Here is a 131,863-nt window from a genome sequence, read left to right as displayed (position 1 = left end):
GAAAGACGTGCGGTGGGTAACCTCAGACTGTAGTGAGTGGCACGTGTGAAATTACTGCGAGTATGGTAACAACACACAAGCTTGTAGCGTTTGCGAGATTCGTCAACCTGGGGATTCATCATCATTATCAGCAGCAGCTACTTCAAATGGTTAATCCACTGCTGGATGAAAACCTCATGCTAACTTGCCGCTGTCGCTACCTCTCACAATCCTGTGATATAACAGTTTGGGGCGCCGCGGTGATGAGGTCATCGTCTCCCTCGCCTGATTATTCAAGATGATTTGGCCACTACTCGTAATTTTCCACACGTGATAATATCGGCCACTTCGATAAGCTATCATCGTATGTGGGCCAGGTTGCCTCTGAGAAGGAACTAATAGCTCAGTGAGCTTTACTTGGTAAATCAAATAGCTTATGTTTGAGTGTACAGTAATAGGTTTACTATCAGCAGCAGTAGCTGCTGCACACGAGCTGATTCCATCGTAAGGGGTGGATATCTTCTCGATCGGACACATTCCATTCCTTGGGTGCCACATCCCCCTGGGGTATATTGGGAGATGGCTTGAAGTTGTTACAGCGGTGGGTTGAAGGTGATTAGTATTGTCTGACGTATCGTGCAATTGCCGATGTAAAACTGATTTTGATTACTAACCGATTTTGGTAACTGATATTCAGGGATGTTGTCAAATAATTATATACCGTATTTTATTATTACAATGAACCATTGGTGGAAAGTTCTCTCTCCAACTTATATCCACTATACCTCTTTGGCCTCTCCGTGTATTGTAAAGAAGAGTCATTGCTTAAAACTTCGCCTATTCTAAATATATCCTTTTTAAGGGGGTGTTATTGGGGAATATGTAGACGGTTTTTATTTTTGCTTTCGAAATAGAATAGAATAGAATCGGCCTTATGGACACCCCACTGATTTCTAACGATCAGCAGGCGACACATTACTGTGAACATTATGCGGATAGTGAAAGCTACGTTGGACAAAGCTCGCATATATTGTGTGTTCGGAGGGTGACACGTGTAGGGTTTGGGTTATGGTAAAGAATAATAGTAACGGCGCGACGGCGAGGGAATGGGACGCACAACTCGTGTGCTGGGTGGATTAATAAGCCACAGGAACGCGAGGGGTGGCCACGACTTGTCGAGGCTTTCATCCAGCAGTAGACTTGATCGTGTCCGAAGATTGTTCACGGAAATAAAAGTAGGAGCTTCGATAGTGACAACACCTCCTTAGAAACGGATTCAACTCGCACGCGAAACCGCACGAAATGTCGAGTCCAGCAGTCACATAATGTTCCTGCGGATTAAAGTGGCGAATCATTAAACACCGTCAGAGACTCGCACGTTAGTCAGGCTCGTTAAATGTGACTCGGAGCTATGGGCCGTTCTCACATTGTGTACATTTTCAGTCTCGCTCTGCGCCACGTAAAGTCCACGAGTTCACAGCGCGTGCCGCTTGAACGCAACGCAACATGAAATCCGCGAAAGCCGGCCCCCGCCAGTTTCACATTTCAATCGACCTATTTCAGTTTATTTATTTTTTGGTATAGCCCTGTGAGCCATTCGGCTCTTGAATCGGGTGCAACCACAACAAACAAAAAACACACGAACAAGAAAAACATCTTAAAGTGACTATGTGACTGTGCAAACAGAAAATCCATGGATAAAAAAAACAGCAAAATATTCCTGAAAAAAGCACCGTACACCAACGCTGTGTGCAAAAAATCCCAGTGTGATGCAAGTCAAACAACGATGTACGACATGATGAATACAAATGGATAAATATCGTAGAAAGGAGCGACGGAGGCGAGAGTTCAACAATGGAGGGTAGGTGGAGGGTAACTTCCGCGGATTTCCTCCGCCTTGTCGATCCTGTGGTTTGGAGCCATCATGACTCAGCGCTCGCTCCGCGTCTGTGCCTCGTCACGTCTGCATGGTCTCGGCACCCATCCCCCATCCCCCCTCACTGACCTACACCACCTCCCCCACCCCCATTGCCCCTGTTCTGCTGTGTCACAAACAAGGCTGAAAACATTCCACCCAAACCCCTCCTCCACCCTCTCCCCCCTTCTCATTCAGGCCTCGACCGCCAATGATTCGCACACGTGATACTTTCATCGATCCACCGCTGGATGATCCCCTCCCCACATGCCGCGCGCTCTTTTGGTGGACGCTTGGTTTGTTCCACACTTGAGCCTGCGCAACGCACGTGGGAGACGCTGCCGGTCTCGGTCCGCCGTGGCTTTTAAAGCGACGGCGCGGCTGCGGCGGTCGCGTCAGAAAGCGTCGCTGTACGGCGCAACGCGCGTGCACGGCGTGCCGCTGCGACGTGGTGGCCACACTACGTTCGTCGATCCACAAACGCGGTTCTCGGCTCAAACTCCTGGCCCCGCGTAGCCTCCGAGACGTTCGCTCCGTGCTTGTGCCAAGTCACATTGTGGGTTTTTTTTGTTTTCAACCACCACCACCCTTCCTCCTCCTCCCCCCCAGAAGGGCGTTCTGCTTGGTCACAAACAAGGCGATTACATTTCACCCCGTACTCCTACCACAGCCGCTCCCACCCACGACCCCGAGCCAACTCGCCCTCCGTATACGGAGCAACACGCCGCACTCGTGCATGTACGTTTGCGCTGTGTCGAACTTCTTTAGCGCCGTACGTAGCCCACCGCGCTAATCGGAGGTTGTTTTAATCGTTCCGAGTCAAGACCTCAAAGTCATCGTGCGGGTTGTTATGGGTCACGCAAATCGGCTCGGTGGCGCCCGTGCAGGCTCCGATGCCGATGTGGCTCACTGCTCACAGCACGCGAGTGCGGTGACATGTGCACCCAAGTGGGATACTAATTCATACCCGTAAACCCCTCGTCAGTGCCGACCTTATTACAGATCGATTCAGAGCTCATTGGTCATCCCGTGCCCCTTATCAATCTCAACGTTCATCCTACAAAGTCCCATCACAATGAAGAAACACAAAACGAATAGACACAATTTTATATTTTTTTATTGCCCGCGTTGAAACGGCTGCACGCCGCAATTGACCTGAAAACTAAATTTCCCTGTTACAAGAATACGGAACAGGAGGAATTCTCCACGGATCTGGCTGTCGCCTGATGAAGCTAGTTGTAATTACTGGCGAAACGTCGTACTCAGATTCTTGGTTCTTTCGGTCCTACGCTCAGGTTGTAAAATTGTTGTGGCATGGCTCTCCAACACACGTGCTGCACCAGTGACGAATTTCGCCGCGTTCTTTTTACGTGACAACCCCTTGCAAGTAGTTGGCTGTGCCGGGTGGTGGCGGCTTATAACGACACATTAATAATATATAAAAACGGGGTAAACCCGCATGGGTTGACACCGTCGGCAGCACGGTAGTGCGCTCATTTAATCGGGAATTGTCCCACGTGGCTCGCCCTTTCTGGCTGCTCGCCGTCGAACAAAGACGACAAAAGGCGGCGGTCACCGGAATCGCGCGGCGCTTTCAGATGCGCTTCTGCGGCCGTCTGGAACGCTCCTTCCTTTTTCGAGATTACGAAGCTACTGGAGCTACATGCTCTCTTAAGTCATCTCGATGGAAAACTCTATTCTTTAGAAGTGCTTTGGGTGTTTAGTTTGTTGTCCTTCACCCCGCAAAAACTCGCGACGAGCGCGGTTTGGCTACGTACGGTGCGAAAGGTGTTCGACGCACATACGCGCACATGTACGGCGCCATCACGGCAGAGCCTGTTCATCGTGGCGCGGTCAAGTTTGGACGATTGTAGACGGACGACGTAGACGCGGGAGCGTAGAAAAAGACACGTAAAGTGCATCAATGCATTGCTATTGCTGCTCTGCTACTCCGCACTACAAGGTTACGGTTGCCTAATTCTCGGGCTCAGGCTCTGCTTGGCTTCCGAGATCTGACGACATGATAGCGACACATACTGCGGAACAGTGATGCGTTCAGTTCACGCGCGAATCATGCTCCCAATTGTGCGGGTGAGTGCCATTACTATTGAAAGAAGCGCTAAAAAAAAAGACATCCCAGTCGAAGTTTTGTGCGTTACCCACCCTAGCCCAGTTCCCCTTCCCTCCCCCACAGCGCCTCGCCCCCACCGGACCCTCCCCCGCCCCTACACCCACCCGACCCCCCACCAGCCCCCCCCCTCCTCTCACTTCCCTTTCGCAGTCTCAACAACAAGTGCGCACGTGATTTCCTCCTCCCCCGTGCCCCTCCCCTCCCCCGCCTCCCTCCACCCCCACCACGCCATGTGTGTGTGTGTGCGCCAAGCTGCGCACGAATTTGCAAAGTCACGAGAAGAGTGGAGGGGGTTGAAGCCCAAGCTTAGCTGCCCTCGGAAACAAAGCACAACTGCCTCGGACAACCACGTGTAGTCATCGTAGCCCACAGTCTGATGTGGTGCCCCAGACTCACTGACCCTTTAAACTAACTAAAACAAAACTAGTTTATCTAGCAGGTAAAGTAGATCTGGCCACAAATGATAGCTCAACGAAGTGGCTGGCTTATCGCGTGGAACTGTATAGCAGAGACACAATACTCGAAACGCACTCACGATGATTCTAAACATGTGGAGGGAAAACCTCGAAGTAACCCGGAGACAGATCCACGCGGGGAGAGAGAGACACGCAAACTCCAAATCTACAGCAGCAGCAGCAGGCGTCAGGATCGGGATCGAACCCACGACCTCCTGTATACCAGGCGAGGTCGTCAACATCTCCTAGCCACCGTGATGATGATGCTGAGAGAGAGAGTGACACGCAAACTTCAAATATACAGCAGCAGGCGTCAGGGTAAGGATCGAACCCACGACCTCCTGTATACCAGGCGAGGTCGTCAACATCTCATAGCCACCGTGATGATGATGCTGAGAGAGAGAGAGAGTGACACGCAAACTTCAAATATACAGCAGCAGCAGGCGTCAGGATCGGGATCGAACCCACGACCTCCTATTATATTCGAACCCAAGACCTCCACGACCTCCTGTATACCAGGCGAGGTCGTCAACATCTCCTAGCCACCGTGATGATGATGAGAGAGAGAAACACGCAAACTCCAAATATACAGCAGCAGCAGCAGCAGGCGTCAGGATCGGGATCGAACCCACGACCTCCTGTATACCAGGCGAGGGAGATGGCATCTCCTAGCCACCGTGATGAGAGAGAGAGACACGCAAACTCCAAATATACAGCAGCAGGCGTCAGGGTAAGGATCGAACCCACGACCTCATGCATACCAGGCGAGGGAGATGACATCTCCTAGCCACCGTGATGAGAGAGAGAGACACGCAAATTCCAAATATACAGCAGCAGCAGCAGGCGTCAGGATCGGGATTGAACCCACGACCTCCTGTATACCAGGCGAGGGAGATGACATCTCGCAACTGCGGCGCCCTTAGGGGCCGCCCATAAATGACGTCACGCACCTAGGGGGGGGGTCAGACGTTTGTGACGAGGGGGGGGGGGTGAGAAATGTGACGTCACATCAAAATGCGCAACTTTAAATAAATATAGAATTGTTATAACAACACTAATTGTTATAACAACACTCCTACAACATCAGAGTGCAGCGCCACATTAAATACGCACTACAATGACAATAGTTTAAAGCGATTTGAAGCATGTTTTATTTTCAAAATGGAAATATGGTTTTGGGGGGGGGGGCAGAGCTTTGTGACGTCATATTTGAGGGGGGGGGTCTGGCTTTTTGTGACGCCGTGTGACGAGGGGAGGGGGGGGGGTAAAAATCGTCCAAAATCGCGTGACGTCATTTATGGACGGCCCCTAGTTCCATCTGCATCCCCTCTCTCTCTCTCTACCCCGTATATGTCTCCAAAAGAAAACCTGAGCTGACTTTATTGTATGGAACTCTTACCCACCCACACACGTTCGTACGGCACGTGCATATCGGCCGCGGTGGATCGCAGTCCGACATGCCTGGGCTCGATGATGAGCTCGTCCCCTACGCGAGCTGGCGGTGACACCATGGCCCAGCTTGTTTGCGGGTTCGAATCGGGCAGGCCGCCCTCTTATTAACCACATACATACGTATGTATGTTGTACTTCTTTCGCACCGTACGTGATCGGAGGTGCGGGGGAAGGACAGCAAACCTCAACACAAAAATACGTTCTAAAGTAATTAGTTTTTAATTTAAAAGTGCATTGGGGCCGTCCATAAATGACGTCACGCACCTGGAGGAGGGGGGGAGTCAGACATTTGTGACGATGTGTGACGAGGGGGGGGGTGGTGTTTGAGAAATGTGACGTCACGTCAAAATGCGCAACTTTAAATAAATATAGACAACACGTTCTACTTATATTCTTGGTTCTTTCGGTGAAGTCACGTAGAAGGGAAACAATAAAATAATAGGTGTGAGGATGATTGCTTGTGTTGCAGTCGAAACGTCGTGACAATTTTATTGTTTTATATTTTTATTATTTTATTGTTTCCCTTCTACGTGACTTTACCGAAACAACCAAGAATACGAATCCCTGCAGTGACGAAAGCTTTAAATCAAAACGTTCTACTTAATTAAATAGACTTTTTAATAAATGTTTTCTCCTACAACATCAAAGTACAGTGCCACATTAAATACGCACTTCAATGACAATAGTTTAAAGCAATTTAAGGCATGTTTTCTTTTTTTGGGGGGGTGGCAGAGCTTTGTGACGTCATATTTGTGGGGGGGGGGGTCTGACATTTTGTGACGTCGTGTGACGAAGGGGGGGGGCCCAAAACCGTCCAAAATCGCGTGACCTCATTTATGGACGGCCCCATAGCTCCAGTGATTTCCTAATATACGGTACAGTAAATACGCGCCAAATTCCAAACGCTTCCCAGCGGACATTAAACATCCCCTGGCGTCAATTCATTGATTGTGTGCCGAAAAATATTGATTTCGAAAAATAAACCTCGATTTGATCAATTTGTATTACACATATCGACATCGCGCCCCCCAGATACTATGCAACTACAGCAGACTTAAGTCTGTGAAACAAAGCGCCTCCCTTCATTCGTCTAAAAAAAAACGACAATGGTCCCGATAACAAACGTGCTAAGTTGTCATGATTCATTATTAATTTGAGAGACAGATTCCTGCGGCGACTGTGAAGCGCATCAATCACGCCTGGGGCAATCTAGACTGGGAGTTTTCGTGACTACAATGATCCATACTCGTTGGTTCTTTCGGTAAAGTCAGGTGGGTTAAAAAATAAAATAAAGTTAATCAAATCACGACGTTTCGGAAGCAACACGAGCCTCCGTCATCAGGTGGGATAGTCACAGCAAGAAGTAATTTGATTAACTTTATTTCATTTTTAACCTGCGTGACTTTACCGAAAGAACCAAATAGTACGCGTGGGGCAACGCAGTCGAACTGCCGTCTGGCCATCGACACTCAACGTCAATTCGTCAGCGCGCAACTATCCCCCTTGAACAGAGGCGTCCCGAGGGGTACGGGCGGCGAATCGAGGCGTTTGCCCCGGGTCTCGCACCCTATCTCGCCCCCCCGCCTATGGACGGCCCTGCGCTCAGATGGCTAAATAAGTACCCATTTGTTGCTTATCTCTGCAACGCGCCGTACGCGAGGAGGGATATACCACCACAAAAGTTTGTTGCTGTCCGCTTGGCGTGTTTTGTTGTTGGCCACTGGACCTGTGTTTAGCAACCCTAAAGGTAAATACATACCGTGTTACTGTTTAAAGCGAGATCGGGCTCTCGATTGTCAATTTGCAATGTGAGAAGTGCAGAACAAATTGACCTGCATGGAACCCGCACACAAGTTGCGTGCCAATATAATGACCTCTAACTGATCAGCAATAATTAGGTTAAATTCAAATTAAACATTCCTGCGGAGGGAGCTGGTAGGAACGTTGGGTTGCTCGGTCAATGGCCAGGGTCAACGGCGGCACCACGTGGTGTATTCCGCAAATATGCCCGACTGTGAGGGCGGGCACAAGCCGGCGTGAGTAGGTTAAACGTTGAGTTTTATAAGGACACCACGGAGTGACCAGCCCCTCCCCACCCAGCCCCACCCCTCCCAACCCCCCACTCAGCCCCACCCTCCCCACCCAGCCCCACCCCACCCTCCCCACCCTCCCCTCTCCACCTAAGCCCCACCCCTCCCATTTTTGGATGCACGACGGACGGACGGACACAATAATCCCCTGTGGGCTGGTGTAACCAGGAGGTTCCTACCAGCGTTAAACATTTACCAACATCTTTAGTGAAGGCTCAAAGGGCAGGTAGGTAATTCAACAATATTTCAATCGTGTGGCAAATTACTAATCTTTTGGCAGGCGGCACGCTTGGATTGGCGCAACCCTGCAAACGATTAATGCTGTATGATTGTGCTGACGAGGATCAGAGCTGTACAGTACAAAGTTTACACGAGATGAATCATTTTCCCAGACCGCGCGAGTCAACTTTGCGTGCATTTAGCTGTGTAAAGTCAGTGGAAAATATATCTCTAACCCAACATGCTCTCACATAGCAATGCGGTTAAATAACAACAGAGCGACATTGCCCATTCGATACGTTTAACTTAGACATTTTTCAATGAGGACCTCAACTCACCCAAGTCACTTTTGCAAACTAGACTATATTCTGGTCTATTTAGTTATCACCTTGTTAGAGAATTCACCTTCAACCGAGCTGCACAACCCCCTATGTATATTATGTAGGCATCATAAAGGGTCCACAATTTTGCATACTGCATACAGTGAGGGAAAAAAGTATTTGATCCCCTGCTGATTTTGTACGTTTGCCCACTGACAAAGAAATGATCAGTCTATAATTTTAATGGTAGGTTTATTTGACCATTGAGAGACAGAATAACAACAAAATCCAGAAAAACGCATGTCAAAAATTTTATAAATTGATTTGCATTTTAATGAGGGAAATAAGTATTTGACCCCTCTGCAAAACATGACTTAGTACTTGGTGGCAAAACCCTTGTTGGCAATCACAGAGGTCAGACGTTTCTTGTAGTTGGCCACCAGGTTTGCACACATCTCAGGAGGGATTTTGTCCCACTCCTCTTTGCAGATCTTCTCCAAGTCATTAAGGTTTCGAGGCTGACGTTTGGCAACTCGAACCTTCAGCTCCCTCCACAGATTTTCTATGGGATTAAGGTCTGGAGACTGGCTAGGCCACTCCAGGACCTTAATGTGCTTCTTCTTGAGCCACTCCTTTGTTGCCTTAGCCGTGTGTTTTGGGTCTTTGTCATGCAGGAATACCCATCCACGACCCATTTTCAATGCCCTGGCTGAGGGAAGGAGGTTCTCACCCAAGATTTGACGGTACATGGCCCCGTCCATCCTCCCTTTGATGCGGTGAAGTTGGCCTGTCCCCTTAGCAGAAAAACACCCCCAAAGCATAATGTTTCCACCTCCATGTTTGACGGTGGGGATGGTGTTCTTGGGGTCATAGGCAGCATTCCTCCTCCAAACACGGCGAGTTGAGTTGATGCAAAAGAGCTCAATTTTGGTCTTATCTGACTTATTACGTAATTAAGACTATAATAACATTCTAATGTGTGTTGTGACTAACTCAGAGACGATAAGAATTGTAGGCACTTATTTTATTTAACGAGCACCATCGGGATAATACACACCGTACCTGGGTACACAATATTACTGTTGCTAGCCTATACACAACACCACGTGGGTACACAATATTACTGTTGCTAGCCTATACACAACACCACGTGGGTACACACTATTACTGTTGCTAGCCTATACACAACACCGTCCGTGGGTACACAATATTACTGTTGCTAGCCTATACACAACACCACGTGGGTACATACTATTACTGTTGCTAGCCTATACACAACACCACGTGGGTACACACTATCACTGTTGCTAGCCTATAAACAACACGAACCGTCTAACGCTGACGTCGCTGAACGGAGACAGCCAACAACTATCCAGCAGCGCAATATCGAGTGAAGACGGCAGCGACGATGGCGACGACGAGATGGTAACGACGACGAGCTTGAACATCACAACGGGGATCCCACTTCCAGCGACAGCCCCGAGGTTCCCCACAGGGTTCCCTCTTAGGGGGGCGTGGCCGGGGCAGAGCGAGGCCACGCCCCCTCTCTGGAACCTACTAGCGGGTTCCCGAGGCTTCCTGATGGGCCCCCTCTCTGTGACCTTTCCCCGAGATGTCCCCCACTCGTGTCTATCGTGGCCTGCTGACGTGGGTGCTGTCATACACCGCAGTTACCCTTTTCTGCCAGCAGCCAGCGCTATGGCACTACGTATGTATGATGTCATAATTTTATATTTCAGAAGCTTTTAATGTGTACATTTTGTTCATAATTTAATGGTAAATGCAAGTTATGTGGGATCCAAGAGATGTGGTAGAGTACTTTCATCAATACCACAAGTACATTTGATGTCCCTATGAATGAGGGCCTCTGTCCTTATGAGTGACTCCCACGATTACCCCATTATTATTTTGCATATTATGCAGATATAATGTACCTCGCAACTCTCATAAAATGTCAATACTGATACACATTCTGTTAATCAATATGAGTTTGATGTAAATTAATCTGAAGTTCAAATGATTGTCCTAATTAGCACGATTAAAATACAAATAATCTGCAGTGGAGTGGAAGGGAGCTCATTGTATGAACATGATCCTTTCATCATAAAGTCCGATTCAAGTCTTAATAACTGTAATATATGGATTTCAAAAAAACTGACCCCAAAAAATGGCAAAAAACTTTAATTCGCTCACGTTGTGAAAATCTACTTTCACGCTGCATGTTGATATGAAGCATCCTTGTATTATAAGAATTCAAGTGTAAGTTAACTTGCTTGAAGTAGACGCACGCTTATTTTTCTCAAGTGATGATGTAACAAACTGACCACTGGCGACCTTGTTTTGTACGTTTAACTGAATGTTCCTTCATATAATTTTGCTGGCCAGAATGTGACGAAGCAAATGAGTGCTCATTTTCTCATATGTGACATATTACCCCAAATATGCTGCATTGTTTTATTTTTATATCCAACCAACCTCGCGATGTATTACGTGAACTAACGGCATCTTTTTACTCTCACGCAAATATATATAATTTTTTTTACTAAATCCAAGATTGGAGGAGATGAAGAGCTTATAATTGGAGAAACCCACACCCTACCCTTGGGGTTTTTAATGCTAAAACCTTCACACGAAATTTATTTGTATTGGCCACTCGGCCTGCATGTTGCGTTTTGGAAATGCTACACCTATCCACGTCAGCAGACCACGTCTCGTGGTTATCATTGACACGTGGTTACACATCAAAGCGTACGTGCACTCGCTCGCTTACATAACGATTCCCGTGCACATGATGATAATGGGAGCCAAAGAACAGGTTGTTACCGTATTATCACGACTACACCACACACTATTCCAACTGCATGGTAATTTAAGCTAAAGTTTATATTTTTTTTGGGGGGGGGGGGGAGGGGGTGTGCGTCTTATAATCCGGAGCGTCTTGTAATCAGAATACGGAACTAATGACAGCTAGTTTGCGTGAAGTTGTGACTTCAGCGATAAAAAAAAAACTAATTTGCCAAGCATACAACAATCAGAACTATAGCTGAAACATCCGATTGCTTAATGAATCTCATGCCCTACCGGTTATCGGTTTGATGACTCAACTAATCAGACAAAACGTAAATATTTGAGCCAAGTCTAAATTTCGGGTCTCACGTGTGTCATTGGATGGGAGGTGATGGACGGAGGCTTTGTGACGGAATTTGCATCGCCAGCCGCGTCACGCTGGGCGTGGTTTGTCGGGGGGGAGGGGGGGTTTCCCACCTTCAGGTTGGCAGGTTGTGATGGCGAGTAATCGACCACAGAAAAAGTAATCTACAACAATTTTAGTCAATATAATTAATTATGATGTATCCGTCTCAGCTCGAAACAATATTGGTAGTCGTCCAACAATAGCGAGCAGCTGTCACCATCCGCGTGGCACCTTATAACATCTTGAATGTATGCGCCCGATGATCTTGTCAGGTCTCGGAAGCTAAGCAGGATTTCAGCCTAGATAGTGGCTTAGATGGGCTATACCAGCATTACATCAGCAGAGAACGGTGCTTTAAAAAAATTCGTCGCATTGCTCAGCCCTTACTGACCAGCGTGGTGAGTCACGTATGTAGAAATAAAATCTAATTTAACTAAATAAAATTATATTGAAATAAATCACGACGTTTCGAACGCAACACAAGCGATCATCATCAGGTGTAAAACACATAGCGAGGGAACACATAGGGGAACATCACGCAAATAGATAAACGTTAAACTGCACGGAGGCAAATACAACAAGAAGATGAGAGACGTTAACTCAACAAATCTAAGAAAAATATTAAATTTTATTTTATTTCTACATACGTGACTTTACCGAAACAAAACAACGAGTATAGTAATTTCTTCAGTCACGAAAGCTCCAATTCTATATTCAGCGTGGTGAAGTATATTTTTCCTTGTACCTTCACACGCGACATGTCGATTGTGGGGATGTTTTGACCATACTTCACCCTTCTGGTATGTGTGAATTGGTGAAGGAGTGTGGGGAGGAAGGGGGGCGCCAAGACCGATTCAGGCGTCGCTCACCTTTTAGCCGTGGCCTGGAATCAAACTTCGATCGCCCGGCTTCATACATAAGAGTGCATGACACCTTATTACATCTACGTGTTATAATTAAAGTTATTGTTTAACGCTGTAACAGTGTATGAACCTTGTTTTACATTTCGCTTTTACTGGCGACATTTTAATCCACTTTGTAATGGATAGTCATGCAGAGAATCGTTTAGTAATGCACAAGCCAAGCCATCTCATTGTATTTCGCAAGCTATGACCAGCAAGAAGCACAGCATTTCTCAGTAAACAGGAAACTTGAATCATATTGTTCTATTATATCAACCTTTAATGTGGAACTCAGAAGTGCTCCACTTCCTTACAGAAAGAAAATGGCTCTTTGACCTCTTTCTAGAAAAGAGCCTCCAGAAACAATCGATCGATCAAACTGTATTGAATTTAGCACCCGTCACAAATACAATCGTCGCAGATCGCTTCACATGGCAAACATAACATGACATTATTAAATTATGAGATACACAAAATAGTAAAAAGTGTACAAAGTTCAATGTATGTCTACAAGGATCCCACTGACAATAATTGTGTGCAGATGGTCCATGCTGTCACGAGCATGCACAGTATAAATTCAGTTTCAGTTTTCAGTTTATTTCTTTTGGTATAGCCCTGTGAGCCCTTCGGCTCTTGAATCGGGTGCAATCACAACAAACAAAAAAACAAAAACACGAACAAGAAAAACATCTTAAAGTGACTATGTGACTGTGCAAACAGAAAATCCATGAAAAAAACCAGCAAAATATTCCTGAAAAAAGCACCGTACACCAACGCTGTGTGCAAAAAATCCCAGTGGGATGCAAGTCAAACAACAACAACCACAAGAAAACTTAGATTAAGGCAGTCAGTCTAACTCCATACTAGCGGTACTACAACAAAACAAACATGTCCAAACCAAAAAACGTTTTCGAAATCACCAACAAATAAAGCCATAATTGCAACGTAACAGTGATCACAGGGACAGTGACCGAATTTTTACAATAAACTACATAAATAACATGTAACACCAAATCCTAGAGCCATAGCTGGCTGCATGAGTTACTCCACAACAACAGAAGCATCAGTCGGAGTATCAAATTTTTCAATGCACCTTTAAGATCAGCACGCTATATCAAAATACAGACAATACTTTGCAGCGTCATCCGGAGCGAAATTTTTTATTTTATTTTACGCCAATGAATAGCAGTGGCAGCTAGGGGTGTACAACTCCTCTAGAGTAGTCTAGAGTAGTTTTCAGAGAAGATCTCATTTAGGTTAAGGTGCAAGGGGCCGTCCATAAATGACGTCACGCACCTGGGGGGGGGGGGGGTCAGACATTTGTGACGATGTGTTACGGGGGGGGTTGAGAAATGTGACGTCACATCAAAATGCGCAACTTTAAATAAACATAGACAACACGTTCTACTTAATTAGACTTTTTAATAAAAGTTTTCTCCTACAACTTAAGAGTGCAGCGCCACATTAAATACACACTGCAATGACAATAGTTTAAAGCGATTTGAAGCATTTTTTTATTATTTTGGGGGGGGGCAGAGCTTTGTGACGTCATATTTGAGGGGGGGTCTGACTTTTTGTGACGCCGTGTGACGAGGGGGGGGGGTCAAAAATCGTCCAAACTTACGTGACGTCATTTATGGACGGCCCCAAACCCTGAAAATGCGTGCTCAAGCCACTGCTTCCACAAGGGCCTCCAACACAGGGACCTCCAGAAACCCAACTATTTGCAATGTATTTGGCCTACTCTTCCACTCCGAGCAGACGTCTTGGAAGACATAGGAGTACCCACAATTTACCCCCACCGCACATTTACGGGCAGTCCTCGGCTTACGAACCTAATTAGTCCCTGAGTCAAACGGTTCGTAAGTCGGAACACAATAATGCCCATACGGTCAGCGTTATGAAATGTGATGGTTCAACAAAAAAGGGAAGCCGTTGTTAAACTCATCACATCTCGCGGAGGACAGCTCCTCCGAACAAAATAATTCGGTGGTTCAGTTTCCAAGTGCAAGTCTGCGGTTTAAGTCAATGTTATTAGTTATATATATTTTTAATGGAAACTGGTTTGTAAGTACAGGTCGGGCCTTCCAAAGTGGAGGGCAGTCTTTATACTGCTGTATTGGCAGAGCTGGTGGCAAGGGATCCAAGAGCATATTTAAAAACAACCTGCACCATTGTTCCAAATGCCACCACCGGGGGGATCAAACCGTGCGACTTCTGCATTGCAAGTCAAGGTTTGAGGCCATCCATTTAGTGCGTACGCATAAATGGATGTGGGGGATTAACCCAAACGCGTACGCTTGCGTATGGTGGGGGGGGGTCTACTGACAATGTGCGTACGCATAGGAAACGGGGGGGGGGGGTGAAGCCTCGATAATTTGTCTACATTGCCATTAAAATGAGTTAGATAGTCCGGCGGTGGACTATCTGTTTGCTTAAACACGTTAATATTATTAATCCTTCATCGTTTCTGCGTAAGGATTAAATATCGGCCGTTCTATAGGATTGCTTGTGTTGCCATCGAAACATCGTATGGTATTATTTAATTTATTATTTTCTCTTTCTACGTGACTTTACCGAAAGAACCAAAGACTAATTCCATCTAGCACTGTCGAACTAATTATTTCTGATTTTAAGAAATATAGCTGCAGCCCACTGGTAACACCCTCTCGCCAACTCTAGTATCCGCCGTTCATTGTAATGGTATGATCATGAACGCCCTCGCTATTGCGAACCCTCGTTCGTGCCGTAATCCGATCAAGAGTTCTCTTATGCGTCTCCCCCGCCCCACCCCGCAATGCCCTTATCTTCAATCTGCTCATGATCCAAGATACATTTGCCAGGGTTCTCACGTGAACCCATAAACGAGACCTTGATACACAATTCCAAAGAGTTTACAATGATCATGAGAACGAAACCATTGTCAATTTAGATGCCATGGAAAGCAAGCCTCTTAAGAATATTTGTTTACCATTGTCAATCTACTACACGTGGCCCAATGGTTAACTTACTATTTGTCCAATGTGACCCCCATTAAAGATGGTTGATATCCATGACGTGTTTTCACACTGCTCATGTTGTCCCATTATCTGCACTTTGTAGTTAGTTTGTTCTTTCCCCCACACCTCCGATTAGTACGGTTGGCTATCAACGTTGGGAAATAAGTTTAATATACATGATTCCAACCGCACCTCCGATGAGCACGGTTGGCTACGTACGGTGCAAAAGAAGTTTAACATATGCACATCATATTCTTGGTTATTTCGGTAAAGTCACGTAGAAGGGCAACAATAAAATAATAAAAATATAAAACAATAATATTCTCACGATGTTTTGACTGCAACACAAGTAATCATCATCAGGTGTGAAAACCACAGCAAGAAAATAGATGGACTCGTCCATCTGAACAAACTGTCAAATCGCTCTCCGTGGTGCTAACGTTAAAAATAACCGCCACTTTTTTCAAATTTCCTTGCTGTGGTTTTCACACCTGATGATGATTGCTTGTGTTGCAGTCAAAACGTCGTGAGAATTTTATTGTTTTATATTTTTATTATTTTATTGTTTCCCTTCTACGTGACTTTACCGAAAGAACCAAGAATATGAATCCCTGCAGTCACGAAAGCTTTAACTCAAAATATGTACATCATTTAATGCGGTGTTTCCCCCCCCCCCTCTCTTTCCTTTGATTATCGCATGAGGAATAATCCAGCTGACCCCTCTTAGGATGCGTCCAGCACACGCCTCCTTCCTTCTCGGCCATTCCTAAGAGTAGACATTCTCTCTCCCAGCACATCTTCGTTATTCCTACCACACCAGGGTAAGGTGGTAGCGTGGTGGTTTGTACACCGCTAAAAAAACATTCTTTAAACATAAAACATGGTTGTAGTCATTTTATTTTCCAGCTATGTCAAATCCAAACCTAACTTTACAAGAATTTCAACGTCTTCACACTGTTACAGTATATGTCCAGTACAGTAATGAAGATACAGTTAATGGATTCACACTGGCGATTGTCGATTTTCATGACTATGGCATATACAGCGAGGGAAAAAGTATTTTATCCCCTGCTGATTTGTACGTTTGCCCACTGACAAAGAAATTATCAGTCTATAATTTTGATAGGTTTATTTGAACAGTGAGAGACAGAATAACAAAAAAATCCAGAAAAACGCATGTCAAAATTGTTATAAATTGATTTGTATTTTAATGAGGGAAATAAGTATTTGACCCCCTCTCAATCAGAAAGATTTCTGGCTCCCAGGTGTCTTTTATACAGGTAACGAGCTGAGATTAGGAGCACACTCTTAAAGGGAGTATACAGGTAACGAGCTGAGATTAGGAGCACACTCTTAAAGGGAGTGCTCCTAATCTCAGCTTGTTACCTGTATAAAAGACACCTGTCCATAGAAGCAATCAATCAATCAGATTCCAAACTATTCACCATGGCCAAGACCAAAGAGCTCTCCAAGGATGTCAGGGGCAAGATTGTAGACCTACACAAGGCTGGAATGGGCTACAAGACCATTGCCAAGCAGCTTGGTGAGAAGGTGACAACAGTTGGTGCGATTATTCGCAAATGGAAGAAACACAAAAGAAATGTCAATCTCCCTCGGCCTGGGGCTCCATGCAAGATCTCACCTTGTGGAGTTGCAATGATCATGAGAACGGTGAGGAATCAGCCCAGAACTACACGGGAAGATCTTGTCAATCTCAAGGCAGCTGGGACCAGTCACCAAGAAAACAATTGGTAACACACTACGCCGTGAAGGACTGAAATCCTGCAGCGCCCGCAAGGTCCCCCTGCTCAAGAAAGCACATATACATGCCCGTCTGAAGTTTGCCAATGAACATCTGAATGATTCAGAGGACAACTGGGTGAAAGTGTTGTGGTCAGATGAGACCAACATGGAGCTCTTTGGCATCAACTCAACTCGCCGTGTTTGGAGGAGGAGGAATGCTGCCTATGACCCCAAGAACACCATCCCCATCGTCAAACATGGAGGTGGAAACATTATGCTTTGGGGGTGTTTTTCTGCTAAGGGGACAGGACAACTTCACCGCATCAAAGGGACGATGGACAGGGCCATGTACCGTCAAATCTAGGGTGAAAACCTCCTTCCCTCAGCCAGGGCATTGAAAATGGGTCGTGGATGGGTATTCCAGCATGACAATTACCCAAAACGCACGGCCAAGGCAAAAAAGGAGTGGCTGAAGATGAAGCACATTAAGGTCCTGGAATGGCCTAGCCAGTCTCCAGACCTTAATCCCATGGAAAATCTGTGGAGGGAGCTGAAGGTACGAGTTGCCAAACGTCAGCCTCGAAACCTTAATGATTTGGAGAAGATCTGCAAAGAGGAGTGGGACAAAATCCCTCCTGAGATGTGTGCAAACCTGGTGGCCAACTACAAGAAACGTCTGACCTCTGTGATTGCCAATAAGGGTTTTGCCACCAAGTACTAAGTCATGTTTTGCAGAGGGGTCAAATACTTATTTCCCTCATTAAAATGCAAATCAATTTATACAATTTTTGACATGCGTTTTTCTGGATTTTGTTGTTGTTATTCTGTCTGTCGCTGTTCAAATAAACCTACCATTAAAACTATAGATTGATAATTTCTTTGTCAGTGGGCAAACGTACAAAATCAGCAGGGGATCAAATACTTTTTTCCCTCACTGTAGGTGATATTGCAGCAGATAAGCCAAAATGTGAATCTGTCGCCAATTGCAATTAACGTATTAAGTGAAACGCACTTTAATTTACCGCAATTCGATAGCAAGAAAAGGAAAAATTCCACACGTATTAAGGTGTTGCGTAACTGACCACTATCACTTTGTTATACACTTAACGTTACCTGGATAGTTTCACAAAGGCTGTGCAAAAAGCAACTAACGAAACATGTTCAACTCGACCTTGGTTTTTAACATCAATGTTATTTTAAATGAGGAAAAATGTACGTAGAATTCTTAGGGCTTTTAAAGCATAATTCAAACAAAAACTTAAGAGCTGAACTGTAGGTTCATGTGATGATACATTGGACAGTCACTGCACAACATCAACTCAAATTCTTTGACACTGGTACAGCTGTGCAGTGGTCAGCGTTTTCCGCTGCATGCTATTCGACGTGCAGTCAAGAAACGTGCATAAATACATTTCTGTAGACCCGGTTTCCATTGGGCCTATAATCACCACAAACGGCTTTTCTGTTGTAAAATGTACATTTCTATGACATTGGTGTAAATTACTTTCAGAAATAACATGTGTACACAATGGACTACTCTCACAGGTTGTCAGTTAATATTCACTTCACAACAGACCACTCACTCCCAAAGTGTCTTCCCTCTGTGCCTCAATGGTAAAAGTGGTAACTACGAGGTCGATTGAAGCTGACAAAGACATGAAGGCCAATGTAAATGCTTGTTTCATTTTAAACTGAAATACCACCTAAGCTGGTGGACTAAGGAATAACACTAACTCATTATGCCTGCCACGAAAAACAATCAGAGCAACAAACCATAAATAATGTATACAATTCAGAACGCCACTGAAGATTTTTAATATTATTTCACAATGAGTTTTTAGTAATGGAATGAAAAACTTGCTTTGACCGCAAAACAAGCTCAATAGTTTTACATTCAGAACACTAACATATGGTCATATACGACACGTATATTATAACGGGTTTTTTTTTATTTCCCAATTATTATTTGGTTGAAGATGCAGCAGGCAAAAACTCTGAATCCCTCCATAATATTTCAACATTTCACAAATAGTGCAACTGGATTGAAACAAAAGCCCAATAGAACATAAATTAACAATCGTTCTACGTGAAGAAGTCATGAACACCTCAACCAATGTGGGGAGGGGTAGCGGTAAATGTAAATATATATTTTAACAGTAATCCTCAGTTTGCCTGCTCATAGAACTGCCAGTCTCACCGCATTTAAGCAAGGAATTGCCGGGCTGGGGACGCTAATTCCAGAAAAGTGCGACCACGACAGCCAGCGCCACAGCACAAACAGCCAGCACAGACAGCATAGCTGGGGATCGCAGTTGGGCCACCGCGGTGTGGAACGGGCAGGCGGCGCCAGCGCTGATGACATCTGCAACAACAACATTTAAGACAGGGGGGGGCAGAGTGTCTTAAATTAAGACAGTAACAGAAAAGAGACTCGGCAACATACGTGCAACGCTTTAACTACGCGCAGAACGAACGGAACGTTCACCCAATTCTCCCCGAACAACCACATAGACACCGGTCAAAGGCTCTTAAGCCTCAACAGGTTCCAGAATGCAGCAGTGATTTGATGGGGCAAAGCGTTTTCCACACTACCAGACCAAGTTCCTAGGCAATAAAAGCACAGCGGCTAAGCAAAAAAAAACAGTCATACATTAAAGCTAGATTATGTACTTTGGCTAATGTAAATAAGCAGCACCCACCATGATCATCAAATTTGCAACAATAAACTGATTGATGTGTATCTTTAAAATGTACACACCATCAATGTTCAGGCTTACACAGGCCCAGAGACTAGCATCATTTTTGAGTAATACACATTTATTTCTGGTATGAACACAACTGGGATTTTTTTATTTGATTGAAGACTCCTACATTTTACCGGAGGGTCTATACATTAATAAAATTGATTCCAGTTGCTCGGTTCTTGGCCAGACAAATCAACGCTCTGGCAATGCAACTTACATTGCATGCATATCACACTGTTAACTTTTCATAAGCACACATGTGTTTTATCATCACATCGAAGACCACAATCAATGGAAATGCAAGGAACAAGAAGAAAACTGACGAAGCGGCCTTTCACATCAACACTTTCACAAGTGGCATTCTGTAATTAGGTGCCCACATAAATAACTGCTTCCAGTAATTAATTAAAGCCACTTTTTTGTATTTACGTTGAATACTAATGGGTATCTCTGATTCGTAATTAATTTGCTTCATGACATTAATGTGAGTGGCAAGGAAGAGTGAAATAAATGCAGTGTTATGGTTTATAAGAACCAGCACCACAACAGCATTATCCTAATGACCCATTTCCTTAAACAGACGGAACCAAGAGTGGTCTCACAGAGTGGGGAGAACAATATAAACGTTTGTACAAATAGCCAGACTTCTTTCGTACGTAGCCAACCGTGCTAACCGAAGGATAAAATAAGTAGTGTGGAGATATAAAATAATAATCTAATTGACCACCTCGGAAATATATTTTATGCCAAATTATACAAACCCAAATGTATCGATAGGCATTTTTTTATTATTTAATACTGGTAGGAACCTCCTGGTTACACCAGCCCACAGGGGATTATTGTGTCCGTCCGTCCATCGTGCATTCAAAAATGGGAGGGGTGGGGCTGGGTGGAGAGGGGAGGGTGGGGAGGGGCTGGGTGGGGAGGGAGGGGCTGGGTGGAGAGGGTGGGGAGGGTGGGGAGGGGCTGGGTGGGGAGGGTGGGGAGGGGGTGGGAGGGGTGGGGCTGGGTGGGGAGGGTGGGGCTGGGTGGGGGGTGGGAGGGGTGGGGCTGGGTGGGGAAGGGCTGGTCACCCCGTGGTGCCCTTATAAAACTCAATGTTTAACCTACTCACGACGGCTTGTGCCCGCCCTCACAGTCGGGCATATTTGCGGAATACACCACGTGGTGGTGCCGCCGTTGACCCTGGCCATTGACCGAGCAACCCAACGTTCCTACCAGCTCCCTCCGCAGGAATGTGTTTATTTACCTTGGGCGGCATAGTAGGGGCATTTCCGCCGGTCTCCAGTGCCGTCGTGCACCGACATTCCAGAATCCGAAGCCTCCTCTTGGACCGTCTCACCAATCCGTTCCAACTCGTCAAACACCTGCAATGACACAACGTAAAAAATACCGCTTGGTATACATCATTAACACATTCCTGTGGAGGGGGCTGGTAGGAAATGTTGAAGTAATTATGAACGGATTTTTAAGCCAAACTTGTTAGGGTCGTGCGCAGAAGAAAGCAAAATGAAAAGTGAGCAGAATTATAAAACGACGTCAGAAAGTTGCAGTGTAAAAGAGGTCGCACCAGAAAGTGCAGTGTATAATCCCCTGCCTCCTGTGAACTAATCCCGGTGGGGCTTCCAGTCCACTACGTTTCCTACCAGTATTACACCAGTAATTTGGGGAGTTATTTTCTCACCAAATATATCCTCCACTGTGCCGTCACCATCAAAGCGCTGGATGAGCAGCCAGCAACCGAATTACCTGGGTTCAAACCCACACGCTTGCACTCTATGCAGTTTTGAAATCTCATTTGTCAACAACGTACAAACCCTACTCTTTAATATCCGTGTAGTGGGTTCCGGAGACACTTCGGATAGGTAACTAACTTAATTACAATACAGCACTCCAACAGTCCTCCTCATACACTGTTACAGCCCTAGGGAGACAGCCTACTCCTAGTGTGCCGTGACACTGGCAACGCTCTCTGGTCCTCCACTATAATTACCCTAGGGGAGGCTACCCCTGACCCAACCCAGCCAAGGTGCGGGTCTAGACTCTGGCTTCCTCGGCCCCGCGCCCTCACAAGGGCGCGGGGCCGGGAGTCCCAGAGTCCCACCACTGGCCCGCGTAGCGGGTCGAGGGGGTCCAGGGTCCTATCTAGCTGCTGGTCTTCGGCTTCGGTCTTCAACTGGTCCCAGATCGGCTGGGGAGGTCCCCTTTTATGCCCCTTGCCCATTGAGGGGTGGGGCTGCGAGGGATCCTAGACCCCCCCCGCAGCCCCCCCCCCCCCCCCCATTGGGGGCGCCAAGAGGCTTAGTTGTCTGGGGATCCTGAGCCCTCCAGCAACACCCAGCAGCCCCTCTCCTCTTGGGCTGGTGCTGCAGCTCCTCACCTGACGGTACGAGGTACCACCGTTCCATCCATGGTGCTACATTTTAAACCCACACGATTGCATTCTATGCAGTTTTGCAATCTCATTTGTCACCAACGTACAAACCAAGTCTTTAACATCTGCATACACACAGACGAGACCGAGTGAACGAGTAGACATCCTTCCGTATGGACAAAACGTGACAAATTACATTCTCCACTCTCGATGTCCACGCCCTTACCTCGATGTTAAAATGGAAAGCTCTGTTGGCCTCGCTCACAATGCGCTCCTCTCCCTTGGCGTCCAGCTCCAGGCTGTTCATGCGCGAGCGGTACAGCTGCTTGAACTTGCCGGCGTTGGTGACGTTGTCGAAGGTGTAGAACTCGAGGCCCTCGCCGCTGGCGGGCAGGTGCAGGGCACGCTGTGCCACCTTCTTGAGGACCTGGCCGCCCGAGAGGTCGCCCATGTAGCGCGTGTAGGCGTGGGCCACCAGCAGCTCCGGCTCGTGCTCCCCGATCCACCGGATGCGCTCCACGTACCTGCGAGAATGTTACTGAAATGCGCTCGGGGTGTAATAATTTAACCCTTGCCCGTTCCGATGACGTACGTGTACATCGTAAAAACGAAACCGGAAAGAAAAAAAAACCGGAATTAAATAACTAAAGTAAAATAAGTAAAATAACTATATCGGTGCCGAGGCTGCCACAAGGCCACGCGGGAGGGCGTGTGGCACATTTTAACACCAGCTATCATAGAGTGCGGTCGTGTCGCTGCAGTTCTCTGCGGTGAATACAATGTCTTGAAAAACAATGGCGCTACACCTCTCTCACAATGTTTATGAGGGTAATGCGTTCATTTTAGTAGCATTGTATTTAGTCATTTTTACAAGAGTTTCGGCAATTTGCGTTATTCACAGGCCAGTGTGGCATGGACAAACATACATGTACATTACTCTGCACAAATGTAGAACGGACATCAATGTGCGTGCATTGTGCTAAACACAAATTAATTAACTTGTGACTGAGATGAGCGAGTGCGTTTTAAATGAGTGGTTGCTCGCCAAAGGTGTGCGAAAGTCCAATTCAGCCCTCATAACGGCATTGTTCCCCTAGACTAGTTTCACTATAGACACATGACTATGCATGACTGCAGTTCCTTTTAATTATGAAGTGGTGGTATTCCTATACCGTTTATTCTGACATTTTCCACAATTATTTCCAAAACTGTCTATAGCTTTAACAAAAAAAAGACATGCAATATAACTGGTATTGACCAAACATCCCAATGTTGAAAAATTACCTGCAAATTACTCAATTGGGATTCCACGTACCGACGTTCCTGCCGACTGCAAAATAAAAACTTGGCAGGACCCTCATGAAAGAGAGTCTAGAGCCTCTTTGAGGCTTTGTCCGGGTAAACGAGCGGCGAAAACTGAGTAAGTAAAGCAATATTGTGATCACAGGAAACATATTAAGCGCATATGTACGCAGGTAAAGCGACGTGATCAAAGCCCAAGTACTTCTGAGCGGCGTCGGAGCAGACGATCTCCTCCCGCCACCGTGCGCCGTAGAAGAATTGCAGATCCTTCTCCAGCGCGGCCTTGCGGTGCAGTTCTGCCGGGAAGTAGAGCGGAGCGAACACGGGGTTGTCCTTGTTCCTGTCCATCTCCTCCTCCAGCGCCGTGTACACATGGTACAGCGCCACCGTCGCCAGCTGCATCATCCCCCGCGCCGACGCCACAGCCCCCCCCCCCACCAGCAGCACAAGCAGCGGGTTCACAGACAGGACGCGAGCCAGAGTTAGACGTAACAAAACAGAGATGGAGGGACATCAACAAAACAAAAAAACCTAACTCACTAATGTGTAACGTAGGCGAGGGTGTCCGATTCAAACGATACGGAGACATTGGACAACGGAAACAGTGAGCGGGTGGGAGCAGCAGGGGAGAAAGGGTCCTCTCGCGCAGGAGGGATGAATGGGAGATGAGAGAGGACAATGACAGCCTTGGTTTGAAGCAGCAAGCCAGAATATTAAAAAATTGGGAATAGGTTTGCCTTGAAGAGCTGTTTCTTGATTCTGCCCTTGAGGAACTCCTTCACAAAGTGCGTGTTCTCTGCCTTCTCATGAGATTTCTTGGTGCCCTCCATCAACTTCTCTGACAGCTCACTGCAGAACAGCACATTAAACAGGATGAACGGCCAAGGTAATAATGCACATTTCATACAATCAATCACAAGTTAAATTACAAAAATCGCCAAACAATTTGCGTTGTGAAACATGTTCGTAATTTAGTTTTATTATAATGTACAGCCTATGGTTCTCGGACAAGTTTTCGTTTTTTTGCATAATTTTTATTTCACCACGAGTTGAAATAAATCCATTGAGATGCAATAATCACTGCCTATTATGCAAGGGTGATGTTTATTACCATCAAGGACAGAAGTTTTGTATATGTAAGCGTCTTACCTCAGTCTACCTACTGCTGGTGAAATTCCTTGTATTAGAAACATAAATCATGTTGCCTCACTCGTAAAATTAAGCGACCCTCAAGGCCAGTGGTACCATATGAAAACCACACTTGCCGCCGTAACTATAGGGGATGCAATGAATATGCTACTCTTTCAATTTAGGTCATATGCCGGCTATTTTATATCCATTAAAATACAACTGCATGGATGCATAAAAAACAAACACGGACATTGAATTGTAAGTGTAAAAACACTTGAAACCATCACATTGTGACCTGCTGTACTTGTGACGTTCAACCTCGGTCTACATCGGGAGGGACACGTGCGCTTCGAGGCTCATGGTCAGAATGCACTCTGGGAGGGAGACGTGAGGTGGGAGAGGGCAGCGAGGTAGTTGAGAGAGGGAACCGAGTTCGGTGAAGGAGGCAAGCGAGCAAAAAGAGGGCGGAAAGATTGGTGTGGAAGGCCGGAGGAGCGAAGCAAACATAGGCAGCGATGGACTGGAACCATAAAAAAAAATCGGCCCAGCCATTTGTAAAGACAGCAGCCCAAATTGCCATGCGATCTCATTGGGCCCATTTGGGGCTGGGTCCAAAAAACAAACGGGGCCAGTGAGGAAGACTCTTTGGGGCTGCCGAATATGGGCACTTAATGCCAACTGAGAGTGTAAATAAGCAATGAACCGTACACCGTAGGTATGAATAAATTGTTGCTCTCAGCTCCCTTATGTTTGGTGTGGCCACCGTGAGCTTACTGACACTTACTTACTCCTCTTCGCTCCCTGTGGAGCATGAGGCTGCAACAAGCCCATGCCATGCCGGACGGTCTTTAGCGGCTTTCTCTGCTTCACCCCAAGACAGGCCCCCATGGCCATTAGACCGTGAGCTTAAGGATCAATGTTGATTGGTAAATGTATGGAATTATCACACCCCTGATATTAAGAGTATCTTGCATATTTTGGTCACATTTAGGAGAACCTATGTAGGTCCAAATTGCATTGAACGTTGTGTAATTAAAGGAGACACCACACTCACTTATGCTGGCCTTTCAGTAGAGGGCCTCATAAGCGTAAGGTGTTCAAATGTCTACATTCAAGATTAAAATGATATGGGCTGTTACGCCTCCTACAGGCATTACATGCAGACAACAGATCACCCGTTTCTAAAATAACCAATGCGTAATTTGCATTCAGGTAGTACATGTAACTTCTGGAAAGGTTATACAGTAGTAGACTCTCGATTATCTGCACTAATGACGGGGAGGATGGCCTCGAACAATTCAAGATCGCGAATCCAAAAATATACATTTTCCGCGGATCTCTATGCCAAAAACCACTAATATCGGTATTAATGATGTTTAAGTTTCTCTGCCATCGCACAGTTTCGTAAATTAAAACTCACAAAATAAATGATTGGTTAAATCAGTGAAAGTGAAGCACAACTGACGATTTTTGATCGTTCCTCTTTCGATTTAGAACGAAGACTAACGATCGACCGATGCGTGTGCTCAGGGATAACACTTTCCTGCTCCCGTGCAGAAGACACGGCCCACTAAGTGCTCAGCAGCAGCAGCGCCACGCCAATACAAATCAATTAAACGCCGCCCACTGTTGTAAAGATATGCAACGACTGTACACTGTAGAGGTGATCACGCGGATTTGGGATTAACCGGACCACATATTCGGTTTAATTTGGGCTTAACAGAAAATCCATGATGCCTTGAATAAAGGTGTCAGTTTTTGTGCCAGTTAAAAGGGTAAAACCTATTCCTATATGTTGTTACTGGAAAAGGAGGTTTCATAATGTAAATGCTCACCCCGAGCCCTCAATACTCTGATAGTGCGCTGTTTTTGAGTTGTACGCCTTTTGGCGTTTTCTGGTCCAACACCAATGGAGACTAGGCTCTAAGAAAAGCCGTCTCGGGTGTCGACCAATCAAATTCAAGGACAGTGCATATTATTATCAGAGTTGTCTTTTTTGTTTGCATTTTGACTGCTTGTGTTGTGGTTATTGCAAACATGATACCTTGAATAAAGGTGTCAGTTTTTGTGCCAGTTAAAAGGGTAAAACCTATTCCTAGAAAATCCATGAGTTATTAATTAATGTCAAAATCTCAGTTCCACGGTTAATCCGCAAATCGGATAAACCGCATTCGAATAAACGAAAGTCTACTGTATTTGGCTGGTCTCGATCAAAATAACCCATGACCCCCTCAATAACAAGCTGGGAATATGACACTGTACAGCATTATGAGCAATGCCTATTAATAACGATGTACTGGGCACAAAACGCATACCTGGGAGATAAAGGTTCCTCATGCTCCTCATCCACAACAACAGAGCCGTTCACCTTCTTGGAACCAGCCTCCTCCACGGTCACTTCTCCGCCTTCTTTGTCAGCCATCACACGTCTGGAATAAGACCTACACACAGAAAAGCACAAACTTTGCTTTACAGAGCTCTAAAATCGTATACGAGGTGAAGGGTATTTATATTTATATCACACAGATCCCGAGGCAAAGCCATGTTTTGAAAGCTGCTGCCTCAGAATGCCCCCGCACGATGGTAATAATGGGACAACAATGGCCAAGACCCGCAGAGAATGTTGACATCTCATTCCAGACCCAAACATTGCGCCTCCTGGCTTTTTTCACATTCCTCCTCGAATACGCTGGCGTATCCATCGATCACGTCAGAGCTTTAACAGGCCGATGCGCAACATCCCCTTCATGAACGGAAAATGTTTTAGACGAGCCACAGTGACCACGCAACTCAAACTATGGACCATGCAGGAAAATCACTGTTAGTCTGCACTCCTGCGAAGGTGAAATAAGACAAAAATACACTAACGCTCTGCTGAAGCCCGCTAGTGGCTAGCAGACCTCAACATTACCATTTAGGCTATCCACATATACAAACACAACAGACAATTTCAACCGAGAAGATGGATTCTGGCTTAGCAATCATTGGAAGGATTTGATAAACATTTTCGGGTCTTAATTAATTGTTCACGCTTACGGTGGCTTTCAGACAGCATACATTATTTTTTTCGTCTCCCCCCTCCTCTTTTTTCCGAACATAGATAGACTCGTCCATCTAGACAAACTGTCAAATCGCTATCCGTGGTGCTAACGTTTTAAAATAAATAAATACAAACCACCACTTCTTTCAAATGTTCTTGCCGCTGGTTTTCACACCTGATGATGACTGCTTGTGTTGCAATCGAAACGTCGTAAGAATTTTATTATTTGTATATTTTATTATTTTGTTTCCCTTCAATGTGACTTTACCGAAAGAACCAAGAATATGAATCACTGCAGTCACGAAAGCTTTAAATAAAAATACCATTTAGCTCCTGGAAATACTGTATTGCCATAGAAGGGGAATTGGGGAACTGTGTGAGCAGAGACGAGAAAAAACCCAAATGTAAACTAAAGAGCAACAACGTACAAAATGTGTTCACAAGCAGAGAGCTCTGAGCCTGCTGTACACACGCTTCTTTCAAAAAGCTACTCAGCATAAAACATCCACACGTTCATTTAAACAAAAACAAAACCGCACAACATGCAATGCGTGCACATACAAAGCGGCTAACAACAAAACCGAACTCAAGTACTAATAGTGAGATAACAATGCATATAATTCTTATCAAATTTTAAAATCCATAATAGGTACACTCATTCATGGGATTGGCCAGATATCACAATGCAGCATCCCTCCTGAAAATCTAATTTTTAAACTCAGTGAGAATTTCGTTTATAAACAAGGGGCATTCTTATTTATTATTATGTAACAAGTTGTACACCTGATAGCTTTACACTGATGAACCATTTGTGTACAAAGTGTACAAACAAATTGTAACACGGGACAATGTCTACGATCCAAAAATGCATATTAACATTTGGTGCGCTGCATTATATCAACGAGTACAATTCCCGGCAAGTGATATCTGAACCATCACGGGCCCCACTTTTCACCATTCCTTCCTGACCAGCATGCTGAAGTATGGTCAGTCCCACCCCCCCCTCCTCCCATTACCAACACAGATGGGCAGACCTACATTCAGCAGTGGATTTATCTGCTGTAAATGATTGTTTATTTGAAGGTGGTTACTGCGGGAGTCATAAGTATGTTCTAACTTACTTCCAACTTTCATAACCGCAATGGCGAATTATGACAGCCTTCTCCGGACGTAGAGGCTACACATCACGTTCTCCATGTGACCATCTTGAATCCACATGTCACCAACATTCATGCATAAAGCAATTGCAAGTTGTCATCCCTTGCACAAAAACGTGTCCATGCTTGCAATTCACGCACTGTACTTCTTAACACTGCGCTGCATACGCCATCCTACGGCACCAGTGTACACTTCCTTGATTATATTCAAATGTTTGCACTCCTAAGCTTAAAGTCAATTAATCTTAATTATCTTCAGATGATTAGTTGCCCTTTGAATGAGGGCTTCCCGACGCAGTGCGGGTTCATTGGCCATACTTCCCCACGCTGGTCAGTGCGAATTGAAGGCAGGGGAGCACATACGTGGGCACACTGAAGTAAAATTTCAATGAATATGCTGCACTGCTTTTATGCAGCCCACAATGTAGTCTGACAGCAACCTATAAACAAAGTTATTATTTTTGAAATAATAGCTCTGTTTATTAGGGTCAATGCTTGGTAATGTTGCCACACTGCCTTCTGCTGCCCACAACGTAACCCACATGCATACAGTACTGTACAGTACTCCAAATAATCAATGCATTATATAGATATGTAGACCAATATACTTCACTGTAGTTAAAAAAACAATATTGGTTCAACGATTCGCCCCCTCGCGATTCAATCAATTATCGATTTAACACAACGGTGAATGTAGCGGCATCTAGCGGTCGCGTGGTGGTCCCTGTACTAAAGCCTGGTTCTCAATCATTAAAAAAAAGTATGTTCACAAATACATCGAGGGTTTGATGAAACAAAGCCAAGTTGTACTCACGTGCCCGTGCTTAATTAGCGTTTCCGATTATTTATCTTCTGAAAAGATCTGGCCATGTCTCGCACACCCAGAGAGGGCATCTCGCACACCCAGTTGGGTGCGTGCACCACAGGTTTAAGAACCGCTGCATTAACGAGCTCAAGTTTCAGTTTGCTTTACCGGGTGACAACTCAAAGGAGACCAGCATAAAGAATCTCGTTCGTGAGTGGGGACCTGGGAGACAAATTACGAGCGACGAATCCTTCGCGTGCCGTTTCTACGCGCGTGTCGCGACCTTAACAATCGACGGCGATCGACATTGATCCATTGAATAACACTTCGTATCGCGTACGCTCTCAACGCTTAAGATTCTGCTCGTACATTTGGTAATGGTATTGCTCCGCAACGACGCTCATGAACGTCATTTATCGCAGAAATGTTGCTTTTGAACTAGCACCTACCCACCCCCCCTATCCTTTTGTGCCTTTAACATCTGGGCAGTTCACCGGCATTGGTTCATGCGAGGCCTGACCCTGCTGATCAGAACATTGATCGTCGAAACCGACCCCCCAGACGTTTTGCTTGTGCTGCTCAATCAACGCTGAATTGATCGCGCTCGCAGGAGGAAGGCATGCCGTGGGGGCCTATATTATTGTCCGCTCATCTTATTTCACTGTTTGCGTATTCTCCACCACGAAGCTCACTGGTACGTTTGCAAGTCTTTCAGCACCGGCAACGTGGAGCAAGCGCGTTGTGGGCGAGACACACTAGAAACAGCAACAACTGCATATAACAATTGGTTTGACCCTTTGTGGCAATAAAGCAAGTGTTAGGATGTTTTAAAAAAAAAAACCCCAACAGAAACCTTTTTCAAGGAATCATGTCCGCATTAACCACACATACTTGTGGTGAATGTGCAAACAAAAACATGTTCTGGTAGTATGTGGTGATGCATTGTCTTTGTAACTGATTGGTCCACACCAGAGACAGCTTTCTTTTAGAGCCTAGTTAGACGCCGAAAGACGAACAGCACAAAGACAATGTCACTATCAGGACATCGAGAGCTCGGGGTGAGCAGCTACAATTTGGGACCTTTCTTGCCAGAATCAAAATATAACTATTGCCAATGTTTCACCCTTTCTAGCAATAAAACAGGTGTTAAGAAGTTAAAACACCAAACTGAAACCTTTTGTCTGCATTCACCACACATACTTGTGGTGAACATGCACAACAACAAAAAAACATGCTCTGGTATTCATCTTTCTTCTTGGTTCTTTCGGTGAAAAAAATAAAAATCATGATCTGGCAATGTCTGTGCATTCTCTCTGAAACTGATTGGTCCACGGACAGAGACAACTTTCTTGAGAGCCTTGTCTCAAACAGCGTTAGATCAGAGGACGCCGAGACGCGAACAGCACAAAGACAATGCCACTATCAGGAACATTGAGAGCTCGGGGTAAACAGCTACATCATCATGGGACCTCTATTGGCTTGCCAGTATCAAAATAAATGTGTCAACAAAGGGAGGGCCCGTGTATATGTTTTGATATTCCGGCAAGGGAGGGCCCATTGAATTAAGAACTGCGCGGGCGGTGCGGCGCGTCCGCGAGGCACAAACAACGTCCGAGAAACGCCGCACACAGTCACGGTCGGGGCAATGAGACCGCCCCACAACGGGGAAAGCAAAAAAAGACAACAGGCGACGTTTCGGGCAGTCGACCTTCTTTGATGCGCGCAAGCCCCGGGTTCGCAGCAGCAACAACAACAATAACGGCACAACACCACCACGGCAGAGAAAGGCAAATTACCGTCGTTCGAGAGGAGTGGAAATGTTTGACGGATTGTGATAAACACCAAATAATAATGACGATGGTGATGATGACGATGCTTGAAAGCCAAACGCACCACACCGTGACGCTGCGACTCTTCAAGACCTCACACACGCTGGGCGCCCCGGAGCCTGAATAGCCGCTCTGGGGGAGGGCCCCGGAGCCTGAATAGTCCACTCTGGGGCAGGGCCCCGGAGCCTGAATAGCCCACTCTGGGGCAGGGCCCCGGAGCCTGAATAGCCACTCTGGGGGAGGGCCCGGAGCCTGAATAGCCACTCTGGGGGAGGGCCCGGAGCCTGAATAGCAACTCTGGGGGAGGGCCCGGAGCCTGAATAGTCGCTCTGGGGGAGGGCCCGGAGCCTGAATAGAAACTCTGGGGGAGGGCCCGGAGCCTGAATAGTCACTCTGGGGGAGGACCCGAAGCCTGAATAGCAACTCTGGGGGCGGGCCCGGGGCCTGAATAGTCACTCTGGGGGAGGGCCCGGAGCCTGAATAGTCACTCTGGGGGAGGGCCCGGAGCCTGAATAGCCGCTCTGGGTTTCAGTTTCATTTATTTGGTATAGCCCTGTGAGCCATTCGGCTCTTGAATCGGGTGCAAAAGACTAAAATATGAACAAGAAAAACATCTTAACAGCAAAATATTCCTAGGTGGAGGCGCCCCGGAGCCGGAAGAGCAACTCTGGGGGGAGGCGCCCCGGAGTTTGAATAGCCGCTCTGGGTGGAGGGGCCCCGGAGCCTGAATAGCAACTCTGGGGGGAGGCGCCCCGGAGCCTGAATAGCGCAGAGCGGCTCGATCCGAGCCAGTTTGCGCACTTAAAGCGAGCGGACACGGCCTGTCCGTCAACAAGGCACTCAACTCACCGTGTGTGTTTATAAGAATGTGTGTCCTTACAAAAAGGAAAACTACCAGTGAAATAATAGGCTTACGTTTTCGTGCAATGGGCCTGTAATGGCAACGCAACATGAATGTATGTGGCCATTTCGGTATTTCAGAATATGTATTTATACTGGAGGAATCCGATGAGCTATAAAGCTCTTTTTCACAGATGCCCAGTAGGGGTGGGTAAGAACGTTACAACAACAAACAGGAGCTAAACACGATAGCGATGCAAAGTACAAGAAAGGTGAACAAATCACCCAAACACATACAAATACATCAATCACTAAACCATCCCCATCCTACCAGGCAAAGCCCACTGAGGCATTAACTGATTTTATCAGAAGTGACCTGGCCACAAATGATAGCTCAGTCAAAGTGGACCATCATTTGGACATTTAAAGCACCAACATAATCTCAATGCTTATATCTAAATCACTGACCAACGCCGCAGTACCATCCAATAACCGGTGGCAAGATGTTAACACATCCTCGACCGGTATACGTGGAGGTTGTGGGTTCGATCCCGACCCTGACGCCAGCTGTATGTTGGGAGTTTGCGGTGTCTCTCTCTCTCTGTGTAGTCGCGTGGATTTTTCTCCGAGTCCTCAGGGTTTCCCCTCCACATTTAGAATCATCATCATCACGCGTTTAGAGTATTTAGATGCTGCTATAAATTTCCACACGATAAGCCACTTTGTGGAGCTCATCGCTTGTCAACCCAGGTGGCTTCTGAAAAAGACCTGTGTAGCTCAAGTGAACCTTACCTGGTAAAATAAAATAAAAAAAATTGTACGAGAAAAAGTATGCGTTTACTGTGTGGGTTGCGACAGCTCGTCAGTGTGTAGTGTGTATTTTTTGTTACTTGTTACACTAATGGTCCCGTTTAGCCAGTTTCCCAGCTATTTTCCACGGGAGATCCGTGGCGCATGACCATAACAGCAACAATTGCAATACTGTACCGTTATTTTTAGCCGTTCCGTTATTTTATATACGTAAAATAATTTGTTTAATGTGATTCTGTACAGTGCAGAGTATAAGATTGACTCCTGCGACGACCAGGCCACCTTGAATGCACCCAATCTGGCCAGATCTTGAAAGCTAATCGGGGATTTCTCCGCCTGGATCGTGTTGTGGGATGGGTTGTGAGCCGTGGATGATGACACACAGAGAATGTTCATAAGCTGCGGTGGGGCAGCAGAGGGCACTGCAGCAATGTTACAGTTCTATTGTTGAGCTGCACTTTGTCCACATTGACAGAGGCGTCTCTTGTCCTCAACGATAAATAGCTCAGAATGCCACCACCACCACAAGTCAGCAGGGCCAATAGGGAGGGGAGGGGGAAAATTTTCAGGCAAAACCAGGACAGTTCAACACGTAGGCTTTCGCGACCAATATTATCCATGATAGAGGTTTTTGGGTTAGATCGTGTAAATATAAATGTGTCGCACTCAAATTGTAAATGTTGTGGGTTTACTCTTCAACACACCGGGTGTGCTGTACAAGTAACGAATTGGCCACGTTTTGTTTACGTGATAAACCTTACTAATTGGCTGTGTCGGGTGGTGGCGGGTTTAACGACACTTTTATATTTACGTGATCTAGCCCCAAAACCTGTTATGAAAACCATGTCAGTTAACATCAAAGCAATCTAGGTAAGCAGGTCCTGTGGTTGATTTTTATGTATGAATGCATGTTGAACTTATTTTGCACCGTACATAGCCAACAATGTGAATCGGAGGTGTGGCGGGGACAAAACACAAAATTTTAGACCAACTTCAAATGCCCTGTGTGGGGTGGGGGAATATATTAAATCATTGCCACCACTTTAAATAACGTATTAACTAGCGTAGTATCAGACAGCGCAGTTGAAGTGGGAGGAAAGTATATAATCGTGGATTATATTGCTCGAGAAAAACAAGTTGGGGGCCACTGGTCTAGATTTGTTTTTATGTTTTCAAATATTGTATTGTAAACCTAATTGACTTCGTGTAACCCAGGTCATCGTTTCAAAAGAGACAATGTATCATGTGTCTCCAGGAACTTATAGTTAATATCATGCTTCAATAATTTAAAGAGGTACAGACACAAATACAAATAAGACCACACAAAAAATGCATTGTTGAATTGTGACCCCCGAGATGTGATGGGAGAGTCAGGATATACTGTTAAATTACTGAATTAAATTACTACCCTATACCATACCCATGGTCGAGTGGTGGTCATCTGTTCGATGCCTTGCCATAGCTAACATGACTTGTGCGTAAAATCTGAACTGTTGCTGAACCCCCTCCATCCTCACCACTTTACCATTCCACGCTGACTGCCACGGTAACGTGTGGTCAAACAACCACCATTGACCGTCATGTTGGATTGACAGGTTCTAAAAACTATACCCATCACAAGTTGTTGCCTATAGATAATTTTAGCTGGGAAAGTCAGGGGAGAGGGGTGGGGTTTGTGCAAAAACTGTTTTTTTCGCTGAAAGGAGAAGTTAAAAGCCATTGCAGAATTGCAGCAAGACAGTTTGTAGCAAACATGCACGTGATACTTGCACAGTAACATTATGGGCAAAAAGCAGCTGTTGTGTGCGCTCTTGTGCGAGACAAAAAATCGGTTTCAGCAACAGGCGGTCAAAAGAGAATATTTGACTCCTTCCTCGTTCACAAAAAAATTATCTAATCAAGTAACCTGCAGACAAGAGAATGATTCTAGGCCGTGGCCAACGCCGGTGGCGAGTGCTCTCCGAAGAAGAAAATGTTCAACCATTGCACATTGCCTACTGACAAGGAAAATGGGGAAAATGCACAGAGGAGCACGGAGAGATGCATCCTTCAAATGACACTATTTTCTTCGGAAAGAGGAATGACAGGCAAAGGAGGAATCACCCATTGATAGGACAGTCACCACGGAGGTGGAGTTATGAGATCAGCGCATGTCCAACAGCGAGATGGATTATATAGCTTCGGGATGCTGTTTGCAGTAGCGATGACAAAAGGAAAGACTTTATCCAGCAGTGGTTCGAACATTTTAATCATGGCTCGACAAAAAAAATATCCAAGTGTTTTCAATTTCTGCACGGCAGTCTGAGTTTAAGTTTGCTAGTTTCTTCAGGAATCTTTTCGTGGCAATCTCTGATATAGCAGATCTATTTGCATGATACTTGTACTCTACACCAGACCCCCAAATCACCACAGCATCAAATTTAGGTCAAAGTCCATGCCTTTCTCAATAGTTTCCATTCAATTCTTGAACCCCCCTTACCCACCCTTATCCACGGCAGGACACTCAAAAGGCAGATGCAAAGTCTGATTCTCCAAAGTGGCCGGTAAAATAATACATTCGGCCAATTGCAGCCATTACAATGGGCAGTTGCCAAAGTCAAGCGGCGTGTAAACTCAGAAAGTTTTGAGGAAACGCGGCCTGATCTTGGAGGCAGGCCACGTAATTGCAACCACCGATGACGACGCCACCCACGCGCGATCACTGCCACGGCTGTCCACCGCGACACCATCGCTGAGCACACCGAGAGGTCATGGGTCACGAGCGGTCATGCTCGTCCTCTGCAGATGGTTTCACTTCTGTCTTCATGCTGGAGCCGAGACGTCATACGCCTCTTCGAGAGCACTTCTCAACAGCAGGAGAACTCGACCGTGCGTGTACAAGACTCTCTGTTGACAGTGAGTATTCGTAGTTCAAGACATCTTGAGGATGCGTTTCACGCTGAATGCCCACATGTGCTTTGGCTGTTTAAGCCATCAAGGCAGCCGACCTTTAGACCTTTGACGAGTTGAGAACAGTGTTGATAATCGTTTCAGGAAATTAAAATACGGTACAGTGTCTCCTTTATACAGATGTTTTTTTTGGGTTAGATCGCGTAAATATATAAATGTGTCGTTAAACCCGCCACCACCCAACACAGCCAACTAATAAGGATTGTCAAGTAAACAGAACGTGGCCAATTCGTCACTAGTACAGCACACCGGTTGCGTGCTGGAGAGCCAAGCCACAACATTTACAATCTGAGTACGACGCTTCGCCAGTAATTACAACTAGCTTCATCAGGCGATAGCCAGATTTGTAAAGAAATCCTCCTGTCGCGTTCCTTAAATAGAGGGGTAGATGTGATAACCAACACTCGTGTGCTCTTCTTGCGCGAAGTGTACACTATCTTTTTTATTTTGGGAGCTAACATGTTTTTGTTTTGCGTGACCATTAAAAAAAAGAAACAGTTCAGTTAAAATTTGATTTCCTCTTTATATATAAAAAGGGCTTCGAAATAGTATGTAGGGGAAATGATGCATATTGTTGTCATTGTAAACATGTTCACATCCGAATTATGGCTTTCTAATTTGTTTGTTATTGTCTGTTGAGAAATGTAAGTGGGCTTGGCTAAGATGTAGTGCTATCATAATAACATCATAATAACATAATAACATCGTAATAACATCATAATAACATCATAATAACATGATAATAACATTATAATAACATCATAATAACATCACAATAACATCACAATAACATCATAATAACATCGTAATAACATCATAATAACATCGTAATAACATCATAATAACATCATAATAACATCGTAATAACATCGTAATAACATCGTAATAACATCGTAATAACATCGTAATAACATCATAATAACATCGTAATAACATCGTAATAAACCGAATTTTTGTATCGCTCAATTCGCATTGAGTCTCAAAGCGCTTTACATAACAGCTTAAGTTGCCGAGAAAGTTTGTAAAATAATACAGGCGAGTTTCAAGACACGCTTAAAAAGTGTAACAGACTCAGATTCCCTATTGGATCGCGGAAGGGAATTTCACAATCACGGAGCCTGGCTGCGAACAGCTCCGTCTCCTATAAAACAAGGTCTGGTCTTTGCAATCATACTTCGACAAGAATGAGCAGATCTACATTTTCGCAGTGGATTATAAAACTTTAAGCAGATCGGTCAGAATGGTGACACGAAAGGCGGCCAATGGGGATAATGCATGCGGGGGGACAATGGGATAACGTGCAGAATTGAGATGTATTGTGGAATCGCTGCATCGTGAGCGACAATGAAGGCATGGTGAAGCCCTTCATCCAGCTCACGATGGCTCACGATGATAAAGGATATCTTTAAAAATGTAATTTGGACGGGCATAATAACATTTGGAAATAACATCTATCGCAGGGCTTACGTGAAAATCGTAACGTTTTAATTGTCGACAGTTTGATGTTGCAATCGTGTTCTCATATTCGTAAATGTGAAATAGCACTGTCATACAATAATAAAAGCCCTACAATGAACAATCACTGACACGTCCCTGTTTCCTCTTTTTGAACCATGTACACAGGACTCTGCTTCTGGGAACACGAACTCTGAAAGCAACCCTATATCCTCGCAATCCTGACCGAGAAAGAAATAGCGACAACAACCAGAGCACATCGCGTAGCTTCCACCTGGCGCTACACACCGCCATCAACAAACTGAGGGCTTTGCTACCGGCCACGCGTAGAGCAGCACCATGGCAGCATCGTGTGCAAGGGCAAAGCTCCACCAAGTTTCCAATGATAGCTGCAGGCGCGTGCTCAAATGCATCAGCCTTTTGGTTCTTGCGCTGCCTGTGGGACACGGCTACGGATTAAGGAACTGTAAGCAGATGCCCATAACGACTGCCAACTGTGTGCATAGAAATATCCACGAACTGGAAGAAGCCATATCCGACCTCCGTGGAGCTCCCGTGATACTAAACCTATCCAACAATGCCTTGACCGTGATAAGGAACAACAGCTTCATAAGACTGGGCAGCCTGATCCACCTGAGGATGGACATCAACCACATTTATGTCATTGAGGCGGGAGCATTCAACGGCCTTAGCCAACTTCAACATCTCAACCTGTCGTTTAATAACATCAGTAGGCTAATACCTGGTGCCTTCAATGGGTTAGTAGATCTCAAACAATTGATCATTGATAACAACAGGCTTGAGCCCACACTTGAAATGTTCAAGCCCTTGAAAAATGTAATTCAACTGAGTCTCACCAACAACGGATTGTCGAACTTCTCGCAGGTCGTGGAGGCCATATACGAGTTGCCGTTGTTGCAATCGCTCAATCTAGAGAGCAACAGGCTCACGAAGATAATTGTCGGAAAGGATCTGAGACTTCAAGAGACCGTGGAATTGATGTTTCTTTCAAACAACTCTATTGAGAGCCTTTCCCTTGAGCGCGACTTCTTAAATCACATTACTTCACTCGATTTGTTCAACAGCAGCCTCACGAATGTTTCGGAACTCGCGGGCCTCAACATGAGTAGCCTCTTACAGCTGAGACTCAGCATGAGAAACCTGAACGTCTCTAAGCTTCAAACGTTAAATAACATATTTCCAAAAACACTCACATTTGCATATTTCCCATTGGGCAGTTTGCCAAATCTACATTTAGTTTGTCGGTTGAACGTAACCAGGCAGGTAATGTCTCTCACTCTGACGAATAGCTACATCTCAAACGTGAGTGAATCTTTTTGCAACTGTCGTGAGATTCAAAGTTTGGACCTTTCATTCAACAGAATCAAGTCAGTCGAGAAGTACAACTTCCTGAGCCCCAACAACACTTTGCGTAATTTAACTTTGAACAAGAACCAAATTGAGGTGTTAGAGTCTTGTGTAAAAAAGGATAACTCCATATCTGTGATATGCACGCCTCTTCCTTACTTAGAAAACGTATTTATTAAGTACAACAATATATTTCAATTGGAATCTTACGCCTTCGTTCATATGAAAAACCTTCGCAAGCTAGACCTCACCGGAAATGACATTTTACGACTGAGCAAAAGACCCTTTCACGGTTTGCACAACCTCAGTCACCTGGTGCTGGCAAACAACGTCATCCGCAGCTTGAACGTCCAGTCGCCGTTTTCCCCGCTCGAAAATCTAAAAAGCCTTATGCTACGAAACAATCGATTGAAAATTCTGAATCGAAGTGTATTTTCCAATTTAACAAACCTGGAGATTTTGGACTTGGGTGGCAACGCTCTCTCATATCTTCATGGAGAGACATTTTCTGAACTTTCAAATTTGAAAAATCTCTACCTGGACAGGAATGCAATCCGCAGCCTGGACAACCGAGCTGTGTTTGCTGGGCTACATTCGCTGCGTGTCCTCGACCTGGTCAAGAACATGATTGTATATAACTCTCCAACCATTAGAAACCCACCCTTTGTTGAACTCAACAATCTAATTAACCTTAAACTGAGTGCCCAACAGCCATATGGTATGAAGAGCATTCCTAAAAACCTCTTCAAGGGGCTTTACGCTTTGGAAAAACTTCAACTAGGTGGCAACAAACTTTTGTTCCACGGAGGGCACCCTTTTGATGGCATGCATAACCTCAAATACCTAGATATTCACGATGTGTGCAGTGGCTTACAAATAATGAACAAGACAATGTTCTACAAACTTAAAAAATTATCCAGCCTAGACCTTGGCAACGATGGACTGGGTTCCATCAACAACCAACAGTTTCAGAACCTGACACACTTGGAAACATTATATCTCAATGATAATGCTATTCGTTATGTAACAGAGGAGTTAATTACACCCATGACAAACCTTAAATATTTAGACTTGAGAAATAATCCTATAGATTGCACTTGCGACAATGCCTGGTTTAAAAACTGGTCATTCGCCAGCAATATACAGGTGACCGGCCTTTACACGTTGCAATGTGAAGTGGGACATGGATTCACGTTTTCCTTTTTCGTCGACTTTGACACGTCCGTCTGTCATGAGAAGTTGGGAAAAGTCATGTTCATCTCGACGACCACGACCATCTTGCTCACCATCCTCATCCCGCTGGTGTACGCAAAGGTGCGCTGGCACATTATCTACGGCTACTACATGTTCCGAGCCTGGTTCCGCGACTACCGCCGCAACGCCGCGGACAAACAGGTGTACACCTACGACGCGTTCATCTCGTACAACTCGATGAACGAGGACTGGGTCATGTCTGAGATGGTCCCCCAGTTGGAGAAAGAGGGCCCGCCCTTTTTCAAGCTCTGCGTCCATCACCGCGACTTCGTGCTGGGCAAGTACATCGTTGACAATATCGTGGACGCGATCTACAACAGCCGCAAGACCATCTGCGTGGTGAGCGAGAGCTACCTGCTCAGCGAGTGGTGCTCCATGGAGATCCAGATGGCCTCTTACCGCCTCTTCAACGAGCACAAGGACGTTCTCATCATGGTTTTCCTCGAAACGATCCCCAGCTACAAGCTGTCGGCCTACTACCGCATGCGCAGGATTGTCAACAACAAGACGTACATCGTGTGGCCCGACGATAACATCGGGCGGGAGCTGTTTTGGGCCAAGCTGCGTACGGCCCTCGGGAGGCCAACCCCGAGTGGCCGTGAGCAGCACGAGCTTCCGTGAGCTAGCAGATCTACATTTTCGCAGTGGAATATAAAACTTAAGCAGATCGGTGAGAAAGGTTGACACGAAAGGCCGCCAATGGGGAGAATGCATCCAGGGGGGGCAATGGGCTAATGTGCGGAATTGAGATGGATTGTGGAATCAGAGGGGAGCCACGGGGAAGGGAGGGCGAGATGGTGGTGGTGGTGGGGTCAGGTTGCAGGTTGCTCAGCGCCTCAGAAAAAAAAGAGCCCAGAGGTGCCTCAGAAACCTCCACACTCCCCACCTGCAACTTTGTCCCGGGGCGGTGACATGGCCAAGTTGGTGGCAGCACCCATAAATACAAATATAAATGTGTGTCGTTAAACCCGCCGCCACCACCCGACACAGCCTATGAGCAAGGTTTGTCACGTAAACAGAGCGTGCCAATTCGTTCCCAGTACAGCACACCGGTGTGTTGGGAGAGGAAATCCACAACATTTACAATCTGGAGTGTACGACGTTTCGCCAGTAATTACAGCCAGTGGTCACCGTACGTCGAAGGGGATTAACTGTGAGCAGACAATAAGAGGTAACTGCTATTTTCGTGCACACAAACGACAAGATTTACAATAACAATGTTTCATGCATATTGTGCATGTGTAGTGTCTTGTAAAATCGCTCAGTCGGTCACGTTGTTACAAGTCACCTGCTTACACTTTATTACCCTATTCTTGCACCAGTTGTAGGCACTCATATCTCTGTCTATACGGTCACTTTTGTTAACCAAGCTCTTCCTCTTAGCAGCTCCGCACTCACAGCTCCGCAAACAGACAGCAGCTCACACAGGGCTTGCACGCAGCTTCACTCACACAGAGGCTTGCACGCAGCTTCACTCACACAGAGGCTTACACACAGCAGCGCTCACACAGAGCTTGCACACAGCTTTACTCACACAGAGCATGCACACAGCAGCTCACACAGAGCTTGCACGCAGCAGCGCTCACACAGAGCTTGCACACAGCAGCGCTCACACAGAGCTTGCACACAGCAGCGCTCACACAGAGCTTGCACACAGCAATGCTCACACAGAGCTTGCACACAGCAGCGCTCACACAGAGCTTGCACGCAGCAGCTCACACAGAGCTTGCACGCAGCAGCGCTCACACAGAGGCTTGCACACAGCAGCGCTCACACAGAGCTTGCACGCAGCAGCGCTCACACAGAGCTTGCACGCAGCAGCGCTCACACAGAGGCTTGCACACAGCAATGCTCACACAGAGCTTGCACACAGCAGCGCTCACACAGAGCTTGCACACAGCAGCGCTCACACAGAGGCTTGCACGCAGCAGCGCTCACACAGAGCTTGCACACAGCAGCGCTCACACAGAGCTTGCACACAGCTTCACTCACACAGGGCTTGCACACAGCAGCTCACACAGGGCTTGCACGCAGCAGCGCTCACACAGAGCTTGCACGCAGCAGCGTTAATGAGTTGGAGGTTTGCGCGTGTGCAACCTCACGTTGCACACGCGCACCTGCCTGCCTTCGGTTGCCCTCGGCCAGCAGTGCGCACCGCGTATTTTACCACACTACACATGCATAATGTACGTTGATTACCATATTAATAATGACTATCCATTGTAATTGATATTCATCACCCACCCCCTACCCCGGCATTCGCACAAGAAGGGCTGAACGTAACCAAGCTGGTAAGGGTTTAACGACACATTTATATTTACGCGATCTAACCCCAAAAAAACCTGTATTATGGATGATATTGAATCTTGACTTAAAGCTTTCTTGACTGCAGGAATTAATATTCTTTGGGTCTTTCGGTAAAGTCACGTAGACAGGTTAAAAGAAAATAACAAAAAATAACAAACAAAAAACTACGACGTTTCGATCACAACTCAAGGGATCGTCATGCTGCCTCTAGGCGAGTCGATATGCACCTGGGGCAGGATTGGATGGAACCTTCTCAAAGTTGATCCGAATGTGCTACAATATTCGGACCCATTTGAGTAGGTTCCATCCACCTCACGAAAACCTGTTACCTTCCGAACTGGACTTTCTCGAAAGTTATCCCACGTAATTATCGAAAAACTCAACACATTCGTCAATAACACCGTGCCCTTAAAAGGAATACATATATGAGCCGACGTTTCAGACGTTGGCCCTTTTTCATAGCACATACATTCATTTTCCTTAATTAACGTGTTGAGTTTTTTTTGTTATTTGTCTTTGTGCACCACTACCAACTGAGCAGCATCACCAAATATTTTGCTCCCATATTATTCGGACTCTTTCTTTCCAAAATCCGAATATGGCAGCATATCAATTCGGACTTTCAAAAGGCTCCGCGGTAAGGAGGTGTGAAGAGAACCAGGTTTTCAGGGGATACCGAGTCCGCGTTTGCGTGAAGAGCTGACAGGGACTTAATAACGGATTGCTTTGGCGTAGTGTGTGTGCAATGAGTGAGCTTCGTGATTACCGCGTGCAATACATTGGTGTTTGTCCAGAGTTTCGTGTTGTGGCCTAGCTGTTGATAGCAGTGTTTGGTGGTTCTGTACGCAATAATTCAGCCTTGACCTGATTTGTGTTTTTGCTTCTGTTCATTTGTACCCAGTACATATGGAACGTCGGTTGGCTCCAACGTTGCTCCAAACGTTGGCATGTGCTTGCATGTTTTTCTGGGTCATTTCTTGAGTTTGCACGGCTGTAAACTAACGCCATAATTCTGCTTAATACCTTCGTCTGCTAAAGGCATTAGCCATTTACAACAACTTTAATTGCAAGTGCCCAAAAACAGTGCAAAGGATTAGACGTACGGAACTAGGAGTACGAACGAGACGTGAGAGAAACAGTAGGTGTTCCTTAATTGTGTATAGGTACAACATATTCTCCTCTCAATCCAGATAAGGAGGGTACTGTGGGATGTCTTGCGAATGAAATCAATGGGAATGAGGTTATCTTGTATTTGTTCGTTGCTATAATTACCATCGCATCGTAAAAAAAAAAACATAATCAACATAATTCACCCAGATCGACCTTAATGGGCAAACCAATTTTTTTAATAATCGAATCGTCACCGTAAGCCCCAAATTAACTCGAATTCAAGCCAAGTAAATCTTGACTGGAATGGACGACCCAATGGCCATCACACGAGAGGGTGCTATATATGTGACCAGATGGTCCCACAAGGGTTAACATTGGCTAATTAGGAGTGAGACATTCGTTTAAGAAGCCACAATTTTTATTTTTTGTTAGTTTTATTCCCAAGCACCCATTTCCACCAGAGATCAGAGTGACCCCAAGCATGCATGCATCATTGAACTGTGTTATAGGCCAGTGCTTGACAGACAAACTTTGGCGCGAGTTTAAATCGGAAAGCGATTATATCTGCATGCGTGAAAGTCGTTTCGAATAAAAACGTGCGTAAAAAAAAATTATCGCCAGTTTTGTTGAAATTTATTTTTAAACTCATCCAAAAAAAAAATATCTCCCATTAACCAAATCGGGTTTTTTTTTCTGGCGACGGTTTTTACTCGTCGAGCGTCACTTTCGCGCGAGAACTGCATTAAACGTCTTGCCCGTGTGGGCCACGCGGACGTCACGAAACCCAGCCTTGGTAAGCAGCTCCGTGTATTCCGTGGCCGTCCGCTCCTTCCCCATGGTGTGCATCAGCATGATGACAGAGTGAATCTGTGCGGTTATTGGCCCGGTCCGGTCTTCCCTCAGCAGAGTCTCGATGATAAGAACCCCTCCGCCTGCAGCAACGTGAAACCGCAGTTGTAGATCGGCGAAGAAGGGAGGTAACATAACACATAGCCAAGATTAACTGCACAGAATTAAGACTGCCATGGGAATTGCTGAAAACGAGTGGATAATTTACCTACGTTTGCCATGATTTTTTTTCTTCCCATATTCATTTCATTCGGATAAACGGAATATAATTATGGGGAACCGAGTCTCACCACGCCAAGCACAAGTATATTTAGGTACTGTACCGTATCTCATTGGCTGATTCAGTCCACTATCACGAGATGACGTGAAAAGGGCACGATTGATTTGGCCAGAAACAAGTTCCATTTTTTTGCAAAGAGGGGAACAACGCTGTGCAAATACACCCCCACCCCCCGCGGACACTTGCTTGCTACAAGATAAAATCAATAACTGAGTGACCTGGCCGACAGCTGGAGTGGATGTTGCGGAGCAGCGTCAGGCACTTCTCTTCTTTCCAGTCGTGTAAAACCTGCGCCAGGATGTACAGGTCGCCCTCAGGGATCTTGCCCTTGAAGAAGTCACCTACGTGAAGCGTTACACACGAGCGCAGATTTTTAGCGATAGGGATAGCCTGATGACGGCCGCTTGTGTTGCGATCGAAACGTCGTGATTTGTTTTACTTTATTTTGTACCTACGTGACTTTACCGAAAGAACCAAAGAGTATGGATGCCTGCAGTCACGAAAGCTTCAAATCAAGAGAGGGAGACAAGGTTGATCAATAAAGTGACTGCTTTCAATTATGAGACATAGTGGGGATCGACCTGGGGTGATGACAACGTGCCAAACAAACAAACTGAATGTGATAACCACACGGACGTCGCGGTTTCAATTTCCCCCTGCAAATAATGGATTTGTCAGATTTGAACTGCATTCGGATATCACATGGCATATGGATGAGGCCATCTGCTACACCAATGGACGATCAAGAATAGTCCACAGTGTGAATGCAGTCTCAAATCTCACACCATTGACCGCTTAGTAATACCACTGCACACTTCTATAGCCCTAACTCTCAAAACGACATGCAATTGAAATATATATATATTTCTTCTCCACTTTTGTCTCATGATGCTATGAGCATTTTGTTACGAAAACAAATTAATTAATTTGGAACTCTCTGAGAGCAGTGCATCACGCCGTGTTGAAGAACTTTCCAAAGAAGCTAAAGTAAAACCTTGGATTGCGAGTAACTTGGTCTAGCGAGTGTTTTGCAAGACGAGCAAAAAATTTTAAGCAAATATTAATTTGATAAACGAGCGAGGGTCTTGCAATACGAGTAGCACGTATAGGCTTTGTCTGCCGAGCGTCACGTGATCACAACTGATACACGAGTGCTTTGATGTACGAGTGCTTTGGATTACGAACACGTTTCCGGAACGAATTATGCTCGCAATCCAAGGTTTTACTGTACTTCTGACATCTCTTCATGTGCTCTCTTATCCAGAGGGTGGTACTTTCCCATCGTGTGTGACAGTCAAAGACGGTATTTTTTTTTATTCTTTGGGCTAGAATAATTCAAATTAAATGCAAAACCAACTTTAACGTCATGGTGTTTTTTTGTTGCATTGGTCTGAGACCAACAACTAGCGACACATGAGAACTTGGTTTGATCAAAGGTGTCAGAAACCTACATTCAGACCCTGGATGTCAGCGGTACCATCTAATTGCTCTGATCTGAGCCATCTCAACTTTGCACATTATTAAAAAATATATATATTCAGTGCCATGCCATGCGCCACGGCCGCCTAGCTAAATGATAATCACTCTTGAAAGCATATAGCATAAAATCTTTAGCAACGCAAGTGTTCAGCTTTGGATTTTTTTTATGTTTTACGCTGACATATTTTTTACAACCGTTTCAGTTCCATGAGCTCAGGGGCAATTATATATATAAAAAAAAACTATTTAAAAGCATATTCTTGGGTCTTTCGGGTAAAGTCACGTAGATAGGTTCAAAGAAAATAACAAAAAAATAACAAAAAACTACGACGTTTCGATCGCAACACAAGCAATCGTCATCAGGAGAGAAAAAAAGCGGAAAAACTGCTGAGGCAGGATGTTGCTTGTGTTGCGATCGAAACGTGATTTTTTGTTGTTATTTTTTTACTTTCTTTGAACCTATCTACGTGACTTTACCGAAAGACCCAAGAATGTAAATTCCTGCAGTCACGAAAGCTTTAAGTCAACATTTAAAAGTACACATTTTTTTATTTTACCAGGTAAGACCCACTGAGCTCTATGGCTCTTTTTAAGAAGCGCACCTAGCCACAAATGATAGCTCCACGAAGTGGCTTATCACGTGGACATTTAAAGCAGCAAAAATACACTCAGCGCATGTTTCTAAATGTGGCGGGGAAAAACCGGAGAACACGGGAGGGGAAAATCCACACGATGATGGGAAGCTGCAGAGCCCGTTTCGTCACCTGCGTGCAGCTTCACGTTGCCGGAGGAGAGGAAGTGCTTCTGCGCGACTTCCAAAACCTCTGGGAGGTCGAACAGGGTCACCCGAGCATCGGGGTACATTCTCGCAAACTGCTGAGCCAAAACACCCGTGCCTCCTGCACTCATGAAAGCAAACACGCACCATCTTGTCAGTTCCTTTCTGCTGCTGCAATTTGACAACGGCCAGCTTACTCTCACTCTCGGGTTTTTTTTTTACGACAGAGCCAAGACAAAGACTGCCCCCGTATAGCCGTAACAGACTGGATGAGCAAGTGCTGTTGTTAGCGAGCTACCTACGAAGGCCGGCACAGCACACGAGGGGGTGGGTGGCCAGCACCACGCCTATGTTTTCCCGAGTGCCGATGTTTGCTACACACCGCACCAGGTACTCATTTTAGGCCGAGTCGACCTAGGGGGAGGCCCGGAACCCGTTCAGATATTCGTCACCGGTGTTGGCCGTGAGCGGGAATCGGGTTCGTAGCGCTGTGCGCTAACCGCCTCACCACCGCTCCCCAGTGCGACATTCTACGAGAGAGATAGACTCGCACTGACATTGGAAGATTTTTTTGGTGGAAAGTAATTTAGACTTTTCACAGCGATCGAAGCAGTATCCTTGATTCAAACAAGGAGTTCAACTAAAGGTCAAGAGACATAACGTGCACTGCCTCAATTGCAAGGGTGATCTGGATTACACCAAGTTGTTAACAATACAACAGGATATAAAAAAACACTTTCAATGTAAACACATATAAACGCTATTTCACAAGCGATGTCGGGAATTAACTCTTGTACAGTATTTGTTATTTGCACCACTGTAAAATTATCTTTGGTCAAAGAGCTGGAGTCCAGTCCAGAGTGGTGCACGACCAAGTGTGTAAAGATATTCAGTGCTCATCTGGTGGCATGCATTTTGCTGGCTTGTCGAAATCTCACCTCCAACGTCACAGACATCCTTGAAGGAGGATAGATCGAAGGCATTGAGGATATAGGGACCATCGTTTGACCAGACGGAATAAAAAAAACGCATGAACTTCATCCTCTCCTCCTCTGTCCTGCACACAAGCAACGATGCAGTAGTTTGACACATTAAAGTTGCTGGATAGCATTATCCGGATGACCGATGATCAAGAATAATGGAGTGGCAGCCAAGGGCAGAATGTGTCCAGTATCACGGTCACATCTCGAAGTGTCAATTAACTCGTGCAATTATTACATCACAAGATAGTGATATATGCCGGCGGATTTGGGGAGGCCTTCATCAGTTGATTAATCTTGATGATGATGATGACTATCCAAAGACCTTGTGAAATGTAAAAACAATGATGAAGCTTACCGGTACAGGGCCTCAAATAGGTCCTCGGATTGTACTCCAAAAGCTTTTTTATGCTGGTGTTTGCCTTCTCTGCGAGACAATTGGGCAAAATGAAAACAATTACCATGTGGCCTCCTTTGCCAGTAGCAAAATATAATAATAGGTTGTTTTACCCTTTTATCTGGCAACAAAACTGACACCTTTTTACAAGGAATCATGTTCGCATCAACCACAATACCTGCGGTCAGAATGCAAACAACAAACAACTCTGATAATGTATGACAATGCAAAAAACAACTCTGATAATGTATGACAACGCATACATTATCAGAGTTGCTTTTTGTTTGCATTCTGACCGCAGGTATTGGCTAATGCGAACATGATTCCTTGTAAAAAGGTGTCAGTTTTGTTGCCAGAAAAAAGGGTAAAAAACCTATTATTATTATGAAAACAATTAGTTTTACCTGCTCGTTTAAACCTGATAATAAAACAAGAAAAGACTTTACTCTTTTTGGCAATACAGAGGGTTAAGATGTCAAAACACCAAATACTGTATACACCAATTACAAGGCGTCAAGTCTGCATTTAACCACACACATGATGATTTTGCTTATAATGTGTGCACAGCCCTTGAAACTGATTGGCCTACACCAGAGATAGCCTCCTTCATAGCTTTGTCTCACCAGTGCTAGACGAAAGGCTGCCAAAAGTGGTTTGGCCTGCAGTGTTGGTGAACGCAGCACATTGAATAGTTGTTTTCACGCATTGGGATGACTTTGCAGACAGACGCTAACGGAGCCACGGTGGCAAGATGTTAACTCCCTCGCCTGGTATACAGGAGGGTCCTAGGTTCGATTCCGACCCTGACACCTGTATATTTGGAGTTTGCATGTTCTGCCCATGGTGGCATGAATTTTTGCCCGGGTCCTCCGGTTTTGACCCCCCGCATTATGAACCAACGTGCGTTTCGGGTGTATGGCCGCTGTGAATTTTCCACGCGATTTAGCCACTTCGTTGAGCTGTCATTTGCAGCCAGGACGTTTCTGAAAAAGCTGAGTGAGCCTTACACATGGTCAAATATCTAAGTACAGTAAAACCGTGGATTGCGAGCATAATTCGTTCCGGAAACGTGTTTTTAATCCAAAGCACTCGTATATCAAAGCACTCGTGTATCAGTTGTGATCACGTGACGCTCGGCAGACAAAGCGTACACGTGCTGCTCGTATTGCAAGACCCTCGCTCGTTTATCAAATTAATATTCATTTCAACTTTTTGCTCGTCTTGCAAAACACTCGCTAGACCAAGTTACTCGCAATCCAAGGTTTTACTGCACTAGATAGAAGTAGAGGAGGCTTTGTTGCGGTCACCTCACAGCCGATGGGAGAGTCTGAAACAAGGGGTAGATAGTGTGCGAGTTGAATATCATGACGTCGTGCATGGACTTGGGGCTGGACCGGACCAAGTAGGTGCTCGCTTGATCCGTGTTGCGGTAAATCACTGTGGGAAAGAAACAGCGGTGAGGCTCACCATTGCAGATTTTTTTTTTTAAATCAGCTTTAATCAACACACAGAACCATTCTACCCTATGCTACCATTACGAAGGAAAGGACTCGCCGTTACAAAGAAGTGTTAATATTTTCACAAATTACACCAATCACATGTACAGCCTGTTTGACAAATCACTGCTGGATAAGGGATCTCCCATGCCATGCAGGCAGTGAGGGTTATTTGACCATACGTCACCACGCTGGTCAGTTTGAGTTAGCGAAGGTGGGAGTGAACGACAGATGAATGGATTATTGGTGGTCACCCATCCATGCATTATCCAGGCTCAAACCCGCTTAGCTGCCGACATCTGATGAGATTGAGTGCATCCTGGGTGATTGGCCATAGGCATCACGTGTATCTGGGTGAATTATTATCATCATAATTTATTATTTATACCACGTGTTCCATGTAGTACATCTCGAAGTGTCAAAACAAATGGGTATTTGAGATAACTGCTCTGTAAGAAATCAATTAGCAGACCAAACAGGGAATTCAAGTATGGACCGCATGCACAGACATATGAGAATAAACAAAACTGAAAGGCAAAACCGTGCTGGAGATGACTATTTTTGTCCACTTCATTTTAGTTATTCATATGCCAACTGAAATAAATTATCTGCTTTATTGAAATGTTAACTACCTCGCCTGGTATGCAGGAGGTCCTGGGTTCGATCCCGACCCTGACGCCTGCTGCTGTATATTCGGAGTTTGCACGTTCTCTCTCCCCGTGGTCGCGTGGATTTTTCTCCGGGTCCTCCGGTTTTTCCCTCCGTGTTTAGAAACACGCGTTTAAGTGTATCTGGCTGATAAACGTTTCCGCACGATAAGCCACGTTGAGCTATCAGTTGTGACCAATTCGCTTCTGAAAAAGAGCTACATAGTTCAGTGGGCCTTACCTGGTAAAACTATTTTTTTTAAATATATACAGTTTATATATATGCTTGGTTCTTTCGGTAAAGTCACGTTGAAGGGAAACAATAAAATAATATATATATATAAAACAATAAAAATTCTCACGACGTTTCGACCATAACACAGCCGTTTGTGTTATGGTCAAAACGTCGTGAGAATAACACAACCGTTTGTGTTATGGTCGAAACGTCGTGAGAATTTTTATTGTTTTATATATATTTTATTATTTTATTGTTTCCCTTCAACGTGACTTTACCGAAAGAACTAAGAATATGAATTACTGCAGTCACGAAAGCTTTAAATCAAAACAATATATATAAAAATAAATTTATGCAAACCGACACACCTGATGATGACCGTTTGAGTTATGGTCGAAACGTCGTGAGAATTTTTTTATTGTTTTTTTATTGTTTTATATATATTTTGTTATTTTGTTGTTTCTCTTCAACGTGACTTTACCGAAAAAACTAAGAATATGAATTACTGCAGTCACGAAAGCTTTAAATCAAAAAATATATAGTTGTTTAGAAATGACTGACGGCTGTGTGTGCACACATGTGACACAGCCCATTTTGCAACAGTGGTATACCTGTTCCCTCGTGTATGCTCACTCTCAGCAGGCCCAGCCCAACGCAGGCGTCCACCAGTCGCTCCAGACCGTCCTTGCTCACCGCTTCTCCTCTTCCTGCACCCTGCTGCTGCTGTTGCTGTTCTCCTACTCGCCCCATCTCTGCCACCAACGCTGCAACCGTCATGCCGGCACGGTCCGGGGTGTCCTCAAGGAGATCGAACACCCCCAGCTCGCAGGCTGTAAACAGGATCTTGGTGCAGGAATCACAGACACAAAGCGCGATTCAAACAATTTGTGCGTGTGTTTGTGTGTTTTTTTCTTTCCGAAGCGTGATCCAGATTACTTAGGAATACTTGTGCCGCGCTTCCCATGTTTCAGTGCGTCTTGAGGCTCCACGCCCTATGGCCGCTGTCTCTGTGAAACACAACGTGAACGCGGCACTGGCCAGCAAACGGTTTGGGGGTGGATGTTGTTAAGTGGCTCCCATCGTTGATGTGCGAGCAATTGATCAAATTTGCACCGTCACACCGGCACACGTTGGCCGGCCGACTCTTCTTCAAACAATGGCACGGGATCTTAGACGTTCACTGCGAAGCAGGCGGCGCGTGGAATTTTCCCTTCGTTGAGACACGCACAGCGTTAACCAGGGCGGCCCCTGGGCTACAACAGCGAACCTTTGCAGCAAACGGAAAACGCGTGCTTCACCGCAATGTTACTGCCCCATGTTATCACGACCAAAGCTGTCGATGCCAGCAAAAGCGTCACCAATGTTGTCTCCCCTTCCGCCAGATGCCTGCAGATGATGCGGCACATTTGACAACGCAACCTTCCAAGATCTTCCCGAAAAAAAATTAACCAACCACCTTCTATACTTCTTTCTAGATTTGAGGTTTTCGTGACAGCAAGGATCCATACTCTTTGCTTCTTTCGGTAAAGTCACGTAAGTGGAATTTTTTTTTTAAAATCGCGACGTTTCGATTGCAGCACAAGCAGTCATCATCAGGTGCGGCAACCACAGCAATATATTTTTTTATCGAAACGTCGTGATGTAATATATTTTATTATTTTATTAATTTTTTCCCACCTACGTGACTTTACCGAAAGAACCAAAGAATATGGACCATCTTTACTCCTTCGGTTCTTTAGGTAAAGTCACGTAGGTATAAAATAAAATAAATCACGATGTTTCGGGCGCAACACAAGCGTCCGTCATCAGGTGGGCAAAGCGTGATCTTCGTGATTTATTTTTCTACCTACGTGACTTTACCAATAGAATCAAAGAGCATGGATTCCTGCAGTCACGAAAGCTTCAAATGAAGATTGAAGCACCTTCTCATTGGCTTTTCCCACTTGGCCGTGAAAGAGGTGGAAGACCACTGCAAGGACTGTCTCAGTGGCTGGCTTAGCTCCTCCATTCTGCACACCTGCCTGATGCCGAGTGCAACAGCATTTACCGTCATCGTATCTACAACAATTACACATATATCAAAACACAGCGGCGTATGTGTACACAGCCCAGATATCGCCAAAGGTGGCACAATGGTTAACGCACCTTGCACACTCTGAACCCAGCGACCTGGGAGAAACTCTGGAGCTGTAACGAACGTCAAGTTGCGAGTGATATCAGTCCTGCGTCTGTCTCACCGCCTCCCACGCCGTTAACCAAACCTGCACTCACCAACGTGGTAAAGTCTGGTTAGACAACCACGCAGTATGGTAATGTCTTCATCTAGTAGTAACTAACGTGGTAAAGTCTGGTTAGACAACCACGCAGTATGGTAATGTCTTCATCAACTGTGACTAACGTGGTAAAGTCTGGTTAGATATCCATGCAGTATAGGAATGTCTTCATCTAGTAGGAACTAACGTGGTAAAGTCTGGTTAGATATCCATGCAGTATAGGAATGTCTTCATCTAGTAGGAACTAACGTGGTAAAGTCTGGTTAGATAACCACGCAGTATGGGAATGTCTTCATTCAGCAGTGTGGATCGACATAGTGCTGAACATTGTATGATGAACATTGTATCATGAACCTCTCACGATCTGCTGATGGTGCAGTGGCAGAGTGCCTATTTTGTTATGTACTTTCGCACCGTACGTAGTCAACCGTGCTAATCGGAGGTCTTCCAATGGAAAAAGTTTAGTTGAAAAAAACATCTCATTTTGGAGGTGAGGTCGAATCAGTGTTTCATTCCGCCTGCACCCCAGGTATAAAACACATTCCTGCGGAGGGAGCTGGTAGGAACGTTGGGTTGCTCGGTCAATGGCCAGGGTCAATGGCGGCGGCACCACGTGGTGTATTCCGCAAATATGCCCGACTGTGAGGGCGGGCACAAGCCGGCGTGAGTTGATTAAACGTTGAGTTTTCTAAGGGCACCACGGGGTGACCAGCCCCTCCCCACCCAGCCCCACCCCTCCCACCCCCCACTCAGCCCCACCCTCCCCACCCAGCCCCTCCCCACCCAGCCCCTCCCCACCCTCCCCACCCAGCCCCTCCCCACCCTCCCCACCCTTCCCACCCAGCCCCTCCCCACCCTTCCCACCCAGCCCCTCCCTCCCCAACCAGCCCCTCTCCACCCAGCCCCACCCCTCCCATTTTTGTATGCACGACGGACGGACACAATAATCCCCTGTGGGCTGGTGGTGTAATAACCAGGAGGTTCCTACACAGTATAATGAACTGAAAAGACCGATTCGTACAACAGGCCAATCGAAGCATGCACGATGTCCACCATGAACTTGATACTAAATATAGACGAATCGGTGCACGATTACCTACCCCAGTTTTAGATACCGTTACTTTGCGGTACAGGACCGTCGACCCCATTGGCAGCGGTGGATAAACAGACGCCACAAACACGCAAAAAACGTTCTTCACTTTAGTGTGACGACATCACGCGTGTCCCTCTGTTTAAGACCGAAACGGGAGGATTTCTCCACAACTCGGGCTGTCGCTTGATAATGCTGGTTGTAATTATTGGCGAAACGTCACGGAACTCGATTGGAAAATGTCGTGGATTTACTCCTCTTACGCACACAACCGGTTAGTGCTGTACTCGTGTTTAAAGAATAAAGAAGCGCATTCATATTCTTGGTTCTTTCGGTAAAGTCACTTTACCGAAAGAACAAAGAATATGAATCTCTGGCAGTCACGAAAGCTTTAAATAAAAATTTAAGCGTATTCATATTCTTGGTTCTTTCGGTAAAGTCACGTAGAAGGGAAACAATAAAATAATAAAAATATAAAACAATAAAATTCTCACGACGTTTCGACTGCAACACAAGCAATCATCATCAGGTGTGAAAACCACAGCAAGAAAATTTGAAAAAGAAGCGCTTAACGGCTTAAGCAGTCTCCGACTCCTCTTCATTAGTAACGAATTGCCACGTTCTGTTTACGTGAAAAACCTTAGTTACTACTCATTGGCTGTGTCGGGTGGTGGGTTTAACGATACTTTTATATTTATCTAACACGATCTAACACAAAAAAACGTCATTATGAACATTCGTCACTAACACACGGCCGTAAAAATTTAAAAGGGGGGGGGGGGGGAACACATAATAGGCGACGTTTCGGGCAATCGCCCTTCTTGTGCTGTATGCAAAAGAGAAATCTGTATGCATTGCATTGCAATGTTGTTGACGACTGTGTCGAGTTTCAGACAAGAGGACCGCAAGACGAAGACTCACCTTCGATTTGCGATAGCCATTGGCTAATTCCTGAATATATGTCGGGTAGTCGTCTTCCGCGGAAGCCTGCGGATTTTCGGTCGTCTGCTGGAGAGCCATCTGCTTTCACCTTCGGATATGGAAAGGGATAAAAAAAATACTAAGCTCAGAAATGGTTTCCGCACAACCCGCGGAAGAAAAGAGTTATTAAGTGCGACCATATACCGGTGAATAATCGTCGACTTAACGCTGCGGCTTACAGCTAGCCAACAACACGCGTCTCTACACCAAGCGCTCAAGATGCAAACGCCACTGACTCGCCTGACCGGTTGACGAAAGGATAAATATGGTAATTAATCCCTTGGGGCTCTCTGCTTTCAAAGAATGTAGTAAGCCTCAAGTGAAACGCACACACACACAAAAGCCTACCACGAAACGTGCAGTTTACAGCCGGTTTACAGCACTGGGTGTGTGTGTAGGGGAGCGGTGAAATCTATTTGAAAATCGTGTGGGTTCGTTAGTGCATTTCATTTGGCAACACGGGGGCCTGGCTGTACAGACATCGTCAAAGGTCTCTCTACAGGTCCTTTGAGTGTACACATTCTCTGTTACAATGGCACGTGATAAGTGACACATTAAAGTTCTTGTATCTTCTTTGGTTCTTTCGGTAAGGTCAAGTAGAATGAGAATAAAATAATAAAGTAACTCAATAAAATTCTCACGACGTTTCGGCCACAACGCAAGCGGCCGTCTTCAGGTGAAAGGTACAGACCTGTCGGGACGACAGAGACATTGAAGAGACATTGAAGCTCTGTCGTCCCGACAGGTCTGTACCTTTCACCTGAAGACGGCCGCTTGCGTTGTGGCCGAAACGTCGTGAGAATTTTATTGTGTTATTTTATTATTTTATTCTCATTCTACTTGACTTTACCGAAAGAACCAAAGCAGATTAATCCTTGCAGTCACGAAAGCTTAAAATCGAAAATGTTCTTGTAGGTCCGATGCACTTCTGTTTCGTAGTGTCTTCGGTGATAACTTTCGACAAGTTGGTACTGCTGCTGCTGCTGCTGCCACGTGTCTCGACAAACGCCACAATCACCCCGCTTGTTTCACGTCGCACTACGTACAGCCACTGGACAGCTGTCATTAGGGGCCGTACATAAATGACGTCACGCACCTAAAGGGGGGGGGGGCTGTTTTAGAAATGTGACGTCACATAAAAATGCGCAACTTTAAATAAATATAGACAACACGTTCTGCTTAAATAAATAGACGTTTTAATAAATGTCTTCTCCTACAACATCAGAGTGCAGCGCCACATTAAATACACACTACAATGACAATAGTTTAAAGCGATTTGAAGCATGTTTTATTTTTTTTTGGGGGGGGGGCAGAGCTTTGTGACGTCATATTTGAGGGGGGTCTGACTTTTTGTAACGCCTTGTGACGAGAGGGGGGGGGGTCAAAAATCGACCAAAATCGCGTGACGTCATTTATGGACGGCCCCTTACTGATACGTTAATTATTTAGCGTGTGCCCTAAAGCAGCGGTCCCCAACCTTTTTGGCATCAGGGACCGGTTTCGTGGAAGACAATTTTTTCACGGACCGGGGGGGGGGGGGGGAGGATGATTTCGGCATGATTCAAGCGCATTAGATTTAATGTGCACTTTATTTCCATTATCATTACAACATTGTAATATACAATTTAAAACAAATTATATAACTCACTATAATGCAGAATCAGTGGGAGGCCCTGAGCTTATTTTCCTGCAACTAGACGGTCCCATCTGGGGGTGACGGGAGACAGTGACACCCGAAGTGTGTTGCTTGTGTCCAGTCTACTCTGTCATCCCGTTCTGCTGGCTGCTACTGCAGAAAACCCCTGCTTCACAAAGATAGGCTGTTGGAAATGGAAGCAGGCTTTCCGGTGCTTTTGTGGCAATCTCAGGATATTCCGCCTTGACTTTAATCCAGAATGCACGGAGATTTGAAGTTGTCTCAAACAACTTTCATGTGGTTGATAATTTTAATCACATCCTGCTAAGCGTTGTTAAGTTGAGGTGACATTTTTCGGCTAGCCAGCATTTCTCTATGGATGACACAGTGCGTAGACTCACATTCAGAAGCGACCACCTTGACTCGAATAGTGAAACCAGAAAGCCATCCAGTCATGCCAGCCACTCTGTCCGTGCATATACCGACACAAAATGACCAATTCAGTTTTCCTGCTATGTAATCATTCAAAGACTTGAATAGTTCTGCAGCTGTGGTGTTGGTTGGCAACAAAAGTGCAAGTAACATACCCTCATGCAGATCTTCCTGAAAAAGATATCGCACAAAAACAAGCATTGTTGCCTTGTTGTCAACATCCGTAGACTCGTCAACCTGGATTGCGTACCACGGTGACTCATTAATCATCTCTAACAATTATGCCTCGATATCCTCTGCTACTTCATCAATTCGTCTAGCTAGTTATGGTGCTAGCCGAAAGAGGAACTCGTACCACCTTTTGAACTGCAGCCTCTCCTAAAAGTTCACGACAAATGTCCTTAGCAGCAGGCAGGATCAACTCTTCACCAATAGTAAAGGGCGTCTTAGCTTTAGCAATGCGGTCAGCCACTAAGAATGATGCTCTCAGTGCAGAGACACATTTGATGAAGTGGTGGCCTTCTATAATTTATTCCGTTCTTCGTGGTCACGTTCTTTTCTTTTAAAAAAAAACTCCAAAGGCTTATCTTTTAATGCAGGGTGCTTGGTCTCCATGTGGCGAAGCAGTTTTGAAGGTTTCATGGCTTTGTTGGCTAGCCGGTCGCCACATATTATACAAAGCGGGCTTGGAGAATGTGAAGCAACTATTGCAATGAACCCGTAATTTAAGTAGGACTCTTAGTATTTTCTTTTAAATGCAGCTTTATTTTTGTTGGCAGTCTCAGAGTCTTCTGCTGTCTCATCATTGGCTCTTTTCCCCCTTTTCAAAGAAGCTCTCCAGCGACGTTTGTTTTTTACTCATTTTGGCCACTAGGGGTTAGAGCTTGTGGGTTTACCAACACTGTGACTGAGACAAGTGCGCAGTGCGGGAAAGAGGCGCGGACGGAAGTGGTAAATAAAATAATGTGCGGGCCACGAGCGGACTAAAATTATTGTCGGATTCTGACTTCTCGTAAGGAGCGCGCAACCTAGACCCCTCGCATGCGCAGTTTACAGTCGGGTTCGCGCTCCTATGAGAATCTAATGCCGCCGCTGATCTGACAGGAGGCGGAGCTCAGACGGTAATGCGAGCGATGGGGAGTGGCTGTAAACACAGATGATGAAGCTTCTGTAGGGGAGGCTGACCCCCGGCTCCTCACTCGTGTGGGATCCGCTGCTCCGCTCTTCCTGGGGAGGGTCACTGCTCCCCGACTCTCTTCCTCTCGCCGCGGCCCTCCGAGTCCACGGCTTCGCCGACTCCACGCCCTCTGTATGGGGCATGACTCACGGCTGGCGCTTAGCCACCTGGGGTCAATTTACACACTCTCTCCGTACACTCACGAACACACAGCTACCTAAAATCCGACGCCGCTCCTCTCCCGTGCCGCGCACCAATCGCACGCACGGAACGGGGGGGGGGGGCAGTGACGTCACTCGTACACGCGTCGCCGATTGGTGGGGGTGTCTCGGAGATTATTTAAAGGGCTGTATGAATAATCCCACGTGTACCCGGGCGAGTCCACCATCGCTCACCGCGGGCACACGTTAAACAAAGGCCGTATGGGTAATCTCGCGTGTACACCGCCCGTTTGCCTCACGCACACATTAAACAAAAGGGCGTATGAGTAATCTCACGTGCCCCTGTACGAGTCCGCCGCCGCTCACCACACGCACACGCTAACCACGAGCTACACGCATGGGCGAGCGCAAACACGTGGGTAAATACACACTCACGCTCAAACACAGGGTACAACGACACAGGAACCCCGGTCGGGCGCGCACGCAATGGCCGCCTCAACAGAGTTACCCGGCGGCAAATCCCCGTACCACGACGAGCGGACTCACACCACCATGCGCCCGTTCCACACTCGCAGAAACCACACGACAAGGTTTATTGATCACCAACAGTTTATTCTCAGCAAGTCCAAGGCTAAATATTACGTAGCCCGGAGTCAATATTAGTAGAATAACTAATCTATACCCGACGGTCTAAGACCCAATCTGTCCCGTCTATTTTGAATTAACCTCCCTAGGCTTTTACGCTTAAATCCCCACTCTCTCTCTTTCGTACTCACGGTTCGCCTTGGATGCGCGGGCCGTCGAGGAGAGACGAGGCTGCACGAGGTTCTTGCTGGGAGCGGGGCCTGGCTTCGCTGAGACTCGTCACACGGACGACCCAGTGGCCGGCAAGCTGACTGCTCCGATGGCTGACTTGAGAACGCGAACTGCCCATCGTCGCTCTCCTCTCCAATTTTATCCCTCTCTACATCAAAGGTCTGCCCGGCTAACCCGCGATACCCCACCGCCATTGGTGCGCCCGCCTCGGTGCCTTCACAGACATCCGCTTCCCTCTCTACCCATCAACAGGGGCCGCCTCTGGGCCGTTGCCATTGGCCACGGCGTGCAAGCATACTTTTCCGGTCAATCAGATGCTTCCCCTGGTGCTCGTGTGGACCTAACCGCGGTGACCGAGTCGCCTCGTCGTGACCATGCAATTGCACATCAAATCACGGCTCCGCAGTGTAATTCAACCTGGGGGAAGTCGGCCAATTCCCTGGCCCCAGGAAACCGTGGGGGATGTCCCTACAAAGATAGCCCCTGGGTGAAAACCTGGAGGCCAGGTGACTTCCCCACGAGGTCCTACGTGGGGGGTGTGTTGTGGTGCCACAGCAGCGAAGCCGCTCCGTCGGAGCCGTGCCTGCCACTGTGATGCCGCAGCAGCGAAGCCGTCCTGCCGACTCCGTGGCCGCGACGCCGCCACCTCCGAGCGACGGGGCCGACGCTGCTCTTCCCTCACCACCCCCCACATGAACACACACACACCCCACATAGAGCCCCGAGGGGAGGTCACCTGGCCGACAGGTTTTCACCCAGAAGCGCTCTCATGGGACCAAACTTCACGGTTTCCTGCGACCATGGAATTGGGCAACCTCCCGCGAGGCTAACTCGCACCGCGGTGCCGTGACTTGGGTTGTAATTACCTGGTCACGACGGGGCTGCTGAGCCACAGCGGATAGGAAACACCCACAACACACACGGGTCAGCAGGCAGGTAGGGGGTGGGGTGGAGTAGCGAGTGGCGGGAAGGCAGGGGGCCCTCTCCTTGCACAACGTGTGCGCTTGTTTGGAAGGTAAAAAGCAGACGTCGGAGAGAGCACCGACCGGATTAGCGAGGAGCGGGAAATCCGAGGCTCCTGATTGGACGAGAGGCTAGCGGATTAGCGTCACGTTATCTTTGATGTAGGGACAATAAAAATGGCAGGGAAGGTAAGGGCAAGTCAGTCGTGTTCTTCTGGGGTCAAGGATCGGAGGAGTCATCGTGCCTGCCACTGGATCATCCGTGAGACGAGTTGCAGCACAGCCAGGTCCCGTTCCCAGCAAGGACTATGTGCAGCCTCACCTTTCCACGACTTCCTACACTTCGGAGTCAAACCGTGAGTACGCAGGCGAGAGGTGAGATTAAGGGGAATATCCTTAGGGAGAGTGATTAGGGAGAGACGAGACAGATTCAGGCCTAGACCACCGGGAGATAGGTTAGACCTGCCCTGCTGGCCCGCACTGACACGGGTAGTTTAGTTTCGTTATTCGCGGAGAATAAATCGCCAGTAGTCAATAAACCTTGTGTCGTCCCTGCGAGTGCAGAGAGAAGTGCATGGTGCTGTGAGCCTTCTCGTTGTGGTATCCTGTGTTCACGCACGAGCGTGTATTTTACCCGCATGCGCGCGCTCGCCGCTGCGTGTAGCTCGTAGTTAACGTGTGCGCGAGGTAGACGGGCGGCGTGCACGCGAGATCACCCGTGCCGCCTCTGCATAACGTGTGCACGAGGTAGACGGGCGGCGTGCACGCGAGATTAGCGGTGTAGCTCGTGGTTAGCGTGTGCGAGAGGCGCACGGGCGGCGTACCCGCGAGGTTGTTCACACAGCCCTTTAAACCTGCTCCGGGGCACCTCTTCCAAACGGCCGCGCGCGTACGAGTGACGCCCCTGCCCTCCGACCCCCGAGTCCGGGTTCCGCGCGTGCGATTGGTGGGCTGCGCCGGGCAGGTAGCCGCGTCGAATTTTGGTGGCTACGCGCCAGCCCTTAGAATCATGCCCCGAGGGGCCGCAGCGAAGGGGGGGGGGGGGGGAGTCGGTGAGCAGTAACCCGCCCCAGGACACGGAAGAGGGGAGCAGTGGATCCCACGTGAGCGAGGGGATGGGGGTCAGCCTCCCCGACAGTGTGTGTTGTGTGTGCTCATTTGGGGGGTGGTGAGGGAGCAGCAGCGTCGGCCCGGACGCTCTCCCGTGGTGGCGTTGCAGGCACGGCTCCGACGGAGCGGATTCGCTGCTGTGGCACCACACTTCACCTGTAAATACAGATGATGAAGCTTCAGCACTTGCCCCAACAGTCTGTTAAGGCTACACGGGGGAGCTTTGTCTTTGTTTTGGAAGAGGGCGAGGAGGGAACGATTCGAGTTCCACTGGAATCTTGAAATCCTGCATTTCACTGACCGCACCCCACTCTGACCCCCACCTCTCCCCGTGCCAACAAAAATGTGCTCGGAGCAATGCTGAGCCTCGACCTCGAGGCGACTTTGCCACGCAGATGCGGCGCACAATAAGGGGCCGTCCGTAAATGACGTCACGCGCTGCACTCTGATGTTGTAGGAGAAAATATTTATTAAAAAGTATATTTCATTAAGTAGAACGTGTTGTCTATATTTATTTAAAGTTGCGCATTTTGATGTGACGTCACATTTCTCAACCCCCCCCTCGTCACAAATGTCTGACCCCCCCCCCCCGCAGGTGCGTGACGTCATTTATGGACGGCCCCTAAGGAGTCATAGACACGAATGCATCTAACCCGACACGAAAACGGCAACGGTTGGCCTTACAGATTAGTCCCAAACCCCAACCATAGACCCCCCCAACCTTACACGAATACCAAAGAAAAAGCAGTCTTAGGCAATACAGTTCCTAACCCCAAACATAATCCCCCAGCCCGACACGAATACTAAAGCAGTGGCATCCCCCTTCGCATTTCATCAACTCAGAGAGCACCGAACGAAGAGTGAATGGGCCCGCTAAGGGGCAAGCTCAGCCCTGAGGAGATATTGTGAAGGTCGTGTCGAGGTTACGTGGGGGGAGGGGAGGGAACACGGCAGCACACTCGCGAAATGGCATTGGTGAGATCGTTCCCTTGCCAGGGATCGATCACTCGTGCGGACTACCTTTCAATATGACGGGATGACATCTCTGGTCGATGGTTACAAGATCCGCAGGGACAGATGGCACTCATCTGCGCAGACAGTATTGACCCCCTCCCCCCGCCTTGACCGTAATGTGCTACAGCCCAACACCGTTTCTTCTATTCTTACCTTGCGTTGTGTCCTCGCTTTGACCATTGCAACAAAGTAACAACGATGCTCCAACGGCAGACTCTCATTGGCCAGGTGAAAATTGGTTATCGGTCATTCATTAAATACCTTTATTAACATTCCCGTGTTGAAAGCCGATCAGGGGATTCGATGTGCCCAGTTCATTTCGAGCGTTGTACGGGTTTTAGGAAGTGCTCGTTTAGGATGTAGGCCAGCGGGGTCATCAACCTGCGGCTCTTTAGAGGACTGCTTGATGACCGTTATTTATTAAGGACCGTCGTCTCGTATTCACGTGCATTGGCGGCCTTTTATATATTTAGGTGGGGACGTTTAAAAAATAAAATCTATTTTGTTGTTATATCGCACTTATCCTGGTTGCCAACCCGTGGTTGTAGACTTTGCGGTAGCCCGCCCCCCCAAAAAATAAACGTATTTTGTAGCCCTCTATGCCTACACACCTTACATACAATCGAGTCGATATTTATTTTGTAGGTATTTATGTCTACATCTGTCTGTCGCCCCCCCCCCCACCACTGTTCAGACGTCTCAGTTTGACTGCTCGGTTTGGTCAAGGCTGGTGGTAAACAGGCGTTGTTGCTCTGTTTAAATAGGACTGCGCATCAGTACGAGCGAGTAAAATACCTTTACACAAGTTTAAATTGTGTAAATTTCTCTTTGCATCTAATGAACGTTGAGGTACAACCCAATAGTATCTGCACACATAGGGGGGGGGGGGGGAGAGGACATCAGTGGGGGCCACGGGCGAGGCGCGCAGCGCCGAGAAGCCCTCTGCAGGAGCTAGAATTTCGGCGGCCAAAGTCCAAAATTCTAGCCCCTTATAAAGCTCCATGTGGTTCTGCAGTTCAAAGACTTTTCAATTCGAGTCTATACAAAACAGGAAAAAAAATATTCGGAAGTAGGAGCGTAACCACCGAAAATTACCGCTGGCAGAGGCAGATATGAGCACTCCCAAGGAAGCTTCTGCAGACTTCTAAATTCAAAACTGCCAACCATCGGCAGCAAACCTACCGTGTTGACTCTCTGAAGCGACCAACTCGACACATTGTTTTCCTTTCACTCGAGCTGTCTTTTTCACTTGAACTGTCTTTTGAGGATTTTGACCACAATATGATTTTGGTGTGTGGCTTGTAAGGTCAGAAGGTTAGGCTATCCCTGGTTATAGTAATTTCGCACAAGCAGCGACGGCATTTCTTAGGTGGCGGACTGATGCTGTTGCGTCATATGCAAGTCTTATACATCGGGTCGCTGGTTAGTTGCATTTCAACCTTGGGTTTCACAGCTTAGTACCCACACTTTGAACAAGATATTGTCGATGTTTAGTTGTGATGCGGGTAGGGAGGAACCAATAGTTTGAAGCGAATGGCCTGACAAGGGTATTCATGTCTGCTGTATTTTGACCTCACATTTCAATGATTTAATATTCCTTTTTTGTTTCCATTTGATAGTTGTGTAATCGTACTTAATAGGTGATGGTGGACCAAACATAATTTATACGAAGCAAAATACAACACAAGATGTAAGCACTGACGTTTCGTGGTCAGGAAGGCTTCCGATTCGAATACTCTCTACCAAGACAGCATGTACAGAGGAATCGGTTTGCATTCCGAATGCCTTTCGTAAGTGAACAAAATACTCCATCAACAATGCTCACGTCAGAAAACAAGATATGGCATTCCCATTTCAAAGGGAATTCCGAATAATACCTGTAACTATATAAAACAGTTTTACATAAAAAAGACCTCAACGCCTAAAAGCTACATAAGGAGAATTTAAGTATTTATTTTATTTATAGGTTTCAAACACAGGTCAATAAAATACATTGCATGCTATTGACAGGCAGCCTTGAGTCGTTTTAAATAATCGGAATGTTGAGCATAGATATGAGCAAAGAACTCGTGATTGCACTTTCCTACCCGATATGAGGCTGCTGCTATGAGGCTGCTAAAGTATGACTCCGCACAAGGTGATGCATATTATTGGCTGTTTTTGGACGTCCGTCAGATCAGCATAGGCGAAGCATCGGCCACGGAAGAGTACACATCCTTAAACTAGACACAAATAAAGATCAATCTCCTTTAATTATACTTTTAATTAAATGCCTTGTTACAGGGTGCGAGGATTGCCGCTTTGCTTTGTCTTGCACACGTTGTCCCCTTTAGTAGTTGGGTAAGGCTGCATTTATTGCATAGGATCGTCTTCGGTTGTGTAACCAATTGTGAATAAGACAAACTCTACGCACGTCAAAAGGGAACCCGTGATTTTAACACAGAAACTGACATGCGGTTGCAAACAACTTACACAGTCTACAATGAGCTTCCCAGCCACCTACTTGTGTTACACATTTGAATCGTCTTGACTTATTTCACAGGAACAATGTAGCGTATCAAAATGTTTGATTCATCAGCGCGGGTAAGGTACATAAAATGACTTAATGTATCTAACTTATTGCCCTTTACAGCCATGTTTTAAGCATGTCAGGACTAGTGCTATAAACTTGCAGCAACATGGAATTAGTACCGATGCTTGAAAATAAAAGGCAAAAATTACAAAGGAAACTTAGAGAGACTTACACTGTCAATGAACGGGAACAATACAATCCAAACAATCATTGCGATACAACTGAATATTTACTAAATACAGTACAGTAATTCATGAGCAATGATTGGATTTTAAAAATGTCTCTGTTGCTCAGTGACAAACAGGGCCTGATTAGCCTGTTAGTGGCAATAAGCTATGTTCTGTGGATGTTTCTGCAAAAGCATGCGTCAGGCAGAACATTTTCATTTTTGTTTATTTTCCTTAACCCATTATTAATTGTGCAAGGTAACAGAAGCAGCAACATTGCTACGCTGCACAGGATTGAGAGGAATTAGATCGGACAAACATTTTTTTCCACACTGGCCTCATTTGCAATTTCTCTACCCACTTGGGATCCACCGACAAATTTCCTATGCGCCGAAAGCGCTTCCATTCTTGCGTACAGCACAGGTGAACAAGTTGATACATTTGACAAGTCCGTAACTGAGACTTCAAATGGCAACTACCTTGGAAAGAAAACAGACGTGGTCATACAAACGTTAAAAAAACAAAAAATATTATTTGCAGCAGCTTATATAATTGGGTGGTCAGAGGTCCTTTATAAAAAAAAAATCCTTTTTTTCATTATCAAAACATTCACCTTGCTGTAGTGATCTGCTCATTTGGCAGCCACAGGGGCCACATTCTCAAAATCAGCACCTCGATGTTGTTTGCAACTGCACGTGGGCTTAAAACCGGAATGGCCACGCACAGGCACGACACTCGCACTGATCGAAGAATCTGTAGCCTCACAAAGTATTGGTGCTACGACAAAGCAGGGAAACGTTTGGCTGTATAAGTTTGCAACGTTAAAGCAGTATCGCATTTCATAGCAATGGATTATACCGGTCATTTGAATTACATACTTGAAACCTTGCTTTTTATGTTAACCGAATTGTGGAGAAATATTCAGACCCCAGAGGAATATGGGGAGACACTTTAAGATATCCATAACATATTGAAGAAATACCCCCAATACTCATGAGTACTGGCTACAAGTGACTTCCGTTGACAAAGTTGTAGTGATTTGCTAAAAAATAAATGTTTCAGTGGCAGTGAATTTACGTGCTGTGAAATAATGGTTTAAGCAGCAAGAGGAACATTCCTTCCTGGTAGGGGTTAAAACCATGAAACAAATGGCCTAAGTTAATTGCCCTTTTCAAGAATGTGTGTCAAAATACATTTCCTAAGCTTCACTTATTGCTCTCCATGTCAGGCCACAGACATTCAATCACCTCTTGTAAATAACAGACACTTCAAATTCCTCGCTCATGGCAAGTTGACACTGACCGATCAATTTGGCCTCATTCAGTCAAGACACACAGGGACATCAAAAGCCTGCAAATGCCAACCACTGGATTTTGAACAAACTTTTGTGCCATGACTTTCAATAGGTGTGGTAATAGTAGTGTTTTGTAATGTAAACAAGTTAATGGTTTTCTTAGTGGATGTTTATTCTTAATTTAATAGCATTCGATTTGCCCAGCGCAAGGTACGAGAGATGTTTGTTCTGGCAAGTTCACTCGAGAATGCCAGTCAGGAACTTAAACCCAGCTGCGCTTGAGAACGTGGTTTAAATCTTTCAGAGGCCCCCCCCCCCCCGAGATTCAAACCAATGACTCCCAGAGGTGCTGGCTCAACACTGAGACAAAAGTGTTAGCAATCCATGCCACCCGTCCTCGTTGATAAGCCAAACTTTTTGCGATGCATCAAGACGTGACATAAAAACCCAGGGGAACCGGGAAGGTCTGGTGAGTGCAAACACATTATTGTTCAGTCCACGAGAGCACAACTCCCGCTGATCCCTTTATAGTTTACTTGGGGCACGACGGCACACCGCAGGAGTGATGTGTGCTACAACTCAGCACATCATCAGCCTTAGGCGAAGGAGGAGGAGGCACTGTCCGCATCTTGCCGAATGTGAGAAACCTGTAGTATGGGCAGCAACAGTGCGAAGGCATCCTGGATGTACGTAGTGCTGTTTGAGGCCTGCGTTGAGGTAAAGGTTGGGGATAACAAAGGATTTGGGCAGAGAAAGAAAAAAAACCCATCACCGGCAACTCGGAGAAATACTGGAAGTCCTCTATTTACGTTGCTCCTATTTACGTTGATTCACTTACATTGTTTCGTAAAATTGAAAGAATGCAGTCGTATGGGCCGCGTGTGCATAACGACGACGGCGCGCTACGCCAACAGCGACCTCAACTGAGGGCTCAAGCCTGTGTTTACAAATCGCCATACTGTACGCTTTGCTACCCTCTCTAAATGCAATCTCCGCAGCAATCTCTGGTGAGTACTCCGTATTAAACATGACCCCCGGTAACGTATCCAAAATGTATATAACCTTAAGTCAACGGTAAATAGGTATAAGGGGTGCCACGGTGGCGAGATGTTAACTACCTCGCCTGGCAATCAGGAGGTCGTGGGTTCCATCCCTACCGTGACGCCTGTATATTTGGAGTTTGCGTGTTCTCCCCAGGGATTTTTTTTCCCTGGGTCCTCCGCTTTTTCTCTCCACATTTAGAATGAACGTGCGTTTAGAGTATTTGGCTGATGTAAATTTCCACGTGATGAGCCACTTCGTTGAGCTTTCATGCGTGGTCAGGTCACTTTTGAAGAAGAGTTGCATAGCTCAATGAGACGTTACTTTCTAAAAAGAAAAAGTTTAGTTTATATGTACGTCGTTTCGCACAAAGTCGTGTTTTCCAGGGAAGCATACCCAACGTAAATAGAGGACTTTTACTGTACCCAAAACGATTAAATGAGGAAGCGTTTGTTATGTCACTACAGGTCAAGAGGAAATCAAAGAGACATTGGGGTGATGCGAGGATTCTTGGCAGACTATGACATCTGCAATTGAGGAGAGGGACCAGACAGCACGAAATTGAGCTGAATTGAACATCACGTGGACTATTCTCCCATAGGCATTTCTTCATTACTATAAACAATGTACAGTAAAACCTTGGATTGCGAGCATAATTCGTTCCGGAAACGTGTTTGTAATCCAAAGCACTCGAATATCAAAGCACTCGTATATCAGTTGTGATCACGTGACGCTCGGCAGACAAAGCGTATACGTACTACTCATATTGCAAGACCTCGCTCGTTTATCAAATTAATATTTACTTAAAAATGTTTGCTCGTCTTGCAAAACACTCGCAGACCAAGTTACTCGCAATCCAAGGTTTTACTGTATTCAAATACAATGACTATTATATGCCACAAGTGAATTGGACGTTTGGTGCATAGCACACGTATTGGTATTCACTGTGTGCATGCTCACGGGGTAAGCTTACCTCCAAGAAAATGCTGGTGATGAGTGGATTCAGCACTTCTGACTTCTCGTGAGCCTGTGATGACAGTTTATGTCATTACTCATCGAATGCGAGTGATCGTGATAAAGGACACCGACTCAAGCGGCAGAGAGAAGTGTCATAAAATGGATTAAATAATAAAAATCCATTATTATATTGGTGTGATTAATAAAGTAAGGGATGTTTTCTTACCCCAACGGTGCTCAAGCAGTTTGTAAACTTTGTTGAAAGCGTCGACAACTCCTTGCACAAGACCACTGTTAACCTACAATAAAAAAATGGCAGTTATGTTTTCCTGTGAGCACACCAAGACATAGATGCACCACTTGTTCTGAAAGAAGCAAAGAAAGTACACAACATTGCACACGTTACTAAGTGGCTACATGACTCCAGAGGTCTAAAAATCCTCGTAAAAAATCTGAGATAACATCGCTGAAATCCATGGTTCAATACTGGTCTACGGAGGGGGTGAAATCAGCTTGTTAATTTGTCACTATAATTGGTAAATTGATTGATATCTTAATCGGTGTTTCTTCAGGACTTGAAGGGAAATTATGAGTCAGTGGCAATTGCCACCATTATAAATAAAGTCGAATGATCAAATCACCCAGCATACGCCCGGATAGTGAATGGATGGGCAACCACCACGCATAACAGGTACTGTGAGGGCAACTCATGGGCAGAAAAGGGCAGTGTAGCAAACATCCATTGTCCTGTACTTCGACGTTACCATGTCTATGCTCCCCGCTTTCACCAACACACACTCATCAGCACGGTGAAGTATGCTCAGTAAGACTGCTTCTCAACTCCCACCCCGCATTCAGGGAGTGTGGTGGGAGAAAGGCGGCGAGTGGGAGAACGGAGCGGTAGGTGCTGATCCTACCAAGCCGCGCAGCTCATGCAGCGTTTTGGGGACGCAGGCCGTGCTGCCGTTTCTATCCCGGCACTGAAACACCGGCACAGGAACAGCAGTGTGGTTTCCACCCGATTGAGTAATCTTGCAAGCTATTTGACCAATTTGGATCAGCACACGCGGGGCCTGCTACACACACAACATCCTTGATGTCCATCGTGAAAGCAGTCGGCTTGCACGCGCGTTTAACACTTCCGCGCCCCATTGTTAAACAGGGAACCCGCTAATGCTCAAACCACGAAGCACTGAAACAAGCAGCAAACCGTGTTGCCGCTCGGCGGCGACACAGGGGCGGAGGACACTGTCGAGTCACGCGTGGTACGCAAAGGGGGCGGCGGCGGCGGCGGCGTGTGGACTCGCCTGGTGAGGCTGTGCGCCCTCTGCAGGGCTGTGTGCTCCTGCTCTGTGCCGTGCAGGATGAGCTCCCCGGCTTTGTGGAACTGCTCTATGGAGCGAGCGGTCACCTCCGCCAGGCTCTCGATGCACAACCCATGGATCTCCTGCTCCGCCCCCAGGGCCGGGGCCATTGGTACAATAAGCGTCAATCGAGTCGGCATGCTTTGTCTCAGTCATAGGGATAGTCTAGTTGACGATAACCTGTGGAATTTTTAGTCCAGTTTTTAGGCGTCTGTAGCTTTAATGTATCCATTCGCTTATATATCTAAAGCAGTCAAAATGGCAGTCCACCCTTCGTTATTAAATGTGGGCGTTAGGGGTACGTGCTTCCTCCCTCTCACCCCTGTTTTATCAGGTCAGACAAGCAGTGAACAGAGTAAATATTATTTCTGACAAATGTAGCATATTACCATTTTCAGTCTTCCTCTGTGCACTGCAGTCTCGAATTACACAAACACAATTATTTTACATCATTAGAGCCCCTTTGCCAGTACCAAAAAAAGGGGAAAAACCCTATTCTTAAAATTATCTTAGTCTATGTTTTCATACAGACTCGCCAATTTCATCAGTCATCTCGTCAAAGTCAGCTACGCTTGGGTGTTATTCATCATCATGCTTGATGATTTGTCCACTCACACATCGTTGGATCAAAAGAAAACACACTTTGTTGAAAAATAACCTTCATCAGTAATTTTGTTGACGAAATTATCACTGCATGCGATGCGTGTGCACAAGACGTTTGCCAGGCGTCGTTTGGCTACGCGTTAGCGTCGCACTGCACCAACAACACTGATTTCTCTACTTTTATATATATTTTCATTATTTTATTGTTTCCCTTCAACGTGACTTTACCGAAAGAACCAAGAACTTGAATCACTGCAGTCACGAAAGCTTTAAATCAAAATTTACTTTTATCAAGTTTACTAAAGTGGCACTTCCATAACTGTGTGTGTTCATGTTAACTGTCTTGTGTCGGTTTCTTATTATTGCCTGCACAGTTTTCTTCTGTTTCGGGCTCTCCTCCACATTCTTCTCCTCCTCCTCCTTCAGAGTCTCCTCACCCACTTCCCTCAGCCAGGTGTCCGCTTTTTCTCTCGCCTGAGTCACACGCGAGAATTTTACCACTCAGGTGTGTGCATCTTATTTTACAAACCAACGTCGGCATCCACTTAAACGCGTTCTGTACTCCTTGCAGCCTGCAGGTGTTTACCTTGTTGAGCTTGTCAGGTGTGACCCCAACGTGAAGGCTGAAGAGCAGCTCAGTTATGACGTTCACAAAATCCTGGCCCTCTTCTCCTGAAAACATATGGGAGTGCGTTAGTCAAAAAATCCTACTCCATCATTTCAATAATCGGGACATCCCAGCTCCAGATTTGTGTCGACTATGATGGCTATAAACATTTAGACCAGGGGTGGGCAAATGTTTTTGACTCGCGGCCCACAATGGGTTCTAAAATTTGACAGAGGGGCCGGGCCAGGAACAGATGGATGGAGTGTTTGTGTGAACTAATATAAATGACATGTAAAAATCATTACATGAAAGGATTTGGCCTTTAACAGGTAGCAAAGCATTTATTTGCAAGGCAAAGTGCGCCATCTAATGGGGAAATGGGGGCATTACAGGAGAAAGGTAAAATTTAATTGAATTTTAATAATATTTGGACAAGTTCGACGGACCGGATTAAAAAGCCCAACGGGCCGTATACGGCCCGGGGGCCGTACTTTGCCCACGTCTGATTTAGACTGAAAGTCAATCCCATGTCATACGAAAATAGTTTAAACGGTTGTGGGTGCTAACCACAGCACCTTTCTCGTCGGTAGCCTCCGCCTCTTCGTCCAACTCCTCCAGGGCGAGCGCAGATTTAATCTGCTCCAACTCCAGCCGAGTGCGATCCAGGTCTTCTCCCGACAATGCAGCTGTCACTGCCTGCACCTACAATAGCGCACATCAGCGGACATTTTAAGTTTGCAGACATTTCCGTGAGATATTTTTTAAAGATGCAATCCATACCAAAGTTAAGTAAAACACACAGCGCCATTGACACACGGCTTCACAGCTCTTTACAACACAATCCCAGTAAAAAAAACCCTTAACATTAAAACTTAGGGTAAAACAACTCTCTACACAGATGGATATGCAAGAGAAAGCAAATGTGTTTTCAGACGGGCCTTAAAAACCTCGACTGACGGAGTTTCCCTAACGGACCGGGGCGAGACATTCCACAAATGAGGCATCCGACTACCGAAAGCTCTGTCACCCATAGAATACAGATTTGTCCTTGGTACACTATACATACTTATGACACTTAAATCAGGTCACAAGTGTAATTATAATAGAAATGAGTGCTGGCTTCGCATTAGGGATGCAGCCGCAGTTTGGAAGTTGGCGGGGGGGAGTCCCACATCCGGAGGTGCCGCAGATAATCAGATAATACGAGTTGCCGGTAAAACTCGCAAATAAGTTTAACTGTACGATAATTATACTAAATCCATACAACAACTCAGTCTGTGCAGATGCTACTGTGTACAGGTATCCCTCGATTTATGAAAGGAATGCGTTCATCCAAAAAACACGCGTAGAACGAAATTTCGTACATCGGAATGGTTTTTCCCATTAATTTATACAAAATAGCGATATCACTTTTGACAATATAAACATAATAATGAACATAAATATTAAACCGATTGAATAATTAATTTACAAAATATGTTTACATTTTCATGAAACTCGCTAAAAAAATGCATTACTGTCGCACTGAAGGGATGCCGTGACGCTGTCGTGGATGGATGATGCAGCCTCCCGGGTGCTTCTTGTTTGATCTCATGGCGTGTGCCGTGAGAAATTTCGGAAATTCGATTTCGTGAATCGAAAAGTGTCCATAATTTGTCAATTGTGTGAACGGAACATTTCGGAAACTTAACGTTCATAAATCATGGGATACCTGTATTTAAAGGTTCTGTCAGCAGCATAATATGCATGTCACCTCGTTGAACGAAGAAAACCACACACTCAAAAATACCGCATGTTTGTACAAACTGTTGTAGGTGTCTCTTAGGCATATTTTAAAAATGTTAGCGTCCAGACACTCACAACACCCACAGTGGCTGTGCTCCTGCATCACATGTACCTTGGCCTCACTCTCATTGGACAGTATTTCCAGGGCCTCCAGATGAGACAAGCCCTGGAACTCATCGAAGAGCAGGCCATAGTGGGCCTTCTTCCCATCACCAATCACCCCGGCCGCACCTTCCTGAGACAGACGTTGCTCCTCCTTTTCCTTGGCCTCCCTCAGGACCTATGTTCAACCACATGGCATGACAATGCAATTAAACACACTTTGAAAACACGCAAACATCCAGTTAGTTCCTTGCCTGTACCTCACTTTAACACCATTGTGTCCTTTCTTTTCCATGCAATGCCACAAGGACATGATGATGATGATTTGGAGCGCTGCGGTGGCGAGATGTTAACCACCTCGCCTGGTAAATAAGGAGGTCGTGGCTTTCATCCCGACACTGAAACTTGTATATTTGGAGTTTGCATGTTCTCCCCTTGGTCGTGTGGATTGTTCTCCACGTCCTCCGGTTGTTCCCGACACATTGAGAAACATGCGTTAAAGAGTGTTTGGCTGCTATGCATTTCCAAATGATAAGCCACTTCGTTGAACTATCATTTGTGGGCAGATCACTTCTGAAAAAATATATGTATTTTTTTAACTTTTATGTTCTGTTTTATTTAGCTCAGTGAGCCTTACCTAATTAAATAAAATAGTTTCTAGTTTTAAAAAAAATGTTTACCGTTTTCATTTATGAGGCCCTGCTGAACCACAACTGGCCAGCACCTCCACAACATCCACCTGTGAGTCTCTGACCTGAGAGAGGGTGGTCGTCTTGTGCAGAAGACCCTTTGTACGCCGAAAACCAGGGTCCCCCTCCGCCAAGATGTCCATTGTCTTCTTGCCAATCAACTCAAGTGCATCGAGGCCACCAGTGATGACGGTCTTGCTCTACGTCAACAAGTGGAAAAAGGAGAGTCGTGATTTTGAACACGGTTAATGAGTTAAATGTAAGGCGTGTAAAAATGCACCGATGTGGATTTCAAATGAGATGAACTACCGTATTTTGCACAGCATTCGTAATCGCGGATGCAGTCATGCCACCGTATTTAGACAGCATGCCGAACGCCCCACCCGTCGGCGAAACTGGTTTTCCTTGACCTTCTGCCGCAGGGCTGCCGCTTGCCTCCGTCGCTGTAAGAAAAACCCAAGGAGTTAAAACTTATGGGTTTGGCAGGCTTAAAAAACAATTAAATATCTAGGCCAATGCACAGGCCAACACGCGGTGACGTATGACACATATGGTACTGAACTCATGGTGCAAGTCAGCACATTCCCCGTCGAGGCACCTGTCTCATTCGGTGGGGTCTCCACTGCAGCACCCTCGGCCTGCTTCTGATCTGCCGAAAGATCAGACGGTGTTGGGATGCCCAGAGAGGCTTCGGCTTTCTCCATGACGTGTGTTATTCCATGGCCTACAGGAACAGCAACAAACGCAGGAGTAAAGTCACAATAAACACGAAGTGTCAGACTCATGCCCTTCATTTGCTTGTATGGATATTTGTTTCCCCTATGATTTACACAGTTGACCATGTATCTAAAGTGGATCACAAAGCTAATGACACCACTCCTTCCTGCTTGGATTACTTAACTTGTAAATCACCTTGAAGTTCAGAATAATAATTACACTCATCTGAAACTTGTTAAAATTGGCAATTATCTTATTTTCAAGTGGATACCCTTTTCTGGTTTAAATGAAGTGTATTTTTACGGTTATTTTTTATTCAGTTCAAACTATTTTTCGACTAAAATTTCAAAATTATTTAACTTAAAGGAAACCGCTAGAAACGTTCAACGATATTTGTTTAAAAAAATCACATTGGATGCAAATGGTGTAAATGTGCACGTGGTGAAAATAACGCGAGACTCACCAACGGAGGAGACTGTTGCAGTTGCGGAGGTAAGAAGGGATTTTCCCCAGCTGCCCCACGACCCCCAGCCCCCTCCTTGAGAAGCCTAACCAACAAATCACAGCCATCAGCAAATTCATTCATTCTGTGGGCCGTGTATACGTTGAACTTATTTCGCACAGTACGTAAGAAGTTCAACATACATACAGCTAATGCATGCAAAGAACAAGCAAAAGTGCAATGCTACTGTGATAGACATCTTTACGATTTGTGATACACATTATAAGGTTAGGACAATGTGATCTGGTGAGTCAAATTTAGTTTTCCCACACAAAAAAATTATCAGGACACTATCGATGTGTCAACTGTACTGATAGTAAAATACATGCGAGAGCTCACAAGAAGGCTGAGAATATTCAATGTTATTTTTTAGAGAAAACCTGTGCAATTGATTAAAAAACACAGGGACACTCAGACATTAAGATCTTCTCACATTACTGGTTCTCAATCATGGCTGCTCTGCCGTCAGCGGGCGTTCAAAAATACACTGCCGGTGCATGTTCCAAACATGCAAAACTGATTAACCCATAAACGAAATTATGACGGATATCCGACAATGCAAGGCACCTCTTGTCGTGGCTGCGGTTGGGTGTCTGGTTCCACGGGGGAAGGGGAACCCGGCTTGGGCTCTGGTCGTTTCCGTGTGGCGTGCTGAGCTGCCTGTGTCTCTTCTGGACTCTCGCTGGTGTCGGCTGTGCTCAGGGCATCCTTCTTGGAACCCTCCTTGGCCTCTTCCGTTGCATCCTCCTTGACATCCTCCTTGGCATCCTCCTTGACATCCTCCTTGACATCCTCCTTGACATCCTCCTTGACATCCTCCTTGACATCCTCCTTGGCATCCACACCATCAGGGTTGGTTGACACAGGCTCGTCCTCTCCGCTACCTGTGGAGCTGGAATCTTCTGCCTGAGAGAACACAGATGATAATGATTATCATCAATTAAGTCCTTTTTTTAGAATCATGAAGGCATGATGATAGGTTATCAAAGGAAGGCATGGGTAACAACAGAAGGACCTCAGATATGTTATATTTATAAATGATGTGAAAATATTAACATGGAGAGCTTTGACCATGACATCAGAATACAAATTCTATTCAAACCTAGTCTTCTAATATCTTACACTCAGTCACAGTGAATATGCAGGACCTCCTGCTCTATGAAAATGCCACAATGCCGAGAATGGTGGAAGAGTACCACTTGTTCTGCTCCTGCCTCCGTGCCGCTCACAACGGCACTCATTTCCACGTCCACAGTTTCTGCAACCTCCTCCTCAGCAGCATCCACCTTACTCTCATCTCCCTCCATCCTTCAAGCTGCAAGTTTCGTTTGCTTCTAAAAAACAAGTGTAAATACGCAAAAATACTTTGTCAAACCAAAAGCAACACCGATTATACAATATCAAGTGGGCATGTCCAGTGTATTATGTTAAACAGCATCCGGCGATAATGTCAACAGACATGGGGAATCCACCTCAACTGTCATCAAGTGATGGGCTTAAAATCTCTGGCTGCGTACACTTGACATTATTTTGCACTTGAAAACTACTGTATACAATAACTTAACTTATTTTTTTATTTTTCCAGGTAAAACCCTTCAAGCTATTAGCTCTTTACCTGACCACACATGGTAACTCATCGAAATGGCTTATACACACATGGTAACTCATCGAAATGGCTTATACACACATGGTAACTCAACGAAATGGCTTATATCACAAGGGAATTTATAGTCGCCAAATAATCTGAGGCGACCTGACCACACATGGTAACTCATCGAAATGGCTTATATCACAAGGGAATTTATAGTCGCCAAATAATCTCAACTGAACGCATGTATCTTAAAAGTTGAGGGGAAACCCAGAGGACCCAGAGAGAAATCCACGCGTGACGCGACTACGAGAACACGCAAAAACTCCAAATATAATACAGGCATCGTCAGCGTTCGGGATCGAACCTATATATTCCTCCTGCAAACCAGGCGACGGAGACAACATCTTGCCTCCGTGGCTGAAACCATGAAGAGATTGCATATAGTGTCCTGTACAAGTTGTTGACATGATAATTGTTTTTTTACCCTTTTATCTGGCAACAAAACTGACACCTTTTTTACAAGGAGTCTTGTTTACATTGACCACAATACCTGCGGTCGGAACGCAAACAAAAAACAACTCTGATAATGTATGCACTGTCCTTGAAATTGATTGGTCCACACCCGAGACAGCTTTCTTTAGAGCCTCGTCTCACATGGTGTTGGACCAGAAGACGCCAAAAGGCGCACAACTCAAAGGCAACTCAAAGGTAAACATGACTCCTTGTAAAAAAAAAGGTGTCAGTTTTGTTGCCAGATAAAAGGGTAAAAAAACAATTATCATATTTTGTTACTGGCAAATGAGGTTTCCAATGGTGTAAAGTTGTTGACACTCAACAGCTCCCGTTGGAGCCCCATGTCCAGAGCATCAGCCTCGAGCGGCCAAGAGGGAGCTGCACTGGGACGTGGCCAAGCTGAACACAATCCCAATGTCGGCATCGCAAGTAACGTTACCCAACCAAACCTCACCATCAAGTCAAAAGGGTCCCAATCAACGGGTATATTAATATAGAATAATGTAATACTTTCAACAACAACAAAAAAAAACATCCTCTGCTTACAATTATTTTAGGTCACGTCAGAATATCATTTCGTCGTATTGTACAGTATTTAATATGCTCCGGGCCTCTTACGCTTTCCGCCGTCACGAACCCGTGGTCAAGCAAAACCACAACAGAACCCTTGATGCGCGGCCGCTCAATCCAGCAGTGGATTTATAACAACAATAACAACAACAATAACAACAAAAACGAGGGGGCTTGCACGCGATTTGCCTGGCGTGATGCTCAGAGGGGGGGGGGGGGGGCCTCCATGCGAACTCTGGGTCTCGAATTTTTTGTTGGGGGGGTGTGGGGGGGGAAGAGATGAGAGCCTCGCGCGCCCCGTCGGGCTGTTCCAGCACGTGCTGGGTAACCCTTCGTTAAGATTTAGATTTTTCGATTTAACTGCAAGGATTCATCTTCTTTGGTTCTTTCGGAAAAGTCACCACGATAGAACGAGAATAAAATAATAAAATAAAACAATAAAATTCTCACGACGTTTCGGCCACAACACAGCTTGTTCCTTTCACCTGAAGAAGGCCGCTTGTGTTGTGGCCGAAACGTCGCGAGAATTTTGTTGTTTTATTTTATTACTTTATTCTCATTCTACGTGGTGACTTTACCGAAAGAACCAAAGAAGATTTAGTTGTTTTTTTTTTACAAACTAATGAGATAATTTAAATTATCTTAGCTCTTTCGGTAAAGTCACGTTGAAGGGAAACAATAAAATAATAAAATATATATAAAACAATATTTAAAAAATAAGAGATAATTTGAAATAGACCGCCGGCCCGGGGGTTTCGTGAGGTCGACACGAATGCCGCACACGGCCTCGGCGCGATGACGTCACAAGGGCGCTGTTGTCACTTTTAAAGTCATTTTACCCCCCCCTCTCCTTTTTCTTCTCTATCCTTCACCGACGTTTCAGGCTCGACCCTAGCAGCGCCTGTGAAGCCCCCCCCCCACACACGCGGCTCAAATAAAGCTTTAAGAAGGGGAAGAAAAAAACCGTACAGAAAAAAAATGTGCGCTTTGCCTCCGCACAATCGCTCGGTCACGACACCGCCCAACCCCCCTTTTTTAAAAAAAAGTGTGTTCGGCCTACTCTTCCACGCTGTTAATGACTTTGCCTGTTTAATCTTCAACACCCCCCCCCCCCTCTCACCGTTACCGTCGCCACCATCCACCGCAGGTTTCCGCGCGCACCCCGAAAGGCTTCTGTCTCTCTTTCCCCCCTCACGTCAGCCTGTGCAGACAAACAAGATCCCTGGGCCGCTCGTCGCCGGGGTGGAACCCCGACACGACGTTGTCAGGGTCGGACAACAAGGAGAAAGGAAACTAGAAGCCCGGCCTCTAGAACCCACCGCCTCCACCACCCCCTCTGCTGCTGCTCCTGCTGCTGCTCATCGGCGCCACCGCCGCCGCCCGCGTGGCCACGTCGACGAAGTTCACGATTCGGCTGCGGCGGCGGCGGCGTTTACGCGGTGACGTCACCACGTCGCAACGTCGTCGTGTGCCGCGGACGTCACCGCGTCGCGGGTCGGGTGCCGCGACGTCATCGCGTCACACGCCGGTGCCGCGCGACGTCATCGCGTCGCACAACGTCGTCGTGTGCCGCGACGTCATCGCGTCGCGGGTCGGGTGCCGTGACGTCATCGCGTCACACGCCGGTGCCGCGCGACGTCATCGCGTCGCACAACGTCGTCGTGTGCCGCGACGTCATCGCGTCGCGGGTCGGGTGCTATGACGTCATCGCGTCACACGCCGGTGCCGCGCGACGTCATCGCGTCGCACAACGTCGTCGTGTGCCGCGACGTCATCGCGTCGCGGGTCGGTGCCGCGACGTTACCGCGTCGCACGCCGGCACGTTCCCGCCGCCTTACCGTTGCCCCCCCCACCATCCGTGAAGCGCGGTGACGTCACGAATGCGCGGTGACGTTCAGCGAAGGGGTGCTTGCCATGACGTAGGCGTCATGGCAAGCACCCCCACCCGCTGCCTCGCCCCACTCCCCACGGGTGGGTGTGGACCGTCATCGCCGCCAGAACTGTGTTGACGCGGTAACGAATGCTAATTTTACGTGGTGGTGGCGTCATCAATGTCGTCATGACGGTTGCAATGTGGCGACGTCACGCGAACGTGTTCTTAAGTGGTGGCGTGCGGGGCAAGACGGTGACGTCATTTTACCGCGGGAACGGAAGAACGTGCGGAGTCCGTGCTGACATCATCGCCGTGGGAACATGGTGACGTGTACGTTTGTTTGACACTTTAAAATAGACATTGACACGCGTTGTGCACACTTTACAACGGCTCTGTTGTCAAAAGTTGATTAAAAGAACATTTTTGTTTCGTTTGTATTGTACCGTTTGGTCAGTGTCATGCGTTTCATTTGCCTTCAGGGGCCGTCCATAAATGACGTCCCGCGAGTTTGGCCGATTTTTGACTTTCTCTCCCCCCCTCGTCACATGGCGTCACAAAAAGTCAGACCCCCCTCAAATATGACGTCACAAAGCTCTGCGCCCCCCCCCCCAAAAAAAATTGCCATTTTGAAAATAAAACATGCTTCAAATCACTTTAAACTTTTGTCATTGTAGTGTGTAAATGTGGCGCTGCACTCTGATGTTGTAGGAGAAAACATTTATTAAAAAGGAGGCGTTGGAAAGCTTAAATTTAGCATAAAATTCACTTGAAAATATTAAACGTCTAACTAAAACTGCAGATTTTGATTTAAAGCTTTCGTGACTGCAGTAATTCATATTCTTAGCTCTTTCGGTAAAGTCACGTTGAAGGGAAAGAGCTAAGAATATAAAACTGCAGATGTTCAGAATATTATATTGAAATTATCTTATAATTATAAAATATTAAAAGTAATTGTAACTATACAAAAAATACTTTAAACTTTGTAGTAGAACGAAGCAAAATGAAGAGTACAATTATAACAATCACATTTATTCCACAGAATGAAAAGCCCTAGTAGAATCATTAAAATAAAAATGTTTAATAACATTGAAAAAATTAACAAAATGTATGCTTCTCCATTCTACCATTGAGAAGCAAAGTGCTCCTTCAGGTGACCTTAGTAAATTTTAAAAATCAAATAGTTAATAATGAAAATTCATCAAAATTAGAGTTGTTATAACAATCTATTTTACATCATTAGACCTTCTTTGCCAGTACCAAAATGTAATAATAGGGTTTTTCTCTTTTTTTGGCAACAAAACTGAAACCTTTTTTTTACAAGGATTCATGTCTGCATTAACCACAATACCTGCAGTCAAAATGAAAACAAAAAACATACTATGATAATATATGATACATTGTCCTTGAAACTGATTGGTCCACACCAAGGGACGGCTTTCTTTTGGCGTCATCTGGTCGAGCACCAATTGGTGTTTCCACTGAAACACAAGCAATCATCATCAGGTGTGAAAACCACAGCAATACATTTTTAATTGTTTTATATTTTTATTATTTTATTGCTTCCCTTCTACGTGACTTTACCGAAAGAACCAAGAATATATTTCGAAACCAGTCAAGAGTTTGCGAGTACTAAACCAATCAATGCTGTTAAGATGCACTTTCAAAAGGCCATGTGGTTGATGGGATGTACATTTTTTGCTATGTTTGAATGCGTTTTGTCTGCTGTTACTTATTACTATAGTTTCTGCAACCTCCTTACTATATATTACTAGCTGCACTACCCGGCTTCGCCCGGGACTTGGATCCACCACGCGCGGCCGCCTTTGTCTCCCCAGTGGCGATGTTCACACACCACAGCAGTTACTGGTTTGATGCTGAGTCGACCTAGGGGAGGCCCAGGGCCGGTTACAATAATCGTCACCGGTGGTGGCCGTGAGCGGGAATCGAACTCGGGTCGCCGGGTTCGTAGCGCGGCGCGCTAACCGCTACACTACAATGCGTTACGCTTCCACATACGCGGGTCACGTGACAGATTTGACGTCACAGCTCACTTGCTGTGCAAAAAATATATATGCATTATTGAGCTCCCCCCCCCCCCCCCCCCCGAAAAAGTATTTTTTAAAAATAATTTTTGCATGGTGTACAGTCTGGAAAGTACCCACATGGCAGATGTCAAGTTTGTTGCATGTCGGGAAGTACGCTAAACATTTTGAACAGACACACATATTCACAATTTAGCCTTTTATGCATATGGAGATTTCCCATGCACGCAAAGCGAACACGTGAATATCATCGGCGCGGCAAAGAAGGTTCTAAATGAACATTTAGAAAAATAACTCGCCATATTCAGTCACAATGAGACAGAAGAGTTTTATTTCATCGTATGCAACTGTACAATGGGTCATTTATTGATTTTATATACATAAACCTATATAACCAAGACGTAACCCCACTCAATTGTGTACACGTGTATAAAACAACTGGATCCAGTATAACAAAAACAGATGCTACACAACGGGCTCTCTTTTATTTTTTTACAAGATATACATTATTACGTTAATTGTTGAGAGATGAAAATGTACAGGCTCAGCGTTAAGTTTGTGCACAGTGCAGTGAACAAGAAGGGTTAGTGCATGAGGTGGGCAGGTTGGGGCAGATTGAAATTGTTTTTTTTGTATTATTACACGCTTTTATTTAGCCTCAAAAAAATATTGGAACTCAATTTTAACCCACTTCCCAATGTGCTATCGACTGCAAACTTGGTATACTTAGGTCATACTGATGACAATACCGTATTCTATCATAACAAATCCAAAACGTATTTTTAAACATTTTACACGCTTTTATTTAACTCGCTGTCTGCTGCTGTATCCTCAAATCTTGTAACTCAATTTCAACCGTCTTCCCAATGTCGTATCGACTGCAAACTTGGTATAGGTATGTCATACTGGTGACAATACTATATTCTATCATTAAAAATATACATTTTTAAACAATCTTTTTTACCGGTCTAATTGTCCACGCTCAACTGACGTTGGCTGTAAGTCACCACGGTTCCTCTTAGGTTATGGAAAACTTCGGGGCCACTTCCTGAAGTCGTAGAGTTCTTCCATTACTCGTACGGTACATTTAATTAAAGCGTGTTTTAAAAAAAAAGTAATTTTTTTAATATTTTATTGTTTACCAAGTGACCCGATTAGGCTTAACCCCCACACGTCTGCCAAAAGACCCACAAATTATGCCTGTGAATATAGTGCCACAGTTACTGACATTTCTAAACACGGTATGCTTTTAATGTCATAAAATGTCCAAGTGACTTTACCGAATAGAACCAAAGAGTATATCCAAGTGTCTTTTGTACAGCATTGTAAATCTAATTTGTAATTTAGTTTTTATTTATTTAAATATGCCTTTAAATGCACTTCTGTTTTTCCTTTAAATACATTATGAAGCCAAGTGAATGAATGTTGCATGACTTTATTTTAATTGAAATATTAAATTGTTAGTATATGTGTTTGTAATGGCCTATTGAGACATCAAAGTCAAATTAATGTTTAAGATGCATTCTGTACGTGTTGTAAGGTATATCATTTATATACATGTACTGCATATACATAATCTACTGTATACAATACAGTATAAGTTTTGTACATATATACACAGCATGAGAAAGGCGGTAAAGACGTTTTGAGAATAAGAATACACAAAGAGCCACATCCATCCTGGCACTACGAATATTTTAAATCCCCGCTGTTTAGTAACCAGCCCAAGTTTTGAGCTTTCCCATTGCAACCCGAGGTCTCTCTTCCAAAAGACCAAGTACTGTACAGTACTGATTGATAACAGCAGAATAAGTGCACTGTTACAGGTTTCTGTATTGACCACTTATAGGTAATCACCAAATCTGTGTATTTTAATCTCGTCAAAACATTATGACCACCTTTTTGTATACATTCATTTATCCTAAAGCCAAAAAATATTCCCAATCAACCACAGATCGAAGTTGAACTCAAAAGCAAATCTAAAGGAAACGAATCCGAAAAGAGTCAACCAATGGGAACACAGTGTGCGTTTCATACATCAAGTGCAGAAGGTTGGATTTTTTTTTTATCTCCAAGATTTTTGGACTTTGTCAAAAATTTTAACGGGTACTAAACATTTGGGGCTAAAAACGATTCAACACCCCATTCATTATTCACGGTGGTGAATATTGTTCGAGAATATTTTTCGTTTGACATTGCGGTGTATGTAACCGGCTTTAGTTGCTTCAGGGGTCATGTAACCAATTATCTTTGACAATAATCTAAATACATTGATTCCTACACGTGCGATTCGATGCATGTATCGCGCATGAATCAATGCATCGTTCCACTCCCTACTAAATGTAACCTTAGCATCTAAGCAACCTTTATACGCGTCTTCATTATATGCTTTCAGGTATTCAGCACAGCCGGCTTTTGTTACCGATAAATCATGTGCACATGTATTTCTTACGGTAACATGTCGCTTATAATTACGAGCTCACAATCACTCTGACTGATAACATGTAGGGCTCATTGCAGCAATTCACGTTGCATATTTTCAGATGTCTAATAGCATAGCTGTTACCATTTATTTCAAATGGGTATGTTGTAATTCATCGATTAATATAAATTCTTACGCTCTCGATACTTGCATTGAATCGCGCGCGTAATGATCGACAATAAAATGTACACGCTAAAGCGATGTTGATATTACAATTAGCCTATGCAAGCAAATGAGACTGTGCAAGCGAGGCACAATGAGAACGATTACAAACAAGACGGTAAAAACAAAACAAAAAATGAAATCGTGACCCTACATCGTGAAATTGAATTTGAATGCCGGGGGTGACTTATCACATTCCTTATGCTAAATTTAATTCATTTAAAGGTTATCAACAAATGATTTTGTACCTACTGCAATGTTTCTAACACTTAAAAACACGTTCCTTTGTTCGCAATGTGGCCACAATATTGAAGAAAACATTTTTTGTAAGATGAGCGATGAAGCCATTGTGGCAGAGAATTTTAAATTTTAAATAATTTCCAGTTGAGGCCACGTTTAAGCCATGCCCAGACTGTGGTTTTGTTGGTATCTTTCCTGTATGGCCATCGATTTACATTCACTCAGGCATCTGTGCTTGGCTTTGGCAGACTTTTTTTGCTTTCAAGACAAAAACACACACTACCCTCATTACGAGCATGACCATTTGCCATAAAAGCACGCGTTTCGGTCACATTAAGATCCCTAAAATGAACGTTCACGGCTTACGAATTCACACCTTTGGTGGAGTATGTCATCACATCAGAGACATTTCTTGCACGCCACACGAAGCACAATTTAACGTTAGTTATTAACGTGTACCATGACTATCGCCGATTGCTGCCGGTCCCTAGCAATTAAAACAATCATTCACCAAAGATGCAAACTAGACGATATTAAATGCCACAACGCTGAAATAAACTTGTTTCTAAATGCAGGAAAACCCTGAGCGTCCAAAACACTTCACAGCAATGGGTGGGGAACACGTTCCTGATGAACAGGGCTTTCAATCACCCTTGGCAGGGCCACGCATTAACACACTCCTCGTTCACTCCGTCACTCAATGCAAGGGGGCCCCCTCTACTGTAAGAGGACCTCGTGGCGACAGCAGTGACCCGAGAGCGCGCAAAAAAATTTGAAACGATGTTTCGAGGTTGAAAATATTAGCCTTGAGTCGCCAATGAGTACAGCTAAAATGCTTGGGAGTGACGGATAAATATCGCAGGTCTGTACGTGTTCGAGTCGTGGGCCCTGAAGATCCCCATCCCTGCTTTATAGCGATTATTACTATTGAGATGTGCACAGACAATCGTTTCATTGTACACACCTTGTATAATACATTTCCATAATTCACAATTGTTCTGGAGGGTGCGTTTTAGATTTTAGTTAACCTTAACCAATGGAGTTTAATACGTAAAGCCTACGTACACGTTAATGTATATGAATGTGTTTTCATGCTACACAACCACTTGACGTCTGTGTGTGTGTGTGTGCGCTATCAGTCGTTCCCAGCAATGGGCTGTAAAAACTGCTCACTTGATCTATATAAAGACCTTAAGCTGTAGGTCTCAAAATCCCCGAGTGTACTTCCCGACAAGGTAGAAAGCTGAAATTTGGTACACGTGTCACTTTTTAGGACAGACAAGAACAATCTGAAAATCCGAAATTTTTCATTTTAAGACCCCCCCCCCCAATCTCGATTTCAAGTGCCCCATAAACATGTTTGTGCGTGTCATTCATAAACCGTTCAAAATATGAGATTGCGTTTGTTTTTTCGTTTGCTAGAGCGTTAAATAGCAAAAGCGAGAATCATTGGTCTATCTTTTATTGTTTTTGAGATATTTCGGATTCAAGCGGTTTTGAACGAAAAAACACTAATTGCATGGCGTTCAAATCTGAATTCAAAAACGGTATAAAAAAACCAAGAGCTTCCCCTCAAGCCAACGTGTTTAACTCCTCTCAGAGTATTAAGTTAATTAATTTGTTCTAATAAAAAAGCAAAGAATCTTAAAATTGAGCGGTTTCCGATGGGTACGTCTTTAAATATAAGTTGAATAAAGTCGTAATGTTTTCTTGCGCAAAAATACAAATTTTGGAGTAGTTCATCGTGTCTAATCGCAAGTAAAAATTGTAAAAAAAAAATCAGCAAAGACAGGCTTTATGAAGTAGTAATTGAATAAATGAGAGCCAGCTTAAGTCAATATTCCAAAACTGCACTTTAAAAGCATAACAACGCTTTTTTTTTAAAAGGTTCAAATTTATTTCAGAAATATTAAACAAAAATTTAACGTTTATATTTTACAATTTTAAACAACATACTCCTTATTAGGGTGTTCTGGATATCTTAACAAGTCTGGACATCAACTAACAAAAATAAGAACTGTATTTATTTTACTATTCTAAGGCGAAATTAAACCTGATCTAAATTAGGCAGGAATAATAACTTACAGTGTGCTATTATATTTGACAAGGTACACATTGAGCCCTACGTATTTTTCAGACCTGAGGTTTAGTGAGCATCTGTAACACTTTGAGGTTTGTTCACAACAAAATTGGCATTAAAATAAGTACACTGGGGATAACGTACTCCGGGACACAAAAAAATAACACGCGTAAATAGTTTCAACTTGAGGTTTACATATATATGTTTTATCTTTCAAGCAAAATAAACTTCTTCAACGTATATTTCCGCTGTCCACGTGCATGACCAAAAGGTTATTAAAAGCAATTATTGTAGATTTTAAAATCGACACTGGCAACTAACCAGCCACGCCATCGTATGCAATTGGCCAATGTCTTCCAAAGGTGAATGCTGTTGCGTTTCTGTCAGTTCCTTAAATATTGCACGAGGCTTGAGAAACTAATGGCGTCATGTACAGTCACCTTTTGAGACTGTGTTCTATCCAAGTGGCCTCCTAATTCATCCATGTAAGTACACAATTCTCGGCTGCAAGCTCTCAACGTAAACTGTGTCGTAATCTGTACAAAAAAAAACCCAGCAACCAAACTACGTATCTACAAGTATGCATTTGTACATTTCATAAACCTTCCATTTTGTCCAAAGAATGTGCTGGCAACTGTTAACCCTCCAGCCTACAAAGTACTTTAAATGTTGTTATTGAGAAGAGACGTTGGTTTACATCACCCAATTCAAAACAACAAGGAACACACGTTTAGTTAAAAACCTGAAATGTGCATAACAAGTCGTACAATTTTACTTTTAAAACGCGTGTGATTTCACCTACGTTGCCAGGTTCCTGAAGTAAAACCACAAATCCAATTATAACTACAGTAAATGTTCCATAACATAAGAGCTTTTGAAGAAAATTTGACGTAAAGCAGCTCCTAGAAACAAAAAAATATGAATCATGAATGATTCCATTTGTTTTTATCTTCCTTTGTAAAATGTGTCCATTCAATTAATAAGAATTATGAAGGCAAATTAGGATATGACCTTCCATCTCAATGTTAATACACACTGAAATGATTCCATGACCTGAAAATTTACTAAATTGACCAAAACGAACAATTTGAAGTTCTGTTAACTTTAAAAAAAATCACCACATGCGAGTGAAACTGCAACACAGGAAATCAAAAAAGGCAATATTAAACAAAACCCATTGATACAAAGTGCTGTGAAATGGGTCTGGGTGGTTGTGCGAGACACCTAAAAAGGTGCTCTCCCCCCCCCGTGGCTCAATACTGACCACAGCCGTTGAGCGGATCAGTCGGCCTTGCATATCTAATGCTATGATGTGCAAATTAAATATAATATTTAAACATTTGGGATTTGTATTATACCACCTGGTTACTTTTGACATCCAGTTTACAGCACATTGTGCATTTTGGAAATTTCTTGAGAACAAGAAAGTAACTTAGCAGCTGTTGGGAGATTAGGCCGTTGCGCTGCTCACTTGAAACTCGCTCCAAGGCGAAACATGCCGGTCACGAGCCCCATCCCTATTCTACTCCCCGAAATGTGAGCTTCAGGCTGATGTCTTCAATAACCCAAGATTTAAACAAAAATGTTTTTAAGAGCATCAAAAAGACTTTTACACTCAAATTTGTTAAGCGTAAAGCTCATGTGCCATAAGCCAGTGTTGCCAATAACCATCTGGAGTGCAGAAGACTACGTATGTACACGTGGCACATTACGCACATACATGCACAACAATTAGAAAACATTGTGATGCACCTTCTGCACCATACCCACATGGCCTGCCCATATAGCCTTCAGCTCACCACCCAGCCATATGCAGATGCAACTGTGGGCACGGACATCAGAAACGATGTATTGTCTGCTGCATGTCGTGCATTTATTTGCACGAGTTCTGTTTTGCGCCTGCCTTGGTTTTTTCCCCCCAGATATTTGACCAATTGCTGTTGGTTGGTATTTGAACAGCTACACTCAAAGCTGCAGGCTGTTAGTGCTTCTCTCTCATGTTTTCAAAACAAATATACATCTTCCTTCGCGTGTGATAAACTACACTGACCTCTTATGCACAACATTGTGAATTTTCAACAAAAAATAGCTGGCACTTATTTCCCCAGAGATGAATTGGGCATGGAAATGTGAGATTTCAAGAAGACCGGTTCCACTGTTACATAACACCAAATAGGTTTTCTCACACTACAAGCCTTCATATTGTTTCTAGGCTGCTGCTATACCATATTGCTGTTGTAAGGTGTTGGGCCCTAATTTTACCTAGATGCTGTTTAAGTGAAGAACAAATCATAATCTTACGTAAAATTATCTTATTCATCCAAACTCATAACTATTTCATGGTGCCTTGCTATACCAGCCATATCCCTAGACTTGTCACAGAGAAAATGCACCGTTTGTATCATCCCGAAAATTCCTGGTATGAGGGTTGCATATCCCCAAACATCCACACCCAAAAAAAACTTTTCTTTTTATCCATTCTCTGGAGAAAACAAAATTCCCTGCCACCTGTGAGCATTACAGCATTAGAAAAGTAAACACTTTTCCATGCAGTTAATGTTTTACTCCATACGATTCTCTCTTGAAATTCCACTCCTCCTGTGAGCTGTGCCGTATCCCTCTTCTCGTAAAGTGTCCCCCCCCGTCTCACGTCGGAACGCCCTGTCACGACTTGCACGCTGGTCATGAGGCCGGCCGACAGTAATTATGTTCCAACAGCACTAAAAAGTTCTGCGTCTGCTGCGGATTCGGTGGTGGTGGCGGCGGTGGCGGTGGCAGTGGGGGCAGCAGTAAAGTCTGTTGCAGCGGCAGTGGATGAGGCCAAGCTCCTTGGAGGCCCTGCCATATTTTGCTGAGGATGCGTCGTCGACCCTCCTCCACCTCCCCGTCTTCCAGACGGACTTCTCCGTCCTCTTGTGCATCAAGGTCCTTCAGCTGCCTCTGGGCGTCCATGCGCTGCTTGCGTGCTCGCCTCGCTGGCAGTGGCTGCTGCTGCAACTGCAGCTGGTGCAACTGCAGCTGGTGCAGCTGCAGGTGCTGGTGCAGCTGTTGTTGCTGGTGCAGCTGCTGCTGCTGGTGCAACTGCTGCTGCAGCTGCTGCAGCTGTTGCTGCTGCTGGTGCAGCTGCTGCTGCTGCAGCTGCTGCTGGTGCAGCTGCTGCTGCTGCTGGTGCAGCTGCTGCTGCTGGTGCAGCTGCTGCTGCTGGTGCAGCTGCTGGTGCAGCTGCTGCTGCTGGACTCTGTCTTTCTCGCACTGTGGGTCTGGTCTGCGTGCTGCCACGTCCAGAGTTGTACTGCTGCTGCTGTCGGAGGACGTCACATTACGTTTGCCATCTTGGCAGCTGCGAATAGGTGCGCAAGTAGCAGCAAACATTGGAGACCAGAGAGGGAGGGCAGTGAAACGCAACGTGATATTCAATTCGAGTTAACTACAGCATCAAAATACAATGGCTGGTTGAACAACTTGGCGGTGAGTACACTGACCACCGACAGTTCCCTCAAAGATCAATTCCCATGCTCACTTGGTAAAGACAAACTTTTATTTTCCGTTACTGTAGCCCTATTTACGTAACGATAACATAAAATGTTCATACGGTGGGTTACAATATGCCAGCATGAACTGTAGAGTACCGAGCACATGGCCGTGTAGGATGTGGCCCGGGTTGTTCGCATGCCCAGACACTCACCTGATGATGCTGTGGGCCGGCGCTTGCGCCTCGCTCGCCTCCCAGATGAGCGCGGGGTGCGGGCGGCCGTGAGCGCTGTGCGGGTTCTCCTGCGGCGACATCAGAGCCACCAGGTGGTTCTGCGGTGGCACCATCGCCGCCGGGCTGTCCCTGCTCCTCTTCGCAAACGCCGCCACCCTGTTGTTGCCGGGCGCAAATCCCTCCGGTGTCCTTGCCAGTGGCGGCTGCGCAAGCGTCCTACCCATTTCCTCGGCAAGTGCCGAAGACCTCGTCAGCCTGACCTTGGCGTGCGACCTCGTCGACTCGCTGCTCGCTTCCGACGTCCGTTTCCGTCTCGCCGGCAACCTCGTCGGCCGGCCTTCGTCGCAGGCGGCCAGTTTGCCCAGCGCCGGGGCAGCGGTGCTCGTCTTGCAGTCGTTTTTCGCCTCGGACCGTCTCTCGGAGGTCCTGCGCAGGGAGCGGCCGTTGAGGGGGGGCGGCTGCTCTTGCCACAGCTTCTGCAGCCAGGCGACCAGGGGCCCGCCGACCATCCACGGAGGCTCCTTCACAAAGCCCAGCGCCTTCCACAGCGGCAGCGCAGAGTTCTGCGCGGGTGGGCGAGCAGCGCGCATGTGGACGCCACAAGCAATCCACCCGTGGAGGAACGCACGCACACAGACGCATCCATTATACGTCAAGTGAAAGTTTTCAAGAAACAAAATTCTTACAAAACGTGATCATTGATACACACAATGAATGGCTAGCTACGCAAGCTATTCATGCATTGGTGTTTCTATTGTTCTTGTACTGCTCACTTTTTGGCGGCTTTTGGTCTAGCACTGATGAGTGAGACAATGCCATAAAGAGGCTGTCTCTGGTGGAGGCCAATCAATTTCAAGGACAGTGCATACATTATCAGAGCACATTTATTTGCGTTTGATGCCACAAGTATGTGTGGTTACGCTGAAATATGATGCACTGTAATAGGTTTCTTTGATGTTTGAATATCTTAACACCTGTATTTACCTCAAAAAGGCCTCTTTAAAATTCAATACACATAATCAGAATCTTTATTTTATACTGGACGAATCCGATGAGCTATGAAGCTCTCTTTCACGGACACCCAGTAGATGACACACAACGAGTGTAAAAAAGCAGGTTCCACGCGAGTTAAGCGTCGCACGAAGGGCAGCGCACGGATGATCACGAATGCAACGGGGGCCTCACCGCAGCGTAGATTTCCGTCTTGGACCCTGATCGCCTCCCGGGCTTCTCGTCCGATCCGTTGGGGGTTTCATTATTTGGAGAGGCGGCCTCGTGCTTTGGGCTCAAGTAAAACTCGCAGTGTCCCTCCACGAGCTGCCTCGACTCTTCTTTTGTTAAGCCAGACCTCGTGTAGAAACAAACGGGACGTTCAAACAATTGCACATACTGTATACAAAGACGTCAATTTGGACTAGGTGGCCTGTCGGGGCAAGTGCTGTCGGTAAGCACCGATGAAGGCCAGCATGGGCAGTAGTGGGGCTGGAAACCGCGTTTCCCGGCTGCATTCATCTCCCCAATGCTGTTCATGAACTGCACCTGGCACTCATTTAAAGTTGACTTGCCCGAAGGGAGGGGCCAAGGGACCGATTCAGTTATTTGCCACCAATATTGGTGGCGGCCAGGAATCGAACTGGGACCGTTGGATTGGCCGTATTGTGCACTAAACACTATGCTACCGCTCCATCGGCTATATATATACACACCCACATGTACAGTTAAAGATTTAATGTAACCCATCGGTCAGATTTGCATAGAGGTCACGACAGAAATAGAGGACTTGGGAGGGACGCGTACTTTTCCCCATAGTAGTTTTCGAAGAAGCGCTCCTTCCACTGCTCAACGGGCTTCGCCTTTTCCTGTTCTTGTCTCATCCGTAGCTGCATCTCGGGCGTAAACTCACCTGGACACACACATTGCACACGGCACCGCAAGTGCGTGCCAGCTCAGTGGCTCTGCAGCTGTAAACAGATGAGAAAACATCAATCCGACCAGACTTCTTATCCCTTTGGAAAGGATCGAGTCTATTTTAATGGCAACCATTTGTTAATTTCCCAGTGTCCTGCACTTTATTGATTATGGGAGGAGCAAAGGTTGACTTGACTGTATGTAAATCCCTCCCAAGCGATTTGATGAATTGTCCCGATTCAGGGTGGTGAATAAATAATGTCTTTACCATGCCTCTCTCTGCCTCTCACGATCCATACATCTCCATGCTGTTGCTCTGCTACTCACTCCATATTTATCTCCGACCATGTCTCGCTCCGTTTCTCTTGACTCCATACATCTCCCCTGCCATTTCTCTGCTTTCCCTACTCCCATGCTGTACCCATCTCCGCCCCTTTTGCTCCATGCATCTCCAACCACTGCACGCAAGCATCTGCTTCTCTGCAAACTGCCCTCGCTACGCGCACTCCACACATATCCCGCATCTCACGCCACTTCACTCCACGCAGCTTACTCCATTGCGCTTGTCCACACTTCGTCTCCACGGCGTACGACTCTCGCTCACGATGCGTTGTTGAGACCCGCAATCACGTCGAATCGCCCGGGTCATTAAATGGCACCACGCTGCATCTCACCTCGCGCTCCAGAAAGGCTCAGAGCCAGGCTATGATGCGAAACCTGAAAGCCCGACCACCGTAACGTCCTCTCACCTTCCCCCAGCCTCTCCGTCCACTCCCCAGCTGCAAAATTGAAGAACTCGTTGTTGAGGGCCGTGCTCTTGAGACTCACTCCGTTCTCTGTAACCTGGAACGTACAGACGGCACCCAGCCAAGTCTCGTGCCGTAGCTCATAACCATGTCACTTTCAAGTTAGTATTAAACAATGCAAAAATAAAGACGGGTAGCTGTGGAAGCATGAACCTGTGTCTGAGCACCACCAGGAACATGTAAACTAAGAGGCGGTCGCAACTGTCTGAGAATCGACAAGATACGCCCATTCATTTTTCCAGTAAGCGCATCCCTCTTGTCAATCCCGCTGCTGGACTAGGGCCTCATGGGGGTTATTTCACCATACTTCACCACTCTGGTCAGTGTGAGTTGAAGGCGTAGAACACAGACGTTGCATTGTAGAACAGTCTAATGGCTTTTGCTGCAGAACTGCCCTCTGCTGCTCACTATGTAACCACACAGCAGCCTACAGCAACTTGTTATGGACTGTGGTCACCCATCCAAGCACTGTCCAGGCTCCAGCCTGCTTAGCCTCCGAGATCTGATACGCTGCATTCTTGGTGATTGTCATGGGAATTACTTTTCAGGAGAGTAACCCTTACTATCACTGACCCTTTTTTATCTCATAAAGAGATGAGAGCTAAAGATATTCAGTGGAGTACTATTGGGTGCCAAGCCGGATATTCTAAAATAAATAACAGGTTTTAAATGCGAAAAGTCCAATCGTTCTTCTCCCTCATTTCCTCGCCCGATCATCTGCTCATCACCCCTCGATGCCCATCGCCCCCTCACGTGCCCAACACCCCCTCAAGTGCCCATCATCGCCCCCCTCACCTGCCCATCCCCGAGCGGCAGCAGGGAGAGCAGTGTGCGCTGGCTACAGCTGGGCAGCGCTGCGAAGGTGTGCCGGTTGATGAGCGCCTTCAGGTCGATGTTGACCAGAACAGAGTCGGGGCTCTCCACGTCCATGCCGGAGTCCTTGCCACGCTTGAACTCGCCTGCGGCGTGAGGGCGGTTCACTCGCAAAGGCAGAGCTTTTCTTGTAGACGTAGGGCTGAAGAACTCGGGGATCAATCGCCGCCAGCGCCTTAGCCGCGGTAATCAGTTACCAAAGAGGAATGTTTTATGAATCGATGCACGCATAGCGAGCGTGAGAATCGCTGCAAATTAATGCAGCGGGTGGGCGTGTATCAGTGTGAGAATCGACTTTAATCCGTGATAGTTCAATGTTAATGTCCAATTTTATTGAGGGACTGTGTGTTGTCTTGGTATGGTCTGGGACTGTTTCTGTTATGCTGCCTTGCCCAAGATAAAAAAAAAATTGGTGTTGGAAAATCGGAAGGAATTAATGAACTTATGCAATTTGTACTTGTATACTTTTTTTATATACATTTAATTACTTGCTTAGCTTCCTTATACTTTGCACTCCTATCTGTTATTGCATCTAACTTTCTGATCCGCCAACCCCCACCCTTACTGTGTGAAAGAGCTTCATAAGCCCATCGGAGTCTTTGAGTCCACATCAAGATTCCGATTTTGATCATCAACGTCGGCGACGTTCCATCCCGTGCGCGCGGGGGGGGGGGGGAACCCGGCGAAAGGTCTCCCCACGCCGGGGATGCGCGTGTGTGACTCACCGGCGTCCAGCTTGTCAGGCCGAGACGGGAGCCTCCTCTTGATGGCGAGCGACGTGGTCTGCGCGAGCACGGGAGCCCGGAGCGAGTTGCTGTTCGAGTTGTTGTTCTGCTCCACCTTGCCATTGGACGAAGCTGCTCCCGAACGACAAAATCAAACCAAAAAATTAGCTACGTACTCGCCGGTACTACGAGTGGAGCGAATACAGTAAGTAGCGTGTACCCAAAATACGGGAATTATTCAAGGGGTGGGTGCCCCGGGATGAGTTTTCTTAATAAAAGCCTGCTATGTCCATTCCAACCAAATTTAGCCCACCTACACCTTGGAACATTATTTTATTTTGCAGTTGTATACTGTACACACATTAAAACGGAACATAAAAGGTAAAAAAAAAATTATTGTCACTGAAGCGACCTGACTACAAATGATAGTTGAACGAAGTGGCTTATCATTTGGAAATTTAAAGCGGCCAAGTGCTCGAAACACGCGTTTCTCAATGTGGAGGGAAAAACCGGAGGACCAGGATAGAGACATGCAGACTACAAATATACAGTGGCTTATCATGCGAGACTACAAATATACAGTTGCCAGGGTCGGGATCGAACCCATGACCTCCTGCATACCAGGCAATGGGGAGTCAACATTTCGCCACCGTGGCGTCCCACCGAAGGTAAGGAACCAATTCTCGATCATTGCAATCCAATGCTACACTTCTAAAGCCGGGCCTGCCTGGCACGCTACGTTTCTATGCAGCGTGGAGCCGAAGCCGACAACCAAGTTGGCATCGCTTTGCATGCTCGTCACATTTTTGTTAATTACGATTTTTCGGGTTGCCCAAAAAAACATCGGTTATAAGCGGGACGTGGTGCGTCCAACCTTATTATTTAATCGCGCAACACGCTATCCCCGCTACGCCACCACTCCTACCTTCTTTATTGCGTCTCGTCGTGACCCCACCTTGTTGCCGCGACAAACGCTCGGAAGAAGATGGAGAAGAGGAGACTCACGGGGTGGGGTGTGCTCAGAAGTGCCGCAGCTCGTGAGGATGAGCCGGGACATGAGCTTGCCGGCCGACACCACCACGCCACGGCGCTGGGTCTGCTGTTGCTGCCGCTTCAGTGCCTGCAACCGCACCACACAACACCACCTCCCGCTTACATTCGCCGCTTCTTCGGCCGAGCTAGAGACACCATTTATGAGTAATAATAATACACGCAAAAGACCGCAATGGACGCAAACGTGACCATTGCATCATTCCTCCCATCACGCATTGCATGTCACGTGACATCTTCACGCTGCATGCGGAATGCACACAGCCTGCTTTAAAACCACCAACTCAAAATAATCAAAATAGTGGCCATATTATTTTAGACAGTAAACAAAACAATTACACAACATGCCTGTTACATCCTTGTTAGGAATCATCAGTAATAAATGGCCATCATTCATTGTCTACTGATGCTGCTGCTTTGTGCTTCAGGGGCTTTGTGGTGTCGCGGTGGCGAGATGTTAACTACCTCACCTGGTATAAAGGAGATGGTGGGTTTGAGCCTGAATGCCTGTATATTTGAAGTTGGCATGTTATATCTGTGGCTGGGTGGATTTTTCTTTGGGTCCTCTTATTATTACATGCTTTCTATTAACTCACTGTCTGTTGTTGTCGTATCCTCAAATCTTGTAACTCAATTTTAACCCACTTCCCAATGTGGTATCGACTGCAAACTTGGTATACTTATGGCATACCGATGACAATACTATATTCTATCATTAAAAACATATTTTTAAACATAATTTTTTATATGTTATGTTTCGGCTTGGGTCTAATTGCCCACACTCAACTGACGTTGGCTGTAAATCACCACGGTCCATTACGTTATGGCAAGCTTCGCGACCACATCCTGGAGTCTTGGAGTTCTGCCATGACGAGTACGGTACATTTCATTAAAGCGTGTTTTTAAAAAAGTATTTTTAAATATTAATTTTCCCTCCACATTTTACAACATGTGTTTCGAGTATTTGGCTGGTGTAAATTTCCAAATGATAATCCACTTCATTGTGGCCAGGTCGCTTCTGAAAAGGAGCTAGATAGCTCAGTGGGCCTTACCTGGTGAAATAAATAAATAAAAGGTCATAGCAATGTGGACATGCCCTCCGTGATCACACCGATTCAAAAGTTTGTTTTCAGGAGAGTCCCACAAACCTTTCACATTATGGGGTGACGATTGCTATGTGTTTCCAAATAAAGAAATGTTATGTATACTGAAGCATCACCACATTGCAGTAACCCCGTAATAAACCAATTCTAACACTTTTCTGTGAGGTGATACCACTGAGAAACTATATTATTGGGTTGGGTTACACATTTTCATATTAATTGGAAAAAGCAGGCATTGATATGAAATTTCAGATAAAATGTTTCAGATTATTTCTAAAACTGGAAGTGCCAAGTCAATACACATGAAGTTACATTGGCGTTTTTCCCGCCGTGGATTCAGGTGACATCACGTTTGTCGGCACAGAAACTCAAACTGAACCTATCTACGTGACTTTACCGGAAGACCCAAAGACTATTAATTCCTGCAGTCACGAAAGCTTTTCGCCAAGATCATAACCAGTCGTATAAAAATCCTAAATAAGGTTTAATCCGAAACCTATCCCATTTTATCTTGCGAAACAAATGTTATAATTGAGCATCAAGGGGCACACTTCGGCGAGTCGGGCAATAAGGGAAAGGGGGCCGTGGTGACCTGCTTAAGAGCCTTGCGTGAGTGCTGCTGGCTGACGGACACTGGCCGCCCCGGAGAGGCCGATGGGACCGCACCTCCCGACTGGGCCAGGCTCCGTCTCAAGGCCAGCCGTGACGACACTGCACGGGCACAAGCGGGGGGGGGGGGGGGGGGGGGGCGAAACGTGACACTGAGACAAAGTGGAGCTGCGCTGTCACTTCAAACAGAAGAGAAATGCATATATGCGACTCGCACACTTAAGAAACACACTTGGTAGCACTTTGTCGACCGTAATCAGACTTCTTGGCTAAAACTAAACAAGGTGATACAGACAAAGACAAAAAAAGCTAACCGCTATTTTACGTATTGTACATGCAATTTGAATACAAAAACACAGCTCCAAGAGAAAATGCATACATACACACATACATACGCATAAGAGAATAACACTAAAACTTTGCACTCCCAAGTCTGTACAAACCTACTTGCTGTGCTAAATTATACAGGTGTGCGTCGCATGCACAGGACGGCGACTTCTCCGCACGTTGCGCCAATGCGGTAACTGACTCACGTCTTTCACAGTCTGATTAAGGGGGGCAATATATCCCCATGAGCCAAGGGGTTTGGTCGATACCACCTGCGGTGGAAAACGTTATCAGAATCCACCATGGGCAGAAAACATAGCGTTTATATTGTGTTAAAGACACACTTGCAATTTAATTCTTTATTCTGTATGTTTCATATCTTCTTCGTATTTTTTTCCTCCAAACAATATTCTCTCTTAAAAATATCATGGTGAACTTTACAGTGACTTTTTTTTCCTCCGAAAAAACTACCACGGTGACTTTGCTCTCACAATTGTTTGTGATGTGGAGATAAGACCCTTGCATAAAATGGTGAGCATTTGCCCTCTCTGTGTGGTACTGATAAGCCATATTTGGCCTCAAGAACCAGGAGGAGCGAGCCGTCACCTCTGCGCTTGATCATGGTGCGTGCCCTTGTGTTGATGGTCGCTTGGGATGCGCGTTCCGGCGCGTGTGCTGCCTGACTCCCGCTCTCCCTGCCCGGCGTGGCCGAGTTACATTTGCTGTTCTTCACGCCCTTAGCCCCCTGTGAGCCTCCACATTTATTCGGCTTCTTTGACTGCGGCTTCTTCTTCTTCTTAGGCGTGGATTTCTGCAAGAACACGGAGGATGGCACTGCGTACATACGCGCAAGAATGCGATGTGTTTGCGGTGTACGTTAGATGCACTACGGTGTAGTGGTGGGTGGGCTACACTGCCGATCCTTACAGACCGTTACAGATGCTCGTCAAGTTGGGTAATGACCAAGGAAGAGCCAACGCACGTAACTCGGTGCCACATCAATACACCTCTTACCACAACACTCCTTCATGCCTTGCAGATTAGGGGCCCGTTTCCATTATGCACCATTTTATATCGTGCAAATGTATGAAGTGTGTATCCTCAGAAGTGAAATAAGTGGAATAAATTAGCTGAGGTGTTAAACTCCACTTATCACAGTTTAAATTGGCCAAAAACAGTATATTGTATATAAAAAGTATACAATAGTGCAGAAACGGATTTGTTCAAACCTCCTGATAATTACGCCATAAAATGTGCATATCGTGTCAAGAGTATAATTCCATGGCAATAATAAAATTTAAATTATTTAATAGGTGATCATGCTGCGCAGAGTGTGGTGGGTGGTTTATGTAACACATGCTTACTTTGAGCTTATAAACCCCCAGTTTTCCTGGAACTTTGTAGAAAATGCCGCTGGTGGTCCGAGCATTAGAATACAGCATGGCACCCAGCACATTCAGCGGGTAATTCACACCACTGCAGAAAGCAACATGCCACTGACGATATAACACGTGACATTTACAAAGAACACACATGTCAAAGACGTAGCAATTGCATTCACTGAACAGGTAACTGCACTTGATTTTAAAACACCGCACCCAGGAATGCTCGCTCACGACACTGCAAGCACGAGGGCTTCCCCCTTCGCCTATTCTTGCACGCCGAACACATGGGCTGCGACCGTGGGGGTACCCACTCTTTCACCCACCACACTCGCTCCACCAATCAACTTATGTGCATTGACCCTGGTCGGTTGTCTACTGTGAATCGAAACCAACACTTCTGGAGTGTGAAGACAATGTGTTGGCCTCTAAAGCCATGACCGCCAAAACATGTGTACTGCTGCTCACTTTTTAATTTATTTTCAAACGCCAATATTTACCAACCTGATCTCTTTGAGCTTGTCCTTCTGAATGAAGTTGAGAATGTCCTTTTGGCTCATGGGAGCATTCTTGTGTTTTTCAAGCACCTTCCAAACAACAATCCATGTCAGACACACGACGCATCAATGCGGAGTTACAAACGGTGCAATTTTCGGCCCAACATTGCAGCATGGCCATGCTATGACTGTGCCCTTTTAAATTATGTCTCACCACACAGGCACACAGCAGGCCATCGTTTTTTTAAAGGCTGACCTCCATTACGAGCGTTTGATTCATCAGTCTCACATCCACTATTGAACTCTTTCTTACCACAAGGAATCCATAACATGCCCACCACCATCACCCATGCCAAGCACGTCCTTCCGTCATGTTAAAAAGCGACCATCCGATAGCAACACAAACCACTTATGTACACAATGCCCTGTAATGATCATTGAAACACAAGCAAGACGTTTATACTTTCTCTATGACTGCATCCTCAGCCTAATTGGCAATGCTTTTGCCACCTTATTCAAGCTAATCTACTACACTAAAACAAAAAAAACACATGAGAGTCACTGCATTCCATTAATTTCCACATAACAGTTTGACATCTCGCCTGCGTACAAGAGCGATTATTTTAATGTGCAGTCTATCAGCAGCTTACCTATCGGGAAATCATTCTGTTAAAAGGTAATGCAATATCCACAGCTGCCAGAGACAAACAGGCACACATGTCAACACCTTCCCATCACCCTCAACATAATAATTCGTGATCTATCCACTGCCTCTCCACGTCATCTCCATCCCTTAGTGCTGCGATGCCACAATCCATTTTGTTCCTGCCCGCGAGTGGATCTCATCGCTCCATCTCCCCTGTGGTCTTTCTCTCAGGTGTGTTCTCTTTTGGCTGCCATTCGACCATGAGCCTCGTCCATCAAATGTCATCCCTGTTAACGATGTGTCCTGTCCAAGCCCACTTACGATCTTAACAGTCAATATGACATCTCTAATGTGCATTTTCTGATCCATGTGCTTCTCTTTTTGTTTTCAGTGTAACTCCAAGCACACATGGCCATGCTTTGCAGACTTTTCATCTTATGTTCTATTTTGAGGTCAGTGTCCATGTTTCTGACTCATGTCAGTCAGTAATGTGCACCAAATGAATACAATTTCTTAAGCACGTCGGTAAGTTGTATTTCATTAAGTTCAGTTTTACAAAAGCACTCTAAACAGCTCTTGCTCATCTCTATTTCATACTTTCAGTCCCAACATGCCTGCAATAATTATTGGCCTCGGTAAAACAGCATCGTTGTGTTTTCCAGTTATGCCCCTCAAAAAACGTACTATTTTTTTCATCAAACATACTTATTGAACCTTTAACTGGAACAAAACTTTCATGACGTGACAAATTACGTAATAGTTTGTCGCAGTTCATTCTCATTGGTTATCATTGCTATATCATCAGCAAAAGTTATCACGGTTAATATTTTTTTATTTATCATAGGAATCAGCATGGCCTTGAACAATCATCCGCAAGGTCCTGTGAGCCATAGTATCAACAGCAGTAGTACTGCCTTGCAAACTAAACAATGATCCATTGGATTATCGAACAAACAGCAGTTCCCTGTAAAACACGATCACCGAATCTTGTCCATCACCATAACCGTGCATACCACATCACCTTAATAATCAGCAGAAGAACATCAACTTGACTGCCTTGTAAACATTATATAGGCATCCCAACAAATTCCTGTCACCAACATCATCACCACAACCACGACAATCACCAAAACCATGTCCATCACCAAGACCCTTGTCTCCCACAGTTCATTCCATCAAAGTGCAAAAGAAAGGAAACACTCTGCCACTTACTCCCAGCAATGAGACAGACAGGATAGGGAGAGAACAGGGAGCCAAGAGGGATGAATCACCACCACGATCTACACCAAAATCATCATCACCGACATGAGCATCACTATCCCAATCACAATCCTCACAAAAAAATCATTACCAAACATTAACATCACCATCATCAGAAACACGATTATCACCAACCCCCACACACATCCTCTGCATACGAATTCTACGTGAGAACGTCTCTCTGTAGACAGACGGGACAGGGAGAGGGTCAGACGAATCGTCTCCGGCACAGCCACACTCATGAATACCATCACCACTACCAAAATCACCATCTCTATAATCACAATCACCAATGCCGCCTCTACCACTACAATGATGATCACCATAATTACATTCACCAATACCATATTCCGCCATCACCACTCTACCATAATCATCGCCAATCATCATCACCAAAACCATCTCCATCACATTATCATAATCATCACCACCAGCATAATCACAATCATCAATACCATCAGCGTTAAAATAATCGCCACGACCATAATCGAAATAACCAAAACATCCATCATCATCCACGATCATAATCACTGACACCGTCTCAAGAGCGAACAGACGAGGGGAGCGAGTGAGATAAATCATCTCCATCATAATCATAACCACCATCATCAACGTTACCATTATTAATAATAGGCGAAAGCCTACGTGGTATACTTACCATTATTGTCATCACCTCCATAATCACAATCACCACTCATATCACAATCACCGCCATAATCTCAATTACCAATACCATCTCAACATCATCACTACCATCATCACCACCACCACCATAATCACAGTTGACACTAATCATCACCAATATCACCGATATAATCACCGCCACCTTCATCGTAATCACCAATCCCACCGTCATCACCACCATGATCATAATCACGAATACCATCACCACCATTACCATCCACACCAAGACCCTCCATCTTAAACAGCCCCCTCCATCCGAAACGGGGATGGAGAGAGGGGATGGTGTTGCTAAAGCGAGACACGGAGGCGATGGGACAGAGACGATGATACATTTAGATTTACACAAAGAAACCGATATAGTAGAGCCAAACAAAGAACACAAAACTGGAGAAAGATACCCACACGCAATCATGGACACACACGCAAAGACAGACACACATACACACAAAAGACACGCATACACAAAGACAACTCAGACACGCACAGCCACACAAAGACACACACATAACCAGACAGGCATTGACAACAGAAAGACAGCGAGGCAACAAAAAAACACAGACACATGGACAAAGAGATACACAGATTATACATCGACGAGCATGGACAAAACAAGACACGCACACAGAGACATGCATACAGATACACACGGACAAAAAAAAAGATAAGATGAACACACATCGACGTACACACTAAACGTAACAGTCAAATACACAGATGCACAACGCAGAGATATAAACAGACATTAAGGCAGACGCCGAGATGTACACATGGACGAAAAGAGATACGCACAGAGATATGCACAACGACAGAGAAACGCACGCTAATATGTACAAACACGCCAGAAATACCAACATACAATAACCACACAAAGACACGCGTATAAACACGCGCACACACACACACGTACGTATATAAACATACACATAAGACAGCCGCCACACGGGAAGGATGCGCGGGGTTTAGGCCCGAGGCCTGCGGGCCGCCCCGGCCGCTTCAGCCGCGGGGAGCGCCCTCACCATGCGCGCCGCCTCGAGCCAAGTGCGCCCTTTCTTCTGCTCCTTATCCCTCATCGTCTCCGGGGTTATGGCTCAGCCTCTCAGCGGGTCCATTGCTGCCGCCACCGCCGCCGCTTCCGCCGTTCGCGCTCGTAAACAAAAACCCGCGAAGGCAGCGCCCAGGCGGGCTACGCTGGAGCCTTCGGACGCGCAACCCTGCGGGGTCAGCGGCGCGAGCAGGCACCGCGCGGGGCACCCACGGGGTCCTCGCGGCGGCGCCTCCTCATTGGCCCGCTGCACGAGAGGGCGTGGCCGTAATTTGCCGGGCGTGGCTTTACATGGGGCGGCGCAGAGGGCTGTGTTGCAGCGGGCGGGGGGCTTCACTGACGTGGGCGTGACTTGTGGCGTAAAGGGGCGTGGCTTGTATTAGAGAAGGCGTGGCTTTAGCGGTGTGGGCGTAGTTTCTCGGGTAAGATTCAAGTCGAATTTGTCCAGATCAAAACCCAAAGAGATCAGGATATACCGTAGTCTCCCATGTGTACATATGTTGAACTTCTTTCGCACCACACGAAGCCAACCGTGCTAATCAGAAGTGCGGGGGGAAGAACCAACTAAAGATAAAAAATATATGTTTTCTGTTTTTGTGTAAGATTAAACTAATGATTTGGCGATTCTCTGTTGGCAGTGTTACACAAGCACACGTGACCAACGAGTCAACACGTTCGTCAATACCACTTGCCTTCAAAGGAAAACTGTATCATAGGCGACCTTACAGGCCACGACGATTCGCAGTTTAAGTTTCAGGTTTATTTTATTTAACCAGGTGAGAAATCGAGAGACGCGTGTCAACAGAATGACAAAAGACAATCAGATCGTGCTTAGAAATGAGAGCAAACACAACTGTCACATGAGAAATACCAAAAAATATGCACACAGATAAATCAATGACTTCGGTAAGAGGGGGGGGGGGTGTCTTGTATTTTAAGAGGCGTGGCGTGACGATGTTTAAAATAATCAACATAGTAAAACTGTAAAAGTATCCAGGTCCAAATTACAAATACAATAAATTAATCCTTGATGATGCAGCCCACTCGATTTCCGAGCAGACCAAGCTCAAAGCAGTCTGAGCTAAATGTCTTATGTGGATGTTAAATTCCGTCATGAAAAGTCTTCAGAGACCGGTGAGATTTATGGGTCAGAATTTAATCAATACATTGGAGCGCTGTCTTTCCGACAGTTCTGTTTCTTCACCTGAGGGCGGCTACTTGTGTTGTGGCCGAAACGTCGTGAGAATTTTATTTTATTATGTTTTATTTTTATTATTTTATTATTTCCCTTCTACATGACTTTACCGAAAGAACTAAGAAGATGAATCCCTGCAGTCACGAAAGCTTTAAATCGAAATATAAATAATATCTTTGTAAAGATGACAATCTTGTCGGGTGGTGGAAGGTTAACGACAATAATAATGGCATAAAACAACCACGGGGCCTAACCCCAAAACAAAATGGATCAATCGGGGTGCGACTTTAACTAAAGTGTGTCTGCAAAGGCTCTGCCTTTAAAAAAATGTGACATTTCCATCTTTTACTTTATGTAAACTGAAGAGCCAGGTTGGAACCATAAACAACTTTGACTTTCCACTTGTGAAGTGCCCAGAGACAGAGTTGCATTTAAACCACCACTTTATACAATAATGTACGTTCAAATTGTTGCTTAATATTTATTTACATATCCACATATACTCTACCGTATGGTTCCGGCCCTTCACTCCCCATCTTTATTTACCGATGAGGCCAAAACACAGAGCTTACTTGCACTTGCACCTAACTTTTTTTATCTGGCGCCTCTTCCTCTCATATCATATATTTTCACTGACAATTGTTTTATTCTCGTGTTTCGTTTACAACCGTTACAGTTTGATAGTTGTGCAATATTCATTGAGGACCCCTCTATACTCAGTCACTGCAGTATTTTATGTTTTCATTTTTTATTTCTGTTTGCTGCTAAACTACACTATTTCAACTTGATTTGAAGCTTTCGTGACTGCAGGAATTAGTCCTTGGTTCTTTCGGTAAAGTCACATAGAAATAAAATATAATGATTAAATTTACACTATTTAAATTTGACCAAGTAAGGCCCACTGAGCTATATAGATTGTTTTCAGAAGCGACCTGGCTATCACAAATGATAGATCAACGAAGTGGATTATTACGTGGAAATTTATTGCAGCCAAATACTAAAAATGCATGTTTCTACATTTGGAGGGGGAAACCGGAGGACCCGGAGAAAAACCCACGGTGACCACGGGGAGAGAGAAACGCCAGCTCCAAATATACAGCAGCAGCAGGAGTCAGGGTTGGGATCGAACCCACGACTTCCTGCATACCGGGCGAGGTAGTTAACATCTCACCACCGTGGCGTTGCTGCTTGTGCTCGCTCACCGTGGTTATCTCTCGTAAAATAGCCGTGAAACAAATAAAAATAAACTTAAAACTTTTTGTCATTTAATAAGTGTTCAATCTTCTACTCTTTGGTTTTATTTTATACCTACGTGGCTTTACCGAAAGAACCAAAGAGTATGGATAACTTGCAGTCACGAAAACTTCAAATCTAGATTGTTAAATCTTCTCTTTTCGAAATGCTCCTGATGTCGATGCAGAGCAACAACTACGACTTCACATTCAGGTGGTCAAGCCAGATAACCCCATCAGGCGCAGCGGAATGTATCGCTGTGATGTCTCCTTCGTATTTGTGGATCGCGAATTGCATCGTTATACGTTGTATGGTCTGTTCTGGATGACCACAGTCGCAGATTGGAGAGTTTTTAATTTTCCATTTGTGCATCAGGTATCCGCATCTACCATGCTTTGTACGGATGCAGTTTAGGGTGGACCATGAGCATTGTGGTAGATTAAATCCAGGGATCTTCAACGTCACAGTGGTGAGATGTTAACTACCCTGCCTGGTACACAGGAATGCGTGGGTTCGATCCTGACCCTGACGCATGTATATTTGGAGTTTGCATGTCTCTCTTCCCGTGGCCACGTGGATTTATTCACCGGGTTCTCTGGTTTTGCGCTACACTATTTAGAAACGTGCGTTTAGAGTATTTGTTTGCGATAAATTTCCACGCGATAAACCACTTCGTTGGGCTATCATTTGTGGCCAGGTCGCTTCTGAAAAAAGAGCTAAATAGCTCAGTGGGCCTTACCTGGTAAAATAAAAATACATTTGTTCAGTATTTTATTATAGATATTTGTTGTCACAAAAGAGCGAAATAGCTCATTGGGTCTTAGGGTCTGTCCATAAATGACGTCACGCACCTAGGGGGGGGGGGGTCAGACATTTGTGACGATGTGTGACGAGGGGGGGGGGGTTTGAGAAATGTGACGTCACATCAAAACGCGCAACTTTAAATAAATATAGACAACACGTTCTACTTAACTAAATAGACTTTTTAATAAATCTTTTCTCCTACATCAGAGTGCAGCGGCACATTAAATACGCAACTACAATGACAATAGTTTAAAGCGATTTGAAGCATGTTGTATATTTTTTTGGGGGGGGGGGGGGCAGAGATTTGTGACGTCATATTTGAGGGGGGGTCTGACTTTTTGTCACGCCGTGTGACGAGAGGGGGGGAGGAGGTCAAAAATCGTCCAAAATCGCGTGACGTCATTTATGGACGGCCCCTTACCTGGTAAAATAAAAAAAAACCCTCGATAAGTTCAGTAGGTTGTTGTTGTCGTCACCCGAGGTGCTGTCACCCGAGGTGGGCTTGGTTTTCAGCTGCGAAGGGCGTGGCCAGATACGCGTGGCCCCGCCCCTCCACACCTTCCGCCCCGCCCTCTGCCGCCTCGCCCCGCCCTCTTTCACCCCGTGCCTCCGTACCGCCACGGGCTGGACGCTGCTGCTGCTGCTGCCGCTGCCAACTTTGCTCGCTCCACCCGTGCTGGAATTTCGTCGCTGTCGCTTGCAGAGAGAGGAAACTTCTCGCCCAGCAGAGGCTCCGCGGCAGTCGTGATCGCTCGCACCGGCCACGCGGAGTTATACCGGTCACTTGTGCCGGTCGGTTCATAAACTACGAATTACGCTTACTTTAACCCCTCACACCCATCTTCACTGAACTGCCTTTAACAAACTTTGCCGGACAAACACGCGAGACGTGATTTAGTGATCGCGCCTTGCAAGGCGTGAGAGAGAGAGGAGGAGTGTGTTGTGTGTGTGTGTCCGGCCAGTGTGAACGCTCGCACTGTGTATGAAGCCAGCTCTAGGCCTCAGGAGCTTGGGTTACTTGTGCGTTTTAAAGTGTAATCGGTACCGTATTGTTTGTCCATCCTTCACCGCGCTCATCAGTGCGGGTTGGTGAGCGTAATGTCGCGGGAGCATAGAAGTTCAGCACAGTACCAATGGATGTTGCTGTACTGCCATCTGCTGACGGCGTTGGCCCACAATAACAACTGTAAGCAATTCTAGATTTGAAGCTTTCGTGACTGCAAGGATCCATGCTCTTTGGTTCTATTCGGTAAAGTCACCGAATCGAACTGTAAGCATGGCGTGTCACTCGGATGCATGGTGGGGTCCAGGATCAACTTTGCTCAGCTTAGGAGATGTGATGAGAGCGGGCGAATTATTCTTGGTGATTTGGTCAAAATCTGAGTTCAGATGTGATGTGTGCAGTTCTGAACCCAATTTCCAGCGTATTGGTTGCAATGCTGCCATGACTTATTTTATTATAGTATGTGTGCCAAAGTCTACCTGACATGAGAGGAGTCGCAATCTATCGCTCACCTAAATAAATATTGCAAATAGCATTGACGTTGAATTAAGTTGCGCGAATGAATACTGTGTACTGAAAGTTTTATCATTTACATTTACAGCCGTTTGTTAACCTACTGCTGGATGAAGCCCTCCCCCCACGCCGTGTCGATCCTGGAGGCACGACCATACTTCACCACGCTGGTCATTGCAGGTTGGTGAAAGGGCTTGTCCCCAAAAACGCTTCAGATATCCTTCCCCCACTGATGTTAGCCATAGCCAGGAATCATATGTAGGGAGCCAGGTTCACAGCATAGTGCACAAACCATTTTGCAACCACTTAACAACACAAAGTACATTTTTGATTTAAAGCTTTCGTGACTGCAGGGATTCATATGCTTGGTTCTTTCGGTAAAGTCACGTAGAAGGGAAACAATAAAATAATACAAATATTAAACAATACAATTCTCACGACGTTTCCACTGCAACACAAGCAATCATCAGGTGTGGAAACCACAGCAAGAAAAATTTCTTGCTGTGGTTTTCACACCTGATGTCGAAACGTCGTGAGAATTGTATTGTTTTATATTTTTATTATTTTATTGTTTCCCTTCTACGTGACTTTACCGAAAGAACCAAGAATATAACACAAAGTACATTACACTGCCCTCTGACTGGTTGGCAGATATACCAAAATTGCGTTTTTAAGTACACTATAAATCAGGAGTGTGCTGGGGTTGCTAAGTCGTAACTTGGCATCCTTGCAACAAGCCAAAACACGAACTCGCCAATGACTTTTATCTCACACCCACGCCCTACCCGTCGTGTTTGCACTCTCCCGGCAGCGAGCAATGGGTACTACGGATGAGAACAACTCGCAAGATGCCCGCTCCGTGGAAGCACTCACAGCTAAGTTCCTCGAGCTCTACCAGAGCGCCGTCGACGGCGGCTTAACTCCGCGCGAGGCAAGGGCCGCGTTAATGCGGTGCCTGAGCAAGCCTAGGCGCCGACCGTGCAAAAAGCATGCGTGCAAAGAGCACCAAAGAGACGCATCCGGCCACCGAGCCGGAAGATGGACGTGGGCCACCCGCCTCTACTGTGCCCTTACCCCGGCGAGACTGTGCGCCGTGGCCGCCCTGGCTGCCTCGATCGTGTTGGCCGTGGCTAAGGGCGACTCGCTGTTCTCCGAGCCCTGCCTCATGGACATGGGGCTGGTGGCGACCGAGATCAGCCGCCCGCCCTCTCACTGCCCCAGCCTGTGTGCGGACATGGAGCAGGTGCCCGTGCTGGCCTGCGACCAGCTGTCGCCGCAGGAGTTTTTGAGGACGTTCGCCTACACAGGCCGGCCGCTGCTTGTGCGCGGGGCCACAAGCGGCTGGAAAGCACTCGCTGACTTCAATTTCACGTTCTTCCAGTTGATGTACTCGGACCACAGCGAAGCGCTGCGGAAGACTGTGCAGGAGTGTCAGTTTTTCTCGTATTCGTCGGGTTTCACCTCTCTGGCCGACGTGTTCAACATGACAGAGGAGAGAGCGACCCTGCAGGATGGGGGCCCCAGTTGGTACGTGGGATGGTAAGTGTGGCGGCACACCTTGTCGGTGTTGATGGATGAAAGCACAAAGCTCTACATCACACACATCGATCCTATCGCTCGGGTCTAAGGTGAAGAGTTAGTAAGTAAAATAAATAAAATTCCTCTTGCAACTTATAACATGAGCGTTTATAGTGGTCATCTTGTGTAAAGTTATGCTTGGAATGTTTGGTGGCCTGTGGTACTGATTTATAGTTCAATAATATTAAGGATGTGGTGTAATGTTTGACGCGGCGAACATCAGTGGCGAGTGATATCTGAAGCAATTCTGGGCGCTACCTTCCCCCTCCACCAACTCGCTTTGGCCAGCATGATGATGTATGGTCAAACAACCCCCATCGAAAGCAACAGCATGGAAAGGTCTTCATCTAGCAGTGGATCGACAAAGGTCTGAAAATGATCATTTTTATAGTTATCATGAGTTTGATTGTTCAAATAGGTTTTACATTACACCTTGGGATTTTCGAAGTTATGTTTGGGTTCATATTGAATTGTGCGCATGGGACTTTGTGTTTTCACCACAGGAGCAGCTGCAGCGATGAGCTGACTCCCATCCTGCGAAGCTACTACCAGCGGCCAGCCTTCCTCCCTGCAAACTCGGAGAGCAGCACGCTTGACTGGGTGTTCATGGGTTGGGCCGGCCAGGGAAGCCACATTCACGTACGCCCATTGCTCAATGTGCCAACACAGGGGGTGTGGGGGGTCTCCAGAATCAGTACATGTACATATCATTTGTCACTGGTGTTATTTGTTTGTTGGGAATTGAATTCAGGTGCCCAGGTCCAGAGCCCAGTGCATGAACCACTGAACCACTGCAGCAACTCCCCCCTGCCAATGTCTATGTGTACTTGTACAGCTCTTGGTCATTTCACAAACCAACATGGTGTGGGCCTCCCCACACCGTGTGGGTTTGTGAGGGCAGCGATTGTGGACATAGCAGTACAACAATGCATTTTTTCTGCACTGCCCTCTACTGCCAACGTCACCCCGAAACTGCTAAAAACTCCTGTTTTACAACTCTTACTCAAGCCTGCTTAGCCTCTGAGATCTAACACAATTGTTTATCTTCTGGGTGATTTAGTCATCGGCACTAAATCTGATGGCGAGTTAAATATGAAGCCTGATCGATTACACTGAAGCACTGTGCAATCAGAAATGCTCGCAACTGAATGGGGTTTTTTTTTTGCCTCACCGTGTGATCTAAAACCCTTTCGCTGTGGAATGTATTATTTAATAACAAAGTAGTCTACGCTTTTTTTTCTCTCTCTCATAATCAGCTGGACAAAGTGCAGCGTCCGTCTTGGCAGGCTCAGATCTCGGGAATGAAAACATGGGACCTGTTGCCACCTCCGGAATGTGAAGATGTTTGCCATCCCCTGCAAGCAACACTTCAGAAGGGAGACATACGTACGTACGGCATGTGCCTGAGCAGTAGGGTTGCCGCTATATCATTTTACGATATGGTACAATATTAGATATCATAATATGGCGATTATCAAAACACGTTTCTTTTAACTTTTCAATTGCTCTCAGCAATTGTATTGTTGTACTTTGCTCCTCGAAAAAACGATTACTCAAAGTCTTAAAATGCATTTCGTTCAACATTAGCCTGCCATCGGTTTTGAATAATATCTACTTCATACCCATAATGCTTATAAGGCACATATTGCTGCACAAGAAATAAATACAAGAACTACAAAAATTATTACATTGTACGATTGCCATATTGTCAATTTCTTGGAAATAAACATTTAGGGAAGGAATAATTTAATTGGATGCTAGTTATTTATTGGCAAATTTAATGATTGAGTCTGTTATTCGACAGACATTTTGTGAGGAAATAAAATATTTAAAGAAAAATATAATAAGCATCGATAATTACGTGTATTAAAGTATGATATGTATCGTAATATTGCCATAACAAATTATCTTTGCATTTACATGGCGCTTAAATTCCCCCACCAACTCAAAGCACATCGCATCTCGTATCAAACATTCGAAGGGCACCCCCAATGGCAGCTGTCCTGGTGCGGCTCAACGTGACTCAGCATCGGCCAAGTGGGCATTAGTCAACCAATAGGGTGCAATCATTGATTGAGTAATCCCAAATGAGACATTTTTGCAGGTAATCTTTCAATTAGACACATTTGGACAAAACCACATAACAGAAACCCTCATGAATGGCCACATTCATCACCGCATTTGCATTTTCCCGCTCTGCATGACTCTCCTGTGATGCTTTTCAGGCAACAGCTTAGACTTTTTGTTTCTATCACAAATAGAGTTTTGCTGCAACTGATCACGTACATTTTTATCTCAGTGAGCTCTTTGTTCCCCTTCCTTGTAGACTGCAATGTATTCTGTGATTTTGAATGAACTGTTGATGTTAAATATTCATCAAGAGGTTAGGTTTGACTTGCTAATACATCAAAAGGTGCTGGTTTAATAAAACCTTCATATTTGACCTTATCAAAGGGGTCAAATGACTGTTAGAAGTGATTGATGTAAAATTATTTCTTTGTTCATGATACAATTGCTCATGGCTAGACTATCCGGATTCCTAGGAGTCATCCTCAATGTTAGGGAGAATAATTATACAGATCTTTAAAAAAAATCATTCCATTTAATGTTTAGTTGCATGGAGCACACTTTCGTACCTGCTTGTAATGCTTCAATATTGTTCATCCTAGAGAAACGAATTATTTGCATTATTGTGGCATAATGGTTTGCACAATTTCCTGGCGCGACAGTTGAAGCCATGGACAATTTATTAAATCCCCGCCACATCTGCCCACCCGACAGTATATATGGGTTCACCAAAGTCGATCGGTAGGTCGCGTGTGGTGGGGTAAAGTGTTGGTATTCCCATCTCTTTCAAGGCATCTGACCAGTGTGAGAGTATACCAAAATATGCATAAGAGGAATGCTCTAGAGCTCCATCTCCCAGCAGTGGCGTGAGAAAGTAATTTCGATTCCTTACATTTGCCTATTCTTCCATTGCAGTGATTGTGGACACCAACCAATGGTACCATTCCACCTACATTCACCATGGAGAGCTCTGCATATCCATCGGCTCTGAGTACGACTGATTACCATTCATTTCCATGACCTCCCTGTTTGCAGAATATTGCAAATGCTGCGTGTGTTTGTAAGTGGGAAATTATGAAGCATTGGATGTCACATTCCATCACAATCCCCAGTCACCCAGGTTAATTTCCTGTCCATGTACACTGGTGGTAAATAATTCTGAACTTAGCCAGGATCTGTCTGAAAATACAGTAAAACCTTGGATTGCGAGCATAATTCGTTCCGGAAACTTGTTTGTAATACAAAGCACTCGTATATCAATGCACTCATATATCAGTTGTGATCATGTGACGCTCAGCAGACAAAGCGTATACGGAATTAAAGCTTTCGTGACTGCATAAATTACTCATTGTTTTTTTTCGGTAAAGTCACGTATGTAGAAATACCATAAAATTATATTAAAATAAATCAATCACGACGTTTCAACCGCAACACAAGCGATCTTCATCAGGTGTAAAAAACAAATAGCACATAGGGTGACATCAACGCAACACGTAGAGAGCGTTAAACTGCACGGACGTAAATACAACAAGAAGATGAGAGACGAGAATTCAACAAACTGAAGAAAAATGTACGTGACGCAAAACCAGTCGGCCAACGACACAGACACTTGCCTGGCAGACCACGAATTTCAGAAGAGTGCTAAATTTCGTGTTCATCCTGCGGGTTGAACATACCAGTACAGACAGAGTGAACAAATACGAGGTACAAGATAGCAGAAAAATACATATACAGGGACACCAAGAGGCAAGAAGAGGAAAGACGGACAGAGAAGCAAGAAAAAGGGGCCGGAGGGATGAACAGACAGAGGCTTAAAATAAGCGGTAGAGGTGGGGGGAGGGGGAGGGGCCGCAGAGAGCAAGGGGGCACGGCGGCAGCAGCAGAAGAGGGGGGAGGGGCAGGAAAATGTAAGGGGGCGCATTAAGTTCAGGACAGAATTGTAAAGGTGACTTCCTCGTAGAAGTGTGTTAATAAAGAATTAAAGCTTTCGTGACTGCATAAAGTACTCATTGGTTTTCATGGTATTTCTACATACGTGATTTTACGTGACTTTACCGAAAAAAAAACAATGAGTAAAGCGTATACATACTACTCGTATTTCAAGACCCTCGCTCGTTTATCAAATTAATATATATATTAAAAAAAATTGCTCGTCTTGCAAAACACTCGCAGACCAAGTTACTCACAATCCAAGGTTTTACTGTAACTGGATTGACAAAGGCCTGTAGCTTATTGTTACAATTTTCACATATAACACTGATATTCCATCGAGTTATTGTGAATTGTTGTCACGATCGATGTACTCGTTTGTATTGGCATGGCACACAAAGAAGTAGCTTTGGCTCCCCTATTTCTGATGTTAAATTAAACACACACACATTCCATGTCAGTTGCGGGAGTTGTTTTATCCATATTTCACCACGCTGATCGGTGCGGATTGGTGAACGTGGGGAACATTGGTGTGGGGGGGGGGCATATAAGTACTATACAAAAGAACAGTGGGTTTGTGTTGCATTGCCCTCTGCAGACCACCACGTAGCTCCACAGCCACCTTTGGCAAACTGGCATAACTGGTGATCATCCACTATCCAGGCTCAAGCCTGCTTAGCTCCTGAGATGTGACGAGATTGGGTGGATTCCGGGTGATTTGGTAATTTGTACGCTACGCATGTATGCACATTTAGACAGTAATGGGAGATTTGTTAATATCGATGTATAAGATGTGAAAATTGCTTTAAACTATAGTTTCTCAAACCCTGACAGGTGGATGAAAAGTCCATTGAGATTAAATACACTATCTCTTTTCACAACGGATATATGATGGCTGGGGAAGTAAAATATTTTTATTGTCTCACTTGGACCTGCCTCTGCACGGTTGTACCCTTGTTAATATGAGCATGTGATGCGTAATTGCATGCTGCAGTATAACTATATAAGGTAGGCTGGAAATATTAGCTTGAAAAACAACCTATAAACATGATTAATTTCAGTACGTATAAAGATTGGGAGTGCACTGAAATTGCTGTCATGATTGAGGCCATTGACACAAAGCTTACTGCCTCTGCATCCTGACAAGTTCAAAGGTGAGAGTGAGTTCGTGGTGGTGCTAGCGCATCGGATCCCTAAGCAGAACTTATTCCGGGTGTGTCGCATTACTCCAATCATTACATACTGGACAAGCTACATATATCAAAATAGTGCGATCTAATTACGTGAATAGTGTAGTTACAATTTTAATAGTGTATTTAGAATTACAAACGTTATGTTTATTATAATCTGAGTTTGAGCTGATGCAGTATTTGGTGCATCCGTTTTCATTTAGCCTTTTGCTGAGTTTGCTTGTGTTTTGTGCTGTCAGACTCTCACTAAGTGGGAATGAAACAGCATGCACTTAATCATTCTAGATTTAAAGCTTTCGTGACTGCAAGGATCCATACGCTTTGGTGTTATTCGGTAAAGTCACGTAGGTAAAAAATAAAACAACAAAAATCACGACGTTTCGGCCACAACACAAGCGGCCTTCATGAGGTGAAGGGACCAGGCTGTCTCGAGGACAGCGCTGGAGTGAAACAGCCACGCTCAGACCGCGACCTTTAAGCTGTGTGCGAGGAAACAAGGTGCCTTGACAAAGGAATTAGCATAAAAATTAGCATTTGATTGGCCGACTTAATTCCTTTGTCAAGGCACCTTGTTTCCTCGCACACAAGCTTAAAGGTGAGCGTGGCTGTGTTTCACTCCAGCGCTGTCCGCAGACAGCCTGGTCCCTTCACCTGATGAAGGCCGCTTGTGTTGTGGCCGAAACGTCGTGATTTTTGTTGTTTTATTTTTTACCTACGTGACTTTACCGAATAGAACCAATGAGTAAGCATGCACTTATCACATTTCCCACGAGAGGGTGCGACGGCGCCACCTCTGGTTATGCACACATAGCGCACTGCACGATGAGCTCTGAATGCGTACCTCTACCTAAATTAGATTTTGTCCTTGGCTAACGTGAATGGAAAATAATGTTTGAACTCGTGATCAAGTTGCACTGCTCAACGTGGTGAAGTATGGTCAATACACCCCGAAAGGGAACATGTGTAGATTAATACAGGCTTGTAAGTTATAGTGGTGAGTATTATTACACTGAAACGTAAAATTTAACACGCTCCCAGTATCGTAAATGTGTTTTACATTGATAGCCCAGTGGTACCTATTATTTACATGTAACGAAATCCGTTTTCAAAATCCCTTTTCATATTGCACTGTGTGTAAAGTTCACACAGGTACAGTTTTAAGCATGGTTAACTGTTTGAAAACAGAACACATTCCTCTTGAGAACCTTTAACATCAACTTTAGAAATGGCCAGGTGGATAACAACTATCGAGTTGAGTGCAAGCAAATTAGCTCACTGGTATGTGTGCCCACCATTGAGATTAACAAGTTGTCTAATAATCCACAATACATTTAAAGTAGGAGTTCTAGCCTCATGTCAATTAGCAGGGTTGCGGCAGCGCCCGCTTGTAATCCATCACTGTGAATGCTAGGGTTGGTGGATCATCATACATCTTATAAAACTCCCTGTGGGGGTCGAAGTGCCACGCCTTGGCTCGCCAGAAAAAGGCAGTACAGCAAGTGGACTAATCTCCATCTCGGTGGGGATAGAGTGCTGCCCCTTCGCATGTGCGAGTTTTCTCCGGGTGCTCCGGTTTCCTGCCACTTGTATAAGGAATTCATGAATTCATACTCGTTGGGTCTTTCGGTGAAGTCACGTAGATAGAAAAATAATAAAAAATCACGACGTCTCGATCGCAACACAAGCAATCGTATTATCTCGCTATGTTTCTTCCTGCCTCAGCAGTCCGCCTGCTGTATTTTTTCACCTGAAGACGATTGCTTGTGTTGCGATCGAAACGTGATTTTTAAAAATTATTTTCCTATCTGCGTGATTTTACCGAAAAACCGAAAGAGTATGAATTCCTGCAGTCACGAAATTTAATTCATAAATTGGCTGAAGACATTTTTTTATTTTAAAAAAACACCTAAGGCAGGACCCTCCTGATAAACAAAGTAATTGGACTCGTGTGGGTTTTCTGGCTAAATAAGTAGTATAATGTTTATAGCAAATGGGCAACACTTCCAACATCCGTGCCGATTTGAATATTTTATGCCGTGTATATGTTGGATAAACGAAAACATACGTTTACAGAATTTACTAAATGAAACATTTAGGTGTTAACTTAGTGCCATATTCTCATTTGAAAACTGGAATTGTGTTCAAAGTGCGTGCGGAAGTAATTTTAAACGTTTGAAGTTTTTGACAATGATTCAAGGAATGCTGTGCTTTAGAAACATTCATTCTTCTTGTGCATGAAGTGTCTTTTAACTTAAATTACGAAGTACATGTGTGATAGGCGCGCCTGATTTAAAAAAAATATATGTATATATTATATATATTTTTTTAAGCTAATTACGAGCAATGGCCTCCAATCGCATTGAGATGCAGTTTTGACATCTTTGTTGTATGCAAATGCATAAACTGGACAATATTGCAATAAAATACGAAGATATTGGCTAACATGGTTGTTTGAATTTCAATTAACATACATAGTCCAATGCATAATAGTGTATAATATTTGTGGATAGTCGGCATAAGCGGCAGATATCGGAAGCTCAGTGGAATTGAGCCTGGTTAGTGCCGAGGGGCAACATTGTCAGTCAAGGGCAATACATCGACATCAATTGTACTGCACTTTGGGCCAACGTCTATGCTCCCCTCGTTAACTAAACCCACACTGACCAGCGTCGTGAAGTATGGTAAAATAACCACACCGAGTGGAGGCTCTCATCCGACTTGAACTTGGGCTGCATATAAAGCAATACCTGTCAACCCCTTATCAGTGCCCTATCTTATTACAGATCAATTCAGACCATTTTTGGTCACCCCGTTCCCCTTATAAACTCAACGTTCATCTTACAAAGTCGCATCACAAGGGAGAAACACAAACAAATAGACCATTTAAATTTTGATATAAAGCTTTCGTGACTGCAGTGAATCGTATTCTTGGTTCTTTCGGTAAAGTCACGTTGAAGGGAAGCAATAAAATATATATAAAACAATAAAATTATCACGACGTTTCGACTGCAACACAAACAGTCATCAGGTGTGAAAACCAACGGCAAGAACATTTGAAATATCAGGTGTGAAAAACCAAACCGTTGGTGTTGCAGTCGAAACGTCGTGTGAATTTTATTGTTTTATATATGTTTTATCATCCATCCCAGAAGAATTCCCTCATCAAGACTCTGCACCATAGAGCCCAATGCATATCCGATCAGGAACACATAGCCAGTGAACTCCAGCACGTACACCAAGCTCTTAAGGCTAATGGTTATTCCGACTACACAATCCGCAAAGCTATCATTCCAACCATGAAGAAGGACCCTCTTGAGGAGCTTTCAAAACCATCACTTTACCCTACATTGCGGGGATCACAAAAAAGATATCCAAAATCTTGAATAAACACAATATCCAGGTCCGATTCAACACATTACATAAAATCCGTGATCTGGTTCCGTCTGTAAAAGATGTGATTCCGGACATACAGTACCCTGGCGTCTACAAACTAAGTTGCCTCTGTGGTAGTAGTTACATTGGAGAAACCAAACGACATGTCTCGGACCGCATTCGTGAACACAAAACAGACCTGAAACACGGTAGGACCAACACCTCGGCCGTGGCAGATCACTGTTATAATTCAGTAGGTTCACATGACATTGACTTCTCCAAGACAGAGGTTCTTTGCAAGCCATCTGGCTACCATGAGAGATTCGTTCATGAGACTATCCACATATACAAACACAGAGACAATTTCAAACCGAGAAGATGGATTCTGGCTTAGCAATCATTGGAAGGATTTGATCAACCATTTCGGGTCTTAATTGATTGATCACGCTTAAGGTGGCTTTCAGACCGCATCCATTATTTTTCGTCTCCCCCCTCCTCTTTTCCTAACATAGATGGACTCATCCATCTGAACAAACTATCAAATCGCTCTCCGTGGTGATAACGTTAATAAAAACGCCACTTTTAAAACATTTTCTTGTTGTGGTTTTCACACCTGACGATGATTGCTTGTGTTGCAGTCGAAACGTCGTGAGAATTTTATTGTTTTATATTTTTATTATTTTATTGTTTCCCTTATACGTGACTTTACCGAAAGAACCAAGAATATGAATCCCAGCAGTCACGAAAGCTTTAAATCAAAATATAGAATTGTTATAACAACACTCCTATAACATCAGAGTGCAGCGCCACATTAAATACGCACTACAATGACAATGGTTTAAAGCGATTTGAAGCATGTTTTATTTTCAAAATGGAAATGTTTTTTGGGGGGGGGGGGGCAGAGCTTTGTGACGTCATTTGTGGGGGGGTCTGACTTTTTGTGACGCCGTGTGACGAGGGTGGTGGGGGGGGGTCAAAAATCGTCAAAAATCGTGTGACGTCATTTATGGACGGCCCCTTGCCCACGCCCAGCCACCCCCCAACCTGGCCCACCACCACGCATCTTTACTCCGCTCACCCCATTGGCCCCGGGTGCCTCACGTGACGCGAGTCTCGCGCTGCGATTGGTCGCGTCGGAGGAAGCGTTGGCGAGACGGGAGCGTCGGGTTGACCGCGATGGCGGCCTCCCTGGACGCGCTGTGGGAAGACCGCGACATTCGCTTCGATGTCTCCCCCCAGTGAGAGCAACGGGGCACCCTCTCCTCCCCTCCCCTCCCTCCCCGCAGGCTCTTCCGCGAGGCCGGCTTCACTGGCCACTGCCGGTTGTTTTATTTCCCGCAAAGCGCCGCGTCGCTGCGACGTTTTCCGTTAGGCTTGGGGCCTGCCGCGTGTTGCCATGGTTACGGGCCGCTTAACTCGCGTCGACAGTGCAGCGTTGTCAGTTTAACATGAAATAGGCTTTCGCGACCAATAAATCTCGTAAATATAAATGTGTGTCGTTAAACCCGCCACCACCCGACACAGCCCATGAGCAAGGTTCGTCACGTCAACAGGGCGTGCCCAATTCGTTACTAGTACAGCACACCGGTGTGTTGGGAGAGTAAATCCACAACATTTACAATCTTGAGTGTCCGACGTTTCGCCAGTAATTACAACCGGCATCATAAGGCGACTGTGACGACATCACATCTATCCCTCAATGTAAGGAACGAAACAGGAGGATTTCTCCACAAAATCTGGCTGTCGCCTGATGATGCCGGTTGCAATTACTGGCGAAACGTCGTACTCAGATTGTAAATGTTGTGGATTTGCTCTCCAACACATCGGTGTGCTTGTGATAGTAACGAATTGGCGTGTTCTGTTTACGTGACAAACCTGACTAATTGCCTGTGTCGAGTGGTGGCGGGTTTAACGACACAATTATATTTACGCGATGTAATCCCCATAGAGTACAGTTATTATATTACCATGTCCATAAGAAATGCTTAATGTTTTCCTTTTTAAACGTGACATACAACACAAAAATTGGGGTTTGAGTTACTGCACTCGTGAATGTACACGTTTTATTTCATTATAAATGATCGGGTTATAAAATTGCATAACTAGCAGGGCAGTCACTTGGCTATATTGAGCACTTTTGTCAATCCACTGCTGGATGAATACATGCCCGTGCCTTGCGGGTGTTGTGAGTTACTTGACCATACTTCACGCTGATGTTAGCCGTGGGCGACAATAACCACTATACCATATTTAAACGACTTTAAAATATATATTGTATCAGCGCAGTGTAATGTTAAATCAACTCAGAGCTTCGCCGTTGCATCCATCATCTGACTTGTCAGTGGTAATTGTGCTTTTCGCTGTGTTGTGACATGTTTACATTGACTGAGCATGGACTTTGTTGTGTCCTTGGACAGGCAGATGAGAATGCGTGCAGGAGAACTGCTCATTGATTCTCTGGACTCGATTGAAGACACCAAGGGGAATAATGGGGATCGTGGTGAGTGCCACTGCCATCATCAGTTTGCAGGGAATTAAAAAGTCTAGAGAAGCACCAACTAATTATCCCGGCATACCATTAGGCCATATTGTTGCCAATGATGTTTTAGTAATTGGTTTTACCCTTTTAACTGGCACAAAAACTGACACCTTTATTCAAGGCATCATGTTTGCAATAACCACAACACAAGCAGTCCAAATGCAAACAAAAGAGACAACTCTGATAATAATATGCACTGTCCTTGAATTTGATTGGTCCACACCCGAGACGGCTTTTCTTAGAGCCTAGTCTCCACTGGTGTTGGACCAGAAGACGCCAAAAGGTGTACAACTCAAAAACAGCGCACTATCAGAGTATTGAGGGGTCTCATAATGTAAATTATGTTTTAGCGGGACATACTACACGCTACACGTATGAACCTTCTGACATGTTATGTTTTTCAATTCAAACATTATTTGGTGTGAATGTTGACTTTTCTTGTTGCAGGTCGGTTGTTGGTTACAAACTTGAGGCTCATTTGGCACTCGCAATCACTGCCAAGAGTGAACCTATGTAAGTGCATGGTAGTTTCGTTCTTCAACTGTGTAAGAGCAGTTTTGTTTTTAAAAGTGGGCGATTTTTTTGCTCATATGGGCATTAAGGCAATGCACATCTCCGGTTTACAGCCCTGAGCCAATGGTAAACATTCTACATTCCTATGGCAGTGGTTATTCCTTCCATAGGGTAACCACTGTTAACTTTCCTACGAAGTGGTACTTATTTTATCAACCCCGAAGAGATGATAGGCTGTCATCTCCACCCAGGATTTGAACTTGCAACGTGATTGTAAGTGGCTTCCTCTAGCACTGAACTACCTTGCCAGGTGATGAACTTATGTTATATCAAGACTTTATAAATTAATGTTAACTTTGTACAGTGCTTGATAATATAACAAATGGGTCATCAAAGCAATGGGCTTTCACTTAGTTATGAAGATTATCACTATATTGTTCATTGTTTTCACAGCTATTGGCTACAACTGTGTGATAAGCATCACAACACGAACAGCAAATTCGGTGGGTTTCAATTTTCTTCTTTCCTCTCTTGCATTGGGAACATATAAAACAGATACTCGTAAACCAGCCCGGTTTATTGCAGAGGTAAAAAAATTCCTGGATATATCTCTGGAAAATGACCGTCATAACGGTCACTCCATAGCTTTAGTAGGCCAGTTCACCATTGCAAATTTTAAGTTAAAATGTAATGGGTTTACTTATTAAATGGGTTTACTTGTTGAAAAGAAACCTAATTTTATTGGTTCGTCTTGAATGCTCGACAGCAACATTCAAAAATAAAATGAAATCGTGGCTTGTGCATTGGTGGACAGAAATTGCGCGGGCAGACCGAGGCACTGTACATCCTGACCAAGTGCAACAACACGCGCTTTGAATTCATCTTCACCAACCTGGTGCCCGGAAGCCCCCGTCTGTTCACCTCCGTAATGGCTGTACACAGGTTGGCAACTTGCATTTTATATTCATAGCAGAGTCGACAAGTTGCAGTGCTCACATTTTGCCTCTCCTAGTTTTAACATTTCTTGTGCAACAAAGCCAACTCTCCACTTTGGAGGCAAGGGTTTTGTAAGTCATGTATTTTTGTGAGATTGGCAAACCTACTGACCTGCAAGGTGGCCAGGAGATGGAAGTATAGCATGTGTTTTTTGTAAACTTGCCTATCTGGACCTTTTCATTGTGAACTCATCATATCTCAGGATTTTCTGCAGTACATTCAGTGTTTCCGAAATGAAAGTTAATTTAGCATATCCCCTGTGGAACTTTGAGACATCCACAATGAGCACCCTCCATCTTCCTCGACTTTTGACATAATGTCATCCTATTTTGTTGATGGCCTTTTCATATATATATGTAAAACACTTATTTAAGTGGAATTAGCCAAACATCTCGATACCTGACCCTCTGGGAAAAGTCCTGAGACTCGGTGAGGCTGTCCTGAATAAATAAATGATGCTATTATTCACCTGTTACAAATGCAACTTCATTAACCGCTTATTGCTGTGAACAGGGCATACGAGACATCTAAGATGTACCGCGACCTGAAGCTACGTGGTGCCCTGATCAGTAACAGGCAGCTGCGGCTTTTACCGCAGGAACAGGTTTACGACAAGATCAACGGCGTTTGGAACCTGTCCAGCGACCAGGTTTGTGTCAGCTGCTGGCTGGTGCGCTAAGCCTCTTTCCAATGAATCTTAAAACCTTGGTGCATAAAAGGCCTCTAAACTTCGTCTGTATGGCACTATTTCAAGTGTAAAATATCAGAATTTGTATTTATACTGTAAAGCTCTTTTTCACAGATGTCCAGTATATCACAGATATCCAGTATGTGGTCTAAAATTAATACGTTTTATTTGTCTGCATGGTTTAACTTTAATAACTAAATTGTAATATTGTTGGTGATAAAAGGGCACTGTTGTTATTTAAATATAATAGAATAATATGAATATGCGTAACTTTGTCTATCCACTCCTGGATGTATGCTTCCCTCTACTGCATCACTCATGGAGGTAGTTTGACCATACGTCACCACACTGGTCAGTTTGGGTTGGTGAAGAGGAGTCCCTGGACTAGTTGAGATATCACTCGCAACTGATGATAGTTATGGCCAAGGTTTGAACGAAGGTTGCCGGGTTCAAAGCGCAGTGCGCTGACAACGGTGTCACCACTCCACCAGTATGTACTTCGATAAATGCATCATGGAAATGTATTTTAGCTTCAGTAGCAGATGGCTTTTATTGACGGGTTATGAAAACTATACACTGACGTTTTGATGAATTATTTGCAGGGAAACCTGGGCACCTTCTTTATAAGTAACGTGCGTCTGGTGTGGCATGCCAACATGAATGACAGCTTCAACGTCAGCATTCCATACCTGCAAATTGTGAGTAGTATTTTTACATGGTAAATAACATTTTCAATTTGTCGAGCATCTCAAAACACTTTATATAAGTGAGGGACATTCAGGAAGAAGGAATCATGAGAAGAGGAGGGGACGCCAGGGCCACCCAGGGAAGGGGAGAGAGCAACACCACAGCACGGACCAGAGTCATTGAGGCCAAGTAGAAAGGGACGAAGCAACTGGGGCCCAACAGGACCCCGGACGTCCTCAGGACACCGGGGCCCAATGACCAACAAGTCACGGAGCAACAAAGGGTGTGCCCAGGACCAATGGGTTCCAGGGGCAGCTGGGGCAGTAACCATGGAGTCCCAGGGCAGTTCCAGTGCCAGACGAGGCCCGGGACAAACAGGACGCTGTGGTATTAAGGAGCAATAATGCTTGAGGGTTTGGCCAATAAGTGTAAAGGAATGCATGAAAGTTGGGGAGAAAATACAAAAACATAGGCAGGGATGCAGAGGAAAAATGCAGAGAAAGATTGGATTGTACAGTGGCAATATAGTCGATATATTCCACAATAGAATATCTGATGCATCCATTTTATGCATTATTATTGTTAACCTTACATCTACATTGAAAATCACATGATTTTGTGTGTGTACAGTAAAACACAGTTTTTGACAATGTGTGTATTACAGTTATTTTCGTTTTTATTACAGCGTTCAGTGAAGATAAGAGATTCCAAGTTTGGCCTTGCATTGGTAATAGAAACATCACAACAGGTAAATACATAGAAGAAAAATAGTTTCTACATAGCTTAATCATACTTGATTTACTTTTCTAAATATTTCCTTTCGTTTTTCAAAGGTGTAAAATCTGGGCCATTATGCCAGCGCACCTGGCCTCTTTTTGGAATAATGTCACGGAATATTTAACGTTCACTGTAAAGCAGACGGCACTTTTCACGAATATGCCCACAGTATTAAACAGGGTGGCCTTTGGTTCCAATGGCGAACCTCTGCAACAAGCTGCAAATGTGCTACCAGTGGGCCATGTTGCCGCATGAGCAAATTTTTAGCTCTAAAGTATTTTTTATTGGAGCATGGTTTGTATTCTTGCTCACGGTTTGTGAGTTTGCTGGTATGAAAAATATGTATTATGAACAACACCAATATACTTTGCGTGATAACTACCTGTGTGCAACAGGACCAGAAGGTTAACTTTGAACTATTAGCTCTGATAATGACGTTAACCTGGATGCCCTTTATATCTAGTAATCCAAATTAGTTAGCTCTTCCAAATACAATGCTTTTAACCTAAGGCCTTTGTGTACATAGAAATATGTATGTTGATGAGAACAACGGTGATGATAAACCATCTCTGTCCTCTGCATGCTTTGCATGCAGTGTTAATTTAGCATTTCTAGTTTAGTCATCATAGTGTAGTCTAACAACCTGTTGAAGTTTGGCCAAGTCTGAGTCTAGTTGGCAAACGCAGTTAAATATTTCGTCCACTCTGAGTTATTAGTTTTTGGAATGAGCGACACGTAATTTCCCTCTCCCCAATGTCAGATCAGTTTGTAAGTGATTATGGTCAGTTGTTTTACATGCTTGTTTAGCAAATTAAATGTTTTGGTTTTCATCTTCTTTGGTTCTTTCGGTAAAGTCACGTAGAATGAGAATAAAATAATAAATTGATCAAATAAAATAACACAATAATATTCTCACGACGTTTCGGCCACAACACAAGGAGGACAGTGACACTCCAGCGCTGTCCTCCAGACAGTCTCGTCCCCTTCACCTGATGAAGGCTGCTTGTGTTGTGGCCGAAACGTCGTGAGAATATTATTGTGTTATTTTATTTTATCAATTTATATTTTATTCTCATTCTACGTGACTTTACCGAAAGAACCAAAGAAGATGAATCCTTGCAGTCACGAAAGCTTTAAATCGAAAAGTTTTGGTTTTCCTCAGTGCACTTCATTCTCAAATAACATTACTTAATCATCTTCGTCCGTGTCTTCATTCAAACGAGTTAATTTTGTCTCATCACATTCGAGAATAATTTGGTATTTTTGTCACTGATGTGCTTAAAATTTACACGGGTTACATGCAGAGTGGTGGCTACGTGCTGGGTTTCCGTATCGACCCCCTCGAGAAGCTACAAGAGGCAGTGAAAGAGATCCAGTCGCTGCACCGTGTCTACTCCGCCAGCCCCATTTTCGGGGTGCAGTTTGAGATCGAGGATAGGGTATGGACAAGGATCCTTCTCACGTGATCTCACACATCACACGGGCTACGGTGCAGGAATGTGTGTAGGGGTCCTGCAGTAATACAGAGGCTGTGTTATATGGATAGCTTTAGTGTAATGATCCCCGAGTCTTATTAAATAACAATGGAGTAACCGGGGAGGAAGAGCAACGTACCCGAGAAGATTACCACCACGGAGATGGAGTGAATGATTCGGCTTGTTTGTAGGTGCTAGGTGTATTGTTATATTTCATGGTCCATGAGAGATAGGAATTACTTGGGAGAAGCCTTCATTCCACAGTGGATTGATCATGGCAGTAATTTCGCATCCTAGCTACATGATCTAACCCAAAAATGTATTATGAATTGCAAGTATATGGAGTCCCTATATATACCTCGGTTCTACTGCAAGGTTGCCTATGTATGCTGTAGTTCAGGAGTGGGGAACGTCCGGCCTGTGGGCCGTATAAGGCCTGCGAAATCATTTGGTCTGTTCCAGCCATCACATTAGGGGTGAGTTAATTAAATGTTTGACCAAATATAATAGGCTAATTTATAAGTTGATAATTTTGTATGGCCCGCGAATGATGTTATAAATACCCAAATGGCCCTTGGTAGAAAAAAGGTTCCCCACTGAGGTTTCTAATGTTGAATTCTTACATACACAGAGGTATAGTGAGTTTCTCCAAGGTTTGGTTCTCGGCCAAACACTCACGGACTCATCTCTCTGTAAGGTGATTAATGGGTACATTGTTTTGTGGGAAAATGTAAATTATTTTACATTAATTAAAATAAATGTAAATGTATTTCCTGGACAATTTGAAATACAAAATTGGCCTCCTGATCTGTGATGAGTTGGCCATGATACATGAGTAATTACTATTGTTACATAGCATATGTGAGTAATTGTTTTAAATATTCATGGCTGTGTGTCTTCTGCTTGTTTAATCACATGATCTCACATTTGTAGAGCTCTGTGTAATTCCACGTGATAAAGTAAAATATACGGCTCCTGGCCACCAAAAAGCGATACTTTGCTACTAAACGACTGGCATAAATGACAATTGTCAGCACACTTTATGTTCATGTAAAACTGAAAAACGTATTTGTTTACATATATTGTAAAATTGGCCTCCTGAGGACACGGTGGTGGCGAGATGTTAACTACCTCGCAGGGTATTCAGGAGGTCATGGGCTCCATCCCAACCCTGAAGCCTGTATATTTGGAGTTTGCATGTTCTCCCCGTGGTTGCACGGATATTTCTTTGGGTCCTCTGCTTTGTCCCTCCACATTTAGCATCAACGTGCATTTAGATTATTTGGCTGCTATAAATTTCCACGTGATAAGCCACTTGGTTGAACTATCATTTGTGGCCAGGTTGCTGCTGTTAAAGAGCTATATAGCTCAGTCGGCCTTACCTGGTAGAATAAAAAATAGTTTAGCATAGTTGTGTGTTTTTTCACCACATGCCTGTACTCATATGTAACTATATTGTGGGTATTGGTATTTCTGCAGCCCCAGCCACTTGATGAAGTGACAGTGGAGAATGCCTTGGATGACGTGGAAATTCAACAGGATGAGCCAAGCGATGCCTTCGTGGTACAAACTTGCACCCCACCAGTGTAAATTTTGTAAATAAAAGTAGTGACGAAAATAAGATTTTTTATTTTAGTCGATGATGACGATATGGATGAAAATCCTCAGGTATGGCGACAATGACAGTCCGCCAAAAGACCAAAGTGTGATTGGCTGACGAGATTAAATTAGTCCGAATTAAGACACACTAAGATAATTTAGTTACGCTATTATAGACTGCAGTGCACTGAAAAAGACCAAAAATGTTAATTGGCTATACCTTTTATAGACGGATAATATTTTGGCGGGAATGGGGACAGTTTGGACCCCACACACCATCATTTAATGACTAGAAGTGGACTAATTGTTTGACTGCTTCCGTTGACGAGGCTAAGAAAGTGACGACATGAAATTCACAAATACATGACTAAAATTGTATCGGTTGTCGTCAACTAGACTGCGACTATGACAAAAATAAAAAATGATGACTAAATTAATGCTTCTTCACTCCACCCACGTTATGATCTGATGTCCAGTCCTTAGTGGTTGTCCGTGAAATACGTAAAAAATACCCTACTGCCACAATTGTGCCGAGGACTGATATATTCAACAGAAGGACTTTCACTAAATAAGTATTGACACTACCTGATGGCTTGATAAACAAAAGTTATCCTCCAAATTGGCCATTGGAAATTATTGTGAGCTGGGAGAAAAAAATGCGTGCATGCACAGGGAAAATCTTATTGGGTGCTTTTTGAAAAATATTTAAGCCACGTTTCAATCTCAGACAATTCAGTTGGACACAATGCCTTGACAAACCTCAGGTCTTTTGAAATAATTTAGAATTGCATTAATAAATTGTACTGCCTGATGCATGTTTATAAGGTTACTAGTGGGAAGTACCCGGTGTTGCCCAGGCGAAAAAGACACACACACATCGACTTACACACACACAGATATCGACCCACACACACAAACACATCGACTTCCACACACACACATTTGGACTCAAACACACAGACATCTACTTACACACACATACGTGGAATTACACTAACACATCGACTCACACACACACACATAGACTTGCACACACATATCGACTCACACACACACATACATAGTCACACACACATTGACCTACACACACATAGACTTACACGTAGACTTACACACACACATCGACTCTCAGACACACACATCGACTCACACACAGACATCGACTTACACACACACACACATACACGTCGACTTAGAAACGCACATGGACTCACGCAGACACATACATCGACTTAAACACACCCATACATAGACTCACATTCACATGGAACTATGCACACACATATGGACTTACACACATCGACTGCGACACACACATGGACGTACACACACACATCGACTGACACATATCGACTTAAACACACACCGCACACACACACACATAAGTAATTAGGAGCGACTGCGAGGGTGTTCCGCCATTTTGATGCAAACATTTGCCGCGAGCAAGAGCGGCAAATTAATGAAAGTCAACGAGTACAAAATGAACCTAACCTACCTGTAACTATGAGCAGATGCGCACCATTCAAGCGTAATTTACATCACGTCACTGCTCAACCCCCGTACTGAGGGGGCAAGTCTAAATATGATAGAATGAAGACGTGATTGAGTATATTTATTGGTTTGCCCCTGTGCAGTAAGTGATATTGCGTGGCTGCTTATACCTCAAGAGTACAGAAAAAGGCTCTTCTTCGCCTCAAACCTGCTTTTTGTGAGCAGGACAGTGATATTTAGAAGTGTACCTATTTTCAAAGAGAAAACGTGTGCATAAGTGTCATGGCCTCACATAAAGACGTGGTCGCGAAAGCAAAGATAGAGGTAGTTGGGGAGAAAAATCGTATTACTTAGGGCAAAACATTGCTTAATCTCTGTCATTAAATGTCTTACCTATAAAAGGCAATTTGTAATGAGTAAACAGTCATGGTAATGAATGTTTGAAGGGAGCTGTAAATCTGTGCGTGTGTTACCTTGAACAGTGTCCACACGAAAGATAATTCCCCCCTCACCCCCACCGAACGCGTGTGACTTGGTAGGGGCCCTCCCCATTACCGAACGCGTGTCAGTTGGTAGGGTCGTACATGCGCTAGCTAATAAATAAATAACAAATAACAGCACTAAATCGCTAATTAAACTACTTTAAAGGTGACGGACGCGAAATCGGAATAGCGCTGGCTCAGCACGGGGCTTATGGCGTGGTAACTGGCTACTTTTTTTTTAAACATAAACCCCACGGTTTGCGAGCCAAATCCTTTGCAAGTTTCGGCCACACACAGGCAGACAGACAGACAAAAGAATGCCTTTTATAGGTAAGAAGAGGAATTGTTGAAAATCATATTAATAAATTAGAAACGAAAATATCACTATTTCGGTTCAAATTGGCCCTTTATATGCTTTTTGTATGTTACATTGTTGTTAATGGGGTATATAGTACTAATCACTAACCATACCACGAGGAATGCCAGTTATGCATTACATAACCGTCTCCATATGTCGTCCGCAGGCCTACTTTGCCGATGGAAACAAGGTATGCCAAACAAAATGGTCAATAAAATTACGCAATCAAAATTCACCCATTTTTGGCATTTACCATCCATATAGAACAATCATTATTTTTTCCTGTAAGATGTTGAGTCCTTGGTAATGGAACTGAGGTCATTAAGCTTGCTGCACTTGAGAATTGTATTTTATGTCAGCTGAGAGCTCAGGATTTCATCACAGGCTTTCTGTGGTATTGGCTCAGTATTATACATCATTCTCCTGAGTCACCAGTCATCTTCCATTCAATTCATTTTGGCATCCCTTTTTAATATTTAGTGTCATTAGTCTACACAGTAATTGTGAAAAAATATTAAATGTTGCGCAATGCAGTGAAGCCTATTTTAGAGCTCATTTGTCTTATTTGATGGATATGCGCAGACTGAACCAGTAATCTGTCCTTTACAAAGCTGGGACAAATGCATTCAAGTGGATTTACAAGACGTCTGGAATAGGACAGTCGTTCCACAGACACCAGAGGTGGTTCCAACATGTAACGTGTCATTTTGGTTTACAGCAACAAGATAGGGATCCCATATTCAACGAAGATCTCGGTCTTGCAGTGGAGAAGCTGCGTGATGGATTCACCCTGCAGAGTCTCTGGGATGTTGTGAGCTAAGCTTGTCTACGTGTATGCCTCTTAAATGTCGTTTCCCAAACCCTCCTCCTGTACCGCAAGTGCAATAAGTTTAACATTTTCTGAAGTTGACAGGATACAATTTTTTGTTCAGAAGTAATCATTCGATGAGGGCTCACTCGCATATAAGTGCAATTTTGTATGGATTTAGGCAGCACTAATGTACATTACCTTAAGGCATTCCTCTTGGCGCTGTGGTGGTGAGATGTTAACTACCTGGCCTGGTATACAGGATGTCGTGGGTTTGATCCCGACCCTGATGCCTGCTGTATATTTGGAGCTTGCGTGTTTTCCCCGTGATCGCCTGGATTTTTCTTCCGGGTCCTCCGGTTTTTTCCCCTCCATATTTAAAAACGTGTTTTGGTGTATTTGGCTGCAATACATTTGCATGTGATCAGCCACTTTGTTGAACTATCATTTGTGGCCAGGTCTCTTCTGAAAAAAGAGCTAAATAGCTCAGTGGGCCTTACGAAATAAAAAAAGTTTTGTTTAATTGTATTAGCATTATGCCTACCTGGCCAGAAAAAAAGTGCCTCCCCTTGGCTGCTGAACAGAGTAACATGAGAAGAATGTGATTTGATTAGGATATGAATTAATCATTACTTTTAGGCATGCATATGAGGAATTTGTGTGTGCTGCACGCAATGGTCATATGATCTCATCGTAAATAATTTAGTCTCTCTTAATCTGGTGTTTTTAATCCCCGCTAATTAAAAGGAAGTTGACTATTTAAAATAAGATGCATGTGCTGTGTAGCGGGATTCATTTTGTGCATTCTGTAATGTCAGAAAACCAGTTTTGTGCAGCGGACAGTATATTTTCAAAACACATACCGTACCACAATTAATGTGCACAAACTCTGAGCATTGGGCTCAGAATAGCAGGCTGTTTGCATCCAGAAGTAGACTTGCTATTGATTCTATGCTATTGATTCTCAGAATATATTTTTCCCCTTTTAGGAAACCACAAATTTTAAATCTCGGCTTAATTTGAAGGGGGGTAAACTCGTGTATGTTCGTGTTTGTAAATGGGGCCATTCTTGATTACGAGTTGTGCAAAATAAGCACTCAAATAAATGGGATGTTCTCTGTAACTCCAGAAAAACATCGAGTCGTTTGTGATGTTTTATGAATTACACTACATGTTTTTTCTAATGTCTTCCAAGAACATGTTTTTCCCGATGCAAATGTACCCACAATGTCATGTCTCTCTCTTTTGTCCATTTTGTTTTGTAGTGCATACTATGATCGACAAGGAACGCTCTATGTACACTCATCTTTACGGATGTTTTATTCTCGA

General features: G+C 45.0%; 7 protein-coding genes across 17 annotated transcripts; 3 read left to right on the top strand and 4 right to left on the bottom strand.

Moving 5' to 3' along the window:
- Positions 1-16,534: 16,534 nt before the first annotated feature.
- LOC116951419 (heme oxygenase 2) lies at positions 16,535-31,977 on the bottom strand. Of its 3 annotated transcripts, none has more exons than XM_032969987.2 (7): positions 31,845-31,977; positions 27,265-27,390; positions 24,556-24,667; positions 24,021-24,214; positions 22,743-23,040; positions 21,392-21,509; positions 16,535-19,760 (listed from the first exon to the last, which is right to left on the bottom strand). In XM_032969987.2, the coding sequence occupies exons 2-7, from the start codon at positions 27,369-27,371 to the stop codon at positions 19,630-19,632; spliced, it is 960 nt and encodes a 319-aa protein (XP_032825878.2). In that variant the 5' UTR covers positions 27,372-27,390; positions 31,845-31,977; the 3' UTR covers positions 16,535-19,629. The 3 variants fall into 3 exon arrangements, with proteins under 3 accessions (XP_032825878.2, XP_032825879.2, XP_032825877.2); XM_032969988.2 differs by having other exon boundaries at positions 31,794-31,932; XM_032969986.2 differs by having other exon boundaries at positions 31,748-31,915.
- Positions 31,978-36,173: 4,196 nt separating this feature from the next.
- LOC116951596 (toll-like receptor 4) lies at positions 36,174-44,487 on the top strand. The gene is made up of 2 exons (XM_032970352.2): positions 36,174-36,325; positions 38,003-44,487. The coding sequence occupies exon 2, from the start codon at positions 38,174-38,176 to the stop codon at positions 41,075-41,077; it is 2,904 nt and encodes a 967-aa protein (XP_032826243.2). The 5' UTR covers positions 36,174-36,325; positions 38,003-38,173; the 3' UTR covers positions 41,078-44,487.
- Positions 44,488-44,557: 70 nt separating this feature from the next.
- On the bottom strand, positions 44,558-55,644 carry LOC116951550 (acetylserotonin O-methyltransferase-like). 3 transcript variants are annotated; one of them, XM_032970262.2, is made up of 9 exons: positions 55,503-55,644; positions 55,299-55,407; positions 51,626-51,857; positions 49,944-50,073; positions 48,598-48,666; positions 48,198-48,316; positions 47,246-47,380; positions 45,221-45,343; positions 44,558-44,805 (listed from the first exon to the last, which is right to left on the bottom strand). In XM_032970262.2, the coding sequence occupies exons 2-9, from the start codon at positions 55,395-55,397 to the stop codon at positions 44,594-44,596; spliced, it is 1,119 nt and encodes a 372-aa protein (XP_032826153.2). In that variant the 5' UTR covers positions 55,398-55,407; positions 55,503-55,644; the 3' UTR covers positions 44,558-44,593. The 3 variants fall into 3 exon arrangements, with proteins under 3 accessions (XP_032826153.2, XP_032826154.2, XP_032826152.2); XM_032970263.2 differs by having other exon boundaries at positions 55,538-55,590; XM_032970261.2 differs by having other exon boundaries at positions 55,299-55,612.
- An 8,955-nt stretch (positions 55,645-64,599) lies between these two features.
- On the bottom strand, positions 64,600-79,189 carry LOC116951698 (protein FAM114A2-like). Of its 2 annotated transcripts, none has more exons than XM_032970522.2 (15): positions 79,060-79,189; positions 76,263-76,400; positions 75,634-75,972; positions 75,028-75,112; positions 74,446-74,571; positions 74,157-74,290; positions 73,913-74,047; positions 73,169-73,336; positions 71,847-71,973; positions 71,251-71,336; positions 71,031-71,138; positions 70,005-70,144; positions 68,924-68,996; positions 68,714-68,767; positions 64,600-67,406 (listed from the first exon to the last, which is right to left on the bottom strand). In XM_032970522.2, the coding sequence occupies exons 2-15, from the start codon at positions 76,371-76,373 to the stop codon at positions 67,296-67,298; spliced, it is 1,797 nt and encodes a 598-aa protein (XP_032826413.2). In that variant the 5' UTR covers positions 76,374-76,400; positions 79,060-79,189; the 3' UTR covers positions 64,600-67,295. The 2 variants fall into 2 exon arrangements, with proteins under 2 accessions (XP_032826413.2, XP_032826412.2); XM_032970521.2 differs by lacking the exon at positions 79,060-79,189 and adding an exon at positions 78,861-79,053.
- Positions 79,190-81,969: 2,780 nt separating this feature from the next.
- On the bottom strand, positions 81,970-103,504 carry LOC142930793 (uncharacterized). Of its 5 annotated transcripts, none has more exons than XM_076073739.1 (13): positions 103,212-103,504; positions 99,613-99,695; positions 99,091-99,202; positions 98,333-98,537; positions 97,383-97,501; positions 95,643-95,757; positions 94,638-94,769; positions 93,835-93,998; positions 92,983-93,076; positions 92,123-92,228; positions 91,511-91,673; positions 90,305-90,888; positions 81,970-89,920 (listed from the first exon to the last, which is right to left on the bottom strand). In XM_076073739.1, the coding sequence occupies exons 1-13, from the start codon at positions 103,263-103,265 to the stop codon at positions 89,302-89,304; spliced, it is 2,550 nt and encodes an 849-aa protein (XP_075929854.1). In that variant the 5' UTR covers positions 103,266-103,504; the 3' UTR covers positions 81,970-89,301. The 5 variants fall into 5 exon arrangements, with proteins under 5 accessions (XP_075929854.1, XP_075929855.1, XP_075929853.1 ...); XM_076073740.1 differs by having other exon boundaries at positions 81,970-89,917; XM_076073738.1 differs by having other exon boundaries at positions 81,970-89,959; positions 103,212-103,502.
- A 3,546-nt stretch (positions 103,505-107,050) lies between these two features.
- Positions 107,051-117,191, top strand: LOC116951556 (bifunctional arginine demethylase and lysyl-hydroxylase PSR-like). 2 transcript variants are annotated; one of them, XM_032970271.2, is made up of 6 exons: positions 107,051-107,261; positions 108,074-108,155; positions 108,797-109,524; positions 110,067-110,202; positions 110,820-110,949; positions 112,546-117,191. In XM_032970271.2, the coding sequence occupies exons 2-6, from the start codon at positions 108,096-108,098 to the stop codon at positions 112,629-112,631; spliced, it is 1,140 nt and encodes a 379-aa protein (XP_032826162.2). In that variant the 5' UTR covers positions 107,051-107,261; positions 108,074-108,095; the 3' UTR covers positions 112,632-117,191. The 2 variants fall into 2 exon arrangements, with proteins under 2 accessions (XP_032826162.2, XP_075929852.1); XM_076073737.1 differs by having other exon boundaries at positions 108,074-108,165.
- Positions 117,192-119,206: 2,015 nt separating this feature from the next.
- On the top strand, positions 119,207-130,688 carry LOC116951410 (BBSome complex member BBS5). The gene is made up of 12 exons (XM_032969967.2): positions 119,207-119,359; positions 120,539-120,621; positions 121,108-121,173; positions 121,627-121,676; positions 121,988-122,115; positions 122,683-122,818; positions 123,460-123,555; positions 124,230-124,292; positions 125,626-125,760; positions 127,276-127,359; positions 129,893-129,916; positions 130,445-130,688. The coding sequence occupies exons 1-12, from the start codon at positions 119,298-119,300 to the stop codon at positions 130,544-130,546; spliced, it is 1,029 nt and encodes a 342-aa protein (XP_032825858.1). The 5' UTR covers positions 119,207-119,297; the 3' UTR covers positions 130,547-130,688.
- The last annotated feature ends 1,175 nt before the right edge of the window (positions 130,689-131,863 follow it).

The sequence above is a fragment of the Petromyzon marinus genome, chromosome 43 (assembly GCF_048934315.1).
Source record: "Petromyzon marinus isolate PM22_M1 ecotype Great Lakes invasive population chromosome 43, UKy_Petmar_22M1.pri1.0, whole genome shotgun sequence".
Classification (NCBI taxonomy): Eukaryota; Metazoa; Chordata; class Hyperoartia; order Petromyzontiformes; family Petromyzontidae; genus Petromyzon; species Petromyzon marinus.
This window is presented reverse-complemented; position numbering and strand designations above follow the sequence as displayed.

What these genes read in the sequence shown, in the direction of transcription:
- LOC116951419 (XM_032969987.2), bottom strand. Translation starts at nt 27,371, where the DNA reads ATGGCTGACAAAGAAGGCGGAGAAGTGACCGTGGAGGAGGCTGGTTCC. An exon ending in TCAAGAAACAGCTCTTCAAG is followed by an intron (nt 24,215 to 24,555) that starts GCAAACCTATTC and finishes GGGATGATGCAG; the next exon opens with CTGGCGACGGTGGCGCTGTA. An exon ending in CTTTCCATTTTAACATCGAG is followed by an intron (nt 21,510 to 22,742) that starts GTAAGGGCGTGG and finishes GTGTCATTGCAG; the next exon opens with GTGTTTGACGAGTTGGAACG.
- LOC116951596 (XM_032970352.2), top strand. Translation starts at nt 38,174, where the DNA reads ATGGCAGCATCGTGTGCAAGGGCAAAGCTCCACCAAGTTTCCAATGAT.
- LOC116951550 (XM_032970262.2), bottom strand. Translation starts at nt 55,397, where the DNA reads ATGGCTCTCCAGCAGACGACCGAAAATCCGCAGGCTTCCGCGGAAGAC. An exon ending in ATGGCTATCGCAAATCGAAG is followed by an intron (nt 51,858 to 55,298) that starts GTGAGTCTTCGT and finishes TCCTGCACCAAG; the next exon opens with ATCCTGTTTACAGCCTGCGA. An exon ending in GGATGTCTGTGACGTTGGAG is followed by an intron (nt 47,381 to 48,197) that starts GTGAGATTTCGA and finishes TCATGAGTGCAG; the next exon opens with GAGGCACGGGTGTTTTGGCT.
- LOC116951698 (XM_032970522.2), bottom strand. Translation starts at nt 76,373, where the DNA reads ATGGAGGGAGATGAGAGTAAGGTGGATGCTGCTGAGGAGGAGGTTGCA. An exon ending in CCAATGAGAGTGAGGCCAAG is followed by an intron (nt 71,974 to 73,168) that starts GTACATGTGATG and finishes GCGCTATTGTAG; the next exon opens with GTGCAGGCAGTGACAGCTGC. An exon ending in AGGGCGCACAGCCTCACCAG is followed by an intron (nt 68,997 to 70,004) that starts GCGAGTCCACAC and finishes TTTTTATTGTAG; the next exon opens with GTTAACAGTGGTCTTGTGCA.
- LOC142930793 (XM_076073738.1), bottom strand. Translation starts at nt 103,265, where the DNA reads ATGAGGGATAAGGAGCAGAAGAAAGGGCGCACTTGGCTCGAGGCGGCG. An exon ending in GACAAGCTCAAAGAGATCAG is followed by an intron (nt 99,203 to 99,612) that starts GTTGGTAAATAT and finishes TGCTTTCTGCAG; the next exon opens with TGGTGTGAATTACCCGCTGA. An exon ending in TGCCGCTCGGGGATGGGCAG is followed by an intron (nt 93,077 to 93,834) that starts GTGAGGGGGGCG and finishes TGTACGTTCCAG; the next exon opens with GTTACAGAGAACGGAGTGAG.
- LOC116951556 (XM_032970271.2), top strand. Translation starts at nt 108,096, where the DNA reads ATGAAGCCCTCCCCCCACGCCGTGTCGATCCTGGAGGCACGACCATAC. An exon ending in GACCATACTTCACCACGCTG is followed by an intron (nt 108,156 to 108,796) that starts GTCATTGCAGGT and finishes CTCTCCCGGCAG; the next exon opens with CGAGCAATGGGTACTACGGA. An exon ending in ACTTCAGAAGGGAGACATAC is followed by an intron (nt 110,950 to 112,545) that starts GTACGTACGGCA and finishes CTTCCATTGCAG; the next exon opens with TGATTGTGGACACCAACCAA.
- LOC116951410 (XM_032969967.2), top strand. Translation starts at nt 119,298, where the DNA reads ATGGCGGCCTCCCTGGACGCGCTGTGGGAAGACCGCGACATTCGCTTC. An exon ending in ACTGCCAAGAGTGAACCTAT is followed by an intron (nt 121,174 to 121,626) that starts GTAAGTGCATGG and finishes TTGTTTTCACAG; the next exon opens with CTATTGGCTACAACTGTGTG. An exon ending in AGCCAAGCGATGCCTTCGTG is followed by an intron (nt 127,360 to 129,892) that starts GTACAAACTTGC and finishes TGTCGTCCGCAG; the next exon opens with GCCTACTTTGCCGATGGAAA.